The 137,568-nt window shown below is 55.2% G+C and overlaps 4 protein-coding genes across 11 annotated transcripts in view; 2 read left to right on the forward strand and 2 right to left on the reverse strand.

The window, feature by feature from the left end:
* Window positions 1-13,097: 13,097 nt before the first annotated feature.
* Window positions 13,098-16,539, reverse strand: ATP5F1D (ATP synthase F1 subunit delta). Its single transcript, XM_054182298.1, has 5 exons — window positions 16,353-16,539; window positions 15,321-15,474; window positions 14,779-14,867; window positions 14,122-14,249; window positions 13,098-13,227 (listed from the first exon to the last, which is right to left on the reverse strand). The coding sequence occupies exons 1-4, from the start codon at window positions 16,494-16,496 to the stop codon at window positions 14,124-14,126; spliced, it is 513 nt and encodes a 170-aa protein (XP_054038273.1). The 5' UTR covers window positions 16,497-16,539; the 3' UTR covers window positions 13,098-13,227; window positions 14,122-14,123.
* A 308-nt stretch (window positions 16,540-16,847) lies between these two features.
* CBARP (CACN subunit beta associated regulatory protein) lies at window positions 16,848-24,574 on the forward strand. Its single transcript, XM_054181958.1, is given in 12 exon segments — window positions 16,848-16,931; window positions 19,160-19,231; window positions 19,886-20,031; window positions 20,165-20,226; window positions 20,593-20,758; window positions 20,852-21,026; window positions 21,209-21,361; window positions 21,699-21,749; window positions 21,751-21,907; window positions 22,045-22,199; window positions 22,201-22,229; window positions 22,640-24,574. Coding segments are annotated over 11 exon segments (2,334 nt in total). The 5' UTR covers window positions 16,848-16,931; window positions 19,160-19,183; the 3' UTR covers window positions 23,832-24,574.
* A 752-nt stretch (window positions 24,575-25,326) lies between these two features.
* On the reverse strand, window positions 25,327-71,604 carry STK11 (serine/threonine kinase 11). 2 transcript variants are annotated; one of them, XM_054181703.1, is made up of 11 exons: window positions 71,582-71,604; window positions 69,885-70,959; window positions 60,547-60,630; window positions 56,629-56,718; window positions 55,318-55,450; window positions 54,692-54,828; window positions 54,038-54,165; window positions 46,351-46,408; window positions 36,221-36,414; window positions 27,627-27,876; window positions 25,327-26,114 (listed from the first exon to the last, which is right to left on the reverse strand). In XM_054181703.1, exons 2-10 carry the CDS (start codon window positions 70,172-70,174, stop codon window positions 27,668-27,670), a joined length of 1,323 nt encoding a protein of 440 aa, XP_054037678.1. In that variant the 5' UTR covers window positions 70,175-70,959; window positions 71,582-71,604; the 3' UTR covers window positions 25,327-26,114; window positions 27,627-27,667. The 2 variants fall into 2 exon arrangements, with proteins under 2 accessions (XP_054037678.1, XP_054037677.1); XM_054181702.1 differs by lacking the exon at window positions 71,582-71,604 and having other exon boundaries at window positions 69,885-71,024.
* Window positions 71,605-80,937: 9,333 nt separating this feature from the next.
* Window positions 80,938-137,568, forward strand: part of SBNO2 (strawberry notch homolog 2) — a 64,926-nt gene continuing 8,295 nt past the window's right edge. The window contains exons 1-22 of one of the 7 annotated variants that reach the window (XM_054181628.1): window positions 80,948-81,047; window positions 91,313-91,455; window positions 94,158-94,372; window positions 95,475-95,554; window positions 102,441-102,564; window positions 119,182-119,346; window positions 125,146-125,238; window positions 125,835-125,931; window positions 126,335-126,495; window positions 126,972-127,105; window positions 127,622-127,712; window positions 129,071-129,214; window positions 129,727-129,844; window positions 130,265-130,370; window positions 130,557-130,710; window positions 131,111-131,287; window positions 132,052-132,149; window positions 134,633-134,715; window positions 135,735-135,938; window positions 136,483-136,658; window positions 136,859-136,990; window positions 137,271-137,406. In XM_054181628.1, coding sequence (XP_054037603.1) covers window positions 94,247-94,372; window positions 95,475-95,554; window positions 102,441-102,564; window positions 119,182-119,346; window positions 125,146-125,238; window positions 125,835-125,931; window positions 126,335-126,495; window positions 126,972-127,105; window positions 127,622-127,712; window positions 129,071-129,214; window positions 129,727-129,844; window positions 130,265-130,370; window positions 130,557-130,710; window positions 131,111-131,287; window positions 132,052-132,149; window positions 134,633-134,715; window positions 135,735-135,938; window positions 136,483-136,658; window positions 136,859-136,990; window positions 137,271-137,406 — 2,599 coding nt within the window. In that variant the 5' untranslated portion in view covers window positions 80,948-81,047; window positions 91,313-91,455; window positions 94,158-94,246. Of the gene's footprint in view, window positions 81,048-91,312; window positions 91,456-94,157; window positions 94,373-95,474; window positions 95,555-96,007; window positions 96,158-97,715; window positions 98,511-102,440; window positions 102,565-112,533; window positions 112,900-119,181; window positions 119,347-125,145; window positions 125,239-125,834; window positions 125,932-126,334; window positions 126,496-126,971; window positions 127,106-127,621; window positions 127,713-129,070; window positions 129,215-129,726; window positions 129,845-130,264; window positions 130,371-130,556; window positions 130,711-131,110; window positions 131,288-132,051; window positions 132,150-134,632; window positions 134,716-135,734; window positions 135,939-136,482; window positions 136,659-136,858; window positions 136,991-137,270; window positions 137,407-137,568 lie in introns of those variants that run through there. The other 6 variants (XM_054181630.1, XM_054181629.1, XM_054181633.1 and 3 more) reach the window with 6 other exon arrangements.

Raw genomic sequence — 137,568 nt, forward strand, 5'->3', positions numbered from 1 at the left:
CGTGGCCGCTGCGCACGTCCCGGTGTAAGGGTGGACTCGGGCAGGACCGCGGCGCCGGCTCCTCCGCCGCCCTCGGCGCTGCCCCATCCCGCCAGCTTCAGCTGGGAGCCCTGAACCTTTTGGGGGCCGGTTCTTGGAAGTCCTGTCCCTCGAAGGAAGGGAATTCCCAGCCCTTGTTCTTTGGGGAAATCCCCCATCAGCCCCGGGCAGCAGCTTTTCTCTTCTCTTTCTTTCTTGTTTTTTTTTTTTTTTTTTTCCCCTTGGTTTTTTTTTTTTTTTTTTTTCCTTTTGGACTGAATTCCTGGCTGATTTCACAGCTTTGGCAAACGGGGGATTTTATCGCAAGTCTCTGCATTCCCCTCGCAGGCGCGGGGTCATGGGATTAGGGCAGAGCTGGGGAGAGAAGGGGGGGGGGGGGTGTCTTGCTCCCGTGGCTGCAGAAGACGCAGGGCTGCAGTCTGGGGGTGGGGGGGGGCCCTTGTCCTCCGCGACTTCTCCAGGCCCCCAGCCCGGGGAGGGGAGCGATCCGGTTGCGATGGGGAGCGGAGGGGCCGATGCCGAGGTGGCCGGCGTGGGCAGCGGTGCCCGGCTGCGCGGTGCCTCGCCGCGGAGGTGCCGGCAGCGAGTGGGAGCGTTCCCACGGGCGCGGGGCCAACGGCCGGGCTGGCGCGGGGCACACCCCGGCAGGAGGGCGCAGCCGAACCGCTTCACCTCCGCCCGCCCGGACCGCCCTGCCAGGCACCGCCACCACGGGGGGAGGCGCGGGGCCGTGGCTGGGGGGTCCCGGCTCCCCCCCCCGTCCCCGACCCCGAGCCCCGCGGGGCCAAACGGCTCAGCCTTAGTCAGGGTGGCGAGCAGTGACTCACGTCACCCCGGCGCGCTCAGGTGAGCCATCGCTCGCTGCTGTGAGTAAGGAGCCGGGCACGGAGGAGCCCACCCTCCCGGCATGGAGACGGGCACCAAGCCCCACGGCCGGAGCCCCCCAGGCTCGGGGCTGCCTCATGGCCGATGGCTTGTGGCAGGGTGGCCTTGGGCAGGACGGCGGTGCCTGCGCCGGTGACGCTGGCAGGGCTGTAAACACCCAGGCGTGTCCTTAGAAACACACAATCTGCTCCGTGTGTTTCCCGGCTCTCAGGGACATGCCCTGGTGGCCCTCGGCAGCGCGTCCGGGCATCGCAGCCCGGGGACAGCCCGGCTGCTGGCCCAATGCCGGGCAGGTGGCCCAGCCTTGCCTTGCCGGCCATGCCCTGGCTCTGGGGCACCTCACATCGCCCGAGGGCTCTGCCCATCACCCCAGCCTCGGGCCTGGCTGAGGCCAGACGAGCCCCAGGGATGAAGTCACCCCTGGCGTGACTCACCCGGGCAGGGGGGACCCCAGCACCGCACAGGGCTGGGCCGGGGGAGTCACCGCGGAGCGGCTGCCACGTGCAGCCTGGCCCCGGCCCCGGGAAGGATGGCGAATCCCTCTGGATATAGCAGCTCCGCGGGACCAGGTGTGGGGCCATACTTGGCTGCGCCGAGCTGCCCGCGGTGAGGCCAGGGCTATTCTCGGCTCCCTGAGCTCACGGGCCCCCTTCGGGCCGCTGAGCTCTCTCCGTCCCCGCTGACGCAGGGTGAGCGGCTCCTTGCCCTCGGCTCCGCTGCCTCCCTGCCAGCCCCCGTCGCTCCCCCAGCCGGCCGGGAGCGGAGATTTGACTCTCCCACCTCGGCACTCGGGCAGGTTGGCCGGCTACCGGCAGCCAGCTGGCCCCAGCCCTGCTCGGCGTCCCTGGGCCAGCGCACAGAGGGGCTTCCCACGGGGCTGGGGGCATCTCCCCTCCCTCGTTCCATGCCCCGGCTTCATCCCGGGGCCACGCTGGGATGAGCACGGGGAACCCTGGACCCCCGCACTGCCCACGTCCAGCCCTGCTGCCGCCCTCCTGCCACTGCAGCCCCCGTCATCGTCCCCCCCCCGAGCCCCTTCCTGCGCCCCAGCCCACGCAGGAGCCCAGCGCCGGCCCCGCGCCCAGCGCCGCAGGCGGTGTGGCAATCGCAGAAACCGCGGGTCAGAGGTTCTGGGGGTTGCATCAGCACCACGGGCGCACGCCGCCGGCTCGTGCCCACCAACGGGACCCTCCCCTGGGCACGGGATGGGGGCTGAAACCGGCCCCCCCACACACAGCGGGGCAGGACCCGGCTCCTGCTCCCGGGGAGCCCTGCAAACGTGGGCGTCCAGCCCCTGCCAGGGTGGGAAGGGGCACCCAGGGCACGGATCGTCCCGGTCACAGCCGAGAGGAACCAGAGCCCTGACACCCTGCATCCCCCTCCCCTGGGAAGCCCCTTCCCAGCCGGGATGCATCTCCGGTGGGACCTGGCCCCGGTCCCAGCTCAGCACCGTGCGTTTGTTTCTCAGACGCCGCAACATTTCTTGGGTTGCTTTTAAAATCACCGGCTCCAGGAGTCAGATGACAACTCAGCCTGTTGTTGTTGTTGTTGTTACTATTATTATTATTATTGTTATTATCATTATTATTATTATAAATGCTTAAGCAAGTTGCCAGCCTTGGGGAAGGGAAGGACCAGGGATTTCAGTAGCCTCCTTGGGTAAATGCTGAACCTTGTTCCTGGGGTGACCCAGACTCGTAAATCAGGGGAAAGTAAAACCCCCCTTCCATCCCATCCCATCCCATCCCATCTCATCCCATCCCATCCCATCCCATCCCGTCCCGTCCCATCCCATCCCGTCCCATCCCGCAGCTCCCGCCGTGGGGCCGGCTGGGGCAGTTTGTGGTCCAGCCTGGGCGAGAGCTGCCCCGGCCACAAGCCAGCCAGCACCGCCCGCACCACACCGTGCCTCTGCTGCCATGCCGGGGCTGAGCCCCTCGGCCCCCCCGTCACCCTGAGGCTGCCCCCTCCCTCGCCTGGTCCCGGCCCGGCCCCCGGGTGCGGGAGCATCGGCATGGCGCGGGGAAGGGGAGCATGGCACCGCAGGAGCCGAGCGGAGGCAGCGGTGCCACCCCCGGGACCCCATCGCACCCCACATCCCGGCCACCCCCGGGACTACCAACCCCATAACGCACCGTGGCCACCCCAGAGTGGGAGGGGCCAGCGTGTCCCACGGTGCATCGTGGGGGGTGTAGTCCAGCTCCCCACGTCGGGGCGTGCAGCTGGGGCACAGCACCCTCAGCACCCACCCCTCAACCCTGCCCCGTGGCGTGGGGAGGGCTGGGTGCTCCCGCCCAGGGGGTCCCATGGGGCACGGCTGGCTCTCGGGGGGCACCCACGGGGCTGACCCCGCTGCCCACGGGGTGTCTGCCCAATCCTGCCCGCACAAGGGGCGAAGGCAGAGCCGGGGCTGTGTGGGATGGATCCTGCTGAGCCCAAGCCGGTGCCAAGGGCCGGGGGCGATGCCAGCGGGGGGGGCCCCGGGACCCGGCGTGGGGCGGCGTGTCCCGCCGGGCTGCCCCACGCGCTGACACACAGGCGCACACTCAGCGTGGCGGCGTCCCCACCCCGCGCCTGCCCACTGCTCCACTTGGAGCCGCGTCAGGAATGCGGCAACCTCACCCGGGTGGGGGGCACGCTGCCAGCCCGAGGCCTCGGGGGGGGGCTTGGGGATGCTCCCAGAGGGGCTGGGGGCCGGCCGGGCAGCCGGCAGCCCCACGGCACCTCTGGCACAGCACAGGGATGGTGCAGACGTGGGCGCACGGGCACGCTCGGACATGGCCCCCTGCCCCTCACCGGGGCTGGCACCCACCAAAGCAGCCGGAGCCGGGGAGGAGGAAAAAGAGCCCCGCGGGGGGGTTGTGCCACAGGAAAGCCCAACCCAGGGCGGGTTGGGGACGGGAGGAGACGCTTCCTCCTGGCCTCGTCCCTGCACACGCGTGTGCATCCCCCCTCCAGCGGCGCACCGACACCGGCACACACGCCGGCGCGCGCTCACAGCCATGCACGTCGCCCAGGCGGGTGCTGCACACCCCCCACCCGTGCACCCCCCCCTGCCCCAGCCGGCCGCCGCCTCGCACCGTTCACACACATCCCGTCACGGGCGCGCGCACCCCCTCGCTTCCCCCCGCCACGGTTCCTGTTTACGGTGACGGAGCCGCCTGCCCGGGGCTGGCCGGGGCGGAGGGCACCAGCCGTCGGTCCCGCCACGTGGCCGCCGGACACCGGCGCTGCCACCTCGTTCCATGCCTGACCCCGGGTCCCGGAGCTGCTCGGGGAGGCGGGGATGGTTCCCGGCCGGTGTCTGTGTGGGGTCACCCGCTCCCCTACGGATGCGGGGCCACGGCCTATTCTGGGAATGGCGGCAGGAAATCCTGGAGGGGAGGAGAGCCGGACCCCGCGCCACCATGGGGCAGGGCTGCAGCGGCCAGGCAGAGGCGAAGCTGCCGTAGGTGGAGGTGTGGGTGCCCCTGACCCGTGCCGCCGGGCGCTGGGGCACCGGCATGTCCCAGCACCCCCAGACAGGGCTGGTTTTCACCCTCCCTCCCGTCGGACCCTCCCCGGCTGCTCAGGGACCACCCTGCGCCCCTTCCCCAGCCGGGGCGGGGGATGAGGGAGGTGCCGTGCCGGGGGTGGGGGTGAGTCAGTGCGGAGCGAAGAGCAGCCGGAGGAATCCAGCCCTGGGCCGGACCCACTGCGCCGCATTCCCCAGCGCCCAGACACGCTGCGGGGAGCCGGGCTCAGCTCATCCCCGGTGCGTTACCTGTGGGGAAACTGAGGCACCGACCGGGGAAGTGACTCACCCTGCACTGTGGCCTTTTAAATGCCCTGCTCTGATTAGATAATGGGCGGAAGGATCAGAGAGAGACGAACAACCCTTCATTAAACCTTTGTCTCCCCTTAGCGCCTTCAGCTCCCAACGGAGACCTGGGCCACGCTGGGCCGGTGCTGGCCCGGCGCGGAGGCAGCCCTGCCCCGAAACACGCCTGCTCGCATCCGCCGCGAGCCCCGCGCGCGCCAGGCCGTCGGCGGCGTGGCAGCACGTGGGATGGGGCACACCCCAGCACACCACGTGCCGGCGAAGGCAGGCGCCATCCTGGCCGCCAGCGGGGCCGCGGGGGCCGTACCCGAGCCCCGCCAGACCCCCTGCCCCGAGAGCCCGGAGCCGGGTGCTCCTGCAGCCCCTCGCCCGGGTGATGCTGAGAGCATCTTGGGATGCTCCGGGAGGGCAGCTCCCTCTGGCAAGCATGGACCACGCGGCACTCATCCTGCCTTTCTCTCTTTTCTCTCTCCTCTTATTGCCAGGCACTCGACGCCGAGGGGGGAGTCTGCTGTGGCGTGATTCGCACCAAGGCCGTGACAGTGCTCCAGACACGGCTGGCACCCCGGGGAGGAGGCACAGAGCGGCTCCCAGGCTGCCCTCCGGCTCCGTGCGGAGCTGGGATCAGGGAGGACCGAGGGCTCAGACCCGCGGTGCCGTCGCCGGCGCTGAAAAAGCCCCCCCCGAGGCGGGGAGGCAGGTCCCGCTCTCCTGGTACCCGCAGTCCCGGCCCCGCTGAGCGGCTCCCCGGGGGCTGCCGGCGTCACCGGGCAGTCGCCCATGGGTGCTGCCGCGCGGGCGCTGCCGGCGGCGGGGCCGGCCCAGCGTCGGGTGCTCTCTGCAGGATTAGGTTTTGAGGGGAAATGTGATACGGCAGCGATAGGTTAGGCTGCAGGAGATTAGATCATCTGTGGTTTTGGGAGCATCAGCAGCGCGGGGCTCTTGTGTAACCTCCGCAGCGCAGCACCCGCCTCCCCGGGTGGCACGGCCCCCGTGGCCCCCGCCGAGCCCCCCCCCGACCCGTCACCCATCAGCCAAAAACGCTGCTTCGATGGGAACGGGGGAGCCAGCAGGGCATGGGTGCTTGGCCAAACACGAGCCAAACAAAAGCAAAAGAGAAACTGGCTTCGCAGCAGCCCCAGCGCCGCCTGCCCTCCGCCGACGCTCCGGGCCACCTTCAAAGAGAAAAGCATCCGCTCACGTTTTACAGGAGACGCATTTCCAAAGGAAAACGCCGCCGGTGAAGCCCGCAGACCAATTCCTTCCCTTTTTCTCCAGCCACAGCCATTTGCTGAATCCGAGATGAATTCAGAAAGCTCCAGGCCAGGGCCCCGTGCGATGGCCGTAAACCTGGCTCTGCTTATCCGACGCTTTGCTTGTCGGGAGGCCCTCGGCACGAGCCGTCTGGCCTCGCGCCGCTTCTCCCGTGGCCGTGAGGAGCAGGAGCAGGTACCCGCAGCTGGGGGGGGCGGCTGCGGCACAACGGCTCCTCTGCGTCCCGGCCCCCCCGGGACACGGAACACCCTGCTCCTGCCTCCCACGGGGCTGCAGCGCAGCCGGTCCTCGCTCCCCAAACTGCGGCGGGGCGTAAAGCAGCCCCGGGGACTGGCCGACCACGGCTGGAGCAGTTGGGGGGGATGCGGGGTGCAGGACCCCCCGCCCCGCTGACGGCGCCACACGCGCTGGCGCACACTCCGTGCTCACCCCCGTCCCCGTCGGAGGGACCTTGTCTGCCCCGCTCGCTGCGGGAGGCGCTGGCTTTTCCCATGCCCCCCCTCAGGAGCCCGTGTGAGCTGCCGGGGCCGTTCCGCAGCCCATCCCGGTGGGAGCCAGTGCCCTTGGGGTGCCCTTGGGGACACACAGCGTGGGGGGCTGCAGCCGGCTGGTGTTGGGGCCCATCTGCCGAGACAGGATGCGGGGCCGGACGGGGGACACAATGCGGGGAAGTGAGGAGGGGCGAGCAGCGACAGGGACATCCCGCAGCGGCACAGGGAGGCTGGTCCCCGTGCACCTGGACACCCTGGGGGGGCTCGGCTGGGAGCGAGGGGGTGACACCCCCTCCAGCCCCCAGCTCTCCCGGCCACCTGGGTGTGCTGGGGGGGACCGCAGCGGCCGTGTCCCAGCGGGGACGGAGCAGCTCCGCCTCCTCCTTGCCCCCCGCGTCCCCCCACCACGCCGGGTGCTCCCCGGCGCCCTGCACCTGCCTGGCCCGGGGCGGGGGGGCCCTGCCTGCAGCAGCCTGTCCGTGGGCAGCCGGGACGCCAAGGAGCTGGTTGGGCCGGGCGTCGGGGTGGGAGCGGGGTCCGCTCAGCCCACACAGGTGTGGCCGCGGCGGCTGCAGGCAGGGAAGCTCCGCGCCCGGCTGGCCCCGTCTTGCTGGGTGGCAGCAGCCTCCCGCGCCGCTCTCCACCCCGGGGCAGGCAGGCAGGCAGGCACACCCCGCCATTACACCCCACAGCAGCTGCCGGCGCTGCCCGGGCAGGGAGGGGGTGGCAGGGCCGGGGCAGAGCCGGCCGGCACGGCCAGGTGGAGACAGGGACGGGAGCGGGCCCGGCAAGGTGGGGACAGGGATGGCAGGAAGCCATGGAGTGCCCCCTCCCTGCACGGGACCCCACAGGGACACCCCGAGCCTGGCGGTGGCCCCGGCACACGGCGGGGAGCCCGCGAGTTTGGGCTCGGCAGCTGCTGGGGACGTGGCCCGTGGAGCCGCGGTGCACAATGACCCCATTGAGGTCCCGCGGGGCGGCGGGAGGAGGGGGGAGCACCCAAGGTGGCGGTGGCAGAAGTGACTCCAGTGTCACGCCAGACCTCAATCCCTGCTATTTATACCCGGCGGAGGGGCGGCCGTTCGGCACACAGGCGGCCTTTGAGGCAGTGGGGATGAAAGCGCTGCGTCTCCTCCTCCCCGCCGCACGCCGGGGCATCCCGGAGGGCAGCCGGCACCGGCCCCCCCTGGCTTCCCTTCCCCACCCCGGGCCCCAACCCAGCGCCAGCCCCGCCAGGAAGAGCCCCACCGCCGGGGCCAGCTGCAGCCGCTTCCTCCCGGCCATTCCCGCCAGGAACCGGGGAGCCCGCGGGGGCTCCGCGTCCCCGGCTGCGCCTCCGAACCCCCAGCTGCGGCAGGGCAAAGGGAACCGAGCGGTGGATGGAGCCCTGGGGCTCGCGGGGGCTCGCGCCGGGACGCCTGGGTGCTGGATGCCGGGCTCCAGCCGGGAACTCCTTGGGAACCTCCCAGCTTTACCAAGGGCGAAGTCCCGGCACATCAAAGGCAGGCGGGGGCAGCGGGAACCCGGGCAGGAGCCTTTGGTCCCCGCCAGCGCCCAGCTCCGTCGCCCCACGGTGCTCCCACCGCCCCGTGTCGGGGTCCTGTGCCGGCACACCTGGGTGCGGGGCCGTGCCCCCCCCGCGGCGTGGCACCCAGCCCATCGCTGTGGCAACCGCCACCAGCGCCGGGTGTATTTTCTGCACCGGGGCCGCCGTGGGAACCTGGCCGGGAGCCACCTCATTCCGCTCGGGCTCTCTGGGCCGCCTTTGTAGCCGGCGTCGAGCCCAGCTGGCAGCCGCTTCCTCCCCGGCCTCCCCCTGCCCTGCGTGGGTCACGGCCCCGGGCTGAGGGGGGGGCAGCGGGAGGGGGCTTCGTTCGGACCCCCAGCACGGGGCCGCATGCCCCCCTCCACGCGCCCCGCGGCTTTGGGCCGGCGCCAGCGTAGCCAAGTGCGAGCGGCCGCCAAGGCTGCCCCGAGCGAGGGCTGTGCCCGCAGCCCCCGGGGCCACCGAGCCCCTGCCAAGGCACCTGGGACCCCAGGGCAACGCGCCACCCCCACCGCCCCTCTCCCGACCCCGGCAGCTCCCCGGGGAGGGGGGGACACCCAGGGGTGGCACCCCTGAATCACAGCGCAGCAGCAGGGTCTGGGATTCCTGCATCCCTTCCCCGCTCTCTCCAGATGGCTTTCCCCATCCGTGCCTCAGTTTCCCCAAGAGAGATCCTGCCCCGGGCCAAGGGTTTGCCGCGCTCGCCAGCGCGGCGCTGCCGGGCTGCTGGCCCAGGACCTGCACAGCAAGCGCCGTCGTGCCGGCTACAGCACCCGCCCTCCGCAGCACCCGTCGGCACTCGCTCCTGCGCCCGGATTTTGGGAGGTGAGGCCGGGGAGGTTGGCGGGGTGACGTCTCCCCACGGCTCCACCACCATCTGATGGCAAATCACCCCAGAAACCGGACCGAGGAACCACGGCCGGGCCAGATCCTGCCCGCTGCCATGCCCCGAGCCCAGGTCCCCCCCGCTCCTGCCCGCAGGGATTTTCCCTGAGCCCTGCCACGCTCCCACCACGGGGGCCGCGTTGCGTGGGAGGTCGGCGGAAGCGGAGCATTTTCCAGCGCTGGAAACCCAGAGGAAAAAGGCTGCAGGACGGAACGATTAACGCAGCGCGGGTTAATCATTACAGCAGTGCTCTTCCTCCCCCCCCCCCCCCCCCCCCCCCCCCCCCCCCCCGAGACTCCCCGCCCTGGAGAAGGAAGTTGCGAGGACGGCCTTTGAGCCACCCAAGGGCAACGTGGCCCAAGGACACGGCCGGGCTCCTGCTGGCACCCTGCGGAGCCTCTGCTGACCTTCCCACGCCGGGACCGGGGCCGCGGGGGGGGGGTCCCCGGCCGGAGCCAGCCCTGCACCCCGGTGCCTCGGCAGGGACAGGCAGGGTGCTGCCCCCCCGCACCGGGGCTCCCCAAGTTCCCTGGGGGGGGCTGAGAGAGGGGCTGCCCTCCACTTCCCGCAGCCCCCCCCCCCCCGCCCCGGGCAGGGGGTGACCCCGGCAGGGATGAGGGGTGGGGGGCAGCCCTGATGTGGCAGCGTGGGGACCGGGGACACGGGGCAAAAGCTGCAGGACCCCGAGGCCGGCGGGTTTGGGCAGGGAAAGGGGCGGCTGTGCCGGGTGAGTCAGTCCAACCGGGAGCCAGGGGGAATCCTGGGGCCGCGGTGGGGTTTGGGGTTTTGTTTTTTTTTTTTTCCCCTGTTTCCCTGCAGAGCTCGAACCTTTCCCCTGCATTCGGGATCTGGGTGGGACGCTGGAAACGCCGTGCAGCCAAGCACGGGGAAGGGGACGCCAGGAGATTTGGCCCGGCAGAGCCCGGCCCCTCTCGGAAATCATCCCCCAAGAGAAGAGACGCCGCTGGCAGAAACGGTGATGCTTCACTTTCCGAGCGCTGCCGGCCCCGCTCCCCACCCTCCCTCTGGCAGCAGAAGATGCAAGTCATGGGCGAAAGCCCTGGGTGGAAAGGAAGGAGGAGGGCGACGCGCCGGCCCCCCCCCCCGGCTCCGCTCACGCCATTTTCCAGGCAGCCCGTCCCCTCCTGCGCGTTAAACGTTTCCCTCACGCCCACCCCACCCCGCTCCGAACCCGCCGACAAACACGTCCCAGGCTCCCCGTAATAACTCCGCCGCGCTGTGCCGCTGCTCCCGGCCACCGTGGCCCCGCGTCTCCTTGCCCAGAGATGGGACCCAAGTGCCCCAGCACCCGCTGCCCCAAAAAAATGGCAGGGAAAGGACTTTTGCCCCAGCTGCGGCTGGAGGCCGTGGTCCCCAAAGGCTCCAGGGACAGCCGAGCACCGCGGTGGTGCTGCCGCCAGCCGGGATGGCCCCGCTGCTCCCCGAGCCAGGCCGGTTTGGGGAAAGAAGGGGGGATTCACCCGCTGGCATGGTCGGCACCGGGGCTTGACACCCCCCCGCCAGCTCCCTGGCCAGGTCCGTCCCCGCGGCACGATGCCGAGCCGGGAGCGGGGAAAGGCTTCGCCTCCGGTTCAGCCGCAGTCGCACGGCTCCTGCGCCACGCGGAGAGTCAGAGAGACCATTTTGGTGGCACCGGGCGGCGGGACGTGACTGATGGCAGCTCCCGGCGTGGGCAGAGGGAGCCGGGAGCTCAGCGCGACGAGCCGGGGGAGGAGGATAACGCCGCTCTCCACAGAACCAGATAATCAGCAGTGAAAGGACAGGGGCAGGTGAGGGGCTCAGAGCCCAGGCCGTGGCCGGGGGGGACCCTGCAGGGCTGGGCTGCAAGGGGGAGATGGGAGAGCCCGGGAATGCCCCCCCTCCATCACCCTACACCCCCAAACCGGGCAGGGTGAGTGGGGCTGCAGGGCCACCAGTCCCTGCCCATGGCAGGGGGGGCGCTGGCAGAGCGGGGTTCAGGAAAAAGCCCCTTCCCCACACCCAGGAGGGCAAGAGAGCCCCTGCCCAGGGGGGAGAGCTGCCTCCCGCCGCACACTGGGGACACAGCCGTCCCCAGGGTCCCTGGGCCCCCCCCCGGGACACGGGGCGAGCCAGAGGTGGCCTCGCTGCTCCCCCCAAAACACAAACTACAAGTCCCAGCAGGCGTCACGCCGCGGAGAGCCCGGCCAAGGGCACCCTGCGAGGGGGCAGGGCCGGATCCCCGCTGGCCCCCCTTTCCCCCCCCACCCCGGGCGCTGGCGGGAGGCAGTGGGAAGAGCTGGTGAGAGGACGCTGACGGAGACACTTTTTTCCCATCCTAAAAATAGCAGCTGGCCGTTTCCCCAGCTTCCCGGCCTCGCCAACGCTCTTCCATTAGATGAAAAAAAAAAAAAAAACAAAAAAAAAAACCAAACCAACCAACAACCAACCAACCCACCCAGCCACCTTCCGTCGGAAAGAGAGCGGCTGCGTGTGTCGAGAGAGGCACACGCACGCCGCAAATAGAAACCGGGGACAGGGGAGAGCGAGAGGGAGAGCGGAAGAGGGAGCGAAGCCGTCCATCCCCAGTTATTCCCCGAGACGTTTTAATTAGCGCTCGCTCCGACTTTTGAGGCTTTGCTTATGCACGGCGCAACGTATGACCTTTAAAAAAAAAAAAAAAAAACAAAAAGGGAGGAGAGGAAGGGAAGAAAAAGGCATTGGAGCAGCTCAGAAACTGGGAAGTCGGCTGAGCTTCAAATAGGCTCAGCGTCAGGCACTCAGAGGCTTTTAATAAGCTACAGAGTGAGAAATTTAACACCACAGGCACTATTTTTGATCACTTGTGGAAGGGGGGAAGAGAAAGACAGAGCGAGCGAGAGGAGGGGGAGGAGGTGGTGGTGGTGGCGGTGAGAAGACGAGGAGGCAGCCAAGATTACATCCTGGGTGGCAGCACCGAAAATAGCCGTGCCCCGCTCCGGCTGCGGAGCCGTGGGGAGCACAGCTCGCAGGGAGGGCAGGCTTGGGGGGGGTGGGGGGGGGACAAACCTGCCGTCCGCTGACCTTTGCTGCGGCAACTGCCCACACAGGCAGGGCAGCTCGCCTTCCCAGGCTGGAATAGTGCAGGGAAAAGGGGATTAGAGCAAGGCAGAGGGACCGCGGCTCCACGCGCCCAGGGGCCAGCAGCTGGGGAGGCCGGCGAGCCCGCGCTGAGGGACGGGGGGGGGGAGGTTTGCGCAGCAGCAGGAACATGAAATGCCTCTGGGGAGGCGTGGGGGGGGGGGGCCGGCACCGAGCGAGGAGCCTGGCAGATGGTGCCGTTGGCAAGACACGCATCCTCGGGCGTCTGGCACAGGCAGAACCGGCCCCTCGCTCGAACCCACTCCTTCCCAGCGGCGCTGCCGTTTCGGCGGGCGCGTGGGGACCCGCGAGCTCGCTACAGACGCGCCACCGCCTCCCGCTTCATCCCGGCTGCGAGGACGCCAGGGCAGCCTCCTCGGACGGGGCCGCCGGCTAGCAAGCCTTCAGGCAAGCAGCCACTTCAGCAGAGCAACATCATCAGCCACCCCCGCCACGCACGGATTCGGGAAAGACTCCCACCACGGACGGCATCTGCTTCCCTCTCCGCACCAAGCCTGTCTCCAAGGAGCGGGGGGAGATTTCCCCTGCTCTGCGTGCCACACGCGCAGTGGAAACGCAGCAGCAGGGGAAGGGGTCAAAGCCCGGGCAGCTGCCGTCCAGCTGCAAGAAGTACCATGAAGAAACAGCCCAGCCAACGTGAATTCCTGCAGCAAAGGAGCCGGGAGGCCGGGCAAAACCAGCGCTGGATGGGGCGGGGGAGTCGGGACAGGAAGCCTCTGGTACAGACCTGCGCTGCCCCGCGGATGCCTCCTCCCGCGCTGCCGTAATCCTGCTGTCCAGGTGGATTATTGGAGCTGGAGGTGGCTGACAGCACAGGGAGGGGGTTACAAAATCTGCCTGATAAGCCTCCCGTAGGTGAATCTCCCACGGGAATCTCCAGCCGAAGCCCAGGGGAGCGCTGGAGCTACGCCTTCCCCGAGGCACTGCACCCCGCAGACCCCGGCGTGGGGGCAGGAGCCTGCCCCCGGGCACCCAGCCACCGGGGCAGCACAAGCAGCAATTTGCTGCCTCAGAAGAAGGCGACATACTACGAGACGGGATTACGTTTCCTTTTAATTGATCAGAGCGTTTTCTCCGCCTCCATTTGTCCCGCACCATCTGTACAATCGGGGAAGCCAGGACAAGTAGGACACTCTGGGGTTTCTCTACATCCACAGTGGGATTCCTGCAACACACAGAAGCGGAGCGGGTTTTAACGCGGGGCTGGGGGAGCTCGGCAGAGCAGTGGATTCTGGTCCGAGGGCTTGGCCCCGGCTCAGGCTGTTAAAGCTCTGGGAGTAAACAAGAGCCACCGGCTCTCTCAGACCTGACCTCCCGGGCCAAAGAGCAGAGGGACCAGAGATCAGGGAGATAGCGGGGGAGCCGCTGCCCTGCTGTGCCTGCTCCAGGCAGGGGCCGTCCGAGAGGCTGGCGGTGACTCATCCGCCAGGCACAGCACCCGCTGCCGCAAAGTCTCCCGACTGCCAGCACGTGGGAAGACGAGGGAGGAGGCACAGTCTTAGCAGGGGAGAGGGAAAAGGGGCCGCGAGGTAAGCAGCCCGGCCTCGCCTCCCCTGAGACAGAAGCTGTTTGTTTTTAGTGGAAGGGAGCGTACAGGGAGGAGAGGCCACGCATCGCTCTCCCTCCGGGGCCCCAGGCATCCAGCCCGCTCCCGAGTCCCAGCGGGGACCTGGAGGCAGCAGCGAGGCCCCAGCAGTGACTGGAGGCTCCCAGCCTGTCCCGGCGTCAGGCTGAACCCTGCGGCACCGTGCGGCACCGTAGCGTGTCATCATGTCACTGCACATCATCGTGTCACGGCACCGGGCCCTGCTGCCATCTAGTGGCTCTGGGGCGGCTCTGGGCAGGGCCCCCCCCACTACAAACCACCCCAAAAGCTGATGCCCGACCACAAAAAAGGGCCGGCTCTCCTGTCACCGCTCCCTGAAACCCAGGCACAAACGCCTGCCCACCCGCGGGCAGGCCCGGCTGCTGCGAGGAAGCTCCCCGTGGGCAGCACGGAGCTGGGGCTCGTCTCCAGAGCAGGTCTGGAAATCTCAGCCGGGACTGAGGTGACACTTACCTTCATTGCTCCAGGGCTTTTACAAGGGCTTCATTAGCTTCTACTTTAATCTGAGCTTCTGCTTTAGCTGCTTCATCAGACGCTGCAGCCATCTCTGAAACAGCCTTCTCCAGGTTTGATTTTGCAGTCTGAACACGAGAGCACAGGGAACGTGTCATCGAGAGACCACCGCGGGACAGGTGACCTGTCCTACAGCCCTTGAGTCACCCCTCTCCCTCCACTGCGGTCGTTGGCCCTGTGCACGGGGCCCCACAGACCCGCTTACAGGGCTGTGTTGGCAGCCGGCGCCTTACCAACAGGCCCTGCTGGGGAAAAGCTGTTCCCCAGACTGAGAGGGGTGGGGAGGGGCAAGATCAGCATCTGTCCGAGGGGAGGGAAGTGGCCTGGAGAAGGGTTGACTGCGCGGCTTCCTCTCCTCACAGCCCGTGGAGACCTCACTGAGGAGGAGTGCCAAGCCTTTGATCCCGATCAGTGGGCGATGGGGAAGCTCAGGGTGAGGGCACAGCCCTTAGTCTGGCTTTTCCGCAGCCCCAGGAAGCTCCTGAGACAACCACCCCACACCAGAGGGGCAGGGAGCAAATCCCTTCCACGAGGGAGCCCAGGGGCCTGCCCGAGGGAGGCAGGGCACAGCCCAGCCCCAGGGACCGGGGTACTCACTGCCAGATCCAGCATGTCCATCGTCACCGCCTCCTCCGCCAGCACCTGCACAGTGGAGTCCGCGTGGACCGTGACGGAGCCGCTGCTCACTGCAAAGGCACAACAGCGGGCGCCGAGTCAGGCGGCGTGGGCAGGACGGCCAGGTGGGCCTCCTCGGGGGCTCCAAACGCAGGCAGGGGGATCCCCAGAATCTCCACCATCCCTTTGCCAAAACAAAACCTCAACACCCTCCCATAACGTTTCCCGGGCCCCACAGGGACTTGTTTCCTACCAAAAGGGAAACTCCAGCAGGGGATGCTCCCAGAGTTTGAGCAGGAACAAGAAAACCTGACCCCGGACCACAGCCTCACACTGAGCCCCATCTTCCAGGGCAGATCCCTGGCCCCACAGGACCTCCAGCAGCCCCCGCGAGGCGGGGAAGGCAGAAACCCCTGGAAGTGCACCAGGGCACACCTTGATGGGCAGAGCCTCCCTTGTGAAAGCCCTGAGAACATCCCCTGAGCACGTTTTTCTCCCTCTCCAGCTCCCCCTGCTTTACTTACCAAAGTACTTGGTGGCTGTGCCATCCTCAGCATAGACCGTCACCACTCCCGGTTTGAGGACCTGCAGGGTGGGGACGTGAGAGGCCAGGATACCGAAGGAGCCGGTCAGCGTGGGCACATCCACCTGCTTCACGTTGGCGCCGTTGTAAAACACCTGGACGGGGAGGGAAGAGCAGATGGGCACAATCTGTCACCAGGAATGGAGGGGAAGGAGACAGGTCGTTCCCATGACTCTGGAGAGCCGAGGGATGCGGTGGGCAGCCCGCTCCCACCCCGAGGGCGCAGCCCTGCTCCCAGCAGCTGGCAGGTCGCGGGGTTCAACACGCAGCGAGGTGTGACCGGGACAGCCTGAACCTTCCCAGGGCGGGAGCGGGGCCAGGCTCCGCAGGAGGGGTCCTGGCAAAGGGAGTGGGAAAGCGCTGGGAGGCGCGGCGGCGGTGGCAGGGAGGCGGCACATGGAGACACGAAGTCGGGAGTGGGCGAAAGGCGAAGGGCGCAGCCGGGAGAGGCCCGAGAAGGGCGTAGGGAGCCCTCGCCGCCAACCTCCCCGCCAGCGTCCTGCACAGCGCCCACCCTGCCCGGGGCTGGAGGCAGTCTCCACAGCCCCCGGTGCTTCAGGGGCGGACACGGGCCGTGCCCCCACACCCGGCAGCGGGGCCAAGAGCCAGGCCGGACCCGGGCAGAGCTTCGGTGGGGGACGGGGAGGGATGGTGGTGGGAGATGGGGGGAGACTGGCCGGGGAGGGGGGGGGTCGAGGTCAGGCCGAGGTCAAGGCCGGGGTCAGGCCAAGGTCAAGGCCGGGGTCAGGGACGGTGTGGGCCCGGCAGCCGCCGCAGGGACGGCAGCGCACCCCCGCCGCCCTCAGCCCCGCTCCTGACCCAGCCCGGCCGCTCGTCCCCAGCCCCGGGAACCGTCCCCAGCCCCGGGAACCGTCCCCAGCCCCACCGCTTCCCCTTCTCCGGTCCCTCACACACAGCGCAGGCCTCGTCCCGCCCGCCCCAGGGCCCGCCTCAAGCCGGGCCCGCGGCCTACCTGCGTGGGCGAGGCGAAGGTGAAGGCCATGGGGGCCGGCCCGGCGGCGGCTTCGGCATAACCGCGGGCTCGGGGCGGCGGCACCGGCAGGGCCGGGCGGGCGGCGGAGCGGAGGAGGAGGAGGAGGCGGCGGGCGCGGAACATGGCGGTGGTGGCCAAGGGCGAGCGGGCGGCGAGGGGCGGGGCGGGGCGGGACTACAACTCCCAGCGTGCCCCGCGCCCCGCGACTACAGGTCCCGCGAGGCGGCGGGCGGAGGGGCGGAAGTCACGTGGTAATGGTTGTGCCGCGGGGGAGCACGGGAGTTGTAGTTCACGGTGGGATGGGGACCGGGTGGTGGCGGGGCACGGCCGGAGCCGGGCGGGGGGGTACCCCCCCCTGCCCGGCTCCGGCCGTGCCCCGCCGCCCCCCCAGTCCCCGAGCTACCGGTAGCGGGGGCAGGAGGGGCTGGGGGCAGCCCTTGTTCCCCACGTGACGCCGGCGCCGCGCGGGGGCGGCTCCGGTTCATTCATAAATCCCGGGGCCGCCCCGCCGCACCGAGCGCAGCGGCAGCGGCGATGGAGCCCCGGTCCCGGTTGTAGGTGAGTGTGTGGCCCTTTCCTCCTTCTCTCCCCTCCCCTCCCGCCTCGCCGCTTCGTGACAGCGGCTATCGCGACAGCTTGAGTCGCGCGTGGGTCTCGCATCCCTGCCCCATAGCCTCCATCCCTGCCCCATAGCCTCCATCCCTGCCCCATAGCCTCCATCCCTGCCCCATAGCCTCCATCCCTGCCCCATAGCCTCCATCCCTGCCCCATAGCCTCCATCCCTGCCTGCATCCCCGCCCTATAACCTCCATCTCTGCCCCACATCCCTTCCTCCATCCCTGCTCCACATCCCTGCCCCATAGCCTCCATCCCTGCCCCACACCCCTTCCTGCATCCCCCATCCCCGGGCTGGGGCCGGGGGGAGCCGGGCAGGTCCCCCCACGCCCCCCCCAGCCCAGCTCCGGCCCGTGGGGCTGACCCACGAGTGGGGACAGACCCGCCCCGGCCCCCCCCGGCCGCGCACGTGCAGGGGCGCGGCAGCACCGGGGACCCCCGAACCCCCCCCCCCACCCCTCCGCCCCCGTCCCTGCCCCGTGTCCCCACCCGCGGGGACAGCCCGGGGACCGGCCCCCTCCTCCAGACAATGGCCGTCCTGTTCCCGCCGGGTCGCCATGGAGACGGGATTCCTCCATGATGGGGAACAGGAGGGACATTCTTCCCGTGCCCCCCCCCCCCCAACTCCTTGGGCCAGGGGGTGCCCCACTGGGATCCCACCCGTGGGGCTCCCGTCCCGCGTGGGGCCGCAGCCCCCCCGGGGCGCCAGAGGGGGACCCCCCCCTTCGCCTGCCCCTGGGGGTCGCGGGGGGGTGTGGCGTCATCCTGCGCTGCCCCGCTCCCCCCCAGCAGCCCAGCGATGCCCGAGGGTGGGTGCGGGGGGTGTGTCCGGCCCGGGGGGGTCCCCAGCACCCCGATACCCCCCCGAGGGGTTCGTACCCCAAACCCTGACAGGGCTGTCCCCAGTTCTGTGTGGCGCTGACATCACCGGCTCTCGCCACCGGCTGTGACATGGTCACCACCCCCCCCCCCCCGCCCCCCCCCGGCTGTCCCCGCCAGCGGATTTTCCCACCCAGCCACGGGCTCCATTCATATTTTTCGCTGACCTGATTTGGAGCAGTTTCTGAGCTGCTGCAACGCCCACCCCTGCCCGGCCCCCCCCGCCCCCCTTCTCCGGGGGCTCTCCTCCCCCCCCCCCCCCCCCGACACCAGCATCGCCCACCCCAGCCCAGCCCCGGGACACAGGGACGGGGACAGACGGAGCCGCAGTAGGAGCCGGAGCTCGGCACCCCCGGGAAGGGCCCTCCTGGGGCGGCGCGGGGGTCTCAGGGGGTGCCCGGAGGCCGCGGGGTTGATGCTGTGATGGGGGTGTGGAGGCATCCATCCGTCTGTCCGTCCGTCTGTTCCCTGGCCGAGAGCTCGGCCCTTCGCCATCACCCGTGGCCCCCCCAGCAGCCCCGCCACCAGCCGAGGCCGTGTCCCCTCCGGTGTGGGGACAGTCCGGTGACGGAGCTGCTGTGGGGCTGACTCAGAAGCATCACCCGCCACGCTCCCGCGACACCCACGCCACTCCGTTCACACAAGGTGTGGGGGGGCCATCTGCCACCCTCCCCTCCCCAGGTGTCCCCAGCCCAGACCCCCCGCAGCCCCGGCCCCTCCGGTAGCAGTCCCTGGGGGCTGCCTTTCGGCCCCGTGGCTCCCTGGGGACGGCAGTGCTGGGGCAGCGCGATGCCACCCGTTTCCCTTCGAGCCTGGTGGGATCCCGGGGCAGGGCCAGCCCCCCCCGGGCCAGCTCGGGGGCGGGGGCAGTGCCTGTCCCACCCGTGCCCGGGGGGGCTCGGGGGCTCCCCGCGGAGGGGCTGCGGTCCTGCCTCCTTGTGCCCACCTGCCTCCCCATCCCTCCGTGTCCCCCCCCCGCTTCCCTCCATCCCTCCTGACCGCACCTCCCGCCCCTCCTTCCCTCCGTTCCTCCATCCCTCCCTCCATCCCTTCATCCCGGTCCCTCCCTCCATCCCGGTCCCTCCATCCCTCCACCCCGGTCCATCCCTCCATCCCGGTCCCTCCCTCCATCTCTCCATCCCGGTCCCTCCCCTCCCGGTCCCTCCCGGCAGCTCCGCACCGCGGTGCCGGGCAGGGCCCGGGGCCGGGCAGGAGCTGCCGCCGCCGTCCCCGGCCCGGCCCCCCCGCCCCGATCCGGTGCCTCCCTCTGTCACACACCCCCCCCGCTTCAGGACGAGCTCGGGCCGGGACGGACCATGAGCGATGACCCGACACCCTGGGACAACGCGACGGAGAGCGCTACGGTGAGCCCCTGCCTGCTCCTGCCCCCCCCCTGCCCACGCTGCCGTCCCCAGGCTCCCGGGGGAGGGTGGGGATCCGCATCCCGCCGTGGGGCAGTGCCTGGGAGGTGTGGGGTGCCGTGGGGCTGGGGTCTGCGCCCGGGTGGGGAGGGCAGCAGCCACCCAGCCCCGCCGTCCCCCACCCCGCTCCGCCAGCCCCGGGGGTGGGTGACACCTCTCTGTGCCCTGCACAGCCCCCCAGGATGCTCCGCAACCCCCCCCCCCCCGAGATGCTCTGGGTGCTGGGGCGGGGGGGGGGGGGGCGGGCTGGGTGCTGCTGCCGGATCAGTTCCGCTCCCACAGCCGCGGGGTGCGAGCACCGACCCCCCCAGGGCTGGGGTCCCGTCCCCGTTGCCGCTGGGCGTGGGGGCCGCTGGCGGCTCTGCCCCCCCCCCCCCCCCCACGGCTGCGGTTGCCGTGGTGAAGGCAGGTCCCCAGAGCCGGCAGCAGGCCCGGGGGTGGCGGGGGAGCGCCAGCGTCTCTGGGGAGCAGCGCTCGGCGTCAGCCTTGGAGCGGGAGGGGGCTCCCCGGCACCCCCCCCCGGGTGAGGCAGGGCTGGGGGCCGGGCCGTGTTCCCCCCCCCGGCAACAGCAGCTCAGCCCCTGCCGCCCGGTGCAGGCGGTGCCCGGCGAGGTGTCCCCCCAGGATGGGTACGTGCTGCTCCTCGCCCTGCTCTCCATCTTCATCGGGGGCACCCTGGTCCTGCTCTCCGGCATCCTGATCATCTGCCGCCGCTGCTGCGAGGCCGACCGCCGGCACTCCAGGTGGGGACGGGCCGCGGGGACAAGTGACGCTGCTGGCCCCCGGGGTGTGTGGCACCGCGAAGGTGACCGGGGCAAGGGGGAGGGGGGGTTGGCAGGGGGCACCGCTGACCCTCTTGCCCCCCCGCCCCCGCAGAGCCAGCGATGACCCCGAGAAAACCAACACCACCTACCTGGATGACTCGCAGCCAGCCCAGGGTGAGTGCCACGGCGGGGCCAGGGGTGCCCACCTGACGATTGCCCACCAGTGACACCAGTTGCACCCCCAGCATCACCCCCAGCTCCCCAGGGTGGGGGGGTAAAGCAGCTCCCGGGCCCTCCCCTCTCCCCGGTGCAGCCCCCAGCCCTGGGGCAGGGGTGGCCACCCCCTCCCTGCATCCTCCATCACCCATCCCAGCGGTGCTCCGGCTGCAGGGTGGCCGGGAGCAGGGACCGCCGGGCTGGCATCGCGGCCCTCGGTGCAGCAAGTTTGCCAGGTCTCAGCTGGGGAAGCCGGCACGTGCCGTGGGGGTACCCGGGTTGCTGACACCCCCCCCCCCACCAACCCCCCCCATTTCTCCACAGATATCACCATCAAAGTGGAGGACCCCGAGTGCCTGTCCTCCTCCAGCTACCGGGATGCGGAGAGCGAGCGGTTCCTGTCCTCCAGCTCCTCCACCGCCCGCCGCGTCTCCTTCAACGAGGCCGCGCTCTTCGACCAGGGCAAGAAGACCCAGGAGAAGGGGAGGAGGTGAAGCTCTGGGCTGTGCTTGTGTGCGTGGGGGGTGGTGGGGGTGGTCAGGGGGGGCTGGGGACGCCCCTCCTAACCCTGCGTGCCCGGCAGGTACACGCTGACGGAGGGGGACTTCCACCACCTGAAGAACGCCCGCCTGACCCACCTGCACCTCCCGCCGCCCGCCCTCAAGATCGTCACCATCCACGAGTGCGAGTCCAGCGAGAACAGCCTGGCCATGACCCCCCGCCTGCCCCCGCCCAAGCCCGGCCTCGCCATCTTCCAGGTGGGGGGACACGGCGGGGTCCAGGCATCCTGCAGCCCCCCAGGGAGGCATTGCTGGATCTGGAGTGGGGGGGGGTCTCAGGGCGCCGCTGGATGCGGGGACGGGAGGTCTTGGGGTGCTGGGGGGCCCCTCCTGGTCCCGGAGGCTGGCGCAAAGCCCCCTGAGCGTGCTCTGCCTTGCAGGCCCCCGGGGGGGCCCTGCCCCGGCCGGCGCTCCCCAGCCACGCCGTGTGCCCCAGCTCTGCCCTGCCCGGGGACACCTACAACTCCACCGTGGACACCAGCTTCGCCGAGGCCAGCCCCTCCGCCTCCTCCGACTCCGGGGAGGGCCCCTCGGTGAGTGCCGGGGCTGGGGGGGGGGGCAAGAAGGGGGGAAGAAGGGAGAAAGGGAAGGGGGGGGTCTCCAGCCCTGGCAGCCCCAGGGATCCTATCCCTGCCCCGATCCCCTGGCGCAGAGAGGGTCCCCCCCCCCCTCCCCAATCCATACCAGGGCTCTGGGAAGCATCCAAACGTGGGCATCCAGCTCTGCCCCCCCCCCCTCCCGCCCCATCCCCTGCCCCAGGGGCCATTTGTGCATCTGCTGCAGCCGAGCGTGGCAGGAGCGGGACAAAGGAGCCGAGCTGGGGCACTCACCCCCTCTCCCTGCTCCCCCCCCTCCCCACCCCCCCCCCAGTTCGCAGCAGCCCCCAGGAGCGGGAAGGCGGCTGGGGTGGGCAGTGCCGGTGCCGGGGAGCCCCCCCCCGGCCCCCGCTCAGGGCACGGTCCTGCAGTTCTTCACCCGCCTGCGCCGCCACGCCAGCCTGGACGGGGCCAGCCCCTACTTCAGGATCAAGAAGTGGAAGCTGGAGAGCACCCAGCGGGCGTCCAGCCTGGACACCAGAGGTGGGAGCCGGCGCGGGGGGCAGCGGGGGGGGCCGCAGGGGTGCGTGGGGGGAAGGGCGGGGGGGGGGGGATGTCTCGCCACGCCGGGATGCGCCCGTGTCCCCAGCTCTGTCCTGCTTCCCCCGCCACCACCCCAGGGTCCCCCAAGCGGCGGCAGTTCCAGCGGCAGCGGGCGGCCAGCGAGAGCATGGACCAGGAGGACCGGGACCCTCACCAGACCGACATCATCCAGTACATCGCCCGCACGGATGACGTGGCCTTCCACCCCGCGGGGGGGCCCTTCCTGCCCTCCCCCCCCCAGCCCCCCACCCTCTCTCGGCAGGTATTTTTCAGTAGATAGAGGGGACGGGGACGGGGAAGGCACCGAAGGACCCCGGGCTGCCCTGTGCACGGGGGGCTCCCCCCTTCCTGCGGCTTTGGTGGGGCAGCGGGGTCCCGGGGGGGGGGCTGGTGGGGGAGAGGGTGGCTGGGGGGGTGGGCAGGGTGGGGGGGACAGCATGGGGGACGGTGTGGCACCGCGGCACTGCCGTGAAGCCTGGGGGGGGCCGGGTTGTCCCCTCCCCTGCCTGCTGCTGGCCGGGTTGTCTCCATCCCTGTCCCCATCCCCGTCCCCGCTGGGACGTCCCCGCCGTGACATCCCCGTCCCCATCCCCGTCCCCGCCGTGACATTCCCGTCCCCATCCCCGCCGTGACGTCCCCATCCCCGCCGTGACCCCGGGGTGGTGCCCGCAGGCTAGAGCCGGGCGAGGGGGGCGCGGGCAGCCCCGGCGAGGCCGGTGTCCCGGAGCAGCCCAGCGCCTACCACGACATCTGGAGCCTGCGCGCCTCGCTGGAGCTCTACGCCTCCTCCGAGCGGAGCAACGACCAGGACTCGGTGCGCAGTGACGGCGGCGACAGCGTCTCCTCCGCCGGCGGCATGGCCCCCTGCCCCTCCTCCTCCCTGGACGAGGCCGAAGGCCCCGAGGAGAAGCTCTGGGGTCGGCCCAAGCCCGAGGAGTCGGAGCCTGGCACTCGCAAGCTGCTGCAGATGGACAGTGGCTATGCCTCCATCGAGGCACCCAGCCGGGGGGGCGAGGAGGGGCCACCCAAGGACCAGACGGCCTCCGAGAAGCGCATTTGCTTCACCAGCGCGGGGCGGAAAGGCACCATCTTCGAGAGCTTCGAGGGCCGGGAGCCAGAGGAAGAGGAGGAGGAGGAAGAAGAGGAGGAGGAGGAGGAAGAGGAGGAAGAGGGGAGCATGGCCCGGGGTGCAGCGGGTGGGGGCCCCCCCCATCCCCACAGCCCCCTGGCCTGGTCCCCGTACGGGCAGATGTTCCCGGGGCGGGACGCGCTGCCCCGTCGGGACTACAGCATCGACGAGAAGACGGACGCCCTGTTCAACGCCTTCGTGCGCCACGACCCCCAGTTCGACGAGTCGCCGCTGCGGGGGAAGCACCGCTCCCGCACCCACCTCCGCAAGCAGTGGCAGCACGCCAAGCAGTACAGCGACCCCGGCGTGCGCTACCCGGCCCTGGAACGGCACCGCACCCCGCTGCGCCGCGGCGACAGCGCCAACTACCCCCTGGACGCCCGCTTCCACAGCCCCCTGCCCCGCATCGTCAGCGCCGGCGACGAGGAGGCGGCCGAGGCGGCCGAGGGGGTCCCCCCAGCCCCGGCGCTGCCCGATCCCGAGATCCAGGTGATCGTGGAGGAGCCCGGAGAGGCGGCCTCCGAGCCCAAGGCTGGCTCCGAGCCCCCCGGGGACGACGACTGCCCCGGCCCCGGGAGGTGCCTGGGGCTGGGCTCGGGCTCGGAGCTGATGGACAAGATCGCCGGCGGGCTGGAGGAGCGGCTCTACGGCCACTTGCGGAAAGCGGGAGAGAGCACGGAGCGCATGGTGGCCGTGGCGGCCAGCGATGCCCCCCCCGACCGCAGCCCTGTCTAGGCCCAGTGTGAGGGGGAGAGACCCCGGCACGGCGGGGGGGGGCTTGGCTCCCACCGGGGCTCCGTCCCCTCCTGCTGCCGGCGTGGGGAGCAGTCCGGGGCGCCGCGGGAAGGGTGGCCCCGGCACGGGAAGGCCAGGATGGGAATGTGGGGTCCCCTGGCCGTATCCCCCCCTGGCCACCGCGGGGGGGGCCCGGTAGCATAGGGTGGCCAAGCCCCCTCGCTCCCAGGAGCGAGGTGCCAGGCGGCGGTGGAGGGTCCGGGCCGGGGGTGCCCGGGGGGGTCAGGGGGCAGAGATGGAGCAGAGCCTTGGCCGAGGACTTTGCTAATAAACCCCCCAAACCCAGCCGAGGCCAATCTTGCCCCCCCCCCCCGGCAGAGCCGTGTAGCAGACGCGCTCTCCCCGCTCGCTCCGGTTTCTTACAAGCAATAATGCCTCCCGTCCGCCAGGGAACGGCCGCGCCAGGACGGGACCGGAGCTGGGCGTCCCCCTGGGGGGGGGACACACATAGTTATTTGGGGAGGGGGAGTCACCTCCTTGTGCCCACGAACCCCCCGGCGCTGCAGGGAGCCTGGGAGCTAAACTGGAAGCGGGGGCCAGGGACTGGAGGATGCTGGAGGGGCTCCTACGTCCCCCCCGGGGGCACGGGCGAGCTGTGGGGCCCCCCCCTGTAAATACCTGCTGTTGGGGTGGGGGCTGCTCGTCGCCTGTCCCCGGCGTTGTCCCCTCTGCCCGGGGGTGTGGGGCGAGGGCAGAGTGTGGGGTCGGGCCAGCATGTGCCGTGGGTGACCCCCCCCGCCCCAGCGCTCCGTGTTGTCCATCCCCGTCCCCCCCCCGGCCCCCCGGGGGGCTCGAGGCATTCAGAGGATATTTATTGATTTTTACAGAGGTGGATGCTGCTGCTCCAGGGGAGGGGGTCGCTTTTTATTGGGTTTTTATTTGTGTTTCAAAGGAATGGGGGGGGGGGGAAAAAGCCCCAGACGCGTTACCTGGGAGACTGGGCAGCGGGGCAGGTTGGAGGGGGGGGGGGGGGGCTCGGCTGAGGGCCCCCGCACCCCTCTCAGCACCCCCCATTGCATGCGAGAACAGAGGCCGGGTCGCTCCTTCCCTCTGCAAATCTCTGTCCAAAGCACTAAGTACGTTTTTAAGTCTATAAACAAAAGGAGAAAAAAAAAAAAACCCAAAAAAAAGAAAAAAAAAAAACAACCCAAAAACCAACTGTGACTTTTCTGAGCTTGCGTCTTACCTTCCACATCCCCCCCGCTGCCTCCCCACCCCGCGCCCGGGGACGGTGTCGTCCCCCCCCAACCCGGGAGCCAGGGGGAGAGCAGGGGCCCGATCCTGTTCCGGCATCGCCCCCCCGTGAGCCGGGTTTGCCGAGGGTGGGGGGGGTTGGGGGGGGGGGGGGAGCGGGGTGTCCCGCACCCACCCAGAGGAGCGTAACCCCCGGGAGACCCAGCCCGCAGCCTGCGGGAGGAAGGACATGAAACCCACCTCGCTGTTTTCACTTTATTTTGTTTTTTTCTTTAAAAAAAAAAAAAAAAAAAAGGGGAAAAAAAAAAAAAGAAAAGAAAAAGACGACGAACGCACCCATTCCCTTTTCCGAGCCCTTTTACAGCATGCAGGTTTAATAGAGTTTTGCTTTGTCTTAATACCTGTTTTTTTTTTTTTTTTTGGTTTTTTTTTTTGTTGTGGTTTTTTTTTTTTTTTTTCCTCATCTGGTTTATTTTAAACACATCACGATGTGTAGGAATCTCTAAATATACCGCAAATATAAACAAAAAAACAAAAAAAAAAACAAACAAAAAAAAAAAAAAGAGGAAAATATATAATATATAACAGTAGTCTAAAACATAAAGTGCACGGCAATGGCTTTGCACGACTTCTACACAGCCAGGGGGGGCCCGGCGGAGAGGGGGGGGGTATCCCACCGCACCCCGGCCCTGCTCAACCCCCCCCCCCCCCCCGGCCCCGGCCCCTTCCCATCGCAAAATTAAAAACAGAATCAGTGTCTTGATTGGCAAAGAGTGACTGGGGAGGAAGGGCAGCATCTTCGCGGGCGGAGATTTCATCTGCCGAGGTGGTGAGTGGGGTCCCGGCCCCCGGCGGCGGGGGGGTCCCGGTGCTGGCCGGAGCGGGGGCCGCGGGGAGGGGCGGGGGGGGCAGGTTCCTTGGTTGGTTTCCTCTGGTTTCTTTTTGGATCTCAAGCACAGTCCGAGCCCCAGGAGAGAGGCAGAGATGGGGCGAAGATGGGGGACGCAGGCTGGCCCGGGCCCCGGGATGCTGTTTGCGGGAGAGCAGAGAGGAGGGGGGTTAAAGGGGGGGGGCACAGGCTGGTGCCAAAGGGGGGTGCAAGCCCCTGCCCTGCTCCTGGGGCGGCCACGGGCAGGTCCCTCCTTGCTCCGGGTCTCCCTGACAGCGCCGTGCGGATGGGAGGGAGGGGGCCTGGGGTCCCCGCGCCGTCCCCAGGAGGGTGAGGGTGGGGGGGGTTGTCTCACCCCACTTCGTCCGGGTAACACCAGACCTGCCCCCGGGGAGTTAAATCCCAAGGGGAGACCGCGGGCAGGGAACGGGGCTCATGCCCAGAGAGGGGAGCGCGGTCTCACCTCCGAGGTTTCAAGGTACTGATAAAAGCAAGGGGGGGGGGGTCAGCGCAAGAGCGGGCGATTTCCAACCCGACCTTCCCCTTCCCGAAAGGGCCGGGGTGCTGCCGCCGAGCCCCCACCCCGGGGACCCGCGCGGGAAGGGGCGCAGCAGCAGCGGATCCCCGGGGAGACCCAGATCCCAGGGATTTGCTTTGCCCACCCCGTAACTCCCCAGCGCAGGTGACTCACTCCCGGCCATGAATTAAAGATGAAAGCTGCCACAGGGGCTGAGCGCGGGGCTGACAGCTGCAGGGGGAGGAACAGGCTTTTATTTCTGGCTTTTTTTTTTTCTTTTCTTTTTTTTTTTTTTTTTTTTTTCACACCACAAAGCTGGTCGTGATCCAAACTGATAACAGAGGCTGAGTCCCAGCGAGCGAGCGGCGGTGTGACGAGCGCGAGCGTGAGGCCGGGGGCGGATGAGCAGCGAGCATGAGTCACTGCTGGCTCAGTTATGAATGAGGGGTGGGAAGAAGGGGACGAAGGGGCTGCGGAGCGAGGAGGAAGGAGCCGGAAGGAGGAGAGGGAAGCAGGGAGGGGGCTCAGCATCCCCGAGGGGAGGAAGGGGCTCGCGCACGGCCGTGGCTTGGCCACCAGTGACACGGCCACCTCCTGGACCAGGGGGAGGTCCCCGCTCAGGGACAGAGCTGGAAGCATCCAGCATCCTGCTGCAGCCCAGCTCCTCCGCGCGCTGGTGGCTTCGTGCTCCCCCCGGTTGGGAGCAGCAGGGAGCAGAGCAGGGGAGAAAGCCGGGGGGGACGGGGAGGTGGGTGGCAGGGAGAGGGGCTGTCACCACCCAGCCTGACCCCAGCCCAGGGCAGGGAAAGGATGGTGACAGCAGCTCTCTCCTCATGCAGCAGGAGCTTGAGAGCAGAGGCACACAGGCAGTGGAGCAAGGGGAGCAAGGGGAGCACCGGGGGGGGTCCCCACTGGGCTCTGCGCCCCCAAGACCGCTGGGGATCCAGGCTCTGGGTGCCAGGGACACGCACAGGGGGACGCTCGGCCCCCAGACCTCTCCGCGCCAGGACTACGCAACACCCCTTCTGGCTCCCTCCCGCTGCCCGCAGCCGGGGCTGGCTCAGATGTCCCCCCAAAACCCCCAGGTGTCACCAGGGTGGCCCCCCCCAGCGCGGGGACGGGGCTGCCCACGTACCTGTGCAAAGCTGGGGGGGTGGGAGTGGGGGGGCTCCCGCCTCACTGCTGCTTGCAGGTGGAGAGCTTGCGGATCTTGCTGCTGGCAGAGCAGGCCTTGCGGGAGGGGTTGGAAGAGGCGCTCGCCCGCCGCTCCGCCTTGGATTTGGTGCTCAGCTGTCCCGACTCCGTCCCGTTCATGCAGACGGCCTTGGGCAGCCCCTTGGCGCGGCTCTGCCCGTTCTGCCCTGCCTCCTCCTCAGGCACCTGTCCTGCAAGGCAACGGCGACGGTGAGGCAGAGGAGGGCAGCGGCCCCGCGGCAGCCCCCCCGCCCCGCAGCAGCCCTTCCCCTCGCCCCGAACGCACGCTGCTCCCCAGGGAGCCCGTTTCTGCGCCTTCGAGTGGCAGCACAAAGCGGGGGGGAAGATGCGTGAGGCTGGGAGCCCGAGGCTGCACCCCCCCCTTCCCGCTCCCACCGAGGACTGGTTTTCCCCCCCCCCGTTTCTCCAGCACACAGCAGCTGACGTCCCCAGTGCAGGCGAGAAAAGCCGAAGGTACGAGGGAGAACCACGGACGCGGCCGGCCCGGCCCTCGGGAACAGCGTGCCCCCGCCTCCCCGTGCCCACCGTGGACCCCCGGCAGCAGGGAGCAGAGGGGCAGCAGTGGAGGAAGTCAATCCTCCTCCTCCCTCCTTCCCTGGCGGAGGGTGCGGGTCCCAGCCCCACGGCAGAGTACCCAGGGGGTTCCACGTGTTCGCAGAGCGAAGGGCCGGCTGCTTTCGCAGCGCAGGGGAAGGGGCTGCGTCACCCACGGCCACGTCTGGCCAGGGACGCTGCCCACTCGGGCAGCAGCTCAGCCGTGCCACCGTCCCCTACAGGGGACAGCCAGATGGGAGAATGGTTTCCAATCAGCCCCTCTCCCCTCCCAGCTCAGTGTGACTCAGCACAGCAGATGAAGAGCCGTTTCCAGAGGATCTGCCCGCCGCCATGGCTGGCTGGGGCTCGGTGACAGCCCCTCAACTGGGGAGTGACGACAGACCCCCAGCGCAGCCCTGGCCAGGATGGGGGTGACACCGCCGCAGACGTTCCCATCAGTAACGCGGCGCATCCCCCGGCCCGACGCAGGGCTGATGAGAGGATTCGTCAGGTTCCCGGCTCCCCCCCACCGGATCCAGCCGAGGCAATTTCCTTCCAGCAGGAACGTCACGCTCCAGGGCCCTTCAGTTATGACTCAGAGGTTTGAGTGGAAGCGAAGGCTGTAAGACGATTATGTATAATTTTCTTTAAAGGATGCTCAATCCTTTCTCTGCCAAGGCCGAACGGCACGTCATCCCTCTGTACTTGCGCCAATGATCACCCCAGCGCTGCCGAGCGCGGGGAGGAGGGGGCTACACACAGGGCAGGGGGAGAGCTGCTTCCCCTCTGGAGAACAGCGGGGGTCCACCTCGGACCCTGCGTTCTCCTCCGCCGTGCTGCATCCTTCCCGGGTACCGCTGCGGCAGCGGGTCCTCCATCCCTGCACGGCTCCTGCAGGGCGCCCGGCAGCTCCCTCCATGGGTGAGGAGTCCTTTGGGAAAACCAAAGGACACGGAGATCACCTTGTTCGGACAACATCGCCTTCAGCGCTCACTTTCCTCTCCCTGGAGGAGCGATGCTGGGGAGAGGGATGAGACTCGCTGAGACCCGAAGCAGCGAAGGCGGCAGGAGCCCGGCCCCCGCGCAGCCCCCAGCCCCTCTGCCCGGCAGGGACGGGCTCGGGCGAAGCCTCCCCGGTGGGGAGCACCCAGCAGACAGAGCAAACCCACATCCCTGGGAATGGGGCAGCAGATTGAGTGCCTCCATGGCCTGGCTGTGAGCACCAGAGATGCAGGGGGCTGACCGGGGAGCGGAGTTCTCCCCTTAACAGCAGGGTTAGCTGCAGAGCTGGAATTACCTTGAGAAATTACCCGGCCGATTGATCTATAGATCAAAGCGGGCAGTTTTTCAGGCCGGTCAGAGCCCAGGAGCACTGTCTGGTGCTGTGGTTTGGCCACGCCAGAGCCAACCCCTGGGGTGAGATGCTGCTGCTCTGCCAGGGGCTGGGGACCCAGGAGCAGCGGGAGAGGGAGGGCAGGATGGATGCGCCTGTCGTAGGGTAATTCTGGGTTATCAGTGCAATCGATTCCCCCTCGGACCTGCTGGGGAGCTGCCCCTCCCTGATGGCTCCACCAAGTCTTGACACCGCTCCCGGTTACCGGCTTGGTGCCGCCGACCTGAGCGCTGCCGCCTTGCCCCGGGAAGGGACAAGGACGGACCCGCCGGGGACGGCTGCTGGCTTGGCGCACCCCAGCCCACCCCTGCCAGAGCCGATGGCAGCCACCGCGCCGCGGGGGGAGGCCGTGCAGCCTTGAGCCTCCCCAGAAGCAGAGCCACCTCCTCGCACAGCTCACCGCCGGGATGGGGGGGCCTCGGAGGGCTGTCACCACCTCCACACCTGGCCCAGGAGCACGAGGCAGCAACGCTGCACCCGGCTGTGCCCTTAGGGACCCGCTACCCACAGATCGGCTTCTGACCCCCTACGAGGGATGCGCCAGGAAGGGCTGGGGCAGCCAAGCTCTAGCAGCGCCCCTCCAGGACAGGGGGACATGACGGCCCCAGAGCTCCTCCAGGGAACAGGGGGTCCCCCTGACTCGCCGTGGGTCAGGGGGTTGCCTGAGAGCAGCCCGGCCATTCCACCTCCAGCGGTCAGGGCTTTCCCTCCGCTCCCTGCATCCCAACCGCGCGGCTGCAGAGCCTCAAATAACCACATCCAGAGCAAAACCGGGCAACTTCTCCTTCCCCTCCCTCAGCGGAACTCAGGCCAAGGCAATTAACATTTCTGACTGGGGAGGGGGGGGGGGGGGGGGGAAATAAAAAAAATTATATCCAAACAGTTCATTTGTCTTTTGTGTGACTCTTCCCTCCTCCCCCTCCCACCCTGCTTCAAAAGCACAGTCCCAGGAGCCTATTACGGATACCAAGGAGGGAGGGTGAATCGCAAGCTAATTTTACCTCCCTTCACCAATGACAGTTGCTGACGTCCAAATTAATGAAAATAAAAATTCAACACGGGATGAAGTCTTGGCAACTGCCTGCCCACGCGGAAGCCAGTGACCCAGTGCTGTGTCTGTTCGAACAGCCGTCTCCTACCTTACCGCTACCGGCTGCGCGGCGCTAAAAATAAAATAAATAAAAGGAGGGCTGGGAGAGGCACTGAGAACGTGCGCGTCCGTCCTTGCCACCTCTCACATTTCTTAACGGCTCCATCCAGCTCATTCAGGCACAAAAAAAGGCTGCAAAATAAACCCGTGAAGAGCTTTTTTGAATTGCCGTGTTCGTCAGACACAAACCCGCGTAACATGATTTGTGGCTGGAAACGCACCTTCTCGAGCACCGGGCATTACTTAAAGACTCCGATCCTGCCTTTATTTTCCAGGCTCAGAGCGAAACAAAGACCCAGCATCCGGCTACGCAGCCATTTGCCTCTGCGGGAGGATTGGGGCTGCAGCAGAGGAAGGGGTTAATGGTAGGGGAGGGAAAAAAAAGCAAAAAAAAAAAAAAAGGCAAAAAAAAAAAAAGCAGAGCGCAGCCTTCTAAATGTGAAAGGCAGCACAAAAGCAAGAAGATGCTCACAGCCATTCCTTACATATGCTGCCTCTCTCCAGATCAGGAGGCAGCGGCTCCGAGAGAGGATGCTGCGCTCGGGGAGAGGATGCTTTAGGGAGAGGATGCTGCGCTTCGGGAGAGGATGCTTTAGGGAGAGGATGCTGCGCTCGGGGAGAGGATGCTTTAGGGAGAGGATGCTGCGCTCGGGGAGAGGATGCTTTAGGGAGAGGATGCTGCGCTCGGGGAGAGGATGCTTTAGGGAGAGGATGCTGCGCTCGGGGAGAGGATGCTTTAGGGAGAGGATGCTGCGCTCGGGGAGAGGATGCTGCATCACGTGCTCCATGCTAGTTATTCTCTCTCCTCAGCGCTTCCCTCGCATGAGGTGTTTAACACCGATTGAACCAGGGGCACGTAACATTTAAAGCTCTCCACAGAGCTGCATCAATCTTTAAATAACCCTTTAAAAATGAAAAGCCCATTCTCCAAGCCCCTTCGTCCTCTGAAGAAGGCAAGATTTAATGAGGTTCCCTCTCTTCCCCTCCCAAACTGCACACCCACTCCCACCTATGAGTCACTCGTACTCCTGCTCTCGCTGCCCAGCAGAGCCACAACTGAATTCATCACTCATTTCAGGTTGGGTTGGGGTTTTTTTTTTTGTTTTTAAAAAAAGTTTTTATTTAAATATGGCGTCACCGTTAGAAACCTAACACTCACACAGAGCTGAGCAAGTTCAAAAGGATCCTGCAGGAAGAACTTGGGTAAAAAAAACAAAAAACCAAAACCCCAAAAGGTAAAAGTTTATTCTCTGTGCCAGCTGCCCCCCTGCCTTCGCCAATGCCACCCAAAGGTAGGGGAGCCCAGGCCGGGCTCCCTCCTCACCCCGCTCCTCCCGGGAGCCGATTGGGAGCGCTGCACTTCTGGTGAAGGACCTCTGTCCATCCCAAACACTGAACCTGTGAACTGCACCCCCGGATCCCGTCTCACCAGCCCCCCCTTACCCTTCCTTTTGTTAACAGCCTTATTTTAAGGGTTCTCTACAAGTCCTGGGAACAGCCTGATCAGAAGTTGTAGGGTAAAGTCGAGGATTCTCCAGCCTTTCTCCCCAATTCTCCGCTGTTCAGTGCTTAAGTCCAAACCAGATCTGTTCCTGACAGGTTCGGGGGCACACGGGACTATACTTTCTAGGGCAAGCCAAGCCAGAGGTGATTTGTCCGAGGGAGAAGAATTTGTTCCATGCTCAAATACGTTCCCAAATCAAGGGTGGTAGAGAGCCACACGTGTTCAGACTCGACGACCTACCTAAGGCAGGGCCCTGCCTATGGCGACAGCTGCTCAGGAGCAGCACCAGAACATCCAGCACCACAAAATCCTCCTCCTGCTCCGGATGGTTCCCCAGGTGGTTCCCCAGGGGCTTCCTGAGCTCTAGCCCACATCTGGCTGTGTCTGATACCCCCAAAGAATCCACCCTTCGCGGCCGCATCCAACTCGGTCACCAACACTACAAAAGCTTAACACCCAAGTGCTGGGAAGAGGACATTCAGACTGGTTGGAAACAACGCTTTATTTCATTACCTCCCTAAGCAATTAAGCAATAACTCTTGAAATAACTGAACAGTTAAAACCCATAACCATTCACCAGTTAAGTCAAACCAAAATCACGCCCAGCCCACCCACCCTGGCTAACTGTAACGTGGGAAGTGAGGATCTATGGGACCACAATTAACCTTTAGGTCTCTAATCCCTCTGAAACAGCACAAATTACACACGAAAACTTAAAAAATCTTCCAGTAATTTGCCTGTCATCTTCTGACATGACAGCTCTTATTTGGGTTTAAATACCGCTGTTTGCATTAGGAGTGTATAATAGCTGATATTAGCACTCTGGAGATGATCTCCCGCTATCGGAGTCACCTGCCTGCGCGCGGGGGTACCTCTGGCTCAGACACGGCTGCTGGGAGAGCACGGACACGCTGCGGCCGGGCTCCTGGGCACGCAGGGGGCCGTATCGCTGCCCGTGGGACACGGCCGCAGCCCCCGCGGCAGGAGGTGGCCCGGGAGCCGACACGGGGACAGCAAAGGCGTACACATGTGGGCACAACGCTTCACCCACTCGGTGCGAGGGCTCAGCGCCAGCCCTCACCCAGCTGGGAAGAGGCTCTCGCACACTCTGCTCTGCAGAGGAAGGGCAGAGCACTGTGGTTTTCCAAACACAAGACGATAACGTGCAACGCCCAACGGCCGTGCCGCAAGTCAGAGACCCTCAGCAGCCACCAGGACAGACAGCTCTGTCCTGCTGGACACACCACCACTCCCTAATGCTGTAAGCCTGCCTAAGCTGATGCGTTTTAATCGCACTGAAGTGCATAAACCAGGCAGGAACGCAGGCTAATCACTACTGGAAAAGTTAAAAAGAAACAAAACATTTTAGCTTAAGTGAGGACAGGAATGAATCTTCCGTACAGCATCCCTCGTGGGGCGGGTCTGCAGGAACGGGCTGGATTTCACGTGCTGAGTAACCCACCCCGAAGGCCGTCACAAACAGTCTTCCTCTGCAGTGTGCTGCGCCCCACCAGCTAGCCTTTGCTTCAAAATACAAAGCCAAAACCTAAAGAGTGATTCCCTTGCACAAAGCAGCTATCTGCTTTTGAAATAATACAACTGTCCTGGAGATAGGCGGGATCCTGCTGAAGCTTGGGGGAAGCAGGGAGATGATCCTGCACCCTCCAGCCACTGCTGGAGCTCCCATTAGCTCAGGCCATGGGAAGCCCAAGTGGGCACTCACTGGCTTTGGGGTCTAGGCTAAGCTTCATGCTCCTCTTCTGTGCCCGTGGCCGATGGGGGCACGGCTTCCTCTCCAAACAGCTCGTCACGACCACTCAGTGCTCCACTCTCTCCTCTAAGCCCTGCCTCAGCCTCCTCCTCCGCAGCTGGGAACGCAGAGGGAAGCAAGAGAGCACCGTTAGAGACACGCACACACTCATCCTCCAGACTGGCACCGAGGGAGCAGCAACAGACTGTCCTGTGCGCTCTCGGGTTGGCTGCAAGACAGTCAAGTCCTAAGAGCAACAGATCTACTCTCCCGGGGGTTACCGGCTCACATGGCTGGCCCTCCAAGCGCTTACGGGCACACGCAGCCCAACCGTACCTTCCTTCTGCCTCTTGAAACCAGCTCAGAAAGGACAATGTAAAATCAGGAAGAGGCATAAGTGATGCTGGTTATGGATTTTCAAGCCTGGCAGTCTCATCGTTGCGCTCAGGCCCCACGGCGTGACGCTGCTTCCAGCCCCAGCATTTCTGCAGAATGTCATCTCAGGCACTTACGCACGGGCTGTTCCCGGCGAGGGCTCTTGCAGAGGAAGATGGCCAACCTCTGACAACGGGGAAAGCACCTGGCAAGTCCTCTTCTCTACTTAGAAAGGCCCCAGCAATCAAGTACGTGCTTCAGTGAGTCGATCGCATTTTTAAGAGGATCTCTGCTTTTTAAAAGCCTCCACTAAGCTGTAAGGAAAGGCCTGGCCCTGGTCAGATTCTAGCACAAGTCTGCGGGATGTAAGAAGAGAGCAAAGGACAGAGCTCTGCAGGTCACCCAGCTGGCACCGGGACATTAGTTCTATTAGAAAAGGTTATAAATTACCCCACCGTCACCAGTGAATCAGCACTTGGAAATAAATCTATTTCGCTTTGATGAGACTCCCTTCATCTTGGCAGGCTCCACCTCCGACCCACCTACGCATCCCTTTGGTTGAACATCTGAACGGCCACCCTGTTGGGGACCGGTCCCCAGGGATGCCACACAGCTCGGCGCGGAGCGCTGGCGTAGCCTCTCCCTTCTCCCCTCGGAAGGCACTGCCTGGGGAAGACCATCTTGTTTCAAGTCGTTCCCCCCAGAGAAATTTTGGGCGTTGGGCACAATTTGAAGCTTATCACAATTCAAGGCCTGACACCTCGTTCTTCCATGACAACGCATCAAAAAAGCAATTTCTGCCTAACCAGGAAGCCAGGAGAAATCCGAGGTCTTCAGGTGTGAGATTTGGTAGAACCAGATGTTCCTTTTGCTCAGAAGCTCACCGGGCCATCACTAAGGAAAGACTAAAGCAGTTTGCTTGGTCTTAAGCTAAAGAAAATAAGGCTTTCGTTACCACAAGGAAAGGTCAGTCACAGGTACCGCTGTTCACACTGCGGTAACGTAAATCAGCATCCCTACGAATAGCACTGGAAACCTTCCCTCCAGAACAATTCAACTGGGCCGGAGCAATTAATCGAGAAACTCATGTTCCTGTTGATGCAGGCGGCGAGAACACAGGCAACGTGACAAAGAAACTGCTGCCTCCATCACACAGTCCCGCGGCGGCAACGACTCTCCCTGCTGACAAGCGACGTGGCTCCCAGGTACGGGGAGGCCAGAGAAGGAGAGCTGCTTGATTACCACCACTTTGTAAGAACCATGTGGTTAAAACCGCCCTGCACTTACTGGTTAGCTTACCTTAAAACAACAGGAAACCCCTAATAAAGCAAGCAGCAATTCTGTAACCAGATAGTTATCAAGACCGGAGCAGAAATAAGCTTCTCAAGCACAAAGCTCCAAGCACCCTTCTTCCCCAGATGTGCCATCTCCTCTGAACACTGAGTCATTTCAGGGCTCCCCTCCAAAACAACTCAGTCTAGCAAAACCGGCCAAAAGAATGAAATGTGCTAAACAAGAGTCCGGCAGGAGCAAGCTATTCCTGGGCGAAGGCAGGAAATTGGCATAGGGGGAATGGGCAGGAAGGGACAGCCTGGTTGATCAAATAAAGGACCAAGGCATCCGGAGCACCACGGCTCACTCCCCATGCGTCACTCCCGCCACTTAATAATCAATAGTCTCCGCCGCCACCGAAAGGATTATTCAGACCTCAAGGCCTTTCCTAAAAAGCTTTAAACTGACCAAAAAAAAAAAAAAGGGAAAAAAAAAGGCACTTCTGCCCTACCCATCCCAGCATCATTCTCTCCTACCTGGTACTGTGAAGTCCTGAGTGTAGATGATATCATCTTCAATGTCATACAAGTCATCATCTTCTTCCTCATTGTAGCCATGCAGATCTTCCAGATAAGGCACCGCCGTCATGCTTCTCCACCTGTCCTTCGTTTCTGGGCTGGGAGGTATGGGCACCAGAGCCTCTGCCTGAGCGTGTTTCTTACGAAACCAACTGCAAAGAGTCCGAGAGCAGAGTTTCATCAGTATGGCGGCCCTTCCCGGAAGGCACAGAGAAACCCCTGCCACTACAAGATGGTCCCAATCCACCCCAATAGTCCAAGGTACGTGCAGTTTGTTTATGGAAAAACTTCCTAGCCGGCTTTTTGCCACTGCGGGTTTTTTAATGTGTAATAATCAAGAGAGGCAAGCGTCAAGTCTGTCTTGCTGACAACACTGCAGGGACACCGTCAGCTGTGTCACCACTCCATGAGGTGCTCCATCCACCGGGCGCTTTGTCAGCTACAGAAGAACTGACAGATCTGCCTGGCCGTGAGCGTGTTGGAGCCTGCAGCAAGACACACGGGCGTGCGGGACACCTACAGCTGGGCAGCTCAGGGCTGGAGACAGAGCGCAGGAATATTTTCTCCATCCCCAACTCGAGCCCAAACTACCTACCTCTAAGTCAAAACCCATTAGCAGAGCTGCTAGAGGTCCCGAAGCGTATTGTCAAAGCAAGCAGAGAAGGAGAAACTTCTCCTGTCCTAAAGCTGAGGCTAATCCAGCCCAACAAGACAAAAGAAAGTTTACAGAGTGTCAGTCTATGGAGAGTGGCGTTTACTCACAAGCACCTTTAACAGGCAGTTTTCAACATGACCGCCGCAAAAATGCTTATACTTTACCTTTTTATCCCACCTCTGTCTCAAGGGACTTCTACTGCATTTAAAACCAGTCACCACAGTGCTGCCATCTGCCCAGCAAAGGATATCAGCTCTGAAAGCTGTTCTTAATCAGATGAAGAATCCAACAGGCTTGCATCACATCAGCGCCTCAGAAGCCAGATGTGTGGCCTCTTACATTTTTACCGTACTTTCAGAGCAGGGTTCCAACACCGGCGTGTCTCTGGGACACTTCTCAGCTGCGTGTGGGCACCGAAGCTTTCCTAGGAGTACTGCTGGAGCCTCCCCGCTCCCAGTGATCCTCTCCTGCATGCAGGTGGGGAACAGAAGTTCCTCCAGCCCCAGGTACTTCCAACATGCCTTTCCAGCCCACACGCCTCCCGCTGCTCCTTGCTGCCCCTCACCACGTCCCACAGCAAGGGAGCACCAGCTGCCTGTGCCCAGCAAGCGACAAGGTCAGGCGATGGCCACGCAGTCGCTCCCTCGCGACAAACAGTGCTGCTCTGCTGCCTTCGAAGCTGGGTTCCTGCTTGCAGGGAGGCAGTCCCAGAGGCACTCCATCAGGTTCTTACTTGTGCCTTGCCCCGGAGGGTTGTTCTACACAAAGGAAGGGTCAGAAAGCACCAAAATCTCCCACGTTTAGGACCATCTCCTGAACCACTGCCTGTTTTCTGGAGAAACTTTTGAGCTGGCACCAGTATCAACCCCCCATTTCTACACAGTGGGTTGGATGTCAGTTAAGGCACCAGGACCCATTCTTCCTGGGCTTTGCATGGTGACAAAGGAGAGAAAAGACTCACCAGATCAACTGCACTCTCATGACCACCTCGCTAAATATTATGTAGATGCCACTTACCTGCACAAAGTGACCTTCCAAGGCCAGGTTGGACGGGGCTTGGAGCAGCCTGGTCTGGGGGGAGGTGTCCCTGCCCAGGGCAGGGGGTTGGAACTAGATAATCTTTAAGGTCCCTTCCCACCCCAACTGTTCTATGATTCTACGAAAGGGACATTCAGAATCTTTCACGGCAGGAGGCAGCCGAGGAACTCTAAACTTCCCCCCCCCCCACCTCTTTCAAGGTTTACTTCAGGCTACAAAAGGGTGCTGCTTTAGGAAGTAGCTTAAGGTCTCTCTGAAAACACACCTCAAAAGCAGAGCAAAGATCTAAAATTATCCCCTGCCGGCATATTCGCTTCTCGGCCTGCCGACGGCTGCCCCAGACAAGCCTGATGCGAGCCGAGCGCTCCTCCTGCGCGGGCACCCAGGAGCTCATGGAGGACAAGCACCACGGAGGGCCGGCCGCCAGGCACCGAAGGGCTCTACAGCCCCGAGCCATCTGGTTTTTATCACTCCCGTTCCAAACTCATTTTAGGAAGTAAGGGTTGGATGCACCTCCTGCACAGAAGAACTGTTATTATAATTTTGGTCTAGTCTTACATTGCTTTGACAGTAGGCCTAAAAAAAAAAAAAAAAAAAAAAAAGAGTGGCATTCTAACAAAACTATCCAGCAAAAGCAAGGAGTTAGGAGATAAACAAATGAAAATGTAGCTATTGGGACAAATCAGCTGGGATTCAAAGGAGGAACCCTGATCTAGAAATCCTGCTTCACAATTAGCATCTCTAAAAACTGTTTTCTTGGTAGTGATTGAGTTTTAGAGGCAGTCTGCCGCTCCTTGAGAAAGCCCCCATTAGAGCCCCCATCGTGCCCTTCTCAGTAACAGAGTGGACATTAGGAAGAAGTTCTTTACCCTGAGGGTGGTGAGACACCAGCCCAGGTTGCCCAGAGAGGGGGTGGAGGCCCCATCCCTGGAGACATTCAAGGCCAGGCTGGATGAGGCTCTGAGCGACCTGATCTAGTTCAAGCTGTCCCTGCTCGCTGCAGGGGGTTGGACGGGATGGCCTTTAGAGGTCCCTTCCGACCCAACACCTTCTATGATTCTATAGCCTCAATTTTTAAAAGGAAATGTGTTTCAGTTAATCACAGAGCATATCGATGTCATGCAAGGAACCACATCCTGTCCTTCCCTGCTGACAGCGCGTACGGACGGACACCACCCCAAAGAGCTTCGAGGTTGGCACGTTCCAGTTCCACGCTGCTGCTGAGCTACTGGCATTTCTTCCATGGTCACACCGCAACTGTACTGGAAGCTGCCGTGAAAGCAGCGTGTTTTAGGAAAGCGACAGAGACCTGGATACAGATCTGATTTGTCAAGTACGAGCTCCGGCTCCTCAAGTGGCATTACAAGGGTTAAGTAAGAGGCCAGCCCAGGTACTAACTAGATTTTGGCCAACAGTTGCAGCAAGGCCGGTGGATGGCTTCCTCGGTGATGTGCATGGCACACAGCGCTCCTAATTTGATCATTCGATTTCCTCGCCTTGGGAGTCTGCTTTCATCAAGGAAGCGACTGCCAAGATCGCAAATTCAGCCTGGGCTGATCCAGCCTGGCAGGATCATCGAGCACAGAAGACCCGACACAGCCACCAGCTATTTTTGCCAGGGGCACTGGAGAGGGATCCAAACTAAATGCCAGGGACCTAAGGAAAATGGAATATACAGGACGAGCGAGATCAGAACGACCGCCATCAAAAGGAGCATTTTAAAGGGAGAAAGCCTAGAAGTCTATAGCAACTAGTGGTTTTATTTTGCTGTATTTCAGCTCTGCCTCTTTCTTTCCTTCTGTCCTACTTACCAGGAGAGTAAAAATAGGTTTTTATTAGCAGCAGCAACCTGAATCACTGCACTCTAGTCATAATGATTCTATCCTCTAGGAGGTGATTTCAAATACTTGCATATGCATATATGGTAATGAGGATATAGAGTGAGAAGAGAAATTCATTGAAGTTCTAAGAAAATCAAAGACCTCTTGGAAGGAGCCTCAAGCAATTCTGTATGGAGTAGCAGAGTATTTCCTGGCAAGCAATTTTCCAGCAGGGACAGGGATTCTGCTTTCTACACTGGGGCTAAATGTTCTTAGGGAAGATTTGCTCTTCAGCCGAGGACCACTGGCTCCATCAAACGCCCTGATCTGGCTCAAGAAGCTGCTGGCCACCAACTACGCCAGGCGGCAGCTACTCTCCCACAGCACAACTCCCCCATCGCTCAGCAATGCAGATGAGAAAGTCCCTCCTCACCCTGCCTTCACCACCGACCCCGAAGCACAGGCTGGACTAGAGCACTGCTGACAGAGCACCCTATTTCACAGAATCACAGAATGTTGGGGTTGGCAGGGACCTCTGGAGATCATCTCCTCCAACCCCCGGCCACAGCAGGGTCACTCACAGCAGGTGGCACAGGAACGCGTCCAGGCGGGGTTGGAATGTCTCCAGAGACGGAGACTCCCCCACCTCTCTGGGCAGCCTGTGCCAGGGCTCTGCCACCCTCACAGCAAAGAAGTTCCTCCTCGGGTTGAGATGGAACTTCCCATGGTCAAGTTTGTGCCCGTTACCCCTTGTCCTGGCCCCGGGCACCACTGAGAAGAGCCTGGCCCCATCCTCCTGACACCCCCCCTTTCAGTATTTATCAGCGTTGATAAGATCTAAAGATCTAAGCCTAAACAGCCCCAAATCCCTCAGCCTTTCCTCATCAGAGAGGTGTTCCAGTGCCCTCAGCATCTTGGCAGCCCTTTGCTGTCCCCTCTCCAGCAGTTCCCTGTCCTTCTGGAACCGGGGAGCCCAGAACTGGACCCAGCGCTCCAGCTGTGGCCTCCCCAGGGCAGAGCAGAGGGGGAGGATGACCTCCCTCCACCTGCTGGCCACCCCCTTCTTGATGCCCCCCAGGATGCCATTGGCCTTCTCGGCCACGAGGGCCCATTGCTGGCTCATGGTCACCCTGTTGTCCCCCAGGACTCCCAGGTCTCTTTCCACAGAGCTGCTCTCCAGCAGGTCACCCCCAACCTGTCCTGGTACACGGGGTTATTCCTCCCCAATTTCACCATTCATTTCCAGTTTCACTGAAGTTTCCTGAGCCTACTGCCCTGGCACAAACACAGCCCTTTACCTGCTGCTCACAGACTGCTGCTTCAACGCTAAGGAAAAAGAAAAGCTTTCCCAGAGATTCCGAAAGCACCGCTTATCCAGAAAACCCCCGGGAAGAGCAGATTCCTCTCTGGTCTGTGGAACATTTCGTCACCGCCGCCAGCCCTGGAAAAGGGAGTGAAGGCAGCAGCACTTAGGAGATCATTTCTTACTACTTTGCCAGCTTGTCGAGAACGCCTGCGAAGCACAAACCCCAGACAGCAGTGGCACAAGTATTAATTGTGATCCTGCCAGTTAAGAAGTGGTATCCGGACGGGTCGCTGTAATCTACAGGGAGATAAGACAGCAAGGGTCAAGGACTGAATGAAAAAAGGAATCTGGGGCAACCGATGCTTAATGAGCCTGTCTGGTTTGCAGCTTCCAAGCTTGAATCTTACATCAGAAGTCATCACTCTGCTCTTTTCAAGTTCTGGTATAAGCAAGGTTAAAATAAGAATCAGTAAGCACAGCTGCAGCTTCCGAATACTTACAGCTAATTTACTTCCCATTCTAGGTCACAAACATTTCAGTTTACTTCTTTTGTATATGGACAATTTTCTCTGAAACCAGATGCCAAGCTGCAGATCTCCACCCTGCCAGAAAGGATCGGGTATGAACCATTCTCCCCATCCCAGGATACTGGAAGCTTACTGGAAGGTCACCGTCACCGCAAGAAGGGAGTAACAGCGTTCCGGTTTCATTCAGTCCTCTCGCAGGAAAAGGTGGAAGGCACGCAACAGCGTGCCCCGGGGAAAGGCAACACACGCTAGCAGTAAATATATAGCAGCGTCCCTGCACTGGCTGCTCCAGCTCCTGTGACATCGAGAGATGTCCAAGTTCTTAAGTCAGAGTCATAAAAAAATAGGAGTGAGTAAGAAAGAGAAGCAGTTTTTCCCCTCGCTGCTGCTCAGGCAAAGGCCACGGTTCAGACTGCTACGAGGAGGGGTGTTCTGCGCACAGATGGAGACTCGCGTTCCTTTCGCACACCACGCAGTCGCATTACGAAACCGACGTGCAGAATGTGGGTAGAAGAACCAAAGATTCCTGCCATATGCCTGCCCCAGGGAAGGAGGGCAGAGCCAGGGGCCTCAGCAAGAAAGGAAAGGAGGAGAGAGCGCTTTTGTCTGTGTGTCCCACCGGGGGGAGATTATCTATGACACCAGGGACAAGGGACGGGAAAAGCCCATCAGTACACACGCTGCAGCGGAGGTTAAGAGAAACCCCTCCCGCTCCCTCAAACTCAGGCAGAGAAGCCAAGGAGCAGCCTCAGCACCTGCAAAGGATCTACAGCGGCAATGCACCCAAATTTCCACGGGCTCCATGGCAGAGCACCCAACAGCCACCCTCCCACCCTCTCGGGGAGGACAAGAGCACCGGGAGGGTGGCACGGCAGCCTCCAGGAGGTCAGCAGGAGACACGAGCCCAAGCAGGGTAATTTGCACCTCCTAATAAAATAAAAGGCAGTAGTGCCTTCCCTTTCTCGCTCTAAACTCCTGCAATGGTATCTATGACTGCACAAATTAAGTGTGACACTTCTGGAGAAGGAAGGCAAGACGGTTGCCTTGGAAACAAGGGACAGAGGTAGAATTCTACATCCACTTCATCACTTTAAGTGCTGCAGCAGGGTCAGTGAATTAGTTACAAAATGCAGTATACGAGCATTAAGCCCTTCAGCAAAAGCACGGGGTAGAGAGGAGATGGTGAATAATCTGTGGGGAGCAGGTCGCTAACTCCCTGGCTCCTGGCAGCTTTTCTTCACTGCCCCATGCCCCCACCCCACGAGTACCAAATATTCACCGAGGTGAACTAGAAGTGTCAGTTTTCCATTGAGCATCACCCTATCCGGATCCTTCTGGGCAGAGCAGGTTCCAAGGCTCTCAGCTTCTGGCAGTTCATAAACTCTTAGGTGAGGGGCTGAAAGAGTTTTAATTCATTTCCATTTACAACTCCCAGGTCTGCGCTGCACAGATTGCCTGGGTTTGAAAAGCCCCTGAAAGCAAAAAGAGGAGGACGTAGCTTTGTCCTGCTGAATTAAAACAAAGTGCAGGAACACGAGTTTGGTGCAAGAGTTTGCTACAGAGGTGAGGAAAGGAGGAAGGCAGCTGGCAGGTACAAAACTGAGCGGACTCTGCCTACAGCATTCTTCAGACAGGGCTGCCACTGCAAGGGGGGGGAAACACTTGGAAGAGCTGAGAAGAATAAGGGAGGAATGGCAGCATCACCATCGCTGGGCAATACACACGTGCCTGGCTGCCTTCTCTGCCCCTGCGGCTCTGCTGCTTCACGGAGCCACGCTCAACACTTCCTCAGCGTTTCCCCTGACTAAGCCTTTTATCCTCGATCCGACTACAAGAACAAGAAACATCACTTTATGGCAGGTGAAACGTGAGTTGTTTATCCAGCTCTGGGTGGATCCCGAGCGCCCAGTTCCGCGGCCAGAGGACACCAGCTCTGTGACACTTCCCTTGGGATCCCCCTTCCCCCAGGACAGGGGAACGTGTCCCCTCCCCATCGTGCTGACACCAGCCTGCTCGAGCGGTGCAAGAAACACTGCCCAGGACACGGCGGCTATTCCTGTTGATTTTCAGTGCGCTTTGATAATCTCAACTGTCCATATAAGCAAGTCGGCAGTAACATCAGCTCCAAGACATTAAAGGAGACTTCCAGGCGCACGGAAAGGCACCGGGTGAGTCTGGTTTGAGGCAGCATCCGTCTCAGCAGGGCAGCCCCGGTAAGTCACTTGATGTTTCCCTAGCCTAGTTCCTGTGCCTTAGCACATGCTTTTGTGGGAGGAGCGTAGAGAAACCCAAAATCATTAATGACTATTACTCCCCCACACACTAGAAATCGAAGGATTCTAGAAATCAAGTCTTTTCTTACTAAAATGCTTTCTAAAAACCCTCTGATATATCTGAATGGCTGCCTGCTGTCCTGCCGATTGCTTTGTTCAATTAAAAAAAAAAAAAAAAAGATCAGGGTCAGGTTAAGCATAAGAGCTAAGCTGCTCTTCTATTTAGAGAAAAGCCAGGAGAACCAAACAGCGGATTCTTTAGCACAATGCTACTCCACAAAAAGGAGACGGACAGACCCATCCAAAGCCCAAGGCTGCAAGCTCTGCTGTGCTTGATGTAATTATTAGGATGCCACAGCAGGAGGAAGGAGGCAATTACTAATAGGGGAGAAAAGCCTGTTAAGAAGCACTGGCTAAGCTCACGGAAAACTAATGAGAGACTAAGCCTTGGAAATGCTCCTGCGCCTGCAGGTAGAGTCTTTCTTCAGCCCCTCTCGGTGCTGGGAGATGAAAAGCCTCGGCGCCAGTAGCCGTGCCCAGTTGGAGGGCAGGCTGTGCCCGCAGAGCGCGGGGGGACTCGCCGTGCCACACGCACGCTCCAGTTTCTCCTGCTTTCTAACTACGGGCAGGGTCTCTAGAGAAACCTCTTTGCTTCCAGCTGTGCAAAGCTGACGCAAAAAACTCACTGCCACCGGGGAGAAGTATAAAATCCAGTGTATGGAATTGGAGAAGTAGCTCAAATACCTAGCAGATAGTGACACATGAGAACTGATGACACTGCCCCAAGCTTCGGGGCAGGTCACTGCAGCCTTTGGACCCACTGCATCGATAGGAAAGGGCTTTCGGTGCCTTTCTCAACATCTATTAATGTAGTCCACAGACTTAACTCCTGCCAGGCTTCTTTACAGTACTTCCTGCCAAAGCATCAGTTGGAGTGCGTGGCAAGCTGATCACCACCCTACAACTAGCTATAACGAACAGGAGAACGACTTCATTACCGAGTACAAAAGCATACAGCGCTTCGCTGTCTACCTTGAAGCGCCCCGGTCCTCAGCGGCAGAGGGGAGGACAGGCAGTGACAGCAGGAGCCATTGTTTCGGAGACCAGCTCTATACGGTGCTTTAAATGCCACGCAGCGTTTAAGAGGCCAGCCCCGAGCACTCTCTTTTATGACCCAGTTTCTGGGAGGCATGTGCATGGGGAAAGGCAGGCTCGGAAGGCAAATGCCTGCTCCTATCATCTCCCAGACCCAGTGAAACAACCAATGCACAGGGCTTGGCTCCCATAAAAAGAGTCAGCCTGCCTGCTTAATGAATTGACCAGGCAGCCACATGAGACCTGCCTCCCCAGCCTCTTTGATCTTCCTCAGGGGTAGGTGGCAGTCGCTCCTCTGCAGAACGCCGTGCAGCTCAAGCCTGTCAGGTTTTGTTCCGTGGGCTCCTGCAGATGCCTCCCCATGCCATAACATCTACCAGGGCTCACCATCCGACAGCACATGGCTACCGCTGATGGCTTTTTTTTTTTTTCCAGACACACAAGAAAAGAGCGCTCTTCCTGCCTGCAGGCAGCACAAAGCAGGCCCATCACCTTCCAGGATCAGAGCCTTGGTTTTACAAGGTTCCCAAAAAGCTTCCTGGGCAAGCTGGTAGGCAGGACCTCTGCCGAGCAGCTGCGGTCCAGCAGGCAGCTCTGCGTGTCCTCAGAAGCACTTCCTATTCAAACAGCAGATAAGCTAATGCAGCCTCCGCGATGAAGCATCCTTGTGATGCTTTTTGTTCTTGTACTTTTATCCGCCCAGGAAATCTCTGCTCAGAGGCAGCATGTTCAAACAGATCCTTTTAAAAAAAAAAAAAAAAAAAAAACCAAAAACCACCACCCCTCAGAGATAACGGGGCCTTCCCCCCCCCCCCCCCAGACAATGGCAAGGATAAAGGGGGAGGATATGGGGGAGGGAGGAGTATGACATTAAAGAGAAAGAAAAAAAAAAAATATCCTATTGTCCTGGAACGCTTCTCCACATACTGATTCCATATGGAGCAAATACCAAGGGATATTTCTGTCATCAGACTGTCCAGAAAACCAGAACTAACACACATCACCAAACAGTCCTAGTTCAATAACCCAGCTTTAAGGAACCCCTGTTCTTCTGCTCCATTAGTACTAGCTGACCTCTGAAAAAAAAAATTATCCAGAACCCTTAATTATCAAGAACCAGTCACGCTAGAAACATATTTTCAACATATTCATTATTTACCGGTTAGCAATTCAAATGCTTTAACCGGATGCTCTAATAGGAGGAAAAAAAGCCAAGGAGAGGTTGCCAGAGCTCCAGCAGAGCTGGAGGAAGGAGATGTAGTGACTTCCATGTGTCTGCTGTCAAAAGGAAAAATGAGTTGAGAGCAATAGCACAGGTACATTAGCATAAGAAGCAGAAAGAGAATGACTAATAGGAAGAAGCTGAACACTCACTTGTGCTGCCTTATCTGCTGTATTGAAAATCTCTTGGCTGGGTCGTATTCAAGCATCCCTGAAAAGAAGGAAAAAAAGTCCAGGTGTGATCACAGATGCTCTCAGCCAAGTTGAAGACAGGAAGCATAAAGCTCTACCCTTCCCTCCCACCTCCCGCCCCCGGCAGCGACTGGTGTGTCCAGTCCTCACGGCAGCTCAGGGAGCCTTTACCTCCGAGGAAGAACCTGCTGCATCGGTCACAGGAAGCTCAGCACAAAATCCCGACGCCATTGCTGACTACCTGATCAAGTCTGTGCCTCAGTTTCCCCACCTGCGAAGCGGATGCGACCTCTCCCTCCTTCACACTGCGGGGACAGAGGCTCATACAACCCTGGACCATATGTCCAAGGATGTCTCCAGGGCAAAGAACATCAAGACTTTGCATTTCACAGATAATGCTACTGAACTTTCTCCACGGAAGAGCCAAAGCCTTAGGCATAGCATATATCCAAGCGCTCAGCATCCCAGGAAATCTAGCCTAGTGCAATTCTATTCTGGAAATACAGCTGGGGAGAAGCGACAAAAAAAAAAAACAAACCACCCTACCGTCCATCCTTCTGCCCTAGCCAGGAGTTTGATTTCTGGCATCATCAACTCCGGTGGGGGTGAGAAGAGGGGGGAAGATTCCTTCAACAGGCTCCGGAGATGCCCACTCTGCTCCACTGCCTTTAGAAAGCTTCACAACAGAAGGGAAGCAGCAAACTTTGTCCTGTTCTTCAGAAACTAGCCGATGGGACCTAACGAGTCTCAGCCAGCAGCATCCAAGGTATTCTCCAATGAAGGTTCCAAGAATATACTCATCTAATGAATGTTACCAAAGCCTCACTCTGTATGTTACAAGGAGTTTTGCTTTAACTGGATGACACCCCCTTGTTGCTCTTGCACAGGTAGCACAAAGAGTAAGGTTCTGGAAAGAGGCGAGAGCACAGGAGGACCCTGCCTCCAGCTACCAGGAGAGAAGAAAGGCCAGGAAGCAGAACAGACCATCAAAGAGGAGTTTAGAAAGTCAGGACAAGGAGCAAACAGTGCAGAGTGCCGGGGAGAGCAGTACAAGGACGGGAGATCCATTTGGATGGACACGTAGGAAGGCAGAGCTGGAAAGGGACATTGTGGTTCAAGTAAGTCGCAAGGGCCTTGGAGATGAGGTTCTGCAGGACTGTTGAGCAGAGGTAATGGAAGAGATAAATCACCAACAGCACACGCGATAACAAAAGCTGATCCAGAACATCTTCCTTGTCGGTTCAGGTTGTATCCCATTACTAACGGTAATGAATATGAGCAAAGAAGAGGTGTAACGCAGAAGGACTGAAGTTATTTTCCCCCCAGAAAACCAAAATAGAGTTTGCCGTGGCAATTTGTAAAGGTTTATCAGTGCTGACGACAGCACTAATAGCTTTAAGGCAGATGGGGTCACTGCTGATCCACGTGACATCACTAGGCAGTAGGTTAAAGAAACACGGGAAGACCTCTCCAGGTTAGAGAAGGTCAAGTGCATCACAGGCATCTGCCTCAAGAGCTCAAGGCACCAGAGTCTTCAGAGCCCAACTCTGCAGAGCACTTCAGACAGAGCACACCGGAAATTTATACTTGCCTTGCCGAGACCATAAAAACCACCATACGCCTCTACTGGAGTTACACGGCTGAGCTCGACCGGAGCTACAGCAAGAGTTCCCTGCTCAAGAGCTCCAGACCTTGAGAGTAGTTCCTTATCTCCGGTGTCTTCTCCCCTGAACAGGCCAAAGCCCCACAGACAAGCAGCCCAGGCTGCAGCTACGGACCAAAACCCGACGTGGCAGGAGGCAATGAATGCCAGAGACAGTGCCCAAAGTCGAACCTGGCTCAGCTGCCAGGCCTGCTGCTGAGGAACACCACCGAACGCGTATTTTGAGACTGTCTCATGGCAAGGGAAGATATGGTTGAACCATCTTCAGCAGAGAAGGGATTCAATCCTGAATCTCACTGTCCTGCAAAGAGCTGCAACGCTTGTACGACAACATTCGGGTGCTTTTGCAGGGCTAATTCCAAGTCGTTTCCTCACCTTGGCCACGGTTAATGAACTGACGCTGGAGAAAGGCCTCCTGTTTTCAGTGAGTACTACGAAGCAAACTCCCTTACAGTTAAAAAAAAATTAAAAATATCAGTTTAACACTGAACACAGCCTTTACCAGGGACATCTCCAAAACAAGGGTCCTTGCAACGTGTGTTCCTCCTTCCTTCTGCGCTCCAGCACGTGCCCATAGCAGTGCCTGCAGCCTTCTCGGCATCACAGAGCATCCGAGGCCGGGGGGGGACCTCTGGAGACCACCTCGTGCTCCAAGTAGGACCAGCTTGCCCAGGACTGCGTCCAGTTGGGTTTCGAATGTCTCCGAGGATGGAAACTCTACAACTCCCCCAATACAACCTGTTCCAGCGCCCAACCACCCTCGCACTACAGGGGTTTCCTCACTTTCAGACATAATTTCTCCTCACCTTACAAGACAAGAAGTAATAATTGGAAAACAAGTTGGGAAGGTGGTTTAGAGAAAAAAAAAAAAACAAACCCAGCCCACACCTAATTAAATGACCTATTAATAAGACTATTAGAGAGCAGTTTCACAGCCGAGCTGCCCAAATGTGTTGGGTTTTTTTTTTTTTTTTAAAGAAATAGGACTGCGAAGAGATCTTACCTGAAGTCTAGGGGACAGCAAAGCGAGTACTGGCTAGGTGATCTTACTAACGTAACCAGAAACAGGTAAGTCAGGACACTCCCCGCTCCCCCAATTTCTTTAAAGATCACGTTTCAAGGTGATTTCGGAATCCAGCTTGCTATCATCAAGTTCAGGCTGGACTTTTGCACGCCCAAGCAGACACAGCTAGAAACTCTTCCGAGAGATCTGAAGTGCAGCGGGAGAGTTTGGGATTCAACCATTAGGGTGCTGCAGAAGAGGAGCTGGGGCACCCTCATAAGCAGCTCACCCTGACCAAAGGAAAAAATAAATACGTAGGAATTCAAACACCGTTTAAGGAATGACAAGGCTAACAAAGAAATTTAAGGCGTTTACTGGATGAAACTGGTACAAGCAGAGGATAAAGTTCTAAGGTAAATTATTAAGAGGCCTAACAGCAGCAGTTACAAATAGCTACGGTGCAGAGAGCTGCATGGCTCTCCAGGAAGTAAAAAGGCATAAAGAAGATAATTGAGCACAAAGAATATTTACTTTAATGAAAAAGGACGATCTTTTGGGCAACGTTTGAAAGCAAATGGAAAGTCCAATCACGGAAAACGTACATTTATGCGCTCAGCTCTGTGACTCACTCGTGGCAGCTCCGTGGCTGAAGTCCTGTACCGAGGAGAGACTTCACCAAGACAAAACATCATGTACTATTCCCCAGTCATCGAAGAGCGTCTGCCCACAGTAACCACACATACTCTCTACCATTTACGGTAAAGATCTCCATGCAGTTTATCTGCGAGCAGAGATGAGACATTGGAACAGGGCGACTCCTCAGGAGGACGCCTGACTCGCAAACCTCTGCTCCCGTGGTATTTCAGACGGATTCGCTGTGCCCATACATGGGATATTGTGGCCATTACGGCATGCCGGCAGCCTCAAACCCCTTCCAAATCACGTCAAGTGGCAATCCAGAAACTGGAGACCACGAACCTGTCTCGAGCTCCTTACAGACTCCAGCCCACACACTTCAATAATCCTCAACAAACAGCATTACGGCATGCGATAGAATATCTAGTTTTCAGCAGACAGCACAATCTTAGGTATGTCGTTTGAGAAGCAGGAAGAAATTTAACAGAAGTCTAACAGCAAGAGTCGGTGAACTCAACCTGCATTTCAATTCCGTCTCCAACCGGTATCACCATTTAAAACAATCCATGCAACAGCAGCATAAGTCCAATTTGTTAAAATGAGACCGAACTTTTTCCCTCTCCTTCACCCTCCACAAGCACAGCCAGGCGTTCTGAGCATGAACTCCCTCTGCAGGCAAACCTCGAGCCTTTGGTCAAGCACACGCGGAAGGACTTGCCACCGGCCGGGTTACAGACACCAGCCCGCCTGCCCGTTGGCTCCGGGGACTCCCCGCTACTCCGGGATTAAAGCGTCCCACTGTCCTCAGGATACACATCCTCTCACCACCCCTACAACGAAAGGTCATGACAGTTACACAGAAGCGAGACAAGAAAACCCTGAGAAACAACCAACTTGGCCCTGGCCATAACACCTGTAGCAGGGCCTGGAAACAATTCCAGGTGCTTAATGCAGAGACTGCAGCCCCAGAGCTTTCTCATTCAGTAAAAGTCTACTAGAAAAGGAGAAAGAAAAGCTGACCTTGTGCACTTCTCTTGTCCAGAAGCAAACTGCACACAAATTGCTAAGTTATGTGCAGACGGTGACAGAAGAACCTTAAGGCTATTTATAAATGCGTCCACTCTGACACATCTTTACTGACTGTACACACAGAAGCCACAACAGTACTAGCCCTTCTCTTTTCCACCCGTGAAGAGTGTAAATAAAGCTTCATCCCTGATTAGGGGGGCAAAAAGAGCAGCATCCCAACTAATCTGTTGAAATACGCTGTCACGCAAGTCTCTTTACCAGTCAAATATCACAGAAGCTTAAAGTCCTCTAAATTCCGCTTCATCTGGGAAGAGGAACAAAGACATAAAAACGAGCTCGGGGAGGGGTGTGCATGTAAAAAAACCAAAACACTATAAAAAGTAGTCAACAGAAGAACAGAAAAAAACCTTTAGAAGCATATTCTAGTGTTTGCTTCACAGCCAGACGGGTGCTGTGGTCAGCACAGCACTTACAGCCAGAGAGGAAACAAGCACTTTGCAGCACGCTGAATTCTCCCTTACAATAAAACCAGCACAAACGCTTGCAGCACTGCAGAGTGCTTTAAGAGTCTTTTAAAAGCAATGCAACGGCGAAACAAAGTCTCTAGTGAGACAGAGCCGAGCTGTGGGCGTCTGCGCTGCTCATATAAAAGCACCAGCCAGCCATTGACAATATCTGGTCTGGAGGCTTTTGATTCAGCTTCAGCCTCTGCAGAAGTAGCAGGCACCTACCAGGAAATGCAGATGTTCTGGAGGAAAAGCAGGAACTAAATAAAGCATGCGGGTTTCGTCGCCATAGCTACGTAGTATCACCACGGCAAGGCTCAGCCCTCGCCTTCGGCGGACGCCTCGCGCCCTGCGGGGCTGTGGGGATGCTCAGGCCTCCGCCGCGCGGAGGAGCCGGGGCAGCCCCGCTGCATAACTCAGTCCCCCCAGGTCCGCTGGGCGCTCGAACCGCCCGAAAAAGTAGAGCGTGTCAAGCCAAACACGGATAACGTCAGGAGGTTTTGCCAGCTTTTACTGTGTAAACAGGTGCACCCGACAAGATGGGGGGTGGGAGGGATGTTCTCAGCTGGGATGGAGGGAGAACAGCAAGAGGAATCCCCAGGGCTTCCCACCACCCTGGAAATAAAGGGTCGATTTGAGAGAGACACAGACATCTCCACCCGGGCAAGCTCTGCCCATACACACTCAACGTGCGTCTCTGCAGTGTTCAAACACAGAAGGGATGAAGACAGACAGCGGGGAGGACGAAGGAAGCAACTTAGGCTGGGAGAGACGGACAGTCTTGGACAAAGGGCATCTGGTGCGAGGCTCCTCCCTTGAAGACGGGGCTGAAGGAAGAGTAGGAGACTCTGACTCCAGGTCTCATCCAGGGGACGGAAAGAGAAGTAAAGAGGGAGTTACTCTGCTAACGAAGCGCAAGATGCCATGCTATCAATATCCTCAGGACAAGAAAAGAGAAACAACCACCGCACTCATTTTCCCCGGGGGACAACACTAAGTGCAGCTGAGAGGCTCATCCCGAACCTCAAATGATTTCTGCTGGGCGCTTTAGAAGACTGGCCGCCAGTCTGGATGGACCGCGGGATTTACTCTATTTGGGCAATTCCCAAGCTCATAAAAAAAAAAAAAAAAGAAAGGGTGCGTTTTGAGTTAGCGTTCACAAATCGACCGCCACACGTAGAGCAGGAGATGGTTCCTCGGGGCTGGCAGACGCGACGCACGTCGGTGGGAAGAGCTGGGCCATAAGCAGGAGCCACATTAGTCCCCGCTGAGCGGCCGAGGTGCCGGCTGCGCTGCCTGCACTTTGAAGCTGTGCCTTATGCAATGCTTTCCCAAAGCTGTTAAAAGCTAGTCGATGCTTTCGAAACACAGGGAAATAGCTTATTTTATAATCGGCATGGGGCCAGAGAAGCTGAAACAGCCTCCTCTGGGTGGGCAGGCAGGGGGCTGGCTGCTCGCGGGCGCGAGGGGAGCCCAGCGCAGGCAGCGGCAGGCAGAGCTCGGACACACAGCACCATCTGCCGCCGCCACCCGGCACCAAGCGAGGACACCCGTGTCCCCAGCACCGCAGGGAAAGCCACAGGGCAGGAAAGTGAGTCCAGGCCGGAGCTCAGCTCCCCGCAACCGTCAGCCCGCGGGCAGCGCAGCCTTTCCCTGCCGAGGCACAGCCGCTGCCCTTCGCAGCACGAAGTGAACCCGTAAAAAGCTTCGAAATTGTTAACCTTTTGGCTAACCACAAACGGCAACAGCACCGTGGCCACACAGAGGGCACGGCACAGCACGCAACCCCGGTTCAGCAATAACAGCTGCATTACGAGCGGCCTGACGACGCTGACTCGGTTCGCTCAGGCCCCACAGCCCCGCGCCCACACGAACCTCCCAACCCCGGGGCACGAGAGCCAAAAAATAAACTTGAAACAAGACAGCGGCATTTCGTGTTTGAGGTCTGACATTTCACACGCAGCTGAAGACAAGCGAGCGAGCCCGAGCAGAGGGCTGGGGAGCCCTGCCGCCGTGGTGAGGACAGGATCTCCCGCCCGCTGGAATCGCATCCCCCCTGCCGCCAAGCGGGCATCACCGAGTGACGGTCACCGTAACTCCTGCCCTGCCCGTTCAGCTTTCAAAAGGAGAGACTGTTCAACGCTAAACCTCAAACTACTGCAGTAAGTGACAGGAGCAAAAAAACCAAGAAAACAACAAAAAAAACCACCCCAAAAAACCCCACAGCCCCCTCCTTCTACCCCAAAAGCGCTGCTCCTGGTTCCAGCACAGCCCCGTCGTGACAGCGGGCACCAGCCACTTTGCTCCGATGCCCTCGCAACTCTAAGTCTGGGGGGAAGGAGACGACAACGGGACTGAAGCAAATAAATTCAGAGCAGAGGCTGATGAGGAAGGACAGCATAACCTGAGTACTCCGCATTATAGAAATCTTGGGCAAAGGGTTTAACTGAGTGTTCTCACTTGCAAAACCTGCATCAACGCTATGATGCCATTTAAATTTCATCTCTCGTGGGCTTTGTCTTTAGGATCAAAAGCTTCCCAGAGCACAAAAACCATCACGTAAGAACCAATTCTGTAGAGTAGTGACTGCGACCCACCCAGGGTTTAGCGTATCTCAGGAAAACATCAGTGTTGAAGATCTTTCAAAGTCTGATCATAAGGTGTATAAGCAGAACCTGCCTTTCTAACGGGATCCTGCACCTCCCCAGGACACTCGGTGTGAAGCTCTCCCACCCCCAGCACTGTACAAGCTGAGCATTTGCTGCACCCCCAGATTTTACCCACCCTTTCAGAGTCCGTTGGGAGACTCACCTCTCAATAAGTCTGAGAGTGGAGGACCACAATCCTCTGGAATTGTGTAGTCACCTTTCCCGATGTTTTCAAATAACTTATAGATATTATCCCCTTCAAAGGGGTACAGACCCGTTGTGATGTTGTATCTGTAACGGCAGAAGGAGAAGCTGTATGAGGAAAAGCACACTCAACGGGGGCTCAGCTCTTACGCGACTAGGCAAACCAAAAGAAGCCAAGAGGAAACTAAAAGATGAATATTTGACAGGATTCGGAATGCCTCTTTAAACTTAGCCTTCCTTTATCGCAGTCTCTTCATTCACATGAGTCAAAACCACCAAGACATCTCCCTGACAGGCTGGGATGGAAGAAACTTAAAAATACATACTCGAGATATTTGTGGTTTCTACTATTACAGTAGCTGTGCATCTCTGATGTTGAGAAACGGCTGGCAGAGTTACTCACCGAGAGCAAAGTTTACTTTCTTCAGAATTACAAGCACTTTGGGGAACACACGCCCATCCAAAGGAGGGACTGACTCCCACACACCCCCCCCCCACTCCCCCCAACAACACACAGAAGAGCAGCGATGACAGCAGATAGCACAAGACCGAGCTATTTGGGGGCTCGTAATTTTTTTTAATTGCAATGCCTGGATGCTGCGCGGGCACTTACAGCGTGACCCCTGCGGACCAGATGTCTACTTTAAAGCCTGAAAAGGTGTCAAGGCCATTGGCGATTTCTGGTGGCTGGAATGCTGGCGACCCCTGGCTCGTTCTGCACGTGTCATCCTCCGCAAACGGATGCAACGCCTGCAGCACAAGAGACTGATTAGTTTCAAACTTTCAGGGCAGACAAATTGTAACTGTTAGAAAAGTTGCGACCGGGGAAAAAAGAAGGGGAAAAACCCCACTACTGAACAGTTACGTACGTATCACGAGAACGTGCTGCTACAGCAACTGTACGCCAACAGCAACAATTGCACCTCTCCTACCTAGCTAAGACAGTCTACATATAATAAGGAGGATAAAGTTATGTATCTTATCGCTATTTCTCCACACTTTCAGGTTTGTCTAAGATGATGAATTCCTCTATACGCTTCCCGGATGGAAGTTCTGGGCTGTTGTCAACAAAAGCATTTTGCCAATTGCAATGAACAGCCAGAGTCACTGTAAAGCCCTCTGCAAATCTAACAGAGCAAAAGCCTAAACGCACAATAAATCAACTGACGCCACAAAGGTGAGCTAAATCTAGAATGTCACGCTTCCCACATTCCTGACTCTGCTGCGCTTCTCACATACCTCTGCTACGCCTAAATCGGATATTTTTAGCGTCCCATTGGTTGTTAGCAGGAGGTTCCCCGGTTTTATATCCTTGTGGACAATCCCTTGGCTGTGCAAGTATTCTAAGCCGTCTATAAGCTGACAAAAGTACCTGCGGAAAGAGTTAGAGGAGAAAAAGTCAAGCACTTCCATAGCCTACGATTACGTGAACTACTGACAATACATAAAGCAAAGGGTGCTGTTATCGGACACAAGTCGGGAATACATTCACATTGGATGAGTAACTTGAGATTGAACTGTGGCGTGTAAGAAATGGCGCTTAATCTTCTGATAAAGTCAGCGGTTCCCTGCCAGAGCTGGGCAGCAGCGTGCCAGCCACTTCAGACTCACTCCTCCCCACCAAAGCCCCTCTCCGCGAGCCTGTGTGTTTGGTAAGTGCTGAGCACAGACGCGAGAGTTAATCCTGACACCCGCGTTAGCCTAGGCGAAGTTAAACCGACAAGTTTCCTTCAGCCAGCAGAAAGGAGCGTTTTGCTGTGCTTACGGGCAGAGATTACGGGCAGGCCATCACTATAACAGACCAAGCACTGCGCACGGACAGCCCGGCAACTATGGCGTGTGCAAGTTTTTTATCTCCTAATATCCAGAAATAACACCTGACTTAACGTGCCTGTGTTGCACTTAGGCTATCTGTCATCTCAGACAGCTTTTTTTAAAACAAAATGAAAATGCGACCATAAAATTATGTAGTTACCACAGATTCGCTAGTCTGCGCTGATTTGAGATACATGACAATCTTCTTGCATCTATTTTCAGCGCTCTAAGGCTCCCTTACTTGCAGAGTGAAAGGGGCTTCAGCTTATCCCACCTACTAGCTAAACAAGCTAACAGATCATGTTGGATATTGCCAATCCCTAATCCATCCAAAGACCGCTAATCTCTTCTCCGAGACCAAACTGTACAGCTCGCTTCCATTTAGACAGGGCAAGTCCTCACGGGTGCCGACGCTGCACCCATCTTCGCTGAAGGCCAGAGCTGTGGGAAAGGGGCTGGGAAGGGTTCTCATGTACCTCGTGTGATGCAAAACAAAAGTAACAGAAAATTCAATAGAAAGATGGGTTTTTTCTTCCCAGAATCTCAGGGCTGTCCCTGCCACCACTTCATTGGTTTTTCATTTTTTCACTGGATGTAAAAGATGCAGTTATTACACAAAGGCGGTTTTACTTTAAAGTGCAGCCAGTCTTAGCAACAGAGTAGAACGTGCTCTTGAATTCAGGAGAGCACAGCGTGAGAGGCTAATGCAGCCTTAAGGAACAAAACTGTACTTACCCGTGAGCCTGAAAAACTGGAAACCTCTTTTCTGGGACACTGTCCAGCATCTCCTGCATCCCACACACACAGTACTCCATCACCATATACGTGAAGGCAGAGTTAAGGAAGCTTCAAGGTTAAACACTTCAGGCCGATGCCGTGCGAGGGCTGCAGCCCCGTTCCAGTGCCCCTGGAGAGCTGCTGCCCAGGCACTGGAGAGGCAGAGCCCGAGCGGTGCTGCTCCTCCCGAGGCAGCCACCTTCCTCCAGCCGCCTAACAGGAGGGGGCACAGACCCCACCAGAGGATTCTTCTGCTTAATGACCAGCTGCGACTCTGTGATCAGACCTGTAACAGGAAGCGAACTCCACAGAAATTAAGCTGGAGATCTCACAAGCGTGATAGAAATACAATCGTATTCTGAAGCGCCTACGAAAAGTTGGTAACCTCCCTGGCAGAAGAGCCGGAGGCTGTAGCATATTCCCCCAGCACCCTGGCTGCTCTGCACTTGACACGGCAGCGAGCTCCCATCGCCTAGCCCCAAGTTTCTGTTATTCCTAATTTCCTGTCTCCAAACGATACGGCTGCGTGCACTATTGAACAGCCGCTGCTTACCCCCATCCCCACGGCAGTATTTCAGCAGCAGGAGAAAGGATCCCTAGAGAGCTGGAAAGCTTTTCTGAAACAGCACGGATAAAAAAAGTCACAACAGAATGCCAAGAACTGGTGGCACTTTTTAGCATTTGCTTCCTTGCAGCATATTCTAGTTTTCATCTCCTTTATGCTGGGGCCAAACAACGGAAGCTACACAAGCGCCTAAAGCAATAACTGCCTCCCTTTCCCTCCTCTCCAGGGGCTTCTAAAGGCAGCCTGTGCCCAGAGGGGCTCGCAAGAACAGGCCCTGAGACATCTGGTGGCTTTGCCAAGGGAGTGCACCTTCGAGAGAGGGCAGGGAAGAGCAGGACTGCCGGGCAGCCCATCTTCTCCAGCAGCACAACGCGTTTCTTTGGTCCCTCTAATTATTCCTGGCAGATGCCTTCTTAACCTAAGCCTAAAATAAGTTGCTTATGTCCCAGGATGCCATCTTAACTCTTGAGGCAGGAGAGGCTAAAGGGATGACCTGCGCTTTAAGTGGGATCTGCGCTAGAGATCGCGTTGCCCTTTTGCAGCACATTCTATCCAGGAGCTCAAAACACTGCGCAAGCTCATTAAACTAGTGCTACGTTCCCCGTATGAGCTGCCCTTCAGAGGGATGCTAAAACACTAAGATTATATGATGGGCACAACGCCACCCAGGAAATCAGTAGAAGCAAGAATAGCAGGAAGAGCTCCCAAAATTCATTCCTACCGCTTCTTACTCTGGAAGAAATCTGTGAACTCACTTCTCTCACAGGGATGTGGAAGACACCAACTCTCTCACCTTCAAGAGAACAATACCGACAGCAGGTTACAGAGCCCAGCTCCCAGAAAGCAAAGCCCTGCTCCCGTCCTCATCTGCAAGGCACAGCCTGCCTCTGGTTTCATTAGCTGCCGGGCTGCTTTCACCCCTTCTTTTGGAACTGCTCCACCTCTGGCTGAGCAGCCGCACTGAGCACAAACTTTCCGGCTGGAGCAGATACGTTACAGGTGCCCCTGAGAAGACCAAGGCTCTCAATTCCTCTAATCAATAGGGTTCTGCTCCCACGCACAACCGCGCAGACTGGGAACTGTCGGAGAGGGTGCCAGCTGGGACGCTGCTTATTGAACTGGGTTTATTTTCTGCCTGGATTAGTTCTCCATTCATCACCAGCTCTGCATTCCCAGCCACAGCAGGTCACCAAAGCAGCCCATTAAATACTAAACGTAGTTGATATTTTTAATCGAGTTGTCGCAGCTTTCCCTTTCCCAACGAAAATCACTGCAGGCTTTGACTAGGCAGGTAGGTTGTTAAAACACTGTCTTCCCAGTTCACTTCTATCAGCAACAGAAACTCGGGCGAGAAGAAAATCCTCCCTTCTTCTACAGGTCCAGTTTCAAATGCCACAATGGTCATTCTGGAAACGAGGACTTTCCTGTTATTAGTAAGGGGGGGAAGCTGACATCCCTCCCTTATACCCCACTCAACTTTCACCTTGCATAGCTTCTTGCAAGGCATGTCCATGACCGTGCAGCGCGATGCGTAAGGGAACTGACCTACCGAGAAGCCAGCCCAAAAGCAGACGTTACTTCTCAGCTGGATCTGTTCCCAAACCCGTCTACCACACGGCTGCACAAGCGTTTGTACTGCCCCATCCTCGGACACGCTGCACAGGCACCGGCGGTGCCAACAGGAAGCTGGAGAAAGGTTAAGCAAGAAAATGATCACGCACGAATTCCCACTCCCAGCCCCAGGAAAAACTGGAAACTTCTCCAGTTGCTGCCACTCACATGCACAGAGTAAGCACTTATAGAAACAAACCTTCTGAGAGTGTAGAAGCAGATAAAAATAGCAAAGTCAAGCTATACTTGCAAGCGGAATGTACCGAAAAACACTTTGTTCTTTTTCAACCGCTACTGTTCACAAAGTGACACAAGGAACACCCTCCCTGGCTTAGAGGGGTGACTTTTCCGAATGCCCATTTTGGGTTGTCATCACCTGTTACCGACACACGAGGTCTCTCTCGGGCTCTTTTTCCCCACGCTTCTCCTCCAGCAGCCCAGCTCCTCGCTAATTAAATGGTATCTTTCTATAGACAGTAATTGAGTTGCAGTCCCTTCGGTCTGTTAAGGCTAAGAAACACAAGCAAAAGTTGTCACGCTTTTTTATACTAATGATTTGGTAGCAGAGTATTTGATCTAATTAAAGCACACAATTAAATTACCCATTTTCTGAAGTACTGTAATTGGAACAGTATTTAGAAAACACTGTCAAAAAGAAAAGCGACCATTTATAACGTGTACTTCAACAGATCAGCTCAATAAACTTACAAACCGGTTCAAGTCAAAGCGCACCCAAAGTGCGGCAGGCTCATTAGAAATCCAGCTACTCCCTTGAAGTTAAGGCGTGTAATTAGTGGGGTTAGCGTCTGCGCGCACCTGGGGGGGACACAGTGCACTGGAATAACTCGTTCAAGTCTGAAAGACGCGCCGAGATCCCAAGCCACAGCTTTGGTTCGAGAATGGAACAGTTCAGTCTCAAGAAGCCGGGCTGTAGGAACAATGTGCTTTCAGCCTCTCCCGACCGTTATGCGCTTTAGGTCACTTATAACACTGTCCCTAGGGACTTTCAGACAAACAGCAGAGCAGAGGAGGCTTGGGCAGGCTCGGGAGCTCATCTGATCTCCCTAGGGATAACCAGCAAAGCGCAGCAACTGCCCCTAGAAAAGGCAGCGCCACAGCAGGACAGACCCCCCCAAAAGGAAGGAGAGCCAAAGGCATCCGGAGGCTGGCAAACGAGTAGATTTTTTCTTCTTTTGAGGGAAAGAAAAAAAATAAATACCTAAACCATTGCCAAGGACTTAAAGGAAAAAGCATTACAAAAATTGATTTCACATAACGTAGACAATAAAAGGTCCATCTTCAGGGGAAAAAGCACTAACATACACCACAGCTAGGACAGGAGGTTAGAAATGACAAGTCCACAGCTCCTCTTTCATCTCTGAGTTGCTGAGTTTCATCTCGGAGGTCACACAATAAATAAAACACAGTGTTTGAGGGTCAGTTCTCCCCCACCCCAGCCCTGCGTCTCTAACCTGGGGACAGTATTTCGTTTCCTAACTGGGAAGCTGGGAAGCTTCAGAAAACGTACTTGTGTGGAAAGTATTCCAGACACGCAGTATGTTTAATACCAGTGAAAGCAATTTTGAGCTTAAGAAGCGTTCAAAAGGGCCTTAACAAAAGCAGAACTATAATGATTCAGCACTATAGCAGAGAACAAGGGGCATTCAAACCTTATTAACAACTGCATGAAAAAAGGATATATTTTCTGCTTCTCTTCGTTGTATAATACATCTACCAACTGGATAACGTTTTTGTGCCGTAATCGTCGCAGGAGCTGAATTTCCCTGCAGGAAGAGAAAAGGGAAAAAGTTAAGTTTCAAAAGCCTATTTCCTCACTATGGAATGAAATTAATGTTTTCTAAATCGCATGGATTTTAAAGACACTTCGAACCGCATTAGTCCCAGCTGCTTCACCTAAGACTACGCATGCACGCTCTTTGACAGAAGGTCCTGTGTGTTCTTCAATTCATTAGTCCAAGGTTAGACCATGAAAATACTCGCCGGTCTCCGACCAGGACTAGGAACAAGTACCCTTTCAGCCAACACTACACAGCCAGTCGGTTTTCTCCGGGCCTGGAATTTTAGTCCATCGGTAAACAACAGCAGGAGAACTACTCTCAAGGAGCAACCTACCTTTGTGCCGGACATGAAACTGGTCATAAGAATGCCCTGTGCCGACGCTTTGGTGCCATTCCACACAGGCTGTGTTACTGCTGCTAATATAAAGTTTTATCCTGCACCCCAGTGTAAGCTTTATTCCGGTTTTATCTGTGAAATCTGCACAGCGCGCCCCTTTAGCTATTTGACCGGTCGCCAGCCAAACAGCCCCATTCAGAGCGAGCAGGAACAAGACAATGGCACGCTTGATCAGAAGCGGTGCATCAAGCTGCGCCAACCCGCAGAAAACATCTCCTGGTGAGATCCCGCCGGACCCTCAGCCACCCGGCTGCGGAAAGAAAAGGCAGCCTGAGGACACGTTCTGCAAAGCCCCTGCCTCCGCGAGAGACACTGGAGCAGCAACCAACCTCCTCCTCCCCCCTACACACAACAGGGGTCTACAGCGTCCCCTGCGGTCCCCGTCTCAGGTCACGTCTTGCCCCATGGCCCTGGGCAGCATTCCCAGTTGAAGCTAGCGCTGGCTAAAGGAAAGCTATCATTGGAGCTGAACCGCTGCCCTGGCAGGTCAAACCGACCCTGCCTTGCTCCACATGTCAAAGGTGCAGCTTTACCAGCTTCCCTCCAATTCCAGCTTTTCAACTTCAGCTTTTCAACTTCAGCTTGGGCTGTCGGGAGCTTGGCTCGCTCTCAGGTTCTTCAGCCGAACCCCTGGAGGTGCGCTACATTCCTGTTTACCACGATATCTAGGACAGTCACGTCCAAGACAAACCTTTTATGTTTGCACTTTGTGCTTCCTTATATGTAAGTGTCATCCGTAGCTACAAGAGCAGAAATAAATTCGCCTGGGCTTCCAGTCTTCATACTTCAGGGGATGTTCTTGATGGGCAGGGTGACCAGGAACAACCCCCAGACGTCAGCATACGCAGGGTGTGCGGTGGGGGGCTCCTCTTGTCACAGGCAGGCAGTGCCCGGGGGCAAAAGCAGCAGAGCAGTTAACATGCTACAGGCCGTTTCAGCACAAATCCTGTTATTTAACTGGGAAGCAACTGGGATATTGGCTACTTGCCATATAAAGAAATAAATGTTTCTGTACCTAACAGGCAATTCCCTGGGATAGTTGTTGTATTGTGAATGGACAGAAGTCATTTAAACATAAATAGAAAAACATCAGAAACTGACTAAACTGCTAAAGACATCAAGGAATGAAAATAAATTGTTTTTTTATTATACCACATGAAATTCACACACAGAGGGGCAGAACATGATTTTCTATAGAACACAAAGTACAGAAAACCTGAGAGGTGCCTCCCTAGGAGGGAAAACCCAGTGTATCTCCCCCGGCACCGCATCCCGCTCTGCAGTGGGAAAGGGAAGACAGCCAGGGCTGCCAGAGGGGCAGCGAGTCCCCAGTGATCCCCACCCGAGAAGCCCTGCACCAAAAGCCTCCCATAGCGGACGTCAGAGCTGAGGGATGGAGGAAATCCGGAGAGGTTCCAGGTGGGAGATGACAACGGCCTCCGGGCAGCCCCACACCAATGCCTCAACATTAGTCTCAAGAATGAGTCGAAAGCAGGAATTCTGGCTAATAACTCAATTTCTTCCAAACTTTAGTCCTAACTTAACTTGACTGAACAGTTCAGAGATCTGAACCGAATCCTCTGTTTGTGGAGGATAAATAATGTAAAACTGAGTGAGGAGACATCCTCAGCTGTGAAAATGGCCCCTTGTATGATACCTCATATCAGCTGGTTTGATCTTGTCTCTTGGGATTCTGTACTGTGCCCCAAACCATATTTTAGTGTCTTTTGCATTAAACTGCAAAATCCCACTGGATGCCAGCTGTGAAGAGGAGAAACAAGAGGATCAGGCCGGTCAGGTCAGGGTGGTTCTGGCAGGGCAGATTCTGCCCTTCGCTTGTTCTGCTGCTGCTCGATTCCAGGCCTGCGCTAAACTGCACGTAAACCATAAACTCTTCTCTCCAGCGCTCCCTTCTCTTGCCGTTTGGTAAAGCCGCTTTAAGAAGCGCCGTTACATTTCAAGAGATCGGACTCTTGAAAGCAGCACTACAAGGAAGTCGGAGCACAGCTTGGGAAGCAGGAGCCCCTGCCCAAACACATGCCAAGACACTCCGAAAGCCACTCACCCCTTGCCTGCACAATTAGCCGGCCTCCAATAACGAGCTGTGGCCAGTACAAAGGCTTGTTGATGCATCACATCTGATTAACAAGCCAGTAACTGCTCCTCGGAAAGGCTCCCAAGCTGCAGGAACGCAAGCAGGTTTTTAAAGACCTTTTAAGGATCCCTGACCAAGTAGCATTACTTCACTAGCAAAGGTCAGGCCAGGCCACTCTCCCTTTTAGCATATATGGCTTTTTAAAAAAAAAAAAAAGTTAGGATAGCTCCACAGAAACCTAGGATAACAAGGCAAAGCTCAAAAGAGTGTTTAGTTTAAATGGCAGACAGATTTGCAAAGTGATGCAGCCGCTCTAATTATAGTAATGACCAAAAGGCTGAAGTGGATTAAATTAGCATAGAAACTGCAGCCAGCATTAGTGTAGGTCTAAGAAGTTTCTGCATAATGAAGAGAGACGGGCTGAGTGCTCAGACCAAGCCGGCGAGAGAGAGTGAGCACACACACTTATTTAAATAAGACAACTTCGCTGGGAAGGCAAAGCAAGCTTCCAATATTAGGAACACGTCTAAAATCCTGATCCCAACAGCTCATTCCCTGTAATACGGCTTGGAAGCACAAATACCAATTCCTTCCACCTTTAACGGACTAATAAATATTTCATATTTCTGTAATTATTTCCCCCCCCCGCCCCAGGAGGACTTTGCGAACCAATCCAAAATGCCAGTGAAGCGCACCCACCTCTGGGGCAGAGGCCGAGCAGCCCGTTTCCCAGAGGGAAGATTACTTCTATTTATAGCTACTCTCGCATTCTAGAACGACGGAGGAGCAGAGACGGCCAGACCAGTCACCTCCCATTCCATTTCGCTTTCCAAACTTCACCGAGTCAGAGAACATAGGTGCTCACCTCGTCAGAAGGTGCCTAAATTGACTTTTTTTTTTTTTTTTTTTTTCAAAATTGACATTAAAAAAAGTCCGCCCCCCATCCCCCCTCCCAGCCCACTGTTTGCTTTGCAATTCGCCTGCACAAGAGCATCTGGACCAGCAGCCCCGGGGACGAGAGCTCTGCGGGACCAGGGTGTCTGTCCCTCCTCTCCACCACAGCACAGGGGCTCCCTGCCTGTCCCACACCAGCCCAGATTTTCAGGATACCTTCCCAGCTGTGGCAACTTCACCTCCTTTCCTCCCTACTTCTAAAATTTCAATCACAACACTTGCTTTTGCAACGATGCCTCTCCCCAGCACAGAGGGAGAGGGGGTTCTGTGCTCTCCACAGCATGGTAACGGCCTCCACCCCCGTCCTACTTAACACCACTCTTACATGGCCAGAACAGGCTCCACTATGGAATTCTGTTTCTAGTTTTCCAGATTAAAAAGCCCTCAAGTGTGCGACCTGACAGACTGTCAGAGTTTGGGGCCTGCTCCAAAGTATAACCATCTCGGAGGAAGGAGAGAAGAGAAAAGACCAAATTGGCAGTTTCTCTGGGGCTCTGTCAGACCCATTACGCTCATCCTGAGAGATTAAGGCTTATCCCTAGCAAGGTACCTTGCTCGGCCACGTAACGGGGGAGTGGTGTCGCTCGGAACTGTACACAGCAAAGCTGCCTACTTGTGCCATGTGCTACATGTCTCTGGGAGATGCCAAGGATAACCTGGAAAGACAAAGTTCTTCCCTGGAGCATTCCAGTAAGAGCACACCTTCACCGTAAGATTCAGCTTTCTTTCTGCAGTTTCAAGCCTTAGTTTCATCAAAGCCGTTCTCGCTCAAATAAAAATGAGCGATACAGCCAAAAGATTCATTCCCTTCCTTTGGTTCTTCCTAAGTTTTTAGGATTTTACTGGAGACACGTGATGGCGAGCCTTTTCCACACTACCTACCGGACCAGAGCACACGTCAGGAGCAAGGGTTTGCAGCAGGTCTGCAGCGAGAGCCTTCGGCCTTACCCTCACCCACTCCTCTCCTCTCCGGCACACAGCCGTGGCCCATCCAAGCCCTCTCCCTACGGCACACGGCACTGGCACAGCTCCACCGCGGCACTGGTGCCACAGCCAAGGGCTGGGAGACGCGCACAGAGAACAGCTCCATATGCCAGCTCTGGCACGTACCCTGAATCCACTAACACCATGCTTGCAAATTGCTACAAAGGACTCCAGAATCACGCGTTTGGTCTTTACGCAACCAAACAACTACATTATGTATTTATTTAGATTGATTTTTGTAATCCTATATAGCCAAAGCAAATTTTAATTACACATATATGCCACAAAGCAGATTAACTTCTTTAAGGTCTAGCTCGTGAGCAGCTTTTTCCTGTTTGTTTCACCTAAAATACTGCCCTCCGCTTGCAAGGATGCAACTTGTTGTTTTCCCCGACATGGGAAGCTGCACCTCTTCGCTCCCAGGAGCGCGAGTGGTGTTTCAGATAAGAGACGGGGCAGAGCACTTCGTTTTTCCTTCTTCAGAGCAAGCGCTACCCATCTGAACGTGCACCTGCCGTGGGGAGGGGCCGACGTCACGATGTGTTGATGAATCCAGTGCTGATCTACTTCGTCCAAGTTTTAGTTTCCAAACGGTTCTTCCCCAGCCGTTACCCAAAACGATGCTGTGAGCACTACAGCATCTCCTCCGCGCTCCCGCTGCCTCTCCCTCCCCTGAGGATGCATCACGCCGAGACGCAGAAACGGCCCCCGTGGTCCCCACACCGTGTCCCTGCGCCCAGGAGCCCCCGAGATGTCAAACGCCGCCGAGGCGGATCAGCGCGAACCCTCTGCCGCCAAACGGGGATCTGAACCCTGCAGGAGCCGACAGCTTTACCCAGCACAGCCCCCCGCGCTCTTCTACCGATTCCAGTTTCCAACATTTCACACGGGACCCGAGCACAGAAAGGCAGAGCCACCCAGTTCCGCGCACAGACCGTTTCGGTTCGGAGGGACAGGAAATCGGATGAGTCAGCTCCAGCCCATCTCGTCTAAAGCACACGCCTCGGTGGCTCACGACGAGTCCTTCCTTCGGCAGAACCGTCCGTGTTCTGAGGCGCGAGACTCCTCCTTTGCAGACCCAAGGAGCAAACTGTCAAAGTACAGGCCTACCACAGATTTTACAGCTCCGAGGAATTCTAATGAGCATATATTCAAATCTAAGTAATCACTGAGCACGGTTAAGTACAGTACAAGACACTTGGGATACGCAAAGAAAGTCCCAAACACTTAATTAAAATGTGAGGCTATTAGCACACAGTTTTATTAAACTTGTGCTGCTAGAGACAAATAGTCTTCCAAATTTTCTTTCATCTTTTTGGCAATCCTACTAAACTCATTTTTTGTATTAACTGGAAGCAGTAATTAGCCATAGTATTGCCTGGTCGACTAAGCCACCCCAACCTTTCTCAAGAGTGACTGAAGAGAAATGAAGATTCCCCAGACCGATTTAGGGAAACGCGTGTCTTGTGAGTTCAAACCCTCAGCATCCTCACCAGGATTCACAGATCCTTAAGGGCTCATTTTTCAGGGGGCAGAACTGGGGTATTTTAGGGTAGGGAAGAATCACTCAATTTTATAAGTCTCAAGCATATTTCAGGCATAATTTCTAGGTCCCCAGAACTCTGTCGCTGCACCAAGAGGCAGGGCTGGGGCCGCGGGATGATGTTAGGGGTCACGCAGAAGTGGCGCCAACAGCCAGAGGTCCCCACGTTGTGACCCCAGCCCCACGAACCCAGGGGCCCCAAGCGCGGCACAGATGTGTACGGTCCCCCTCCGCTCATCGTTCCTCTGCTCTCCCTTGCTGTCGTTACTCCCTCTATATTACTCGCTCACGTAATTACCCAAGGGCCAAACAGTCTAGGAACTGTTTTCTAGGGAATTTCTTTGACGACACCATCGTCAAAGTGTCGACACAACCATCAACGCGAGTTTCATCTTCGCCACAGCAGCAGCGACGCCGAAGCATCCTGTGCTAATGGCAGAGGCACAAGCCCGTTGCAATAATTCATTTACGCCCGTCAAACACACCAAAGCACATACGTAGCTTTTTCCTGTATGGTGAGAAATGCTGGGGACCACTTCAGTAGGAACAGGCAACGTCCTTGCAGTTAAGAGAAAAACGGCACGAGGTATTTTGAGACTGAAATAGCAAACGGGCACTTCCAAGAGATAAGCACTTTCAAACCAAGCCTGAGCACCCGCCTGAATTGCCCAGACCCTCTGCCAGAGCACTTTCAACACCTAAACAAAGAAATTACCTCCCAGAGAGCAGACTAAGAGTAAGACGTCATGCGGCGACCCTACAGCAGAGAAAACAATTCCCCAGGGATTCAGAAGACTCTCACACCTGACCATTTCACCTGCCATGGAAGCGCTCTCTGCTCTCACAACCCTCCCGGGGGCACCGGCAGGGAGAGGGAGCACCAAGCCAGGGGCTAGTGCTGGTGGCAGATGAAAAGGTTTTTAATCTCAAAGGGCACCAACTGAAGTTGGGATGTTTACAAAGATTAGACAACTAATCACAACCATCTCTCGCGTGTACTGAGCTGCAGACATCCTTGTCTCGATAAGGACGCAAGCGGGAGGGGAAGCAGGCCTCACTACCCCAGGAATTACGTATTTACTCATTGCTTCACTTATTAGTAGCTCTCAAGAAAGTATAAGCTAATGGTGCGATTCAGACCACAATCTGATTTGCTGTTCCATCACACGTGAGTAGTTTGCCGGGTATAAACCACTCAAAGCTGCTCAAACGCAGTTGGAGAAAGTGAAGTTGTAATGGAGTCCGGCCAAGCAACGTGACATTAAAAACCAACATGTTCGCAGAGCACTTTCCAGCGCTACCTGGAAATACAGCGACGGTTTGCTCCCCCGTCCGTACTGACCAGTCAAACCACGCAGGTTTGATGACAGATCTCACCACAACAGGTTTATTCAGAGAGGAGACAGCTTTCGCTGCCTCTCACAGTCAGCAGCGCCGACGGGTTTTGATTAGGTCGAATTTCCGTGGGTACCGCAAAAATACAACATTTTGCCTTAAAAAAAAAAAATCCCCACTGAAGTAGCAGGTAAAGCAAACGAATAGAGGGACAAAGAGAAAAGGACAAGGTGACAAAAATAGGAACTTGAACTAAAGTAAACCCTCATTACAAGACAACATCTACGATCTGCCTCGGTGTTTTGAAGCAGGTGCGGGCTGAGCCAGAAAAACATCCCCAGCAAAACCGAGCGGTGCTTGGCCGCTCTGCTTTAATAACTAACCTTAATGAAACCAAACAAGACATTCACAGACAGGCTCTGTGCATGAATAAAACTTCTCCAGGGTTCACTCCAGCGCGCAGGGCCATTACCATGGCTCTGATATCGGGAAACTCTCCCAAGTAGCTGGCAAGTCCTTTTTCACTAAGAGGGGGGGGAAATTTAAATTTTCGCTAAGGAGGAAACAATCTCCTCAAGCGGGAGCTCTTGATGTAACTGAAGGAGGGGCAAGGGTGGAAAGGGACACTCCATGCCTTTACCAGAAAAACAAGGAACATTTTATTACATATTAACCAACAGTTTATTCTGATTGTGAACTTGAGCCAGCAAAGGAGAGAAAGGGAGGTCCTGGCATGAGGATTTGTGACTATTCCGTAGCTAAGTCTGTCACTGAAGGTTAGAAGGCAAACTTAAACAGCTCACTGACACAAGTCCCAGTACAGGATGTGAAATATCTCGCAGCTGAGCTCGGAAACTCAGACCAAACTGAGAAACAGAAACAAGACTCCACTAGGTCAGGGCTCACCCTCAGCACGGTGCAGCTAGAGACGCAACTCAAGAGTCTTCCAAACATCTCGCAAAGTTTTTCCCTCCCACTACGAGATAACCCCTTGCAAATAGTTTGTTTTGGAGGCAGACGGCTCCCCTCCGCAGCAGATAAACAACTATCTCGCAGGGCTGGGACAAACAGAAAACGCAGCGGGCCCCCGACGTCCCCGTGAGCGGAGCACGGCCCCAAGAAAAGGGAAAGTTTCGTACACCCAGCCCTACAGACGAAGCGTTAACACCAGGCTTCTCCCACAGTTAATTTTAATTAGTTACTTGTGCCCTGACTAATCAGTATGTAACTGGCACTTTGAAAGCTTCCAAGCACAGATCTTGAGTCACCGAAATAAAAAAGGTTGACAACCCTTGTCCCCATTTTACAGCTGCAGAAATCGACTGAAAAGAGCCTTGAATTACTTCCCAAACTCGTTAGCCAGAAGTGAAACCAAGAATAAACTCCAAGACCTCCCATACCCACTGGGTGCACCATCCATCGGATCACGTTCCAGTCACCTACTACACGGGTGGGAGCAGTAATTGCCACCCCAAGGAGCTCGAGAGCCACACGCCCCCAGACGGGTACACAAATAATGCAGAACGCAAGGACACAACGTGTGTTTCCGCGCTCCCCGCGCCGCCGCCTCCCACCTTTCCTCGCCAACAGCACCAGAGTTTACCTCTTCAAGGCGAAACCTTAAAGAGGAATTTCTTTGAAAAACGCTATTTTATTCGTTAAGCAATACTGTTTAAAATAGTGGCATGTTATGGGCCGTCTGTTCAGGCAGACCTGCCTCCCTGGCCCTCGAGAGCCAGCTCCCTTCCCTGCTCCAGCCTCGACCAGAGCGCTGGCTGCGGTTCAATGGTAAAGACATTCCCGAATAGTGCTAGGGAGCACTTCCACAGCAGAAGGCCCTGTTGTTACTTAAAATGATACAGAACTTCAGCTGGATAACAACAACAAAGTTTAACCCCCTCAGTTCCCAGCTCCCGGAAATATTTACTCACTTTTTCACATTTGCCTCCCCGTTGGGAATTCTGCGTAGCTTCTTCTTCTTCAGTATTTTCACAGCTCTCCTGCAGAGGGTTTCAGAGTCCAACATCTCCTTGACTTTGCCGTAAGACCCTTCTCCAAGTAAGTCTCCCATCAGGTATTTGCCAATGAGCTTGGCCCTTTTCCGCCGTGGCTGGTAAATGACCTCCGTAGAGTCGATGCGATGGATAAAAGTGTCCATCCCCACAGACATCAGCTCGCTCTCCGCAAACATGCCCAGCTGCTGTGGCTCCTGCATATCCATCCTGGATTAAGTTCCTTAACCTGTTTTCCTTAAGCGCTCAGGGTTTTAATCCTGTTTGTTAGTTTCCAACACTCCCTTTTACTCCTTCTTGAAAAAAAATATCCAGAAGATTGTACAAACATGAACAACAAAAAAAAAACAACCAACAAAACAAAAAACCAAAACAAACCTATGAGCTGCTTCCAGCTCAATCGGATGCTAAAAGATCCAGGCCTGGCTCCAGTAACACAATGTCTTTTAAAAAGAATATATATCTTTGACCAGATACACTCGGTTTGGGACTTGCTTTGCTTCCGACCTGGTCCCACTGCTAGGGTTCTTCCAAGTCAACGTGGCCTTTAACTTGGCCCAGTTTGATTCTTAAGTGCTAGGTCATCCTCCGGGACTTTAGGCCACCATGTAAAAACAGACAACAGCCAAGTCCCTTTCGTGACTTTCCATTCCTAGTAGCGCATAGTCACCGACTCCAGACGGGGTGGCAGGGGAAGCGTCTCTGCCCTGCGGTCCTCACCGTCCCGCTACGAGCGCAGATGGGGGCGGGCGGATGGGTTTCAGCCGTTTGGAAGCTGGAACCAAGTTTCTTTGAAGGAGTTTTCAGAAACAATTCTAGCGTCTTCGCTTTTCACGCCTACAAAAGTTTGAGGCCTTCGGTGCCTATCAAGATCTCCCAGGGGCATCCTTCAACCACCCGGATTCCGCCTGGCACATGATGTGTCACCACACAGGTCCGAGGTGTCAGCCGGTCTCAGACAAGGCAAAAACCTACCTCAGCTTTACCGACCCACCTTAAAACGGGAACAAGCAGGAGGAAGTAATTCTCTCTGCCCCGGCCCCAAACCGCCCCATTCCCCCCCGGCCCGGGCTGGTCGATGAGGGGATCCCCGGGCTTTCCCCCACACACACACCCCCTTCACGGCCCTTCCCCGGGTGTCAGGGCCGGGAGGAAAACACCCGCCAACACAGCCACCACCCCCGGGGAGAGCGGGGAAGGGGCGAAAAGAGGATAAAACACTTTAAGTGCAACCGGACGAGCTACAGAGCCAGGAGTGAAGGGACCCCCCCGGGGGGCAGGCGGCCCCGGGCCCTCCCCGACCGCAGACCAGCTCCCGGCTCCCCCGGCTGGGCAGGGGGAGCCCGCCCGGGACGGGCCCTTCCCCCGCGGGTACCTCCGGCCGCTCCCTCAGCCCGGGGACCCCGCGGTCCAGTCGGGGGAGGGGGGCGGAGCGGCCTCGTCCCCCCTCCCCGCCGCCGGGCTCGGGAACCGGGCCGGCTCCCGGCGCCGCGCTCCCTCCCCCCGCGCTCCCCTCGCCTCAGGGGGAGCCCCGCCGGCCGCTGCCCCCGCTCTGCCACCGCGGCCCTGCCCGGGGACCCGCTCCCGCCGCCCCTGTGCCCCCGCCGCCCCTTTACCCCTGCCGCAGCGCGCACGCCGCCGCCATTTTGTTTACCTCCCGCCCCCGCCCGGCCCCGCCGCGCTCCCGCCGCCGCCCCCCCGTCCCCGCACCCCGCACCTCCCTGGCGACCGACGTGCGCTCCCATTGGCCACGGCGCCGGCCCCGCCCCCCCGCACTCGCCCGCTGGTTGGCTGCGGCGGCGACCGGAGGGGGCGGAGCCGGCCGTGCGGCTTTCTCTTCCGGTTGGTTCGCCGCCTTTCCAACCCGCCCACCCACTCTGGCGAGCGGCGGGGCGATCTGATAGGTCGCGGGAGCTGTCCGTCACAGGAGGGGGCGGGGCTCGGCGGCGGCGGAGGGCAAAGGGCAGGGGGCGGAGGGCGAAGGGGAACCGGGTGCCATGGAGACGGGGCGCGGGGCCTGGCCCCGCCGCGTCTGCGATCGGGGCCTACCGGGGCCTGTCCCGCCGCGAGCGGGGCCTTCCACCCTTGGGCTGCCCGGCAACGGCTCCAAGCCCGGCGTGAACCCGGGGCCTCCCCGGTCTCCCCTGCACCAGCTCCTGCTCTGTCCCAGCCGTCTCCACCCGGGGTAGGGCTGGGTGAGGAGCGGGCTCCAGCCTGGCCGGGGCAGGCGTCCGGGACACCCCTCCCCTCCCCGGTAGCTGCGGGCCCGGCCTGCCATCGCTGCCTGCTCCGGCCCCTTTTTCCCATCCTCCCCCCATTAAACATCAATTCTTTGGCGTCTCCTTCGTCCTGCGCCTCCCGTGGGTCCAGCACGGTTGGGGCTTTGGGTGAGGACATTCAGTCCCAAGGGGTGTTTTCATGCTCTGGGACAATAATAAATAACGGAGGGTAAATAAACCGGAACGTGGCTTTTATCTGTCACCCTCAGCGGCGATACAGGCGGAGGGAACGCTGCGGCGGCCTCTGAAGTGACGCCAGCGCTGGGCTGGGAGGCAGCATCTGTTTTCTCTCCGCTGTGCGATGTCAACGCGGGCACCGAAGTCTCCTGTTTCCGATCGAAAACACGGGTGGGGAAGGGTTTCCATCCAGTCAAACACAGCGCTTGTGCTGCCCCCGATCCTGAAACCCGCAGGCGATCCGCACTGCCCGCCTGCGGCAGCACGACGCCATCCCGCCGCCATCCTGCCATCCCTGAACAGCGGCCGATCCCAGTGCGTCCCGACCCTTCCCTGCTTGGAGGGCGGCTGGGGATGTTGCTGTGGCTGCGGATGGTGGGTTTGGTGGGGAACGGACCAACATCACTTGTGGTTTTGCTTCACTTGCGTCCCCTCCTGCCCCCCTCGCCCTTTTCTCGTCTCACAGCTGTTTATTTGCCTTTGGCTGTGTTTCAGCAGCAGCCCCCAGGATCGCCCCAACGGCACACGGTGCGTCACAGCTAATCCTGCCCAAACGGCTTATCTCCCCAGCAGGCAGGACAGGCAGCGGGCAGGCAGCGACGCTCCTCCCGGCATGGCTAGGCCTGGAAACGCCGGGCTGGACCATGCTGCCGGGAGCCCTCCGGTCCCCTCAGGCAGCCCCCACTGCGGTCACCTCCGCAGGCGTCCATCCAGCCTTTAGGAACCCTCCCAGCCCCAGCGCAGCTGCCTCTCTCGAGGGAGATTGTTCCTAACACGTAATGCAAATTTCTTGGGGCCACGAATCCCCCATTTCCACAGGTTTCTCACTTTCTCCGCCAGCACCGAAGGCTGTTCCAGGTCCAGCCCGGTGTCTCCAGCCCCGTACTCGCGCCCCCGCCTCAAAAATCTTTTCCCACCGCTCTCCCAGCCGGTGTTGATGGTTCTGTGCTCCCACCAGCGTGTGTTTAAGGGCATTTAAAGGCAGGGATGCAGGTTCCTCAACCCTCCCGGGAGCTGGATACTGCTGATGCCTGTGCAAAACTTGTTCTTCTCCCCTTTTATTTTGCCAGGAAAGTTTATATGTGGGGAAAAGGGGGAGTCGGGAGCTGCCCCCTCCCGGCACGGCGGCTGGTGGGTTTGCACCAGCCCCAGGGGCAGCCCTGACAGCCCCGAGCAACGAGGGACCGAGCTTCTGCCCAGGCTTGTTTGGTTTTTAAAGGCTCAGTTATTTGTCTGACGCAGTTTCCAGCTGTTCCCATTTGCTTTCAGTCAGCGTGTTATTAAAAAGAGAAGAAAACGTTGGTGAAAACATCCCTGATGGCTCCCTTTGTATAAGCGGTGATTTGCTTTAGTTTGAATTTTGCACTGAGTGGTTGTTTTAAGCCCTTCTCCTGGAAGGGCTTTAGTTTCATGGGATTCTCTACTTTTATTTTAAAAAAATAGCTGCTAGCCCTTGTGGCCACGCGCAAGAGCTTGGAGAAGGCTGGGGAAAAAAACAGAGGGCAACGAAAGAAATCCCCAGCCCAGCAGTTCTGGGAGGGTCCGTGGTGTCCGTAAGCACCTCTCTGGGTTCAGGCAGCGGGAGCACTTCCCCCTCCTCGCCCCGAGCGGGGGGGACACCCGGCGCTGGGGGGTGACATGGGGGTGGATGAGGCCAGACAGCCGCGAGGGTGTCCTCGGCCAGGAACCCCGTCCTGTCCCTGTTCTCAGCACGGGTGGTGGCACAGCCGCCTGCCCCACATGGCCGAGATGCTTCTGCCGCGGGGATTCTCTGCCGTCTAATTAGGGTTGGGCGTCACAGCGCTGCTTTCCCCCCCGTGGGGGCATTAGAAGGGTCTCCCAAGAGGAGGGGTTTCACGGGGGGCACCGGAGCACGCTGCAGCCTCCCTGACAAACCGCAGGGGCCGGGGTTTGCGGTGCGACAGCCAGCCCCGGCGCAGCCCACGCCGTGCCAGCTCCCGCCGGGAAGCAGCTGGTCGCAGGTGCCGGCACGCTGGCTCCGTGCAGTTGCCAGCTGCACACCCGCTTCCCAACAGGGAACCGGGGTGTTCGCGGCCGCAGGTTCCTCCCAGGCCCCGCTGCGTGAGAGGTTAAAAACCCTGCAGCAAAGGGATGAAGCCAGGCTGGGCTGGGAATCCCACACGGGGCACCAGCTCCGAGAAGTTATTTTGAGGCAGGACAAGACAAATTCACAAGTCCTGCCTTTTCAGGGGACCTACTGATACCACACGGGATCACAAAGCAGAGGCAGGAGAGCCCCGAGCCCGTTTTTGGGGGCCTGGGTGGTGTCACAGCATGCCCCTCCACCCCCAGATCTGTGGGGACGGGGGTCAGAGCACAGCGATGCTCGGCGTCTCGCCCCAGCTCCGTTGCTGGTTTGTCTGGGGTGTCTGGCCCCATGGCTGCAGGAGGAGGTGGGGGAGGCTCCCAGGGCTGCTGAGTGCCTCCAGGGCACGAAGGAGGGGGTGCAGAGGCACAGACAGCCCCACCGAGCCCCCCCAGTGCTGTATTCCCCTCCTGCTCCCTCGCGGGAGTTTCTCATGATCGCCCCCGGCCACATGTGATTTACTTCGATCTTGGCACCGAGTCCGGCGTGCTGGAAAGCCATCACCCAAATTCTGGTAAGTGCCGTGCTTCCCCTTCCCGAGAGGGACGGGTTCCCAGCAGGAGGAGGGCAGGATCGATTGGAAACGGTCCACGGCAGAGAAACCCGGGTGGGAGGCAGCTCCTATCGCTTCGGCAGCGGCTCTGGGTCTACGTTGCATCAGCCGCGCCCTGCTCCTGCCGGTCCCGCTGCCGGCCCCGCGAGGTGGCAGGAGATCAGGCTCCCAGGAGGTGAGATCCTGCCCGGCCCCCCAGCCACGGGCAGCTGGAGCGGGACAAGCCAGGGTCCCCCTGCAGAGTCCCCCAGCACACTTGGGGTGTCCCCAGGCATGCTGGCATGCCCCAGCACTGTCCCCCATCACTGGCTTGTGGCTGCATCACCTTTCCCAACCATCTGCACCAGCATCTTCACCTCCGGCTGGGAGGTCAGCGGGCCCAGGAGCCAAAGGGAATTGGGCTGAGACCTACAAAGCTCATTGCATGTGGGCCAGTGCATGGTGCACAACCACCGCTGTCCCCTCCACCGAGGACAAAGCCCAGAGCCCTCGGCCACGGCCCGGCTTCCCAGCCAGGGGGGCAAGGAAGGGTCTGCCCAAACAGAAGATGGTTTTGGGGGGACTTTCCCACCCCAGGATGGTCCCTGCCAGGTCCAGCCCCCCCACCAGCGCTGACGGGACCCTGGCACCAGGGCAGCCCGGTTCCCTGGGGGCTGCCGGTCTGTCCCCCCACGGCCGCCTCTTCCCGCAGCTGCGGGGAGGCACGGGGTCAGCTGGTTGCAGGGCTCCTCGCTCCTCACCCCAGCGGAAAGTCAGGGGGTTTCCAGGCTGTGGGAAGAAACAGGAACCGGCTGCGTGCGACGGTGGCAGGGCTCACCCCAACACGGCCACGGCTGGTGGGAGACACCCCACAGCCTGCACCAGGGCAGAGCCTGCAGGATCAGCGCCCTAAAACTCCCATCTTTGACCTCATTCCCCTGGGATCAGGTGCCCCCCAGCGACCCAGCTGCCCAGGAAGGGCTTTTTCTGGGGAAGTCAGACCATTTCCCAGGAATGTCCCTCCACTGCAAGGGCCAAAGCACCAGCACGCCCTCAGCCATGTCACACCGTGTTTCCCCACCTCCACGCCACCAGTGCAGCCACAGGGCAGCCCCAGAGCCCCCAGTCCCACCACCCTAGACTGGCATCGCTTCTGGTCAGGGTTTTCCTCTCCAGCCCACCACAGCTGCCCAGCGGGGAGGTGCAGGGCAGGCAGGGCCCCCATGGCAGGGGGGGACACCCACATGAGGGGTCCTGGGGAAGGCAGAGCATCCCTGCCCGCATCCCGGCGCAGGGGGCTGCGGCTGATGGCAGCCGGACCACGGCCCTTCACCGCCTGCAGCCCGAGGGCTCAGACCCACCCCAGGGGTCCCACGCACCCCACTGCGTCTGTCACTGCCGGACCAGGGTTCCCCGGCCGCGGGCGGCCCCCGAGGGCCGACGGTTGCCCCTTCCACTCCTCTGTCACACACACAGTCCTGGGCGCGCTCCCTCCTCCTTCAGGCTCAGCCCTGGGTTTCCCCGCAGCCGAATCTCCGGCACCAGATTTTATAAAAATAAGGAATTTAATTGAAAGGTACGGCAACAGGGTCAGTCCAGGCTGGGTGCCTCCAGAGAGGCGTGTCGAACAAGGAAATCCCTGGGCAATTATGCCCTTGCCATCTCTACACCCACCTTAATGCGCTGTTCACGCGTCTGTTACTCCAAGAGTGATTTTTGGTCTGGGGTCTTCTAACACCTTCTCGGATTCTCCCTCCGTGCCCCGGCCGTTCACTGCTTTTATCTCATTGATTCAGTCTCTGCTGGGGGCTGGAGCCTCCTTATCTTCTAGTTTTTGGTTCTCGGGCACACACGCTCGCTGGCAGAGCGGGGGGAACTGAAAAGTCCCAGGCTTAGGGACAACACCACCAAAACATCAGTGTGTTATCAACACTTCCCTTGTACTAAAAGACTAAACACAAGCACCGTACCAGCTGCTAGGAGAACTACTAAGAAAATTAACTCTGTTGCAGCCTAAAGGCTTCAGCAAACCCAGCTGCTCGTGCCAAGTAAAGCGAGGCAAACAGCATAAACCACACCTTACTATAACCCTAAATAATTTATTCTAATTAAGACTCACTTATTTAAGCTAAACAACTAAGATCTCTCAACAAGCAGGGGCTGTGCGGCAGCCTCGTGGCTTTGAGGGGTTGGGAAATGCCTGTCTCGTGCCCCCGCAGCACCAGGCTCAGAAAGAAAAGCTGTGCTGGGGTGGCCCCCGGAGATGTCAGGGTCCCCCCTGCCATGCTGCCATCTCCTCCTGCTACTGGAGCACCAGGCTCAGGAGATGTTCCCCACCCCAGAGCCCCCATCCCTCTATCAGCTCTCCCCTGAGCTGCACTCACCACCCAGGGACGCTCTGCAGGAACACCTGCAAGCCCTCCCCTCCCTTATTAAGAGGTGGCAATTAGGGCAGAGGCTTTATCTGCCCCCCTCCAGGAGCGTGTGGGCTGGTCCCAGCCCAGGAAGAGGTGAGGAATAGTGCTGGCAGCCTTTGGAGCAGCTCCCTGTGACCATCTTGTGCTGCTGGAGCCTGGGGGACACGGGTGGCTCTGTGGGGTGCAGCCAACCGGGATCCTCCCTGGGTGCCAGCCCTTCCCCCCCTGCACTTTATAACAGGAAATTATTTAATGAGGCCCTTGAAATAACAGGCTGTTCCCTAACAAAGTGGCTGGATGAGGCAGACCGGCCATGGGCGAGGATGCTGCCCCTCTCCTGCTTGCTGCTGTCGGACCTTCCCCAGCGCCAGCGGTGGCTGCTCCGGCTGGTAGTCGTGACTGCTTGAGACAGGCGCTGGCACGGCTGTTATTGCTTCCATATTGGTCCCCTCCCAGCACAGACTGGGCCCTGTCCCAGTACAGACTGGCAGCTGTAGCCCACAGCCCCTGAGGATGCGGGGCTGACGTTGGCCTGGGTGTTGGTGGCCCTGCGAGGAGCCGGGGCTGGACCTGAAGATCTTTATGGGTCCCCTTCGCCTCCAGACCTTGTGCGATCCCGAAGCCCGGCAGCACTGTGCGGGGTGTCCCGTATGGGATGTCCTGTGTGGGGTGTCCCCTCCGCGGTGGGAGCGCAGTGGCGCAGAGCCCCATCCCGGGGTGCTGGCTCCATGGTGGTCCCTCGGCAGTGGCCCCCGGGGACCGTGGGGCCATTGGGTTCGTGTCTGAAACGAGAACTGGGCTGGGGGGGGGGGAGGAGGCGACTGCGGTGAGTGAAATAAGTGGTTGTGGCACCAGCTGCAGAGGCGTTGGTGGTTACGGGAGGAGACCGGTTCATTGCTGGATGGATCCGTATGTGTTCTTCCAGGGTATCTACTTACTCATATTTGGATCATACTAAATAAATAGCTCTAGGGGATTTTAGGCCCTGCAAATACGTGGTTAGCTGGGGTCCAGCGTTGCTGCGGGATAAGATGGCCGGTGGTCTGGAGGGGACGAGGACAGCCCTGCCTGGCCCCCGGAGATGCTGCTCGCTCCAGCGCGCCCATGGCCCCGGGTGCGGCGAGAGTCAGCGGGGAGATTTATTACAGGGATGTCACTGAACGGGGCCAGAGCCGTTGGCGTTAAGCTCCGGAGAAAGGGTATTTCAGAAAGCATGACACAATTGCTTTGATTAATTAGCGCGTGCAAATGAATGAAGCCTTCTGAGAGCAGCGTTCATTGACGGGATTAAAAGCCCAAACGTGACAAACGCTGTGCCTGGCTCTGAGAGGGAGGAAGGGAACGGTCCCCTCGGGGTGGGGAGGGGATGTCGCTGGAGGGTCCCAGTTTGGAATGCTCTGGCCATGCCACACATGCTGTGGCCATGGGAGAAGTGGGGGCTTGTTCCCCTCCGCCCTCACCAGCCTCCCCGGCTGGTTTAGGGGGCTGGGGCTGGGGTTTGCGCAGTTGTCTGCTGATGGCAGCAGGTTGTGGGAGAGGCGAGGGAGCCTGGGAGGATGAGGGTTCGCTACTCTAAAGGTACCTGAGATGAGGAAGGGAGAGATGGGGGGGTTCAGCCTGGAGAAGAGAAGGCTCCAGGGAGACCTTCCAGCCCCTTCCAGTCCCTAAAGGGGCTCCAGGAAAGCTGGGGAGGGACTCTGGAGCAGGGAGGGGAGCCACGGGATGAGGGGGAAGGGTTTTACACTGGAAGAGGGGAGATTGAGATGAGATCTGGGGCAGAAACTCTTTGCTGTGAGGGGGGTGAGCCCCTGGCCCAGGTTGCCCAGAGAAGCTGTGGCTGCCCCATCCCTGGAGGGGTTCAAGGCCAGGTTGGACGGGGCTTGGAGCAACCTGGGCTGGTGGGAGGTGTCCCTGCCCAGGGCAGGGGGGGGCACTGGGTGGGCTTTAAGGTCCCTTCCAACCCGCACCATTCTGTGATGATGATTCTATAATACACATCCTCAAATCCGGACTGCCTGTGCCGTGCCAGCCTGTGCCCCGCTGTGGCTGCTTGTCTGGGGCTCCACTGCGGGCACAGGGCCCGGGGGGTTTCCCGTTAGCCAGCTGCATTCCCCGTTATCAAAGGGATCGTTCCCGTACTGGAACAGAGAGGCTGGAGATCAAACCACGGCGCCAAGCCCGTGTACTGCTGGTGGCAAAGCCCTTCGGTGCGCCACAGCCACGAGTTCGCCTCATCCCCGGTCCATCCGCGGTGTCACAGACCTCCCCGGTCAAGGTCCTCCCTGCCCTCCCACCAGTGCCTTTGGCAAGAGCTCCGTGTTTCAAAAGGCCAAGCAGATAGTGGCGGTTCTGTGCGGCCGGCGCTTTCCTTCTTGGGGATAAATCGAAGCCAAGATACCCGTGCTGCCGCCGCCCCTTTAGGGATGCCAACGTAAAAATAGACCCATCTGGGCAGGCGTTTTTATACGACCCTGATGGGATTTTTGTCCTTATCCTGGGACTTACAAGGGGCACAGATCCAACTTTAGCAACGGGAAATTAAAAAAAAAAAAAATTTACAAGAATGGGTGGGAGGGAGAGGCGAGCAATGAGCACAGGGTGATTTGCCAGAGTTTATTTTTCAGTCCCGTGATTCAGCTCTTCAGCTGATTTGCTGATAATTCTTAGAGCAAGACTCTTGTGGGATGGCAGCGAGCGGGCATTCCTTGGAAACTGCTCAGGATTTAAGTGTTTCCCTTTTCAGGTCTCCCACTTCCTCTGCAGGCTGAGAGCTACTGCCCCTGTTCTGTAGGTAGGACAACAGCGGAATCCTAGAATAACCTGGGTTGGGAGGGACCTTCAAAGGCCATCTGGTCTGCCCTCCTCACATTAGCACGGACATCTTCAACTAGACCAGCCTGCTCCAAGCCCCGTCCAACCTGGCCTTGAACCCCTCCAGGGATGGGGCAGCCACAGCTTCTCTGGGCAACCTGGGCCAAGGGCTCACCCCCCTCACAGCAAACAATTTCTTCTTCCTCGGATCTCATCTCAATCTCCCCTCTTCCAGTGTAAAACCCTTCCCCCTCGTCCCGTGGCTCCCCTCCCTGCTCCAGAGTCCCTCCCCAGCTTTCCTGGAGCCCCTTTAGGGACTGGAAGGGGCTGGAAGGTCTCCCCGGAGCCTTCTCTTCTCCAGGCTGAACCCCCCCCAGCTCTCTCAGCCTGTCCTCCCAGCAGAGGGGCTCCAGCCCTCCCAGCATCTCCGGGGCCTCCTCTGGCCCCGCTCCAACAGCTCCGTGTCCTTCTCATGTTGGTGGGCCCCAAAGCTGGAGGCAGCACTGCGGGGGGGGGGGGGGGGAGGGGGAGATCTCCCCAGAGCGGAGCAGAGGGACAGAATCCCCGCCCTGATGCAGCACCATAAAACCGGGGGGGGCCGACCTGGGGGCCGCCATTACGCCGCTTCCCTCACCGCCCACTTCCGGTCCGGAAGTCCGTGTCCCCCCCAAGATGGCGGCTGCGCCGAACCCGGAAGTACGGAGAGGCGGCGGCGGCCGCCGGGCGGGAGCTTGAGTCCCCCCCCTCACCGGGACGCAGGTAAGGGCCCCCCGGTTCCCTCAGCGGGAGGAGAACCCCCGTGTCCCTGCTCCGTGAGGCCGGGATGGGGTGTCCTGGGGCTGCCCGTCGCCGGGGAGGGAGCGGTCGGTGCCGCGGCGGGAGCAGCCGGTGCGTGGGGGCAGCCTGGTCCCCCACACCGGGAGGCCCGGTCCTGTTTCTGCACAGTTTTCTCCCGGCCTAAGGGTGTTGTGGTTGTGAAACGGGGACTGAGTGGCTCGGGGGAGATGGTGGGGGTCGGTCCCGTCGGGTTTGCGGGGCCGGTGCCGAGTTTGGCCCAGGGTATGAAAAGGAGAAGATACGGTGGAGTCAAGTTGACGCGGAGCCGGGGCCGCTCCTGCCGGTGTCACGGCGGAGCCCGGGCTCTTCCCGCTGCCCCGGGGCCCTGCAACGGGAGCTGGTGCCTGAGGAGAAGCTGAGGTGGCGAAAGCCAGAGAACCGGTGTCTTTCTGCCCTTGTCGTTCTGCGGCTTTTAAACCGAGAGCTGTAAAAATGCCTACAGAAATCCATCGCGGGCCAAGGCCTCTGTTGCCAAGTTTCTGCCTGTTGTGGTGTAGCTCTTAATGGCCCAATTAAAAGCTTCTGAAAAATACAGCTTATGCTAACAGACTCTTAACTCTAGTGCTGTTAGCGGTCACCGGTGTACTCGGTTCTTAACATAATTAAATACTAATGCAAGGTTTAAGAAAGCGCTCTGTTCTCGAAAGTAACCATAAACATCAGCATAAGAACTGCGACTTCAAATTAGCGTGCTCCGCTTACAATTACAATAAGACGGTCTTTGGAAAGGCAAGTTCTGCAGGTTTGCTGCGGGGATCCAAAAGCCTGCAGGGGTTTTTCTGGTTTGTTCACTGTTACCGGTGTCAGTTTGGTGGGCAGAAAGATACCGGCTGTACCTGTGCGGCGCCGTTGCCTTCTGCAGATTATCTACGTGCCATCCGAAACGTTGAGCTGGCTCTGACCTGTGTGGGTACGTCTAAACTGAAGAGCAGCTGCTGGTGGGAATGTGTTTAGGAGGAAAATTACATACTAATGCTTTTGCTTTGCATTCAGGGAACATTGTGCATCCCATAAGGCAGTGAAACTTCTGCAGAGTTAACGAGGTGGGATGTAGCTGGAGGCTTTGGAAGCCTGAGTTCTGTTCTCATCTCTGCTGCCTGCTCTTTTTTTGATGGAGGTCTGTTTACTTGGCATTTACACCTTCGCTTTCCCAAAATAAAACTTGTACCTGCAGCAGCTGAACTGAATGAAGTGTCATTCAAACACGCGTGTGAGTACAGTTTGAAGAATACTTAGATTGTCTAAAGTACTTTTTTAGTCATTGCCAAAGTAGCAGCCTAAAAACACCTGAAATCTCAGTGCTTAGTGCTGGCGTAGCACGAAGCTGGCATTATCCTGGCGTGCCTGGAATCACTGTCTTCTGTCTGCCAGCTTGCATGGTATTAGATGCTGAAGTTAATGGAATGGTGATGGTCGTTAAGAGGGTTTTTGTCTAATTAAACAGTGATGTGTTTGTCTGCAGCTGTTTCATGTAGTAGCTAGGATGGCTGACGAAAGTTGAAAAAGAAAGGTATGCTTTCCCCACCTGCTTCCCTGCATAGTGTTTTGCCTGTTCTTGGAATCATAGTCGTGCTTTTGCTGGGCTTTCGGGCCAGCTGGAAGAGAAGATATTTTTTCTTTATAAAGGAAAATGTCATGGTACATCCATAGAACTTGACAGGAGATGGCGCGGCCAGTGCATTTTGCAAGTTTTTTTTAATGATTAGAACTCAAGTTTGATTCTTTTAAAAGCGTTCTGAAAGATTTTGCAGAGTCCCATGTGTGGATTTTTCTTTTCTTATGGAAGAACTTGCACCTTTTTTTAAAAAAAAAAACAAAACAACTGGAAATTCATAATATTTTGCAAAATGCGGTTTCCTCCCATACTTCACCTTTTTCAGGGTCTTACATCCTCATCCTTGAACAGGAGCAGTCTTCTCCTGGAAAATCATTTGTCCGTCCCCTAGCTGCCTCCTTGCTGTTGGGTGTTGCTGTTTTGTTTTGCGCTTGCTGAGCTCTCAACGCAGCAGATCCCCCCGCTAATCCCCGCCGACTTTGGAACAAAAACAGCAGGACCAAGCGTCATGTTTCGTCATGTGCCAGACATGGGACAGGCTGCGTCTGCCAGACCGGACGCTCATTGAAAAGCTACGGTTACCTTCATCGCAGGTTGTTTTAACGCTAAAGTATGTGGGGACAGGAATATTTTTTTAAGGTTTTGGTTTAAAATAGGGAGAATGTGGTGTGTTTGAGGGTTGTGTTTCCTGACTGAATAGGCCTTTTTAATGATTAAGTTATAGATCCCTGAAATGGAGGGTCTATAATAAAAACGCTGATGCTGGGTTAAAGCTTTTTGAATGGTGACACAGTAATAAAGAGCTAACTGTGTAGTCACTGAATACTGCGCTGTGATTTTTAGTTGTGAGAGTCTGGATCTCTCAGGAAAGCCTTCTAGGCTGAATTAAGAGTTTTATATTCTCCCGAAACAGTTTTTCAGCTTAAAACGCTTCAGCCTTATTTGGTAACGCGATCAAGGTCTGTAAACATGTAGCCATGAAAGGGGCTAATACATGCCTCTTTCAAGAGAAAAATGTATATGTTGAGCCTGCCTGAAGGTTGGCTGGTTTGAAACGGTGTTTATGTGCTTGCGATCAATGGGGAAGCAGCCTTTGATGTCCTGGAGTATTTTTTTCCGCTGTGAGTAGCTGCGTGTGAAACAGAACATCGAGACCTGCTCAGCTCCAAGGAAGAGTGTTTCTTCCAACGTGTCTCTCGTGATGGAGCGCCTTGGAAACTGGGGATAGAGCAAAGTGTAGAGAATTGGGGACCCATGTTTTCTTGGCTTCTGACCGTAGTGAGTTAAGTTCTTTGTGCTCTTCTCTGTCCCTTTAATTAAATAGTGTAATAACGCATTTCTGCCTTGCAGGTGTGCTTCTGAGGCTGACTTCATTAGTGCTTGTGTGGGGCTTGTGTTACAGCTCTGCCCAGGTGCGCTTCGCTGCTGCCGGACCTCGGCGCCCGTCGTGCTCTCACCGTGGTTTGTGTTCTCCCAGGACCGTGTTCGCGACAGGCCTGAGAAGGGGAGCAGCCCCGCTGCTCCCGGTGCCCTGCGCGGGCCCTGCCCCGCTGCTGGGGGTGTTCAAGCCCCTGCTTTTGAGAACCGTTTCGTGCACTTGTCGTCTGAGCTGCTGGGCAGTCTCAGCCCGAGCTCTGCCTTACAGGGGTTGCGTGTTTACGCTTTGGCTATTTCAGCGCACGGTTGTGTGAGGGTGGTGCTGTATAGATTTATGCAAAAATGTGCTGAGTGTTTCTTGGCAGAAGTGCGTATAGTGTATGGGGAGGCATTTTTGCTCCGTCCAGAAATAGCCATCTCTGTTCTCCCAGGTGGAAGAGCAGGGACAGATGGAATCTGTCTCTGCCCTACAAGCCAGCTTGACTCCGAGGCGGTCTGGGTCCCTGTTGGAGCGATATTTCGTTACTCAAAGCAGAACGTTTGAATTTGGAGACAGACCATTAGGGTGAGAGCAGCCTGTGAGTGGAGGGAACGGCCGGCTGCTTTACAGCTGCTTCATTGTGGGGGGAGTAACGTGAAACTGGGAACGGTGAAGCGGGGACCCGACAGCTCCGCTGGTGGAGAAGCAGTCCAGGGGAGCAGGACAGATAACGCTCTGAACTCACCGTGAGCTGAGTGACTGAAAAATGAGGTCAGCGTTGCAGGTTGCATCAGCAATTAACTTTAATTGTGCGGCCCTGAAACAAAAAAGTATCTGTTGAATATTTCAGGCAATTTATGTCAGTGGATAGATTAATGAACCTCTCTTTTCTGTCTCTGTTGTTGCTAAAGCTGTTGTGCCACGTAATTGCCTAATATTAATCCCTGGAAATTTAGGGAATGGCACATTGGGGCAGATGCCAGCAACAAGATTCCACATTCTGCTTTTTCCCTCTCCCATTATTTAGTCTTGCATTTCTGTGCGAGGATTAAGGCCACGGTGACTCTTGCAGGTACCCCTGCAGCTTCGAGGAGCGTCCCAGTGACGGGCAGCGCAATTCTGGGTGCAGCACATGGCTTGTTGGTGCAAAGGTGCTTTACACCAGCATTGACGCTTTTCAGGGGGAAAAGAACAGCCCCGTTTGGTAGGAGTGGATGGGTGATGGGAGCTGAGCCTCCTTTCCCTACCGGCTGCGCTTGCTCTGGGGCCTGAGCTTGTTCCTGTGCGAGGGGGTGACAGTCACGGTCTGTGCAGTCCGTCCCCATGCGTGCGTTCCTGCAGCCATGCTGTACGGCACTTCCTCGCTAATGGTATGGCTGTTTCCATGGCAGAACTGTATAATATAAATATAGTATAAATATAGCCACTCTGCGCTTCTCCAGTAAGTCAGATTTGGCCCTGACTTTGTCAACTGCAGTTCCTTGTTCCGTTCCTTGTTCTTGCCTCTGCTCCTACAGTCCCTGCAACCTGACCTGTCTCAGAGTGTGTTGTTTTTCAACTTTTTTTTTTTTTTCCTGGCACTTATAATAATGAATTCTCTTACACGCTAATTTAAACCTGCATGACTTACTTTAAGTCTACCTGTGTGGGACAGTTGATATGTTCTTGTAAAGAGGACTTTTCCTTCCAAAAAGCTGTCTGTGATTTTACTTCCCCCCCACAATATGGTCTGAGCTTCTAATGAGGAGGGGCTAGCACTGCTTGGAGGGTAAAGCTCTTCCTTTTCATTCTATTTTCCATTCTATTTTCATTTCTTTCTTCCTTTTCATCGCCTGTCTCTGGAAGGCAAGTTTGCTCTTCTGCCTGCACCACCACGTGTCTTGCATAGATCCAGCAAGCAGCTTTGGAATGGTCTCAATTCTTCTTCCCTTTGCTTATGGACTATCTAATTCTGTCAGTTAATCTGTCAGATAGACTGTCTCACGCTGCCATTCCGTATTGACTCGCGCGGCCCAGGTAAGTAACGAGGTTTGCCTCGTTTCCTTCCCGGTGTTGCTCAGGAGCCTGGCAGTGCCGTGCCCGCACGTTCGCAGCGTTCCGTCTGGACAAAACAAATGCTCCCAAGCGCGTTCTTCCTTACGAAAGCATTCAGGAGATCACGGTGGCTTAAAGTGCCTGGCTTAGGATGCCCTAAAGTGATTCCGATTTCATCACAGATAATAAGTATCTTTTCGATTGGTGTTTTCCTACGCGTTTGTAGGTGGACTGGGTTGTATTCCTCATCTGCTGAAGGTTAGATTTCTTCACCCTTCTTTTCTGCAACTCTTTCTAATAGTACTTTGGAGTTGTCTGCATCGGGCTCACATTTTTTTTTCATGTTTTCTAATACGTGAGGTTGGAGACATATTGTTCCTTTCTGTGTTTTCATAGAGATAACTACATGCAATCAGTATAACTCTCTCTTCCAAGATAGCTCCTGGTAAGGAGCAAACTTTGTATTCTTTGCCTTTCAAATATAAATTCACCAGTCTTTTACTTAAGAACAGTAGGGAGCTAGAGCTAAGATACCCGCAGTATTTTTTGCTGTGTTACCTCCTGCCTTCTTTGTAAATTAACTTGAAATTTTTTCCAACAGTGTTTGAGGTATTTAAACAAGCAGTACTGTATGTAATTTTGCTCTGAGTTTGCCTAACGAAAAAGAGCTAAGTTAGAGCGGAGAGAGTAGAAAAAATGGTATTTCCATTCATATTTTGACTTATCTGCAGGGAAAAGATCCAATACTTCTGTTTGTGTCGAACTTTTGTACTCAGATACTCTCCTTTGTCTGCTAGGCCCTCTTCTAAATGTGATGGAGCCTCGCGGCAGCGCTGCGAGGGGACCGTGGCTGCATCAGAAGGGGAGATCCTCGCTTCTCTCCCGTGGTTTTCCTGTTTCTCGGAGTGAGTCACTGCCGGTGGCACTGACCGGGACTCTGATTCAAACCCTTCCCTTCTCATCCCTCAAGGCAAAACGTTGTTTGGTCTAAGCTGTCCAAAAATATGGCAAGAAGAAACACTAAAGAGGAACTTGAAGCTAGCTTGGCGCTTGAGACATGAAAATGGCTTTTAAGAGTTCCGTAGTATTAAGTTCCCATTTCTTTGCGCGCTTATATACTAATTGTGTTCTGAAGAATTCCTTCCAGCTGCAGCTCCCACGGGTGCCCGTGTCGCTGGTTCGCCACTGGGGGTGGGTGGGCAGGGGGGAGCGGAATTAATCTGCGGGAGGAGGAACCGGATCAGATTTCTGAGGTCTTTTTGTCATTGAGTGCATGGTAATTCACGATCGGCAGGTTCAGCTCCGACTGCTCCGTGCATACCTGTGGTTTCCTAGCTATCTTCCTTTAATGGAGAAATTTAAAATACAGTAACAAAGACTGAAACACAACAGGAGGAAGTGCTTGCGTTGACTGAGCGTACAATGGGTTGTTTTCACCTCTTGATTGCAGATACCGGTGAACTGAACCCTCACCCCCAGCTCTATCAATCCCGATTATTGCAGAGCAGTTCGTTATGCTTTTCAAATTGGAAATTGTCTGCTACAGTGCTGGTCCCATAAATTTCTCAAAAGCTTAAGCTGTTAAAAATTGAAATTTGGGCTCTGTAACCTCTAGGCGTGACGAATTCCACAGGAATTCCAGACTGAACCTGCCCCTTACCACCTGGGCTGAATAGCAAACCTTTAAGCAAACTGTTCTTAATATTGAAACTGTTCCTATAGCTTAATCAAATGACTCGTGATATCATCAAATTGCTCACGGGGCTTTATCACACAACGTAGGGAACCAGTTTCGTTATTAAACATCTGCTGCTCAGCCGTAGAGCAGCAGCTCCAGTGGTTTTTTTCGTGCGCGTGTGCTCATTGCTCGAGTGCCATCACCCGGGAGGTGACTTTGCTGTGCCTTAGTGAATCCTGCAGGAGGAAACGAGTGGAGTTCTTGAAGGCGGGAACCTTCTCCTTGTGGTGTTGGGGTTCACCTTCCGTTCTGTCCCGCTCCTAGGCTACCGCTCCTGCCGGCTCTGCTCTCCTCTCCCAGCTTCACCCTTTCTGTGGTCTTCAGCACAACTGCTGCTCACGGGAGCCTCCTCTTCTGTGAGTCTGGAAAACGGCTCCGCTTGCTTGCGTGTAAGCGGCTTTACAGGTCGCGCTTTGAGATAATTTTTTTTAATTATATAGGCTTTGTGGCACATAAATGAAAAATTCTATTCCGGTGATTTTTAGGGGATTTATCCTTGCACTGTTTGGTGCTGTGGTTGGATGATTGTTAGTTTTTTTGGTGGGTTTTTGGTCATATTGCTCCCTGAGTAGTTATCATGGCACTGGAGTGCTTCAATTAATTCTATATGTCAAATAACCCATCTGGAAAATCTGTCTAATTACTTTGCAATTATATTTTGAAGCGTAATCCACTTGGGAAGCTTTTTGAAATTCCTGTGTTTGGTACCTCCTGGTACTAACGACCGTTTCCTGCGCTCCGGGGATGTGACGTGTGCCCCACACACGGGGTTCCTTTCGGTATGATGTCCTAATACGACTTCTGTCACTGAGTTCAAGGTCGCTGTTTTCCGTGATTCTGCATTCTTTATTTTCTAACGCGATGAAAAACTTGAGTCAATTCTTGATTCTTGAATTTGGTAGCAGCAGCACTCTGCTTGTTTAGTTTGATGTGTGTGGGTTTTTTTTTTTTTTTTTCTTAAGTGGAAATTTTAAAAGTTGAATAACCAGCAAATATCCCAAATCTGGTTGTCAGAGGCTAATAGGGCAGGGGAGAGTTTTTTAAAAAAGTCTTTTTCATCTGTGACTTGTGAAAGAGAGTTTTAACTCTATGGTTTGAATCCCAGACAGTACTAGAGGTTACTCTGAAACTTTAGAAAAAATAAGTATTAATCCATGTAACAAGAACCTTTTTTGACTGTCAGGGTCAAAAGTTGGTATCGGTAATTAAATTTTGTTCACTGCTGGCTCTGGAGTTTCTAATACTCCCAAGTCAAATCAGTTGCTGATAATGCCCTAGATTTTTTTTGTTTTGTTTTTTTAAATAAATCCTGGTGGGCCACTTGCATGCTTCTGTAATAGAAATGATCTTAAGCCAGAGAGCTCGGATTTACCGTAACGATGGGAACTCTTACTTTGCTGGAGTCTATTTGGTAAGAGAAGTGGAAAAACGTTTAAGAAAAAGTTTGCTGTAACGGTTCGTGGCAAACTGTGGGCCTCTCTGTTTATCAGTTTTTATTGTTACGCGGACAGGACGGGATGTGGAAATGAGAGCGCTTTGGCTTGCAAGGAACTTGCTGATTTTCACGGTTTTCCGTGTCGGGGCTGCCTGGAGCGTGGTAAGAAAAGCGTGTACCGAAGGCTGTTGCCATTTCTCCTCTTCTTGTGACGGGCGTTGTCCTGCTGTCCTCGGGCTCACACAGATCTCTCAAACTGGCTTTAGGCAGTTTTTTTTCTTTAGTTTTTTTCTTGGAATTTGAGTGTGCAAGCCAGACAGCAGCCCTCTCTTATCAGAGCATGAGCTTGCAGTGAGAGCTATTACAAACTCCATGTTAGTCATCCCAGGAACCTGATGTAACCGCTGTCTTCCTGCGGGGAGCACAGCAGGGTGTTTTGCAGTGCTGGAGCTTTGCTGGGCTGGAGAAGGTTGGGTTTGGCGGCCTCCAGGAGGTTGGGAAATGGTGCCATTCCCCTGGTCGGACAAGAAGTGCCTCCAGCATCCTCCAGCGTCGAGGCAGCGGATGGAAGGGTGCAGGATGCAGAGTGAATTCTTGGAGCCTCTTGCTTCCCACTGTTATCGATGCTCGGAGGTATTTTGGAATATACGCTAGCTAGAGACCCCCCCCATAAACCAAGGCGGTAGAGTATTCCAGCGCTCTTATTTCCATGTTTGTACTTGGACTTTTTTAGTGGCTCGTTCTATGCAAATGCTGACATTCATCAGAGCTAGCAGGGAGCCCCCATGGGTGGGCAGCACGTAGCACCTTGTGATGGTGATGAGCTGTTGGGTGACATCTGTGCACGAAGGGAATGCCTCGCCAGCAGTGCGCTGCTTGGCTTTGCATTTGTTGAGGGGATTCATCCTCCCGGTGTGTCCTAGAGGACAAGACTGGGAGCTCACGACATCCCAGGTCCGTCATTAACTGCGTTGCTGATTTCCTTGGCGTCTCCGAACAAAAGATCTCTGGTTTTTGGAGGTGCCCATCTGTAAGGCTGGACTGCTGTTCACTTTGATCTCTTCAGACGGATTATGTCATGCAAATTCAATGCATTGTCTTTTACCATCTGACCATTGCTCAAGCGTAGAAGTAGTTTATAGTTCCTTAAGCAGTTTTCCTTCGTTTTGCTAATTGGGTATGATCTATTGTGCAAGAGTTTGCCTAAGGAACTAATGCTGTTTTAGGGAAAGGCGCTGCTCTGCAGAGAATCTGGCCAATGAAATCTGGTGTTTTCAAGACACGAGATAATGTAGAGCAGGCAGGGAGACATTCTGATATTGATTTTTACCCTTCGTAAGTTACTTTGGATGTGTAAGTAAAGCTGTATATTTGCTACAGCTGTTACGGGAATAACTGCTTCTGATTTCCTATCGAAAGCTGTTACAAATAGGGAGGGGGGGGAGGAAAGGCAGCAAAAAACCTGAAGAGTCTGGTAAAAAGAACAGGCGCGGTATTTAAAGGCACCAGAGGATATCGATATCTCTAAAGCAGTCTGTGATGTTGACCCTGAGATCAGCAAACCTCACCACCTCTGTTCAGGCGCAGCAGAGCAGTATTTAAAGGTAATTTTAAAAAGCAAAAAGAAGGGACGGCCACCCACCCCTCGGGGGGGGGGGGGGGAATCCAAACATCGCCATTTGTAGCTCTATATTGCATTTGAAGAAAGCCTGCTAAAGTTTTTCCCATTGCTTTGTCTTCCTGACAGCCTTGTACCACCAGTGTCTCTTGAGCTGGAGGCTCTTAGAGCCATCTGATGGAAGTGGAAAAGAAACCTCATTGTAGGTCTCTGCTCCCCACTGGTTCATTCAGGGATTGGGATGTTGTAGCACAGACTTAATTTATAGTCTGGCTCCTAGACAAGAAGAAAAGCCATGAATTTTGTGATTGGGAGGAGGAGTGAGGCAGGGCTATTTTTAAGCAAGCCCTTCATCATCTTTTTTTTTTTTTTTCTTTATTTTTTTCCCCACTGGAGATAAGTGGAGTCATGACGGAAGTTTATCTTGTTTCTTATTACTTTCTTCCTTAGATGTAACTTAAAATTTCATAGGATTTCTTGTGGACCGCCAGTGGCATCAGAGACCAATTTAAAGGAAGAGAAGAAGGCAGCCCTGCAGCCCAGAGAGGAGACACCCCCTGGGATGCCTGTGTAGCCGCCAGGCTGGAGCACAGGTTGTTTCATTTCCCGCTGGTGAAGCTTTTTACTGCATCTCTTCACAATGGGCTTGGGGTCAAAGTCTGCATTTATGCATCCCTGTTCGCGAGTTCTGTTGCAATAAATCATGTGGCTTGGGAGGAAGGAGTCCTTGAGCATTTTCATGTCTTCAGAGTCTTTTGTGTGCGGAGCCGCTTGACGGGTGGGATGCGAACGCTGGGCTGCCTGAGGAAATTTGTCTGCAGTCCTTTGTCTTCAGGAGTTGTAACATAAAGCAGGTTTTGCTTAAATAATAGGGCCTCGGCATCGACACTTCATTCGTGCGTGAGTGGGGCCAGAGCACCCACGGGTACCGCTGCTGCCTCTGCAGCTGTGCTGCTGCGCTGACTTTCGTCAAGGAAAGCCGTGATTAAGCAGCTTCTAATGAGGCTTCAAGGCTGCAAGTGGTCGACAGGCTGCGTTTTGGGAACCCTGGTGCTAACGCTTGGCTAATAAATCAAGAGGCCCGAGGCCAGTAGAACAATATTAATTAGGATGCTGGGGTGCTAGCTAAGTGTTTTTTAGCTATTTTTTGCTCCTGGGCTTATGGACTATAAAGCCTGAGTGTGGATTTTATGGTGTAGTAAAAAGAAACACTTCTGCTTGTAAAAGAAGGAGACTGCAGTAAATCTCTGATGAAATAAAGCCAGTGAAAAGGATCTAGGTGATCCCAGGCCTTCGTAAAGAGCATTTATTCTGATGGTGATTAATTAAAATGGTCTGAGATTTTTGTAGCGTAATGATCTTTTCGGGTAGCCTTGTGATACTTCTGCTGATGTATACACATTTTATTCTCTGGAAGTGATGTTTCATTGTGCTTTCCTAGGGAAAAAGCTTGCAAATAAAGGCATCTTGGTCACTTTTTTTTTTTTAACAATTTGTCGGGCCATGGGAAGAGGTAAAGGTCGGATTAACAAACTCCGCAGCCTGTTTAAACCCACTGCTGGCCGCTCTGCTCCCGGGGAAGTTGCCCTCTGCTCCGCAGCCCCACCCTGGCGAGCCGCAGCTTTCATCCGTACACCGGGAGCGTCCCAGTGTGACTCCCTCTTCAGCTAAAATAAAAGGGGGAATACTTTTTTTAAACCGCAAAGTGCTTAGCCTCTGGCAAATGGTTTAATTTCAGTCTGGAAACCTGTGTCTTGTGAAGGCATTCGTGCGCCCGCGGGTTGTTAGAGGAGCAGAGGCAGCGGATCGTCGGTCTCTGCTCTTCCCCCAGAAGGTCCCCTGAATGCCAGGGCTTTGCCTGGTGACTTTGCACTGAGGGATCGGTGTCGGTCTCTCCACCCTGGGCTCGCGGGGATGTCCTTGGTCCCCTGCGGGTTCTGCAGCCTGCTCATGCGAGCCCTGCGTGGGGCTCTGCTGGCATGGCCGCTGCCACCAGGGAAAGAAAGAAAGAGGCACTTTAATTTCGCTTTCCATTACAAATGCAGAAATAATTTTGTCCACTGAAAGGTCACTTATTTTTAAAGGGACTCTGACTCAGAAATGACTTTTTCAAAAATACTACTTGTAGCAAATAGTGTCTTCCAAATGATCAAAGCCGGCGTGTTTTAAATTGCAGCTGCACTTTGTGCTGCTTCGTTTTTTTGCTTGGCTGGCTTGCTTGATGAGAATACATGGGCCACTTTCATTTGCTTGGCTGTCACGCTGCTGGTGGCAGAGAGAGTCGTGGGAGGCTGAAGGGGGGCAGAGAGAGATGCAGTGAAAGTAAAGACATCATGGATGCTTTTTTCCTGCTTCTCCAGTTGTATAGGTTGCTTTTACCATCTTTTTTTTTTTTTTTTAGTCCATTAAATCTGGTTGGAAATTGATGTCCTTTGGGGTTATGGAGAATTTAGCGGGGGGGAAAAAAAATGATCAGAAGTTACTTTGGAGGTTTTGACTGAGAAGTTGCACTGAAGGCAATGTCTTATCGTGGGGTTAATCCCTGCCAGAACAATACTCTCGCTTTAGCAAGCATGATTCTGAAATCCCATCTTGCTAGCGACAGGGGAAAATGCAAGACAGCCGATAAGCTCTTGTAGTCGTTAGATTAATAGTATTAATGCTAAAAGTATACTAGATGGTTTAACTTTTGTGCGTAGCAGTGGCGAACAGTATTAATGCACGCTGAACATCTGCTGTGAGATGAGGGAGACACCAAAGCAGAGCGGTTTGGGAGATGTGAGACTCCGACCTTGCGCGGCGATTCATTCCCTGCTGAGCATGGCCATCGATGCTCTGTGGAACTGTGTTCCACCTACAGAGCACATTTTCATGGAAACACCCGATTTTGGGGGATTGATTGTCATGACTTTGCAGGGAAGCGCAGAATCTTCTTGTATATTAGACAAAAAAAAAAATTTCTCAAGCTAAAAACCAGCTGTGCGTCTACTGCAAAAATCGCAGATGATTGCGATGATCTGCCAGACTTCAGCAGCATTTGCGGCAAGGCAGGAGAGGTGCGTTTAATGTAAGTTCGCAGGTCTGGGTGAATTCCAGGTGTGGTGATATTTGAGAACTCTGTTTCCCAGTAAAAACCTCTCTTTTATAAAGAGGCAGCAGGCATTTCACAGGCTGACGTCTGTTTGCTGATCTCTTAGCTACGTTTGGTCTTAGAAGTGTGGGTTTGTTTTGTTGGTGTTTTTTTTTTTTCCTCCCCTTTCATAAAATTTAGAAGTGCGTTTCTTTTCCACCCTAGGACATGGTGCAGGGTGAAGAGCACAGATAAAGACCTTTCCGCCACTCCGTAGCCTGCCCCGAGGACTTCATGCGGCAGGACGCGGGCTGATGCCCTCAGCACACCCTGCTATGGACGGGGGGCAGAACTACCCGCAGCACGAGCACCAGCAGTCAGGCAATACCCTCTACAGCATCCCCGGCCTCCGCTCCCAGCTCGCCGTGCCAGCCATGGAGGTGAGGGCCCCGGCAGCTTCTCAGGTGGGGTGGGGACAGCTCTTCTGAAGGTGTCACCAGCAGGGATCTGAGCCCGTCCCATCCCGTGACTCCTTGTGCACGTTTGCAGGAGCTATTTGCAGACGTTTTAGGCAGCTCTCCAGGGGCAGGCAGTATCAATGGGGAGCGCTGGAGGGTTGAGGTGACGGCTGTCTGCTGCTTTGGAAGTGGGAGGAGGAAAACAAGGCTGTGATTAAAACGATGCCTCTCTAAAGCGAGTGGGTGCCAGGCTCCTCAGGAAGGGACTAAAGAGTTCATGCAGAATTGCAAACTTTGTTTCTACCCCAGGTCATCTCTGAGATGTGCTAAATCTATTGCTGGGTCCAGCTGTGCCTTTTTTGAGCGTGGCAGAGATGAATAGGGTCGTATTTGTCCTGATACAGCTGCTAAAACAAGACCGGGTCACTGATGTATTTGTTCTCAATGGGGCAAAAAGCAAACCTCTACCCCCAAACAGCTTGTGTGTCCCTGCAGTTTTCTGTTTCTGTTTCTAACTCTTGTTTGAGTTTTGTCACGTGTAGGAATAGAGAGGTTAAAAAAGGAGGCCCGTCTCACCAAGTGCATGTTACTTCAAGCATGAGATATCATTGCTTTGGACACAAAAAAGGACAGATGAAAGGCTGATCTGTAGCTGAGTAATAAGATACTGTATTCTCTCCGTGATTGTATTGGTACATGCTGAGCTAAAAGCTTCCCGTTAATGTTAGAGGCTGTTTAGGGATGTGGGTAGACAGAAAAAGAGAAGAAGGATGGTTTTGGGTGTTTACCTATACAAGCCGATTTCAAGTGAATGGGTTGGTGCTCGCTTTCCTCAGAGACTGAGGTTAAAGGGCTGGGAGAGGGGACTGGCCTTTTGTCCTTTTGGGGACAGCAATAGGAAAGTAGGTTCGAAAGCTGAAACTGGGCCGTAGCACGAGATTTCTCCTGCTACGAGAGAACGAAGGGCCACCTCTGCTTGTGGAGGGCACTGGGAGAGAGAAGTCCGAGCCTGGCCTCAGCTCTGCAGCTGCAGGAAATGGTGCCGGTCCTCTGCCGCTGTAACTGTTCCGCTTTCTCCTTTCAGAATTCCATGCTGGCTGCCGACTCGTGGAGTAGCTGCTACCCTGCCTCTTTTCCAACCTCATCCTTCCCAAGTGAAAACCAGTGAGTGCTGTTCTCCTTTGTATAATTCCCCTCAGCTCTTGCACGCCCCGTGATTCAACTGTTTCTTTACCGTTGTCCTTGTTTACTTTATTTCACTAACTGATGGGGAAATAATTGCATCACATACTGATCTTGTGGCATTTCATAAACTGCTACATCTTGGAAAAAGCAGCAAACAGTGCTTCTTTTTAAAAAAAAAAAAAAAAAAAGAGAAAAACTTTGATTTCTGGTAAACCTGGAGGCTGCTGCAAGGGAGGAACAGCCTTGGTTTAGCCTGGATTTGTTACACTAATGGAGTTCTTAAAAACACCCCATTAGCACAATCTAGCTGAGGAAATACGTCGTGCTTTAGTCTCTAGCTTTATGCAGATGGTGCAGACGAAGAAGGTGGCATTACTGGTACCAGGTTGCAGACTTAGGGGTGAAATTAAGTTAAAATCTTTTGCTGTGTAGGTGACTGGAAGCTGACTAAATACTACCATCGCATGTCTATGCTGAAAACCGCGCGCAGCCCCTAACAGCGCAACCCAGAGTTCATCAAGAGTCATGACTTTTTCCTCTGGTTATAACGGATGTTCTTCGCTGATAACCTCATCCCACAAGGTGTGAGGTGATGTGTACGGGCTCGTGTGAGAAATCGTGACTGATTCTAGGTAAAGCTGCCTAGTACGCAGCACAGCTCAGAGCTGTAAATCGGAGTTGTGATGGGTTTCAGGTAACCTTTGCGTAGTAAGTGGCCTTGTCTGATGGGAAGGACATCAGCCATGTGCTTCCTAGATTCAGTGCAAAAACTCTTCTAGATTACATGCCCAAAATAGCATTTTTTGAGGGATCTTTGCATAACAATAAACATTGTTCTTCATTCTCCCCCATTATGATGAACCTCCATCCTGGATCGGAAGGTAGGACATGACAGGAGATGTTTGGCACAACATAAATTGTCCTTGTGCCACCACTGAGCGGTTAGATTGGAGCTCTGTCGGGACTGGGAGATGCTGAAGTTGGGAAGAAGGTTTGAAGGCTGATCGTCGGCTGCTTTCGTCTCTCTGAATACAGGGAGTGGCACAGATATACAGGATGTGTTTTTATTTAGGTCAGAGGTGGGAGGAAGGAAAAATAAAAGAAACAGAACTTGATACGGTGAGCTAGTAACTGTGTTCCAGGTGCTTGAGGGTTTAGTTTAAGCCCCTTCCTAAGGGGACTGTAGCATCTTTGTGGAAAAGCAGAGAGATCCAGCCTCGTGAGCGTGGAAGTTCCAGCCTGGCTGACAGCGGTGCGAATTGTCTCCTCTGCTCACAGGGGTGAGACGCGTTTTGTCTCTGTGTTGGTTCTGCTTGTTCCTCCTGTGCCTGGTCCACCTGGCTCTGCAGTGAGGTGGCCAGCGAGGATGGGGTGGGGGGGGGCGCGTGGAACAGGGCAGTTCTTGACGTAAGGTTACCAAGAAGCTGTCCCGCAGGTGCTGCATGGAGCGCTGCCTCGCTGGTTACTCCCCAAAGTGAGAATCTGAGAGGAGTTATCAGATAAGTTCAGTATCTTTGCTCTTAGCTAGCCTGTCTCTGATTGGAAGAGGGTGGACTTTTTGAGCACGATTCCTGTAAATTACACTTTGTGAATCCTCAGGAGAGCTATAACAGAATTTCTGTTTTGCTGTATTGAACCACAAGATTAGATTGTGTTTATCTATTGTGTTGGGGTTTTTTTTTTTTTCCCCTCTTACCATTTGTTCTGATTTTGCCCCTCACTTTCTTCCTGTTTAGTGCTGCTTGCATCAACCCTGCTGGAAACCTTATAGCCTTGATCCTGCAAAGACATGCCTGCATTTAACACAAAAGTAAACTTATTGACTTTGCTATAGTTACTTTTGGAAATGAGGCTCATTGTAGTAATTATTTGCTAGAGAATGATTTAGCCAAGGCTGCGCCTTTAGCTTCCTGTTTTTCATATCCTGGTAATTGTAAAAATTACCTTTCAGGTGAAATTTTCCATATCTGTATTTCACAAAAAAAAACCCAAACCCTCTCTCCTTTTGTATTTGAAAACTGCAGCTGAATCTTTTTTTAGGTGGATTTAGGGTTAGGGCGTTACAGGTAGGAATCCCGGAAGGGATGGAAACATTGAAAAATGGGATTTTTAAGGGAGTTGTCCGTGTTGTAAAATAGAAGAATGCAGATGGCATTAGAGTTAGTACAAGTTTCTCTTCAAAATCCTTGTAGAAGAAATCTCGTTTGCAAGTGGCTGTGTTTGGACATGGCTTATTCTCATAGCAACAGCTTTGTCCTGAAGCAGGTTTTTCCTGTTTCTTTTCAGTAGTTAACTTGCATGCTAGAGAATTTCTTTAAAAGATACCAAAGCTTGCCTCTTTGTTTCAGATTTTCTTAACCTGAAAAATGTAAACAGTGTATTAAACCTTGCTGAAAGAACAAATGAGGTTCAGGTCCCCTGTAGGGAAGAGCTGTACCTCAGTTAATTTCTAAGGCAATTATCCCTGAAGAGCTGGGCTTCGCTAGCGGCTGTAGGGCCAGTACATGCCTTGCTTCAGGGAGATCTGGGTCAGTCCAGTTGTGCTGTTGGAAGTGGTGTTACGCATCTGCAAAAAAGTATTTCTCAAAACCTGGAGCAAAGCTTTCTTCCCCACTTTCCAGCACACACAACGCCCTCTTTTCCTGCTGTTTTCCTGCTCTTTTCTGCTTTGCCACCTGCATGTGGAGTGTGGCTTACTGTAACAGTGAAGTAGGCTTTGAAAAACATGAATTGGTTTCATCATGGGGAAGAAGTGCCAGACTGATGCCAAGCCTGATCTTCTGCTGGCCTGAGGTGTGGAGTTTGCATCTCTGAATGGAGGGCTATAACATCAGAGCATAAAGCCTGGCCAAAATGCATGTAGGAGGTCTCCAGTGAAGCTGCAGCATGGCCCCAGAAGAGCTTCAAAGGCATGAGATGCACTGATGAGCAGCTGGTATGAAGCGTGCGAGGCAGGCGCGATGTCGCAGTAGTCTAAACAAGTGTTCTAGCACAGTTAAGCCGTCAAAACCTGGAGCCCCATGGCCTGGGAGGGGTGTGCCTTGCATTGCTCTCCTCTGAGGTGTGGACGCCTGTACGAGCCCGTCCACACTGTGTTCCTCTAGGTCCTGCTGTTGAAGGTCCTGAGCTTCGGTAAAACTGAAGAAAATGATCAAATTCTTTACAAAACAAACAAAACAAACTGATGGAACCCAACAAAAAAGACCCCACCCAACAACATTCTGTTGGAGTGTGTGAAATAGCCCTACCCCGAGACTCACTGGCTGGACTGACATCAAATGATTTGGGTGAGTCAGATGTCAGCTCAGGTTTGCCTTGTACCAAACTGTTCCACTGCTGCTATCTTTAGAGTGGGTGGCAGCAAAAAAAGCAGTCTCGCTCTTTAAAGCAATTGTCTGAACTTGATATGATCCAGAGATGCTCCCCACCCAGCTGATAACGTCCCAGGACTCGGGGATGGAAGAGTTTCTCCAGGCTGGCTGCTTTGTTCCTTAAAGGATGGTAGGAACCATCTCTGCAGTAAGGCTGTTGGTGCTCGCTGGGTTCTGAACGTTGCACACCTTAACGTGCTTTCCTTCGTGTTTTCCTACAGGAAAATGTCCCTCTCGTTAGATTTCTATATATTTTTTTCGTAACAGCTGAATTTTTGGGCTTGGCTTTATTGGCTTGTCTTGCTTGTGGGGCAGGGAGCAAACGCTTATTTTTCTGAACTGGTACCTGCTGACGGATGTCCACTGGGTCAGCACACGTAACCTCCTCTTGGCACAACGAAATGCTCGTTTCTTCAAACGGAGCTCTGGAGCCAGATTCCCTCTTTCCCTTTTGTGAAACGGACCGAGGTGGGAGACCAGCTATTCCTTCCCTTCTGCTGGTGTGGTTTCACTGGGGTCGCTACCTTTCCGCAGAGCAAAGCGGAGGTGACGGTGATGCTGGTGGAGTCGCGGTGGAGCGTTCCTCTTCTGGGGGCTGGTTGGAGCCAGCGCAGCCTCTTCTGGCTGAAGAGCACAGTGCCTCCCCAGTCTAAACTGCACCCTAGTGCAGATTAATTTCTCTAAGAACCTAATGACTAAATGTGTTTAGTCATTTGGGTCAAAAAGGTCTGGTTTTGTTCGTCAAGAAGGTCAGCACTTGGTTTTCCGCAGCTGAAAGAAGTAAAATAAGATGACTCCAAACTCCCTAGGAAACTCAATCTCAGCACTGAAGAGATGAGTTTCCCTGACTAAATAATCATATGTATTTAGTTATTATGAGGTTAATTATTGATGTGGGGCCTTGATAGCTTCAGTAGCCGACCTCAACGGTTGAAGTGAATCCGTGGCCTGAAAGGGACTGGTGTAGCACTTGCCCACAGCCGTTGGACGGGCCTCGGCTGTGCGTGTCCCTGGCCGCCTTCCGAGCTCAACCCAGAGGGGTTTTGGCTCTGGGGTGGGCTGGGTTAGCTGGAGCCTGGCTCTCCATGGCTGAGCTGAGTGTCTCCATGACAGGACGTGGACTTGTAATGTTGGAGTTGGTGAATGCAGATGTTTTCTGTTGTCCAGATGCCTGGTTCCTTCTTCAGTGCTGCAGATTGAAGTCAGATCTCATGATGAGTGCAAGTGGGCAGTCTTCTGTAAACCCAGTGTGATTAAACCCAGGATAAATTTCCTTTCTAAAATGAATTTTAGTTACAGAGTGAACACCCTCAGCCTCTGAGGGGAAGCTCTTGGCCCAGAGTAGCTTCCATGGAGCAGTTCACCAGTAAGTCAGTCCTGGAGAGGCTGAGCAGGTACGTACAGGGCAGTCTTGCTACGAGGCTGGTTCCACATCTTTGCTTTGGCAATACAGCAGGGCTCCCATGCTTGAGTCTTCCAGTTAACGCTCTTTTTTTGTAGTTTAATTTGAGCTAATCTGTCAGGGGCTTTATGCCAGGTCTTCAAACGAGGTTGAATATCTTTAAGTTCTATTGAAAGAAGGGTAAAGCACAGCACCAAAGGGACTAAAAGGACTTTGGCAAGTGCTGCGTACTTGGTGGCTTTCCTAAGAGGATCTCAAAGAAGCACACTGAGTTGCTGTTGGCTCTTATTTCAGACTGGAAGAAGAAAGCACATCTCACATTCACAGATTTGAAAACCAAGATTAAAGGAAGCAAAATAACATACCAGAGCTGGTCATGGCACAGCAGTTCAGGCCAGCGAGGTTGGGGCTGTCTTGGTCTCCTTCCCGTTACCTTAACTGACTTCTCCAGGCCATGAGGTGCTGGTGAAATAGGAGGCGGCGTTCACTTTTCCGGTAAAAATAGTTTTCCCCTTGCCTGGTTAGTTCGTTAGCGCTGGCCAAGCTCTGTCCTCGTGCAACAGAGACAGTGAGACCACAGTGGTTTCAACTTGAAAGCAATTTAAACCAGCCTTTTCCTGTGTGTAAATACATTAATTCCCAGAATTTATGCTCAGATTTTAATTCGCCCGAGTAGATTAGGAGGAGCTGAGAGTCGGTGCTGGATTGTCAGAGCTGTTGTGTGCAGGTGCGCTGAACCCAGCTCTGCATTCGCACGGGGTTCGGTCGCCGTTTTGGTGTGTCTCTGCCGCAGGTAAACCAGTGGCAGCACCGGAGAGAAGGGAAAAGGGAAAAGAGGGGGAGGGAGCTCTTCCTTTTTGGAGTTGTTATCTGTAATGATGAAAAAACGGTGGGGGGGGGGTGGGGGGGAACGTATTTAGCAGAGCGAGATAACTGTGTTTGTACATAAATACATATGTAAACGTTAAGCATGGTGTGTTAATGAGCTGCTAGCCACACATGGCATTTTAATTGCTTAATAATACTTTGGCAGCGCAGTCCTTCCCGAGCTCTGTTCCTGGGTAGTATTTCTTTTCAAATTTTGTTTCTCCCTCCCCCCTAGTGCCTTGTTAAAGTTTATTGCTGTGGGTTCTGTAACCCCTGGCATTATGAAGAACCTACAACTTGCCGCAAGAGGAAACCAGTCAGATCGGGTGAAACGTTTTAGTGGTTCCAGCATGCAAACGTGCTGGGTGGCGATTGCCCAAGCGGCGCGAGCGCGCAGCCCTTACGGGAAAGATTACGAAGCACATTCCTTGCTCCTGCAGGAGAGGGAAAGGGCTCGCGTGTGAAATAGCAAAACCAGAAGACGGTCGCGTAACAGAGGCCAGAGGCAACTCCCGGGAAGGAGGAAGGGAATTGTCGGCCCTTTTGCAATCCTCAGCTCCGCTCGGCTGGGAGGAAGTGGTGCTGGGGGCATGGGCCCCCCCAGGAGCGAGGGATCGGGAGACCTTTGCATGTCCCTAACCTTCCCTTTCCATCTGTCTGTACGCGAAGATCTGTGAGCGGTAAAGCTCCCCGTCAAGGGTGTGCGAAGGGGGGGTGCGTGTGTTTTTGTTCCCTGGCTCTGCCAGTTTGCAGGACTGTTTCAGTTTTATGTCCCAAACTAGCATTTGGGTGTGATATTTCCGTGAAACTTGATCCTGGTCCTTATGTCGTGTGATCGTCAGGTTCCATCACACCCGTCAATCTCTTGGCGCTGGGACAACTCAGAGGCTTAATTTCGCTTTGTTGTCAGGACCGAGATATTATTTAGTCCTGCAGACCATTTTTATCTATTAAGTCCTTCCTTATTTACATGAACTGCTGAGAATTGAATTCCTAATACAGCTTTCCAGACTCTTACACTCTGAGTTCAGGAAGTAGGATATAACGGGTAGATGTATTAATTTGCCTAGGTATCTCTTCTGGATAAATGCAGCTTTTTTTAAATATCAATCTCCTGTATGTGTCATCCCATAGTCGCAGCCTCACCGCTGCTGATGGAGTCTGAAGCAACCTCAGAAATGCTCGGGACTGACAGGAAGTAACTGCTTTTCCCATTTCCTTACAGGCAATATTTTAATTCCTCTCACGATTTTTATATGAATCCCATCAGCAGACCACATTTCTTGGATACAAACTATGCATCTGTGGACCCCACTGACTTCTTACCAAAAAATGGTGATTTTCCTCAGGTGAGTACATAGCCACTGACGGCTTTGGGGGAGAATGGTGCTTTCTGGTGATGGGTTTTATTTTTCAGTATTGCCTTATTGAGGGGAAAGGAAGAGACGGGCAGTATCTTAAATTTGCCCAGCACCTGATAGTTGTGTGCAATTGGGATGGATTCTCTGACAACAGCAATTCAGAAGCTTTCCGCTGGCGTGGTAGGAGCTTATCTGTGGTAAAACCGCTTCTGTCTTTTAAAGTGGTGTTTAACGCAAACGCTGACGGCGCAGGGGAGAATCCCGTTTGCAGGAGGGCATAGGTAAGTGTGAATTCGAACATGCTGCAGTCAGTCACATCGTTTGCCTCCTGAAGCTCTTCGCTCGGGTATGTTGCCTGTGCTTTCTCACTGATTCCAAGTGGGGGATTCCTGAATAGTGAATCTTTAGGCAAGACATCAACTCGGTGCCTAGCAAACTCCGATTGGAGCCAGGCCATTTTTTGCGGAGCTGAAGTGTGGGAGGGATGAACAGTCGCCCTGCTTCATTTGGCGTCTTTAGGGACCGAGAGGTGAAGATTGACCTTTCTAGATATTTCACTGTTAAGTCTAAGTGTGCCTTACACCGTAGCCCTGAGTTGCTGAAAACAGCGCGAGGGAGGCGTGAGGACGAGCCGGGGCGCTACGGATGTACTTTGTGCTGGCTTCATGCTTTGGCACACCGAGAAACACGTCAGTAGGCCCCGTTAAGCTGCTGTGTGCATCTGAATGTATTTTATTTTCAGGAACTGCTGAATGTCAAGGCACGTGTATAAACAGAAACTTTTTTCTTTGTAATCTGTCTCTTCTTCCTGCGTGATTCATTAATTGATGCATCAGCAAATTGATGCATTTCCCCTCTTCTTGAGGCGGATGTGTTAATCCCCCCCCTAATTGTGCTTTTATTTTCTTGATGTGGCTAAAGAGGTTTTGAGCCTCCTTGGGGCTCCGATTTCTGCAGGTCTGGACTTACATATGCTGGGGATTCGTGCCTTTTGAGGTGAGCGGCTGGTGCGGCAGCCCAGGTTCATCTCCCTGAGCGAAGCTGCTGGGGTGCCTCACGTTAGTGACTGGCCTGGCACAGCGGGACTGGTCGGTCACCAGTGGCTGTTGACCAGAGTCTTCTAACTGGATAAAACCAGATAAGTAAATGAATCGTAATAGCATTGATCTTCGCCTCCCGCAGAATTAATTGCGGGAGGAATGAGACAGAAATGTGATCTCATCAACTGGAAGCCATTTAACGGGCTGCGATGGGAAGAGGGAGCGGGGTCCTCTCCGCAGGTCTCAGCTTGCAGGTCTGGAGTAGTTTGGCTGATGGGTTTAACGGGAAAAGGGCTTAATTATTTCTTTAACTTACGTATTTTCTAGTATCTAAGTGGTCGATCAGCTTCCTTCCCTTGCTGCATCACGGAAATCGATCTCAGCCAGCTTGGAAGAGCAGATTTTTGGAGATTCTTTGTGGAAAGGAGATGCTTCTGCTTTTATCTAGGTGATAAAAGAGCAGGAGGGCTCTGAGACAAACCAGAGATAAAGGACCTCAAATGATTTCCAGAAGAAGAAATAATTCTTGTGCCACTCTCATCCTGTTGGAGGGGAAGTGACAGTCGGGAGCGAGGTGATTGTGGGCAGTCACAATTTTGCTTGGACCCTTTCTTTCCAAGCCAACTGTTGTGAGACTGCACCTATTGCAATGTGCTTGAGAGTGCTGTTCTGCTTCACGTACAGAAATAACAGTGTCCTCCTCTGAATCAAACACAGCCAAGGCAGTGCTTTTACTCAGGTATTGTGCCATGTGCATTCCCATGAGGAAGAGAGTATTTTATGGGTCTTTTCCGTCCTGTTTGGCGCTGGTCCGTGAGCCTGTGCGCTGACTGTTACTGCCTGGGGCCTTCCGGAGATTCCCACAGATAACCCAAGGCGCTGATGTGTCACCCTGCGTGCTCTGAAACTGAGAAACACTGAATAAGACCTTTGTTAGAGCTTTGTTTGCCAGTTTGAAACTGATGTGGTGGAGTTCGTACCTCAGAGGGGTGGTGTCTGTCTGGAGGTGCCGCGGGGCAGCGGGACAGGACCGCTTGCCGCGTGTCCTGTGTGACAGTGCCCATTCATGTGAAGTAACGCTAGTGGTGTGCTCTTCTCTGTCCTGAAGAGATGTTTCAGTCTTTAGTCATCCTCCAGCTCAGACGGCGTGTTCTGCTGAAGTACGGAGCCAGACCAGCCGTTCTGAACACTTGGCTTTTGACTTGTGAGCTTTCTACATGGTTTGCTCCTGGTGCTCTCACCTATTAGAATGCACGAAGCGCTAACATGGAAAGCCATTGATAAAACCTAGGGTTTTCTGAGCTACTAGTCGTTGCTCATCCAAAGAAAAGCTGATGATTTTTTTCACGGGAGCCAGAATTAGAGCCTGGATCTGGTAGAGCAGCAGGCACTTAACTGGAGGCAGTGGCATCAATCTGGAGTCATCCGGGAGCGTCCTGGAGCTTTTCCATCCCTTGCTTCAGCAATATTTTCCACTTTACTGATTTCTTGCTGTCCCAGATGCCAAACTGTTAAATATTAGCCGTCTGCCTGGGAAGCCGAAACATGCCATTCAGAAGGTGTGGGAGCAGCTTGGGTGGTTACATCTTCTCAGGTGACTGTACAGGAAAGTACCTATCTTTTCCGTACTTGCCTGCTGCGGTGGTAGGAGTGGCAACTCCCATTAAACTTTGTGCTGTTACGGCCATGCCAAACAGAGGAGGGAAACCAAAGAGCGAACATGAGGAGTCTGCTGCATGCTTTGGTAAGAGATTCGTGATTAAGTCTGTGGTCACTGGGCAGAGGAGGTCGGTTGGGTGCTTGTGTGAGAACTTGTGCTGATTTCACACGTGAATACAGACTATTCTCTTGTCTTTGCTCCGATACCAAAATCTGACCTGTGCTGGTTCAGCCGCACAGCAGAGCGTGCTGTCCCCTTGGGTTACAGCGATTCGTGTATCTCGGCAACCCGCCAGTGCTTGACTTGTGCATGCTGTCCTGGGGAAGGAGATGGAAATGTCATCTCTGACTCGGAGGGAAGCTTTGTGATCCCAGTGCATGACGTGACAGCGATTCGGTGGACACCGCCTCCCCGAAACGTTCCTGCGGCCGCTCTGGGCTGCAGTGGGGCTCCAGCCTGGCCTCGGACGGCGTAGCCTGTAGGCAGTTTGTCTCCTTACAGTGTTTTCCAGGAATACTGAAAATGGATTTAAAAGGTCTAAAGAGCAAATGACTAATGATTCTGAGGTATTTGTGTAGGAACCACTTTCTGTGGGTGGCAGTGATTGGAGGATCGTTCACGTGCCCTGGGGTTCGGGGGACCCGAGGGTCCGGAGAGTGGGAAGGCTGACGTGTTTTCCTCCAGCACTGGCCTTTGCTTCCCCCCGTCTTCTCTCCGTATTTTGTTTTGGAGGTCCTCAGCTGGACCTGCAGAGTGTAAAGCCTTTGCTGGCCTGAGGATGCCATGAGTGGGAGTTGCCACATTTCTTAAGTGCTCTGGGAATTTCATTTTAGTTGAATCATTCACCGCTGCCGCTTGGGTCTGGTGAAGAGCGACGTCTGCGTGTACCGCAGCTGAGCACCTCCTGCAGATTGGAAAAGGTGCTTCATTTGCATGGTCAGAGCAGCCTAATGTGAACTTAAACTTGTTTCCTCCACAATATTTTTGGGTTTTTGGCCTGCTGTTGGGTGATTCATCCTTGCCGATCTGTTGGCATTCTTTTATATAAACAAGTGGCTTAAACTGAGGTTTAGAAAATAGTTACATGAAGCCATATTGGGCTCTGATAGCACTTCTTGATCTTGGGAACGGTTGTCTTAAGCCAAAGTCTTGCCCAAACCCTGTGGTGTTGTCTCCTTATGTAAAAAGTCCCCTAACTGCACACATGTCCTTAGAAATCGAAGTCCTGAAGAGCAGCCGGTTTTGGTTTTCGTTGCTGCCCTCGCTTTCTGCTGTTGGTTCCTGCAGCCGGGTGCTGGTGAGTTGGGATCCAGAGCTTGTGTGCCGTAATCCAGGCATTTTTACCGTATCAGTGCTATCCTGTGTTGCTGATGGCGAGAGCTGTTAACTGCCCCAACAAACACCAAATCCAGGAGGTTTTAACTTACACTTTGGCATCTGCTGTCCCTCAGCAGGGGTGTGTTGAGCTGTAACCTGTCCCCAGAGCCTTATCATAAAAGCAGAGCAGCCTGTTGTAGAAAAGCATACCTGTCACAGAAATGGTCGCTGCCCTTAGCCACCCGGGTTTTTCTTTGAACTTCACTGTTCTGTCCTGTTCAGAGTTACTTAAAGCACAGGGCTCTGCCCACTTCCTCCTTCCCTTTGTTATCTCAAATGATCCTGCCTGTTTCTGATAGCCGATCTGTGTTTCCCTTTGCTTAACTTGGTTTACTTGCTCCTTGTGGCTATCCAGAACAGGACCTTTCTGAACGCACGGAAGCCTCCTCTTCTGACTTCGTTTGCCCTAAGTCATGCTGAAAAGTTGCCCCATCTCTTTGCAGCGCGGGCGAGCGGCTCCTGCTGGGCGGGGAAGGTGAGGACATCGCGGGTGGGCAAGGGGGCTCTGAGGAAGCTCCTTTCTCTCCTCCGTGAAGCAGCTCTGCGTATAAACACTTGGCAGGGAACTCGGGTACCCTTTTTAAAACGTGAGTTGTGCTTGGAGTGAAGGAAGGAGGTCAGTCCCGACTGATTTAGCTTGTGGGGCAGGGCGGACTTGGCAGCTCTTGGGTAGAGCCATTTGCAGTAATGCTGTAAAGGCGCAGTTACGGCCGTGTTTGATCTGCCTGTGGTGTACGGGGGCTCTTGACTGCACGTGTTAATCATAAACCAGCCCTCTTTTCACTACCAGCCCCTTGCAACCTCCTATTAATCTTTCTCGTTAAAGAAAGGGAGTGAAATTAACCTACTCTTAAAAAAAGTATTAATTTCTAAAAGTGCTTCAGTGCACGGAGCTGTGGTGATTTAAGAGAAATCAATGTAACAGTTATTAAATTATATGAAAGACTTGGTTCTGACTGAAATGAAGAGTTTCCTGGAATAAGAAACGTCCTGGAACTTCCTATCGCTGTCCTGGAGTTATGTCTATGGGGAATACAGATATTAAAATCAATTTGAAGACAATTAACTGGCTCTCGTGCCTTTGAAGCATTTTGCGAACAAGTCACTTTACATGCTCCTGTCTTTGTTTTTGCACTCCAGGGCTGGGCTTTTGACTGACTTAATTACACTTCAAAACCACTTTAGGTGAGATGCCTAACACTTCAGATCTTGGTTTAGAACAGCGAAGGCTGTGATTATAACGGCTCATCTGACCTAGTTACAGTAAGTACAGCGAAATTGTGTTGGCGATGACGGCGTGCGCTGCCTGACAGGACGGCCACGAGCACCGTGTTTGTGTGTCTGCCGCTGCCCGGCTCTCGCCGTGGCTCAGCCGTGGGGGGTGCCTGGGTGATGAAACATCAGATAACGCGCTTGATGATGCACCAGGTAACACGGCCACGCGCCCACAAGGGCTCCCAGCTCGGAGCTGCGTGAGTATTGTGAGGAAACTGGCATCAGCCTGGGCTGTTGGCACGTGTAAGGGTTTGGCTGCCTCGGGGGTGAGCTGCGTGAAGGTGAGCAGTGCTGGCGCTGGGCACAGCGGGAGCTGGTCGGTCTCTGTGCTGGGTTCACAGCCCTTTCCTGGGCTGCAGGGTTCAGGCATCAGTGCAGGATTCACCAACCGAGTGCTCGATTTGCTCTGATGGTCTGATTTAGCCACCCTGAGCTAATTACCAAGGAGGAGGGGACACATCTGGGATGCAGCCGGCATTATTCTAGAGCAGCATCTCCGTTTGGTTGGATGAACCGTCCTTTAGGAGTAAATCTTTCCGTGTCATATCTAAGAGGAGCTCTTGGGACTATCTCAGGTGGAGATACCTGTGGTTAAGTGAGAGTAATTCTGCTTTTGAGGCATAATTTGTTGTCAGTTGTGGTTGGCTGTGGATTGCAGGAGCCAGCCAAGATGCCTATGGCTCTAGAGAGGGAGTATGAGGGCCTGGCGGGCTCTGACATCTCCCCCGTTCCAGACTTGTTAGTTTTCATCTGTATTGCTACTTTCAAACGGTGATGTCCACCTCTGGGCAGGAGAGAAGGCACAGGAGGCCGTGGAGAACTGCTCCTGAAATTCTTGGCGTGTGCTGTTCTCTGCCTGCTCCCCTTCATAAAGCTGACAAAAGCGGGAAAAGTCCTGGTCTGAAACACAGAGTGCTCTTAAAAAATGCTGGTAATATAATTTAACAGCAGACCGCTGGGGGATGTTTTAAAATAGATGCTTTAATTCAAAGCAGAATCCGTCTGAGTCAGTCTGATCGAGTGAGTTTCCCCGTCTCCAGTTCTGCTGGCGGTCACTGTGTGTCCTGATCTGAAATGCGCTCAAAACTCCAGTGGTCCTGCCACAGCAGCCACCAAGAGAAATATTGCCTCCGACACAAAGACCTTCGCTCATTTTTCTTTCCCTGGCCTCGTATCTTTGTTATTCCCTGAGCCGCAGCATCTCCCTGCCTGCTGCCGCGCAATGCTTTCCTCCGGCTTTCAGCATCACCTGCAAGAGTTTACTCTCTTGCTGCCTTTCCTTTATGCTTCATGAGTTTTCCTGGTTTCTCCTTATTTCACAGAATACCAGCCTGGGAGTTCCCCCCTGGGCTTGCTCGGGGGCAGGCTGTCTCCTGCTCCTCTCCCCATCCCTCAACAAGCAGCGCTTGCCTTCCAAATCTCTGGTCTTCCAGGGAGCCGTGTGCTGGCAGGGCTGGAGGATCCAAACACCCGCCTCGCACACACTGAATTTCAGCTCTGGCTAAAGAATACCTACCAGCTGCTTCGTTATCCTTGTTCTTGGTGTCTGTTTTAAAAATAAACCATTTGTGGTCTTGACTTGTCAAAGCCTCGTGGTGCAGGCGCTCGCCGCGCACCTTGCTTCCTCTCGCTCGCTTTTGAAACTGGCGCAGGGGCTGCCCTGCGCGTGGCTGGAGCGGCTCTTGCTTCTCAGAACAGCCCAAATGCAAAGCGAAGCCTTGCGCCCACCTGGGTGAAACCAGTCGTGTCGTGGGAACAGGAAAGGCAAGGCACGGTCTGTGCAATACGTTCTCTCCCATCTTTCATCCCTCTGAAAAGAACCCAGCCCCGTTAGGACAGAGAGCAGCGTGCAGATATTCAGTGCTCTACCACCCTTTAGCTGCTCTTAGGCTTATTTTTCCAGGATATGTTGCTGGAATCTTAGTGTTACACCCTACTCCCTGCCTGGGCGTCCCTCCGGCGCGGGCAGCTGCCTGTCTGCATGGGATGGACACCCAGCAGCTCGGCTCGCAGAGACGTTCAGGGGCCCGATGGCTTTTGCCGGATCGGGAAGCTGAGCCTGGAGTGTCCTTGGACACGGCTGGAAACCCCGTTTTTTGGCAGCTAAGTGTTTCGGGAAATTTAGTCCCAAGCTCTTTGGTTGCGTGAGGGTGATGAGCTGCCAGGTCTTCTCCTGTACAGGTGTGTTACTCTAGATTGATTTGTATCTGCTTTCCTGGAAGTTCCGCACGTGCTTTCAAGAAGCGGCCAGCACGTTGAGGAAGGTGTCCTGTAGGTCAGTGATGAGGGGCGGTGGGGGATGTGGTGAAGGTTACCCAACAAAGCAACTCCCTGGGCTGTGCGTTTCAGATTTTGCTGGAAGGCAGTAAGTCAAGTTAATGTGAATGCGGGAATAATTGTGCTTTCCTGTCCCTGACTGTCAGCGTGCGTGTTTAGGAATTAATTGTGGAAAGTAGAAACGCTGTGGCATGCCTTCTCCCCTAGGACAGGTTGTTAAAATTCCAGGTGGCGGTTTCTCAGTGGGTTATCTTATCTTCTGTGATTATATTACTGTGGTCTTGCAAAATCAATTTAGCAGTCCTGGTTATCTATAACAATGTCATATATCTTACTTCCTTTTGGCGTTCCAGTTTTGTTGCCTACATTTTGCCCTATTTTGTCCACTTACAGAAAAGGAAGAGGAAATAAACCACCTGCTTTTTAAAGGCTGCATAAATAGCAAGACCTTGGTAGTCTTAGGCAAGAGCTGGTGGTTTAATCAAGGTCACACAGCAAGGCAGTCACCAGCAAGTCACTAATTAAGACATTTCAGAAACGTATTTGGTCTCTTCACTTCAAACGTATCATTAAAGCACCTATCCCAAGCTCCAGGGCACTACCAGCTAATTAAATACGATCAAATTCAGATAAAAGCAGCAGTCAAAACTCCCTGCCTTTCTGCGCCCCAAACCCAGCTGCCCACAGAAACCAAACGCTCCCTTTTCACCGCGGTTCCTGCAGATGCCTCTTCTCTAGCAGCACTCGCGTTAACTGCCGCTCGCAGCCTGCGCCGGGAGGTGGGATGTGCTGTGATAAGGTGGGATGTGCTCCGGTAACGGGAAGAGCCCATCCTCGATGCTCCGGCTCCTCCGGGGGCAAGGGCTGCGGGGGCTGCCCCTTCCCCTGAGCGTGGCACCAGCAGCCCCGGCTGCAGCCTGAGAGCCTGGGGAAAGGCATTTTTCTTTCCTGTTTGCTTATTGAAAAAAAACCACCCCTCTCCTGGACTAGGTGTTCCGCCTGACAGAACATGGATCCTCATTATTAAGAGCTATTAAAGTGTTAATCCCTGCGGAACCGCTGTGCTGCGGTGGGTTGTGCCATGTACCCAGCTGCCCTTGGAAATGAGCCCCGTTGCGGGTGGTTTTCCAGCCTTGGGACCCACCGCGTCTTCCTTGCAGTTCCTCCCTCCTCATCCCACGTCGTAAAGCAAAACTCCCCCCTCCGCTTTGTCCCCCCTGATTCCTAGAGCGGTAGGAGAGCGCTTTGTTTTCTGCTCTCACCTCTTGCAGGCCAGGTAGGGGCTTCGCTGTCTCCTGTCGCTCCAAAGTTTTGGTTTTTTTGAGAAGTGCCACACAATGTGGGATTTTCCAGCCGTTCCGGGCACGAGGCCCCAGGAGCTGTTGCAGCAGCGACGGTGGCAGGCACCAAGTGACGAGCTGCCTTTCTCTCGGAGTCGTGCCGTGGCTGCATGGAAGGACTCGGGGTAGGAATGGAGGGATGTGCAGCCAGCGGTCTCTCCCTCTGCCCAGCGGGGTCGGTGCTCCGCCAGCTTTGTCCATGTCCAACCCCTCTCCTGCCCTCTCAGACGAGCCTGGCTGGAGCTGTGCTCCCGGACACGGAGCCGTGAGGCTGGAGCAGCCCCTGGGAAAGAACCTCCCGGCCGCGCTGGGGAGAAGCAAATGGGAATCTTTTGCACCCAAAGCCGACCGAAAAGTTCTGGTTTTTCTGCGGGGCATTGGGTACTCTCGGAAAACTCACTTCTCCCTCAGGCTCGGGCTGTGCTGGAGCCAGACTTTCCTTAAGCCTACGACGACCACATCCCTCCCAGGTGTCCCTTTCTTGTGCCTTTTTCTTGTCCCCACCAGAAATTTTGCTTATTTCTGATACCAAAACTGTTAAAATTAAAAGGGAAGGCCTTGGGAAAAAGAAGGCAATGTCCCTGGACACTGAGAAACAACGATGATCTAGAAAAGTAAGTTAAGAAAACAGCTACTCCTTTTTATTTTCTAGTTGCAGTATTTGGGGTGGGGCAGATAGCGAAGACAAAAGAAAGCTCGTGGCTTTTGGGGGGGGACACCACAACCCAATTTGCGAATACTTTCATGACCTCTTTCAGTGGGATTGCTTTGTCTGAGCCCCTGAAATCAGGAGGGCAGGAGCCCCCAGCCCCAAAGCTGGGGGGGGCGGGGGGCAGGGGGGGGAGCACTGGTGTGTCCTTCGGGGGCTGAGCCCGGAGCCCTCCTGCCCCGCGCCGGCCGCGGCGGAGCTCAGCTTTGTTTACAGTGTAGCTGTGGTTGAATTACACCACATACAGTAATTCTCCTCGCGCTGCCAGTAATTTCACTGACTTACCAAGCAGGCATCATTTCCTGAAAGTCAGCCCTGTGCTTAGAGGAAGTAAGAGCACTCTCCTTCATGACTAAACGCTATATGCAAATTTCCACAGGCTTAGGACAGACGCACTGGATGGCTGTCCTTTTTTCCTCCATTTTCACTCCTTTCTTCTGCATGTTAATTTTTAAAAACCCTTGATGAGCTCTCTTCCCGGCTGTTGCTGCTTGTCGCGGTCATGAATGAAGACCTTTCTCCATTATATACTGAAAAATCTCACCTTACCGCTCCATCCGCGTCCTGCTCTGCCGACAGCAAACTGAATGCTGTGTTAAAATGTCCCAAATGCAGTTCTGGCTAAAGTTCCCATCTCTCTACAAGGTAATGCCTGCTTTTTTTTTTCTTTTTTCTTCTTTTTTCTTCCTCCTTGGAGTTCCCGGTGTGCTTTGTTTGCGAGGGCAGAGGGCTCCAGCTGCTCCCCGGGAATCGTGCGAGGGCAGCGGGGGTTTGGGGGTGCCGGCTCTGGGAGCAGCTTTACCCTGCTGAAGGTGTGAGATGTATTTTACTGAAACGTGTGGGACCCGGAGACGGTTCCTGTCGGTCAGAGCTTGGTCGGTAACTGCAAAACTCGGAGGAAGAGGAGCTGTGTGGAGAATTGATCGGTGTGTTTATGTAGTCGTAATGGCTTTCAGGAGTTTTATTTTTAAACCAGATGCTGGGTACAGAAAAGCAAGGAAGGTGCTTGCCAGCCGGAGCACTGAACCCATGAGGCTGCGAGTTTATTGCCCCGTATTTAGAAAGACTTGGGGTTTTGGCAGCTAAAAGTTTTTCTCTTAGCTATCGACTGCTTATATTGCAGCAGTTGATTCTGCCTTTCCTGAAACATAATTTGCTTAATCTGTGATTTTCGAGACACCAAATCTTTCTTGTCTGGCAGTGCAGCTTTGTTGGCGTATGCATGTTTGTGTTTGCCTGTGTGTATATATGTTGTTTTTTAAAAAAAAAAAACCCTGTCAGCTGTGTGCTGTTAGTGGGGTAATGGATAGTTATTGTGCAGAAGGAGTATTTGTTTCCTCTGTGTCTGGATTGTGAGCAAATAAACCATTTATATTGATGGCTTGATGGCCAAAATATTCTTCGGATGCGTGCTCCTTCTGTATTTAGACTTCACCTGTTCTTCCATTATTTTTAACAAAGACTTTTTTTTGACTAAAGGAACTGCGCTGTTTCCAGTGGCTGGGAGAAAGAGGTTAAGTGGTTGGGTGGTTTTCCCCTGATTTTTTTTTTTTTTTTCCCCCTGATCTTTTCTAGGGAGTTAACTCTTGGTTTTGATAACTTTTCTGTTTTGGGATAACGATAGAAATAACGTGCCGTAGCATCATCGACTGGCGATTCATTTGCACTCACAGTTTAGAAGTCTGGCAAATGGTTATCACTGATTTATCCAGTCACTCACTCGAGCATCTTCTGCTGTGAAGACCAGGCAGTGATTTGTGCTTCCCTGGCTCCTGTTCTAGTCTGTTGGGGTTATTTCAACTTCAGTGTGAAAAGAAGGTGCTGGCGAGCCCCCCCCCCAGCGGCTCTGCGTGGCCTCTGCGTCGCTGGCCCCTTATTCCATTCCCCACTCAGCAGTGACCCCGCTGCATGGGAATTGCCCTTTCGCGTTTCGTAGCCGGCTTCTATAAACTTCATATCGGACTCAGACAGTCGGTTCTGAACCGTGTTTTCCCAGTAAATATCAGGGTCTCTGTTTGTGTCTGTCCTTCTGTAACGGGAGGAACTGGGCAGAGCCTGTGCTGTGAGACGCAGCGCTCGGGGCTGAGATCTCGGAGGCAGCGCTTCGCCCGGGAGTTCGCCGTCCCGCACGGAGCGGTGCGTGACAGAGCGGGCGAAGAGGTGGAGGCAGAGCAGGTCTGGAGCGGTGCGTGACAGAGCGGGCGAAGAGGTGGAGGCAGAGCAGGTCTGCTGGCCCCCCACGGTAAAACTCCTGCTGGTGGTGATCTGCAGCGTGCTGTCTGGATTTTGGTTGTAGGCTATGCTAAGTTGGAGGTGGGGGGGGGAACCAACCAACCAAATCTGAAAAAAACACACCAAACCCCCAAAACCAAATAGTCTAATTCCAGAAATAAGATTTACGTAGAGAATGGCTGCAGAGTAGCGTTTGAAATAAAGATCCTGCCTTGCAGGAAAACTTCCATCTGTTGCAGAGATTTGACTTCGACTGAAACATGAGTGCTTTCGGTGTAAAAAACCTCTCATTTCCAATGAGAAAAACTTAAAATTCTTATTAATCAGTCTTAAGCAGGGACTTGCTTCGAATTCTGTGGGCTGAGACCGGCGACCTCTCCGGGGTGATACCACCGAGCAGCTTCTCAAGCGCGTCAGGCCGTTGGAAAAGCAGGAGCTGGCTCTGCAGCCCCCCATCGCCCCTTCCAGCTCTCGCTTGCTGGAACCTCCTCGCTCTTCGTGGTTTCTTGGGCTGTTTCTTCTACCCCTGATGTTGTTGTCTCGTTCTCAGCTACTTCTGTCTGTGCATCGGGGTCGGCACCTTTTGGCTGAGGGTCTCTTGTGGCTGGGATCAGCTGTAACTGGTATCCAAGCGTCGGTGGGTCTGGCGGTGACTTTATCCCGTTGAGGAGAGGAGTTCTTTTGCTCCCTCTGTTATTTCATGAGCTGCGTTTCTGTGGTTTAGGTGAGGAGCCTTCCTTTCCCTCGAGGAGATTAAGGCAGCAGCTCCTGTCTGCTCCATGTAAACCAGTGGAGCGATTAGTCAAGGTTTATAATGACACAGACTGTAGTTATCAGCGTGGTCTCCTATTAAATAATTACCCTGCAGTTTGTATATAAACAAGCCCAATTTACCAGGGTTGCACTGTAAGCTCTTCAGGGCGGGGATCTACCACGTTACTAGTTTTAGTGCTCTTTAGATAATGTAATTAGACAAGACAAATGGGAGACTGAAATTTGTGACTAATGCCTCGTAATACTGCAAGAGGACGGGCTCGCTGAAGTCGTTTCCAGGACGAATATTGTCCTCCCTCTGCTGTGGAGGCTCATTTCCTCTTCCCCGTTTCAGCCAGGTGCCCCGAGCAGAGGGACGGTGGTGGAGGTGGGGGAGCTGGGCCCTTTGCTGGGGGACCGGAGGGCTCGGGAAGGTGGAGGGTGCTCCCGGGGTGTCTCGGGTTGTGTCCAGTGCTTTCTCACATCCCACTGCTATCCCAGCTCGGCACCCTCCTCTCTTCGGGACCCTCGTGGGCCTCTCCAGTCTCCTCCACAGCCTCCCCGCTGCCATGCCCACGTGTTTGCAGACGTTTACTCCTGGACTGACTTCTGTGTGTGGTATTTGCGAATGAATAAAACTGCGCAGAAGTGTCTCGCCGAAGCGCAGCGATGAGACTGGGCAGGGAGCTGGGACCATCCAACTCCTCGAGGTGCTGCTGCCGCCCTCCCTGGGCGGTGAAGCCCTCAGGTGGAACGCTGTCAGTTAAATGCCGAAATGGGTCTGTGTGGCAAAGGTTTTCATAATGAAAAGAAAAAAACAAAAAAACCCCAACCCTGGCTAAACAAAGCCGAGCTTTCCTTGCAGCTCCAGCCTTTTGCTTTAGCTCTGTCTTGTCTGTAGCGGGTATCTCCCAGGCCTGCCTGTCCTTGAGAGAGGAAAAACGTGCTTCTCCTCTCCGCATGCAGATTATACTGAATGCCTTTCATCTTTTAGACTTAATATCAAGGATGGTGATGTCTCCCGCTGCCTGTTACGGACAGGAACTCGTTCTTGCAGCTCCTCATGTGACCTGAGCTCCGAGGGCTTGTTGGGAACAAGCCCCTGCTCTTCCTTCTGCCAAACCTCGTGCGACCTGTGCGAGGTGGCCAGGCCCCGGGTGTGCTTTTTTTTTTTAGGTTTGCATTCATGATCGCCCCGGGCGCCTGTGAAAAGCAGCACGTCTGTGTCTCAGGACCGGCTGCTTAACCAGCCGTTGTGCATCGCCTGTGGACACAGCACTTGGAGCGTCACGGATTTCGAGAGGGAGAGTTGTAGTTCCAGGTCCATCTCCGGAGCTGTTTGTGTCACTGTGTTGTGGTGGGAACTCAAAGGAGATAATAGCTGTTGCTTCTAGTGCTGCGCTTTGAAAGTAACTTCTTCAAAGCAATTCTTATGAGCCTCTTGATACCAGTCTGTGTTTATTCTGTGTGGTATCTGCACTGTCAGACACCCCAAGTGGAGTTTCCAGCTGCTTCGGGTCTGGCTGCTCCATTAGTCCGGTGTATCGGGTACCAGAGCAGATGGGTGAAGGACCATCTGCCTGTCCATCGCCTCTCCGTCCCGGTTGGATCTGAGGAGGTGTGGTAACGCAGGGGTGTAGATCGTGGTGACGCTCCGGAGGCTGTAGAACTCCTGCAGCTCTTGTTCTTGGGATCTTGAGTGCAGAGGAAGAAGCAGAAGGGTGGGGAGGATGCAAAGGGGGGGGCGATGGCTTGTTTCAGCAGCACAGCAGTTCGAGGTAATCGGCAAGTGTCTCTGCAGAGGACTGGAAAGTTGAGAGGGGCTGCAGACCTTGGGAGATGGAAAAAAGACCTCAATAGCATGAACAATGTTAGTTGGAATCCCACATATACCGCCCGTACCGTGCTCTGCATCAGGAGCTTGAGGCTGTGGGAGGTTCCTGCAGGACGCACGAGGCACTTCCCTGGCCAAGAAATGCCACATTTACCCGAGTGTTTTCCTACTTTCTTGAGTGTGAAACAGAGTCCTGTTCCCAGAGATCACTTAATTCTGAGATGATAAATCTAGATGCCTGCTTCAGTCTCTGAAAAGCCTTGGTTTCTGGGTAGTCCTAAAATAGCCACAGAAATACCAAGAGTAAGAGCTGCGCAGGAAGCGCTGCCCATCTGCTGCTGGGCAGACAGCAGCGGTGTCACATCAGCGCCGTGCCCGGAGCCAGCAGGAGGGTGTCCTGCACGGCAGGACCGCCCTGGCACCACAGCCCGGCGAACAGCCCTTTCTCCTTCAGCCTTCGGCCCCCCCCCAGGTAGTATTAGATGAACACAAACTTCACCCGTTGCGTTGTGCTGTGTTGCTGTTTGCCTTTGCTTTAGTGCCTCGGCGCGCCTGTACCTGAGGCTTCGGAGCAGGGACTGTCCGCTCGGGCATCAAACGAGACATATCTGGGAAGCAGGAATGTGTCTGGATGATTTTAAATGCTGTAAACCCATAACTTTTGGTAGCAACCCGGGAGGAGTCTAACCCAGCTCTTGGCCTGAAGCCCTTAGGAGCCGCGCAGGCAGGCTCAGCCCTGCATGGGTTTATGTCAGGCAGGGCTAAGTGACTTTTAAAAAAATCTTTGGCTGCCTTTCTGCCTTGTAGTAGGAAATTGGCCCTTAACTGGAAATGAACAGCGATTTCTCCTCATATCAGACACTGTGGCTCTCCTGGCAGCCGCGCTGCAGTATTACCACACTCGTTTGGGTATCGGGGCTAGCGGAGAGCTGGGGCCGCTGTGTGCTGACAGCCCGACCCTTCCGAAGAGCCGCAGAACCGAGTTGTGTTGGCACCAGGAAAGAGCCGTCGGTCTGTCTGCCCGTCCCTCTGGGGCAGAGGCATGGCTCCGGCAGGACCTGTGCGCTGGAGCTTGGTGTTTGGAAGTGTGCTGCTCTTCAGTAAACAGCAGACAAAGTTTTTCTGCTTTGAAAAAGTTTGGAAGCGGTACTTGATGTGGAAGGAGAGCTGAGGTGCGGTGCTGGAGTCAGGGAAGGTGCAGTGACCTGTGCCAGAGCTAAGGGCTTACAGAGAGAAGTGCTTTTCCGTGATGGGTTCTTGCCACCTGAAGTCTGAAAAACCAGTCGAGGAATTGATGGTAGGGAGGGGACCGAAGGTTATTTCTGAGCTGGACTCCGTGTGACTCAAACCACCATCATCACTGGGTCAGCACAAAATAAAACAATTGTAAGCTGTCTCACTGCCGGCACCAGAAAAAGAGCAAGGGCAGAGCCTGATCCTCTGCACTGGGGCACCTTCCCGTCTTGTCCGGGCTGAGGCATGCCCTTGGGAGAAGGGCTGGTAAATTTGCCAAGATTTATCCAGATGCAAATCCAGATGACACTAGCTCTCCTTCCCCCCCCTGCTCCTGGCAGGCTCGTTTGTGCACAACTTGGCATGAGGAGACTAATTTTTCCCAAAGCCTCCAGGTATGGCTGTGTTATAAATTGCAATTAAACAGCTGTGTCATTATCAGGCGTAGCAGGTACTCTGTGGGCTTCTGCGCATGAATGAGATACTCGAGGCCTTTGGGTGTTGGACTGAGGACTTTTCACCCCTTATTTTTAATCAAATACAAAGTTGAGGTGACTGATGCTTTGTTCAACACTCCTCTTTCTTCCACTCCTGTATGTAGAGGTGCCCACGGGCTGAGTTAGTCTGGAACGTGTACCAGCGCTTCTCTCCAGTCACTGTTTTTCATACGTTTTCAAGAAAACGAGATTTTAAAAGAGCCACTTAGAGCACGTCCTCATTTACAAGTTAATTTCGAAGTTTTGTGGAGCATGAAGCAGCAGAGCTGCTCGTTTAATAGCAAGAAATTAAAACTTCCTGGATGAGTAGGTGTGAGAAAAGAGCTCTCTGCTCTTCTCATCCCGCCGTCTCTAACTGTGGTCATTTCTCCCTTTCAGGATTCTTCATACCTCGATGAGCTCTCCAACAACAACTCCCTCTTCTCGTCCCCTGCGGATTCCCTCTCTGACATTGCGGATCCCAAGAACTTCTTGTCTAACGACAGTCTGAACCACGTGCCAACACTATGGGATGTAAACACGCCGCAGCAGAACCAAATAGAGGTACGGGCTGCTCCTCTTCCATCCTCCCATCAGACAATAAATACCTCAGGCTTCATCCCGCGGCGTTTTCACCAAGGATTTAAGAATCCAACCCGATTTCCCTACAGGGGTGAAGTTGCGGTATGATGATGCTGTTTTGCTCTTACCAACTTCACTCAAGGAGGGAAGGGGTGAAGTGATGACACACACTTTAGTCTCCTGGAAGCAGGAGAAAACCCGGACATCCGCAAAGGGATACGTGCACTCCTTCGGAGTGCGGTGCAGGCACTACCTCTTCCGACAGCTGTGGCAGGTAGGTGCCGCACGAGGAAGACATATCCCTGAACCGGGATTCAGCAGGTCCAGAGTGGCCTGTGGCAGGGTGCTCGGGAGTGCTGAAGAGATGGACTCCAGGAAAAACACCGTGTTGTAGATCATTAACTGTCCCCAGCAGCAGCAGCCCCCATTTGTTTATTCTCCATGGCAAATATTTCAGTAACAATGACTAAAAAAACAAACTCTGTCTCAATTTAAGACTAACCATTTGTGTTTACTTTGTGAATCCAAGTCCCTGCAAGCTTTGACATCTCCTGGTTTTCCTGGGCGGGTGATCTCCCGGCAGTCCCGCAGCAACATGTGGTTCTGTGCATTTTTACCAGCCTTCTGCCATCTGTTTTCCCTCAGCTGCTGGGGCTGAGGGACTGATTACTCACTATTGCACAACCTGGGTCTGTCGCTACGGGTAGCCACCAGCTCTGGTTGCTGGCGGAACCGATACCGTACACATCTGAACCTCTAGATCGCAGCTCTCGCAGTGCATGCCCAGCCGCGCGGTAGCTTCCCTTGCAGGTCATTCTCTTACGAAGATTGTGGGGGAAAAACACCCGACGTGAATGCCCCAGAACGCCATCTGGCACGCCCGTGCTTTAGTCACAGTTGTATTTTGAGGTTCTGTCATGTTTTTAGAGGCTGCGTTTCTCAGTTGGTAGGGTGTTTGACTGTATTTCCGTGGTGAATGCTGGCTGTTGGTCACAGCTTGGAAGTAAGAGCCTTGGCAGCGGTTCTGCTTTGAAACGCTGCTGCTCTGTGGCTCAGCGACAGGTTGGGCATTGAAGGAGCGTGGCTTGGTGGCGAGGGACCTGGGAAATGGAAGCTCCTGTCTGCCGTAGACTTTCTGTGAGACCTTAGAGCCATCACACAGATCCTCAAATCAGGCACCCGAGCTCTTGTGGAAACCGGTGAGATCTGATCACCTTTATCGACCTTTGCGGCGCCTGCTTGGCCCCCAGCGAGGCAGAGGACACGGCTGCCCTCCTTCCCGGGCGGAATGTGCTGCGGATCGAGGGCTGTGCAGGCCATCCCCACGCAGCCCGCCAACTGCGGACCAGCCTGCACTTGAGGTCTGGGAGGGGTTAGCAGGAATGGCACTGAACTGTTGGAACCAAAGAAACGGCTGAGGAATCACAGGCTTGTAAACCGGATGATTAAAAGTGCTGGAAAACAGATACATCCCCCAAGACAGAGAAGGCATGTGCCTTATTATTCCTAGTCTCCTAATAGTATTTTTTTTTACATAGTAGCCTAAATGGCTATAGAAATAGTTCAGCGGTGTCCTGTTTCTGAGCACGTGAACTCTCTTTGAGGTACTTGATGCCTAAAAAAGCTTGCAGTTTTGTGCCTGCGGAGTATACAGCAAAAAACTTAGTGGGAAAGGCCGCTCTAAATCCAGCGTAAAGAATGCAAGTGAGAAACAAATATGTGTCATGTAAGTGTGAACTAACTCGTCTGACCGTGGCGGAGCAGCCGTCTCCGGTCTCCGCGTGCTGTTCTTCACGTCCTCCCGCCGCTTGTTGTCCCGCAGAGCACTTGGGTTCAGATAAGGCCAATTAACTCCTTGGAATTCCATTTATAAACCGCTTCCTTTTGAAAAGAATCTTTAGCTATTTTAAACGTTATCTTATCTGTGTGTTCTGAAGACAGAGGTGGTTGGGGGTGGCAGGGTTTTTTTTTTTTTTGGTTGTTTTTTTGTTTCTTTCCTGAGTTTGGCGTTTCCCGAGGAGGTGTCAGTTAAGCACATCCTAGTCAGGAGACTTCCGTTTCATTTTGGCACGGGAGGTGGTAACTCACAGGACACTCGGTAAATGGATTGTCAGGTTGACTCAAGATTGGCAACTCTTTTATTACCTGAATTTCAAATATGCTTTTTCTGGTGTTAAAGGAGTTAAACAGGTGATCTGTTGCAAAATCTCAAGGGCGGTGCCGAGGAAAAGGTTCCTTACTGTAACGCTCAGTACAGGACGGAGCCTTTGCTGATGTCCTGCACCAATATACAAGCAATTTAGATAATCTTTCCCTGGCCCTCCCTACACCACCCATTACACCACCAGAACTTCCCATAAAATAGCAGGAATTTTGGCTCCTGAGCAGTTACTAAGCTTCAGTCCAAAGCCGAACATCGGCCCCATTGCCCCGTGCGTCACCCAGGCAGATGCAGCCCTGCTCTGTTTTGGTAGAGCACATCCCCCAGTTGTAGCTGCGTGGTCAGCTTGACCCAGCAGCCACGGCTACCCTCGCACTGGCGGGTCAGGAGAGTAGTTTTTCCAGAATTTCAGGCTCAGAGGTTCAGGCGGAGCAGAAACGATCTCCGTAAAGAGCTCTGATGCGTGGGACATCTCAGGAGCGAAGCTGGATGTGTCCTGCCTGGGAGACCCACACGGGGAGCCCAGGCACAGGAACGGCCTTGTACCTTGTCGTCTTTAAAAAATAAAATAATGAACTGTCTTCTGTCATGTAGCAATTTGAAGATACGGCGTGGAAAAGACTATATCGGTAACTTGACTTTCCCCCTTCTTTGTATCAGCTGTCACTAGCTTTGGGAAGTGGGTTTACAGAAAGGGGAGAGAGAGCAAAATTGGACGATGAGGCGGCGCAACGCTGAACCTTTCCAGCTCACTGAGAGACCCTTATCTCGAGTGGCCGGTGCTGGAGCTGTAGGTGGAATGTTTGTGAGGGAGGAGGAAGTGGCCGGACGCGGAGCTGCCTTCGTGAGCCTGTGCGGGGAGAGCTGCGCTCCATGAAGAGAGCAGACATGGGTAACGTGCTGGCTCTGCTTACCGGTTCAGGGGGGGCTCTCCCCTTCGCGGAGGGAAGAGCTGCTGCTCCGCTGGTAAATATTTGCAGGAGTTACAGGCAAAACACGCTCGCTTCATTTGTAATGAAGTTGTGAAATACCTTTTAAAAATAGTTCATGTGATCCATTGTGTTTTCTCACAACCGTCTCACAAGTTTGGAGTGTTTTTAAGATGGGGGAAGCAAAGCCCTGCCTCTGAAGCCTGTAGCTAGGATTTTTGTGAGCTGCTGATGGAGTTTGGTTTTTTTTTTCCTAACTAATTCAGAGCACTTTGAAATCTTGAACACCCTTCTCCTAGCTCAATGCACAGGGAGCGAATTTATGCAGCGGGGAGGGTTGGCTTGTCAGCCAGATGGGGCTGTTTCTTTTCCCACGGAAGTCACGGCAAGATCGGGCAAAATGGAGAATAATGCAAAGAGGGGGGAAAAAAGGGAAGTAAGACAGAGTCTTTGTGCAGTTGTCAGCGGCTTTACTGAATGAGTCTCTCTCCTGCTTTCATCCCAGTGTTCTTGTGTATGCTGCGTGTGCCCCTTCTGTAGTGTTTTTAGACATGTAGCGTGGAGGAAGAGGAAAATCAAGCTGGGAGGTGAGTGAGAGTAGAGGAAGGAAGGAATTGTACAGGCTCGGTCTGGGGCAAGGTGATATATCACTGCTGTAGCTCCTGCCCCCCACCCCGGACCGGCCCTCACAGTGTGTTCTCAGCTCTGGGATTAGCTTCCCAATGCTCCAAACAGCCCAGGTTTCTGTCGCTTCCCTTGCGATGCCTGAGGCGACATGCCGCGTGCCAAAGCCCCGATGCTGAATTTGGGAGAACAGGGATTTATACTTTGCAGATTGCGTGATGCAAAACCAGACCTGCATTAACTTTCCACTGCTAGAACTGCAAGAAGCAAGTCCTGCCATTCCGGCAGATCCGGGCCTTTCTCTCGCCTAAGAGGAAACTCTTGTACTGAGCTCGGATTTTTAGGTGGAGATGTTTCACCTGCTCTCCAGATTTGTTGGCACTGAAAATAGCTCTTCCGTCCAGCTTCCTTCTGGTAATTCTGACTCAGGCTTCCAGTAATGGAGGGTGTTTTTTTTCTTTCTTCTTCTTTTTTTTTTTTAATTTAAAAAAAAAAAGGAAATAATCAGAGTGTTTATGCTTAAGAACTTCCCATCTTTCACTTCTGCTGGTGGAGCATGGGTCTCTAAGCTTGGCACTCTCCGCAGGCTATAAACTTGAAGTAGTGCTGCTTCTGGCGGCGCTGATTGCTTTGGATGCTGCGAGCTGCTGGCTTGACCTTGCTCGCTGTCGGGAAATTCCAATGTGATTTTTGTTTGAGTGGGGGCAGACAAAGGATCTCCTCGACTCTCCCTTCCCAGCTCCAGAGTGTCTCGGAGCTGTCCTGGCTGGCTGCGGTGCCGTGGGCTTGGATGGTCCAAAGCCATCGGTAATTCTGAGGCAGCAGTTGGTGAATGGAGAGACCTGGGCAGCTTGTCCAGCAGCCAGACCCCTCCCCAGCGCTGGTCTGGGGGGGCTTTTGGTGTGCTGTGAGCTCCTGTGGCTGGTCTCTAGTGGGTCCTTCCTCACCAGTGGTCCTGTGAGAGCAGCTGGAAGCCTGGAGGCTCTGGTGCTCTCAGGCAGAAGGTAGCGGTCCTTGCCCTCAGGACCGCTGTTACCGGGTTGTGTTCTGGGGCAGTTAGGTGATTACTTCAAAGAGTGCTTTTAATGTTAAAAACAAAATTGCAGAATTGTTAAGTAAATGATTGCCTCAAGGGCAGTCGGTAAGAAGATGTGAAGTGTTGGTGTTTAATGCTCGGTCCTTTCCCAGCGATGGCTTTTGCTTGCAGTTTTGTTCGGTCTTTCCCATTATCCCTGTTTGGATCTCCTTGCCTGTACTCCAGTGTCCCCGTCTGGTTCCCAAAGTGGTGCTGGTTCCCTTCCATTAGCAAATCCAACCCAGAGCGCTCAGTTGGACTCGCCAGTTCAGGATAAAACCCATGATCCCGCAACAAGAATCTACACGGCCCCTTTTAACAGGGACGTGCCTTGTCGGGAAGGGCAGAGCAGTTTTGTACAGTGTTCCCTTCGAAGTACGTGGGGACACGGTGACTAACGTAACTGCCCCGGTGCAGAGCAGGTCCAGTATTCCCATAATAACCTTCAGTCACATCTTGACAGGGACTGCTGGCTTCTGAGAGCCCTTTGAAAGTGGCGATGTTTGCCCAGGTAATCTGTCAGTGCTAATGGGAGGCGTGTGAAAGGTGGGTTTATGCCTGAGGTCTCGTGTTTAAAGGTAAAACGTGCCATTTTGGCATCACCTATCTTCATGTGGTGTAGTTTGGCAGAAAGGCTCCGTGTCCTGCAGGTGGGGGAGGACATGTGTCCCTGCAGGCTTCCATCACACGTGGGCACGCATACAAAACGTTCACACTTTGCAAGAATGTGTTCACCTTGGTCAGTTATTCCCTGTGCGTGTGTGTATGTCAAAAAAGGCACGTATGGCATTCGTGAGATTTATTAGTTTCCAGAATTACTGCCCAGAGCTTTTCTTTCGCAAACAGGAGGTGTTAAAGTCCACTGACAACATCAGAGTGTGAGATCCGAGTAGAGCGCACAAGTGTCTTTACTGTTGTTGTACTTTCATGCGTGTTGGGGGTGGAGGGCTGAGGGTTAAGGCTGCTTTCTCACCGCACCCTTTCTCTTCCAGCTGTTCTCGCCCAGCAGATCGTTCTCTGGCTTAAACAGTTCAAACGACCATGTTCCTGCTGTCCCCAACACCCCGCTCCTCATAAGCTACCAGGTGAGAGCCGTGGTCGGCTTCAGAAGGATCGGACACCAGGCTCTTGACTTGGTAACGTCGCAGGGTGGAGGGGAGCAGTTGTCACCGTTCTCCCTTCGGAGGGAGCGAGACGAGAAAATCGGACACATTCCAGCCCCTGCCCTTTTCCAGGAGCGTCTTATAGTTCCCTTGGCGGAACCTCGTGATGTTAAAGAATGATTTGGGATTTCATGACTCTGCTTTACGCTGCTGAGTGCCATGCTGAGTTTGAAGCTGGTCTGTGTCCCTTACTCGGGGCCGGATTAGGGCAGAGCTGGGCTGAATTCACGCTCGCCCACAGCCCAGCTGAAAAGCGATGCAGACATCTTTCCCTAACTCGGGGGGGGGCAGGCGTTGAAAGGAGCTCTTCAAGCACTTGCTGGGCCCCCGGAGTGGGTTCTCACAGACGGTTTTCCTTGTGTTGCTGTAGTCTGTAAATGAGATTAATTATATTTGAAGGGTTTGTGAATTTGCATAGAGTTGGTTTAAATGGTTGTTTCTGTCACTGTGTAGCACTGCGTGTGTCCGTGGTTCAATGAGAACATTAACATTTGGTCAATGCTGCGTTTTTTTTTCAGTCTCAGGCTCCTGCAGAGGAGGAGGATGAAGGTGAGGAGGAAGAAACAGAAGAGTTGGGGCAAACGGAGACCTATGCAGAATATATACCTTCAAAGTGTGAGTGTCTTGCCATCTCAGGAGTATGGGAAGTTCTGTTAACTCCATTGTGGACCAACCTAATTAACTGCTCCTTTATTTTCCTGCAAGAGGTGTGTGGTGCTTGCCGTGGCACATCCCAAGCTTGTGATTTTTCTAGAAAAGCTTTACCAATGCGCTGATCCTTTGCTGGTGCTACGCTAATTTAACAGGACACTTTTCTATTGCTTTTGGGGGAGGCATGACTTGGTTTTGGCAATCTGAAATTTCAACGGAACAAAAGAGCGAAGAGTAGGCGTCGGGCTTGTCCCTTCTGTTCCTGAGCGGAGGGCTACAGACTATTAATACGAGATCTGCAGTCCTTTTTGAGGTGCCTCATGGGAGTGAAGAACTTGAGTTATCTGTTTTTCGTGTTGTCATTTAGCCAAGATTGGGAAGCACCACCCTGACCTCGTGGTTGAGACGAGCACCCTGTCCAGCGTCCCCCCACCCGACATCACCTACACCCTCTCCCTGCCACGCTCCGTTGCCGACAAAGGGTCCCTCTCTGCACTACAGCTGGAAGCAATCATTTACGCCTGCCAGGTACGTGGCTCCGGTGTACCCAGCTCGTGCGTCTTACACTAGAAAGAAACTGCCTTTTGCATGGACAGATGTTCAAGCGCGTTCTAAAATAACCTCTAATATAGGTGATGAAACTTCGGAAGCTTTGTCATATGGCAGTTTAAATGCATTTTGAAAGGATTTTTTGAAGCCGGGGACTTCTGTGGGGTCTGTTTCCTGAACTGAAGAGGCAAGAACCTTTGACTTTTGTTGCGGAAGGGTGTGCTTTACCTTGTGGGGACCTGGGGACCTTTTCCACGAACTGCCACTTCTGAGCTTGGCCACGACACTTGACCATTTCTGCTGTGATTTATGTGGGCAGGATAAATGCCCAGCAAATGGCCACTTGCATTGATGGGCTACGTGAAAGGGTTAAGTGGTGCTCTTATAAGCTCACATCAAAGCCGTTGGTAAAGGCAAATCTAGTTTAATTTCCGGTTCTGTTCTTGATTTTGCAGCAACATGAAGTTCTGTTACCCAACGGGCAGCGAGCTGGGTTCCTCATTGGGGATGGTGCTGGCGTTGGAAAGGGCAGGACAGTTGCGGGCATCATCTTTGAAAATTATCTTAAAGGGAGGAAAAAAGCTCTGTGGTAAGTTGTTGTGTTTTTTTTTCTCTTTTCCCGTAAGACCTTGGAGTTAGTTTGGATCTGGGAGTAAGGAATTCCTTAGTGCTGATGTTGGCTTTATAGTTGACTCATGCTGTGGCCTTGGGTAAGTCGTTTCCACCTCTTTGTGCCTGTGAAATGGGAATATTTCCCCTGCAGCGGTGATGGAGAATGAGTCACTATGAAATAGCAGATCATGTACTGCTTGGAGTGCAGTGTCAGGCCTATCCCCGCTCCCTTTGAAGTCGGCCGAGGGGGTATTCGTGGACTTCCTGGGTGCGGGCACAAGCCCCTGGAGTGCAGGGTGTTACTGCAGAACACACACAGCTTGTCGTAAGCGGCAGACTGGAGCCTGCTGTGGGATCGTGCGCCGAGGTGTGTGGGCAGTTGGAAATGTGACGGTTTTGCACACCTACTGTTGCTTTAGTCAGAGCTATTAATCACTGTGCATGCCCTGACTGTCTCCTTAGGAGATAACCAGACCCACGTCTTGCTTTGCAGGTTCAGCGTCTCCAATGATCTCAAGTATGATGCCGAGAGAGACCTGAAGGACATTGAAGCCTCCCACATTCCTGTGCATGCTTTGAATAAGGTAAGGAGAGAAGTTGGGATGGTGTTCTGGAAAATCAGCCTACAGTAGCAGTTAGATGGATCCGCCTGGGCGCGTAAAGCAGCAGTGGGTCCTGCCGCCGCGTGGCTGGTGGCACAGGCAGTAGCAGGCAGCGGGCAGCTTGCTGTTCCCTCTCTCGGCGTGCTTTTCCCACTGTGGCCTCGTGCTATTTTTATACGCTCTGCAGAGCCGCTCTGTGAGCACAGGGCTGTTTCCCGCAGGGAGCGAGAAGTGTCTCCAGGCAAGTGCAGAGTTCAGCAGGGCTTGAACCTTTCTCGCTGTTCCCGAAGAGTCCTGCAGAGGGAACAGCTCCTGCTCGGTGGGGCCGTGCTCTGCTCTCCTGGGCAGCGCCGATTTCATGGAATCGCTTTTCAGAGCTTGCAAGTGAGGGAGAGCATCGAAACGCACAGATTGGTGCCTGGCAGGGGCCTGCAGACGCAGGGTGCCATGGCTGAGCATGTGGGCGTTTTCCCCCGCTGAGCAAATCAGAGAATATTCAGACTTTCTTCCAGTTATTCAGTGACGAGGATGAAGTATTTCTCAAAAGAAACGACCAGCAGTTGTGTAGTGACTGTTCTCAGAGTCATTCGTAGCCCGCGCTTTAGTCTCTTATCCACTACACCAGCCTTGTCCAGGCTTGTGTTTGCCACACCACTGGCCAGTTTGCTGAAGCACTCTCCTCTGGTTTTTAGTGGTGTTGAACAACCAGCTCTTACGAAGTCAATGGAAACCACATGGGCTTGACACCTCTGAATGCATCTATTAAGAGAATGAAAGGGATGTTTGTTTTCAGACCAAAAAGGCTTTAAATGGAACTTTCTTCAGATTGGCACCATGGGTTTTTCCCCCTGCCTTTTATTTCATTACAGGTGGGACCTGTCACAGTAAGGCAGGCAACAGTCTCACCTGCTCAAAGAGAAAATTATTTTCTCGAAGTAATTAAAACAGATGGGAGGGTTCAAAACAACTAAACATTCTAAACTGTTGCTTAAAAAAATGAAGCAACTTCAGCTGGCCAGCAAATTGAAGTCCTAGCGTGGCCTCCGTATTTCACTGCATGCATCCAGATGTGCTGACACATTGGCGAGTGGAGCTTGTCCAGACGTTTAAAGTCCCTGTCATCACCGTATCTCAGTGCCAAATAGAAGTGCTAAAGATGTCAGCTACCAACAGTCTTTTGTCTGTTCTGCTCTCAGATTGGGTTTTGTTCTTGGAGGCAGGAGCGTGTGTCCTGCACAGTCGCAGCACAATCGGCGGTATTGATTGTGGGCAACGAATGGGCGCGACGTACTGGGGACAAGCACCGTGAGCGCGTGTGCTCTTGTTCTTCCTCTCTGCAGATTAAATATGGCGACACAGCTACCTCAGAAGGAGTCCTCTTTGCCACTTATTCTGCGCTGATCGGTGAAAGCCAGGCAGGCGGGCAGCACAGGACACGCTTAAAACAAATTTTGGACTGGTGCAGGGAAAATTTTGATGGAGTTGTATCCTTTTAAAAAAAAAAAAAAAAAAAAAAAAAAAGGAGCAAGCGAGAAGAACTGCATGCTTGTGATTGAATTCACTGAGGAACAAAGGGCTAAGGGCCATCTGAAGTCACTGGGAGCAGCTGTGCCGAGCAGCCGGGTGCCTGCGGTAGATATTTAAATGCTGTAAGCACACGCATTCCCCCACGCGCTCTCCTCCTCCACAGGCTGCAGTGTTCGTGGGAGGAGGGGAAGAACGCAGCTGGGATCAACCTTTTCAGCATTCTTCTCCCTCAGCAATACAAGACATGACACACCTTGGAAGTGAAGGGAGAGGGAGGAGGGAATGACTTGGGGCTCTGAGGAGCAGAGGCAAAACCAACAGATCGTTTGCAATGTGGGGAAGAAGTCGGTCCTGTTGATGTTGGGACTGGTTGTTCAGTTGGTTGGAGGAGGCTGGGTTGCATTTTCTGTCTGCTCCCGTCCTCGTGATGAAAATAGATCCTTTCTCCTTAACTGACATTCCCCTCCAGATTGTGTTTGATGAATGCCACAAAGCCAAAAATGCCAGCTCTACTAAAATGGGCAAAGCAGTGCTGGACCTTCAGAACAAACTGCCTCAAGCAAGGGTTGTTTATGCCAGTGCCACAGGTAAGCTTCTCTCGGCATTGTGTGGGCACCACGCGGTGCCCGTCACCTCTGTGGTGGGAAGGGTGCCCTTGGGATGCGAGCACGTCCTCTGAGAGCGCGCGTTCCTGCAAGAAGAGGTGAACAGTTGTGCAGTGCTAGAGCCGAGGGTGCTAAGATCTGCCCCAAGCCCCAGCACTGCCATTACTCACCGCTTTTTGGCAAGTCAGACTAATTCCTCTCCAGTTTAACCTGTTCCTGGCCAGCTGTTCAGCTGTACGGTGACGCTTTCCAACTTAGTGTACGGAGGGCAATGCTTGGAAAGGCCCTTGGGCCTCCAAAGGCACAAGAGCAAATTACCATCCTCTTAGGAGTTCACTTTACTTGAATCAAAACTATTCACAACTGCTGTAGTGCCGCTAACAGTGAATTCTGTTCAAACAGGTGCCTCTGAGCCAAAAAACATGATTTACATGAGCCGCCTGGGCATCTGGGGGCCGGGCACCCCTTTCAGAGCGTTTGATGAGTTCCTGCATGCAATTGAAAAGAGGTGAGTCATGTCCGGTGTCCCTTTTCACGCAGCTTAGGTTTTGTGGCAGCCTTTGTTTGGGAAATGGGTGCGATGACTGGGGACAGTGGGCACCTAGAGCCAGGAGAGGTGGTGGTTCTGCAGAGGCGCTACCCGGTGCTGCCCCGAAGCAGAGGAAGGGGTTTCACAGCTGTCTTCCTCTCCCAGGGGAGTTGGTGCAATGGAGATCGTGGCAATGGACATGAAGGTCAGTGGAATGTACATTGCCAGGCAGCTCAGTTTCACTGGAGTGACCTTCAGAATCGAGGAGATCCCGCTGGATCAGCAGTACAAGATTGTCTACGACAAGGCAGCGAAGCTGGTGAGCTGGTCCCGCTGCGGGGGGGGACACATGTTTTAACTGCGCTTTGGGCACAGCCACTTGGTGTGTGGGAGGGTTTGAGGACCCTAAACGTGGCCATGACCGCAGACCTGGTTTATGAGAAGGAAAAGGGGTACATGTGCTCAGCTTAAATAAAGAATTATCTTATATTTTTTGGCTTCTATTCAAAAGTTCCATATTTGCAAACCAGAGCTTGCAGCACCATGCTAATGTGGAAAGGAGAGAATAACCAGGCTGTTCATTCGGCCTAACACAGCGACATAAATACTGATGTTAAATCAGATTATCAAACCCCAGACTGTTCTAATAACCTCCTGCACAGCAGTAATGAAAAAGAAAACTAAGATATTAACTCAGCCTTTCTCGGTATTGTCTGCAGTGGGCAGAGGCCTTGATGGTGTTCCAGCAGGCAGCCGACTGCATCGGCTTGGAGTCTCGGAAGTCCTTGTGGGGTCAGTTCTGGTCAGCTCACCAACGCTTCTTCAAGTATCTCTGCATTGCTGCTAAAGTCCGGCGACTCGTTGAGCTTGCCAAGGAGGAGCTGGCGAAGGACAAGGTGTGGTATCGGAGCCTCGCTGCACTGGCAGCAGCCATCGCTCTTGCATTGCAAGTGAATTCTTTTTTGTAGTCTGCAACCAAAGGGAGTTAATTATTGTTCAGCTTGACTTGAAAGCCATTCCAAACCTCTTTAAGGCTGAATTTCTCTGCAGATTAACCAGAACGAAGTGCAGCGTCTGGGTTTCTGAGAATATTCACAGTAAATGGTACTGGGGAGTTATCGTGGTCTCATCTTCCGAGGCATTACCCAGTGTTTGTCTATGGTAGATGTGGGCAGGCTGATCTGAAAGGGTATTTTGCGTCATGTTGAAGCTAGAATTGGCACTTCAGGGCATGCTCAGTGGCAGAGATCATAGGGGTTTTCTTGTGTGTGTATGGTTGGACTCGATGATCTCAAAGGTCCTTTCCAACCATGAAGATTCTATGATTCTAGAAGAGGTACCAGATCCGTCACGCCAAGCACAGCCCTGTCCTTTCATCCATCTGGATGCGATTCGGAAATTTTAGGCAGAAACTACCTAGGAAAGGCAGTCAGCTTCTGTAATTGGAGTTGTCCTCTCTGGTGTGAGCAGAGGTGCGGTTTTGGATGCTGAAAGATTTGAGATGTTTCTTGATCAGGAGCTCTGCTACAGGCCCAAGGCGTGTTTGGGACAGGGGCCAAGGGGGACGTACGTGGGACAGTGAAATCCGGTCTCCTGTGGCTGTGTGCCCTGACGCCGGCTGCGGTGCACCCTCCCTGACGCCTTCTGTGTTTCCCCGCAGTGTATCGTCATCGGCCTGCAGTCCACCGGGGAGGCTCGCACCAGAGAAGTCCTGGACGAGAACGATGGGCATCTAAATTGTTTTGTCTCTGCTGCAGAGTGAGTTAAAAATCCCTGTTTTCCTTCTGGGGGGATGCAGGGGAGGCTGGAGGCTGGAAAGCCCTGCCCTGGGGCCACTTACTTGACATGCAGTTTCATAAGCTTTGCCCTATAGAGGCTGTAAATGGAGAGGACACTTAGCTGGGTCCTTGAGGCACTATTTCTTCAGCCTGACTTTGGGAGCTAGATGCCGGATTTTGAAGTTCCCTGCGGTTCAAACTTGCTTGAACAGCCTGATCCAACTCTCTACGCGTGGAAGAGAATAGTCGGGTGTAGGAGAGCCAGAAAGGCGAGCTCCGGTGTGGTTTGTGTAGGTCTGACTCTGGAAAACAGGGCTGTTGATGCTGAAGAAGTGAGGAAGGGAATCTCAGAGGCCGGGATGAGAATGTGAGGCAGCATCGCCGGAGGAGTGAGGGGGAGGAGTGGTCCGAGGAGTTCAGGTTCATCAGTGCTGGCTTTCAGCACGCGTTGTTTGATTCAGGGCGCGTTGTTTGATTGCCAGGCTCCTGCAGTGCCCTGGTTGTGTTGCCTTCATTCCTGGCTAAAGGGGGAGGCGGTTGTGCCTGCAGTGACGCCGGCAGCAGGACCCGTGCTGCCCTTTCAGCAGAGCATGAGGCTTACGCTCCCCCTCATTTCTGCAGCTTTCAAAATACCAGCCCATCCCATGAACGTGGCTGTTCCTGCACGACGGGTGACAAAAACCTGGGACATTGGGTTGAGTTGAGAAATGAGAACATTTCCTCAGTTCTGCGGGTGGCAGGGCTGTTTCTGTTTTCTTTCGAAGTGACTTTTAATGCAGGTGAAAGCAATGAGATGCCAGAGACAGTCTGTGTCCAGTTTAGGCCAGACTTTCCGCCCTTACTGATGGGTTTGCGTTGGTCGGTGTCACTCTGCTGTCTCCAGTCCGTTCCTGAAAAACAAATCCCAGTTTGGTGGCAGTGCACAAGGCAGGTCTAACCACAGCTTGGGTTGATTTGGTCCCTTGGATTGGTTTTCATGTCTCAGAATTCAGAGGAACTCGGGCTGGAGGACTGTGTGGTCCCTTTGAGCCTTGCTCAGCTGTCAGAGGAGGAGGGGTCTGTTAGTGATCACGCACTTGACTCTGACCCCAGGTCTAGAGGCGAGAGCTCTTTGCTCGGCAGCATTGGCCAGATAACGAGTGTCTTCTGGCATCTGCTGAGCCTCCAAATGCAGCGTCCTGGTTTTACAGCACTTCAGGGGATTTCTTGAGGGGAGTGTGCTGGGAAGAAGCAGTTGTTTAAAAGATGCCGAGAAACGGGGTTAAAAATAAACAGATTGCTCAGTGAGTGAATACCAGCCCAACCCTTTGTTCGCAGGGAAGACAGGGAGTGCGAACGTTGGGGAAAATGAGCAAGGTTTCATGGCAGGGAGGTTCCAGACCTGAGAGTGAGTCTTTGCATGTTGAGCCCAGGGTCACCCCAGCGCACGGGAGAAAAGGGTTCTTTTTGGTGCCGGGTAATTGCAGCCCCTGAATGGCCAGCACAGGGCTCTGCCCCTTCGGGGAGCGGAGCTGCCTCTGTCTCCTGCAGCCCCTCACGCCAAGGGTCTTAGAGCTCCCTCCCCGGTTCCCAAGGCTCCCTTCTTTTCACACGGGCGAGTTGTCACGTCCACACCTCTCAGCTCTCGCTTCCAGCGTCGTTTTATTTCAACCAGAGCTCATTCAGCACTGCCTTCTCATTGCACTGGGGGTTCGTCCCCACCCAACACGATCAGCATTTAAGCATTTTCTCTTTTATTTGCAGAACAGCCCACAGAAACATTTGTTTTACACCTCTTATGATTTTTTTTTTTCCATTCACCTGAAACCAGTATCTGTGTTTTGTCACTTTTCTCCGTTTCGTGGGCAAGCGGGCCCACGTCCAGTTCATCGGAGGAACTTGGTGGAGCACATTTGTTGGACAGCCTGAGGGTGGTCTCTGCTGTCAGAGCACGGAGAGGGGCTGGGACACTGGGACTTCCTGGATTTTTCAGTAGGGATGTAACAGCTTCCCAGTATAGTGTTTCCCGTTTAAAACTCCCTCTTAGTTGCTGTAGAAAGGTCTTGCAACCTTGGCATGCCACGTGGTAGCGCAGAGCCCAGGGTCTGCTCTGCTTTTGTTGCAGTGTCTCCCCGGAACGGCCCCACTGCCCCCGCCAGCAGGGCGGCCATGGCACAGAGGGTTTTTCCCAGCATTACAGTGCTTTCCCTTCCCTCAGCACGTCCTTTCTCGGCTGAGGATCTGCTGGCGCAGCCCACACTCCCCTGGCAGAAGCCTTTGGTGAAACACGCTCAGTCTGAGCTGCTGCTGCTCTGCAGAGCCACGCCGTACCGGTGGCTGGCTCATCACGCGCTGGGAGTCGTGGTGCAGGATTTACCCCTCTTTCATGAAATGTGGTACTATCTCAAATACACATTGCTACATGATAACCGGCAGATGTTCCTGTTCCTGGTAGCTAGAATAAATTTTGCATCTTACTTTCAGAGGCGTCTTTCTATCACTAATTCAGAAGCACTTTCCTTCAACCAAAAGAAAGAGAGAAAAAGGAACTGGCATTAAAAGAAAACGTAAGAGCACACTCCACTGCCCAGCATCTGACCTCCTGCCTTGCTGCTTCACCCCAGCCACTCAGCTTTTTCTTTTCCTTTTTCCCTTTTCCCTACTTCACGCTTTTTGCTGCTCTGCCCTGGTTTCAGTTTGTCCCTCCCGCGCATCTCCCATGGCTCTCTCTCATCCGGAGGACGGCAGCTCTAGGTCATTCACCCTTTCCTCCCTCTGACCCTGTCACAGCGTAGGTCCTCGCCTCCACCACTTGCCCAGTAGCTGTGCCCCCCTCCCTTGGCCGCTTGCCCAGCCTGCGGGCAGGCTGCCCAGAGCGCTCCCTGCACCTCTGAAGCCTCTGGCAGCCGGGGTGGGGGGTTCTCCACTACCCCTTACTTAGAGCGTGGCAGGTGTCCTGGGGAGGGGCGGGGGGGGGGGAAATCACTTCCCTGCCAAATTCTTGGCTGTGGCTGCAGGTAAGAAGAGTTTTGGGATTTCTCCTCCAGTGGGATGTGGGAAAGAGGGAGGAGGGGGGCAGCAGCACTGGCGGATTGTGGAGGTTATCCTGACGGGCTGCTGCTGCAGAGCAGCCTGTGCAGGCTGGTTTGTGAGCCCTGTCATGTAGCAGGGGCATGTCTTACTGTGCTTGGAACCAAACAACATCCTGAAACGCTGGCACCTTCCCGTGTCCTGCACCTTCCTCTAGAGGCAGGCAAACCTGCGGACTCCTTCCCCTGAGGAGTTAGCACTGCTTAGAGCCGGCTGTGCGTTCATCCTGATGTGTGCAACTGGCTTCAGCCCTGATAAAAGAGTGCCTTGTTCTTCCTTTCTCTCTCTTCCTTTCTCTTTTTTCCTCTCCCTCCCTCCCTAACTGCCCCCCACCCTACCCAAGAGGCTCTGTCTTTCCAAGATCAGCCTTTCATTTGGGGCAATCTCAGCTATTTTGTGATTCCTCCTTCTCCTTCTCTTTCTGAACTGGCGCTTGCTGTTCTACATTGATGCTCGCGGCTGGGGACGCTCCCTTGACGCCGCTCGCTCTCCCTAGCAGGGAAGCAGAGGGGCCGCTGCGCCAAGGCTCTGAAGGGCGTGTGTGACCTCACGGGCATCATCAAGATCAGCGATGACAGCAGCACCGACTCCGACATGGGGCTCGACAGTGACTTCAACTCCTCCCCGGAGTCCGTGTTTGAGACGGACGATGTCATCTTCGTTGAGCACACCTACAACGGCTTCGCAGCTGACGACAGAAGTAAGGGAGCAGCAGCACGGGGTTGGCTCCTTCCTCTCTGGGGGGACATGGGAACTGGAGTCACCTCCTTCTAGCGCCTGTCACGCAGCTGGGGACAGCCACCCACCCTGGTGCCCTGCAAGCACAGGCAGAGGCAGATCAGCCGGGACCCTTCTGGGGGGTCTGGCTGGGGGGATTGCGGAGTCAGTGAGCTGATGAGAGGAGACTCTCTTGGTGTTTTCTTGGAAAAGTGAAGCTCTTTCTCTGCTTGGGACAGCCTTGTGATCTTGGCTAGTCTTCATCCTGTGATGATCAAACTTGGGCTTGTGAGGTTGATTCACGTTAACCTGAGTGATCAGTGAGCAGGAAGAATTTGCCCCATGTGCTCCTTCCCCACCAAAACAGGGGGAAGCACAGAGGGAAGTCACTCGGCAGCACTCATTGCAAGGCAAGGTGTCTTTGCTCATCCGATAGTGTCCCCAGAAGCCCTTTGGGATAACTTTTTCCCCCCCTCTCTGATTCGCAGTTACCAGCTAACTCTAAACTTTTGCGTTTTATGTTGCAGGTAATTTTCACGTGCTGCCTTCTCGGAAAGATATGCATGGCCTGCGAGAACTAGAACATGTGGAAAAGATGAAGCAGGATCTCCTAACAAAAGTAAAAGCACTGGGCAAAGAGCTACCTCTCAATACCTTGGATGAACTGATCAATCACTTCGGGGGCCCGGAGAATGTGGCTGAGGTACTCCTCACAATCAAGAGTATATTTCAGTGGCACTGGGGGACAGGAAAAGGGGCCGGCAAACGGGGCTTCTGCTGGGAAAGAGGGTTTCCTCTCCTTCCTTGCAATCTGAAAAAGCTGTTGAGAGTTGACTTGCGGCGCCGTACAGGTCTCTCCCCTCTGCTATAACAGCCTTTTCTCTCTCCTGTCGGTGTGTGCAGATGACGGGGCGGAAGGGCCGGGTAGTTTGCAGACCAGACGGCTCCGTCATGTTCGAGTCTCGTGCAGAACAAGGCCTTTCTATAGACCACGTCAACCTGAAGGAGAAGGAGCGTTTTATGAAAGGGGAAAAGGTGAGTCGGGTTTGAGCCAAGGAAACCCCCGAACACCTGCAGGGGAGCGAGTACTGAGAGGGCAAGGAAAGTGAGGGTGCCTTTGCATGCTTGTGCCTTGCCAGCCTCAGGCCAGCAAGGCTCTGCAGCTTTCTGCTGCTGTTGGACGTGCTGGAAGGTGACAAGGAGTCCTGGGTCCCTTCACGGGCTGGGGAGTTGTGCTTTGGGCTGTTTCTTGAAGCAGTTTTGCAGATGTCCAGGAACCTCACTCCCTTTCTCACTTGTTATCTCTCTCTCTTAGCTTGTAGCAATAATCTCCGAGGCCTCCAGCTCAGGTATCTCTCTCCAAGCAGACAGAAGGGTGAAAAACCAGAAGCGCCGGGTGCACATGACGCTGGAGTTGCCCTGGAGCGCAGACCGGGCCATACAGCAGTTTGGTGAGGGCTGGATGTTCTTGGTCACTGTCCCCTTCCCCTGAGCGTGGTGGCTCAGACCACGGAGGCTCGGGCAGCCCTGCGAGGGAAGGGCACGCGTGGCCACCCGAGCCAGGCCTGTGGGGCAGCCGGGGAGGTGTATTTAGCTTTCTGAGATACAGCACC

This window comes from Rissa tridactyla, chromosome 22, assembly GCF_028500815.1.
Source record: "Rissa tridactyla isolate bRisTri1 chromosome 22, bRisTri1.patW.cur.20221130, whole genome shotgun sequence".
In the NCBI taxonomy this organism is placed as follows: Eukaryota; Metazoa; Chordata; class Aves; order Charadriiformes; family Laridae; genus Rissa; species Rissa tridactyla.

Coding starts and splice junctions, on each gene's coding strand:
- STK11 (XM_054181703.1), bottom strand. CDS start 70,174: ATGGATATGCAGGAGCCACAGCAGCTGGGCATGTTTGCGGAGAGCGAG. Junction 56,719..60,546: donor AACGAAGAGAAGCAGAAAAT/ATATCCTTTTTT, acceptor CTCTGCCTTCAC/GTATATGGTGATGGAGTACT. Junction 27,877..36,220: donor TCAGGACTTCACAGTACCAG/GTAGGAGAGAAT, acceptor GTTGCCTTGCAG/GACAGGTGCCTGAGGAGGAG.
- ATP5F1D (XM_054182298.1), bottom strand. CDS start 16,496: ATGTTCCGCGCCCGCCGCCTCCTCCTCCTCCTCCGCTCCGCCGCCCGC. Junction 14,868..15,320: donor CACAGCCACCAAGTACTTTG/GTAAGTAAAGCA, acceptor GTGCCTTTGCAG/TGAGCAGCGGCTCCGTCACG. Junction 14,250..14,778: donor TGGACATGCTGGATCTGGCA/GTGAGTACCCCG, acceptor TCTCGTGTTCAG/ACTGCAAAATCAAACCTGGA.